The sequence below is a fragment of the Trichomycterus rosablanca genome, chromosome 11, assembly GCF_030014385.1.
Source record: "Trichomycterus rosablanca isolate fTriRos1 chromosome 11, fTriRos1.hap1, whole genome shotgun sequence".
In the NCBI taxonomy this organism is placed as follows: Eukaryota; Metazoa; Chordata; class Actinopteri; order Siluriformes; family Trichomycteridae; genus Trichomycterus; species Trichomycterus rosablanca.
This window is the reverse complement of record NC_085998.1, coordinates 735,001-872,500: the sequence shown is the minus strand read 5'-3', so window position 1 is coordinate 872,500 and position 137,500 is coordinate 735,001. Positions and strand designations below refer to the sequence as shown.

General features: G+C 41.7%; 3 protein-coding genes and 1 long non-coding RNA gene across 5 annotated transcripts; all 4 read right to left on the bottom strand.

Moving 5' to 3' along the window:
* Positions 1–40,726: 40,726 nt before the first annotated feature.
* Positions 40,727–46,202, bottom strand: LOC134323142 (uncharacterized). The gene is made up of 4 exons (XR_010014018.1): positions 45,952–46,202; positions 45,574–45,691; positions 41,756–42,404; positions 40,727–41,015 (listed from the first exon to the last, which is right to left on the bottom strand). It is a non-coding gene; the product is annotated as an uncharacterized LOC134323142 (long non-coding RNA).
* Positions 46,203–64,864: 18,662 nt separating this feature from the next.
* On the bottom strand, positions 64,865–83,611 carry LOC134323181 (KH homology domain-containing protein 4-like). 2 transcript variants are annotated; one of them, XM_063004624.1, is made up of 14 exons: positions 83,484–83,611; positions 81,287–81,554; positions 77,888–78,007; positions 77,681–77,760; positions 76,308–76,360; positions 75,876–76,078; positions 73,228–73,436; positions 72,528–72,588; positions 72,386–72,443; positions 68,763–68,950; positions 67,672–67,791; positions 66,145–66,215; positions 65,883–65,974; positions 64,865–65,147 (listed from the first exon to the last, which is right to left on the bottom strand). In XM_063004624.1, exons 1-14 carry the CDS (start codon positions 83,498–83,500, stop codon positions 65,029–65,031), a joined length of 1,659 nt encoding a protein of 552 aa, XP_062860694.1. In that variant the 5' UTR covers positions 83,501–83,611; the 3' UTR covers positions 64,865–65,028. The 2 variants fall into 2 exon arrangements, with proteins under 2 accessions (XP_062860694.1, XP_062860695.1); XM_063004625.1 differs by having other exon boundaries at positions 66,145–66,212; positions 83,484–83,609.
* A 5,440-nt stretch (positions 83,612–89,051) lies between these two features.
* LOC134323459 (zinc finger protein 883-like) lies at positions 89,052–97,717 on the bottom strand. The gene is made up of 7 exons (XM_063004985.1): positions 97,668–97,717; positions 97,232–97,315; positions 95,988–96,093; positions 94,968–95,239; positions 94,670–94,737; positions 94,375–94,565; positions 89,052–90,805 (listed from the first exon to the last, which is right to left on the bottom strand). Exons 2-7 carry the CDS (start codon positions 97,250–97,252, stop codon positions 89,430–89,432), a joined length of 2,034 nt encoding a protein of 677 aa, XP_062861055.1. The 5' UTR covers positions 97,253–97,315; positions 97,668–97,717; the 3' UTR covers positions 89,052–89,429.
* A 2,368-nt stretch (positions 97,718–100,085) lies between these two features.
* LOC134323458 (FERM domain-containing protein C-like) lies at positions 100,086–130,832 on the bottom strand. Its single transcript, XM_063004984.1, has 17 exons — positions 127,930–130,832; positions 122,002–122,211; positions 120,041–120,214; positions 119,378–119,554; positions 118,626–118,799; positions 118,321–118,497; positions 112,514–112,696; positions 111,764–111,937; positions 109,882–110,085; positions 108,711–108,884; positions 107,434–107,607; positions 105,416–105,589; positions 105,097–105,273; positions 104,439–104,621; positions 104,002–104,175; positions 101,598–101,777; positions 100,086–101,207 (listed from the first exon to the last, which is right to left on the bottom strand). Exons 1-17 carry the CDS (start codon positions 128,001–128,003, stop codon positions 101,153–101,155), a joined length of 2,838 nt encoding a protein of 945 aa, XP_062861054.1. The 5' UTR covers positions 128,004–130,832; the 3' UTR covers positions 100,086–101,152.
* Between the last annotated feature and the right edge of the window lie 6,668 nt (positions 130,833–137,500).

The following is a 137,500-nucleotide window of genomic DNA, read 5'->3' as shown; positions in this document are numbered from 1 at the left end:
GGACGTGATGTGCTTCCAACAGTTTAGGGAAGGCCCTGTCCTGTTCCAGCATGACTGTACCCCTGTGCACAAAGTAAGTTCTATAAGAACATGAAGAAAAGTTCAGTTTAAACAAACACCAATATCCTGAACTCAGCCCCACTCAACAGCTCTGGGATGAACTGGAACATCGACATCAGCACACAGAACAGGCACAAATCCCCATACACCGTCATCCCTCTGTGAGAATCCTTCTCAGACATGCTCAGGTCCCTGGTGAGCAACAATTAGATGTAAGTAAACTAATCTATAATAAACTAGAGTGCACTAAAGTGTATTACTCTCACACTAATGATCAATACACTTAAAGAGTGTTAATTATACTGTAATTATACAAAAGTAATACAAAAGCTCAACTTTAATTCTATTAAGTACTAAACTGAGACTATATACAATAATTAAAGCATTTAATCACTAATCCAAGTGCACTTGAAGTACATTAAAATTAGACTTTTAATATATTTACTTTAGAGTTAAATTATACTTCCCCTTGTAGTTCAAAGCAAAATTTATCAGCCTGTGTTCTTTAAATTGTAACCATCCACCACTAGGGGTCGTAACTTTACTGTTTGAGGTGGTTTTGAGACAATGACATGTCAGTTCTTGTGTGTTAAAGTGTGTTTTACTGCTGTGTTACTTTATAGATTCATTTCTTTATGACCAGACATGTAAAGTTTTATATCAGTTTGTTGTTGAACTGAAGGTTTTTACATGTTTTTAATACTGACGGTGTGTTTAATAGGCCATAAGGTGAAGTAAGAAAAAGTGCCTAGAAAGTGATTTTCGTTCCCACGTCTGGGCACTACTTTTTAAAAGCATTTTTGCATAGACAATGCTGTTACAGACTTTGTGTTAACAGTTCTCCACAAAATATCCTGCAGTTTTTTTTTCACAGCCCATAAATGTATATACATGTAAAATGGAAAAAAACGAAAATTATATGGTGCTGGTTTTGCTTCTAACTTTATTAATATTTAGTTTAATAACACAAAATATAACCCAAACTGACATTCATACATGTACCTAAACATTAAGGACAAGTATTAATGCATTAGCATGCTCAAGTGTGGAATGAGCCCATAAAATATGGCAAATTTGAACAAAATATGGTCGATCTTCAGAAGCTGGCACTAAATAAAAGCATACATACACATGCCAAATCAAATACAGATCAAAATTGTCAGTAATGACTGGATATTCGGAGGAAGAAAATACAAAAAATACACTTTTGTTCAAGATGGTTTAAATGAGTCAATTCGTTACTCAACCCCTTTAGTTTTGAATAATGGCAAAAATGGAGAATTCTGCAATATATGCAATACAACTTAAAATCAGTTCATACATAACATTCAAACATGTGGTAATGTCACACCACGACTCAGTCTAGCATTTAGTACAATGTAGCTGGAGCTACCAGGTGTTCCAACTCTCAAATCATATCTCCTTGTAAGTCACCCTCTTAGCCACCCTGTGCCTGACCACATAGATCATCATGGTGCAGTCCATCTCCTGGGTAACACAGTGCATCTCTTACTCATCACTATAATTCCTCCATGTCAATTTTAGCATTGACATAAATCGGTACAACATAGTCTTGCAGACATACAGGAACATCTTCCTGTCTCACATTTGCCTTGCTTACAACTGCAGTGGACTTCCTGCAACACTTTCAGGGGCAGGATTTTTGTCATCTAGGTCACTGTTAGCTCTCCATCCTCAAGATGTCATCCATTGCCGACGGGCGAAGGGGCACACATTTTACTTTTCAGACAGTGTCTCATTAATTCTGCCAGTGCCTCTTTCTTTCTTCCATCTGACAAAAACTTTCTCACAGAAAATCATGTAGCTGGCATCAAAGCTTGGCTCATTCCTGTAAATACACATTAAAATTGGAATGTATATCATTTTACGCACCATAACTTTCACAATGGCTTCTTTTTTAAATATAGTATATTAGCAGTCAGTTGAATCAAGAGTTCTTGACAAAGCGATTTCAGAATATATATATATATATATATATATATATATACAGGGGTTGGACAAAATAACTGAAACACCTGTCATTTTAGTGTGTGAGGTTACATGGCTAAATTGGACCAGTCTGGTGGCCAATCTTCATTAATTGCACATTGCACCAGTAAGAGCAGAGTGTGAAGGTTCAATTAGCAGGGTAAGAGCACAGTTTTGCTCAAAATATTGCAATGCACACAACATTATGGGTGACATACCAGAGTTCAAAAGAGGACAAATTGTTGGTGCATGTCTTGCTGGCGCATCTGTGACCAAGACAGCAAGTCTTTGTGATGTATCAAGAGTCACGGTATCCAGGGTAATGTCAGCATACCACCAAGAAGGACAAACCACATCCGACAGGATTAACTGTGGACGCAAGAGGAAGCTGTCTGAAAGGGATGTTCGGGTGCTAACCCGGATTGTATCCAAAAAACATAAAACCACGGCTGCCCAAATCACGGCAGAATTAAATGTGCACCTCGACTCTCCTGTTTCCACCAGAACTGTCCGTCGGGAGCTCCACAGGGTCGATATACACGGCCGGGCTGCTATAGCCAAACCTTTGGTCACTCGTGCCAATGCCAAACGTCGGTTTCAATGGTGCAAGGAGCGCAAATCTTGGGCTGTGGACAATGTGAAACATGTATTGTTCTCTGATGAGTCCACCTTTACTGTTTTCCCCACATCCGGGAGAGTTACGGTGTGGAGAAGCCCCAAAGAAGCGTACCACCCAGACTGTTGCATGCCCAGAGTGAAGCATGGGGGTGGATCAGTAATGGTTTGGGCTGCCATATCATGGCATTCCCTTGGCCCAATACTTGTGCTAGATGGGCGCGTCACTGCCAAGGACTACCGAACCATTCTGGAGGACCATGTGCATCCAATGGCGGTGCCGTGTATCAGGATGACAATGCACCAATACACACAGCAAGACTGGTGAAAGATTGGTTTGATGAACATGAAAGTGAAGTTGAACATCTCCCATGGCCTGCACAGTCACCAGATCTAAATATTATTGAGCCACTTTGGGGTGTTTTAAAGAAACGAGTCAGGAAACGTTTTCCTCCACCAGCATCACGTAGTGACCTGGCCACTATCCTGCAAGAAAAATGGCTTAAAATCCCTCTGACCACTGTGCAGGACTTGTATATGTCATTTCCAAGACGAATTGACGCTGTATTGGCCGCAAAAGGAGGCCCTACACCATACTAATAAATTATTGTGGTCTAAAACCAGGTGTTTCAGTTATTTTGTCCAACCCCTGTATATATGCACTGCCTGGCCAAAAAAAAGTCACACACACTAATATTTGGTTGTAGCGCCTTTAGCTTTGATTACAGCACACATTCACTGTGGCATCGTTTCCACAAGCTTCTGCAACGTCACAACATTTATTTCTGTCCAGAGCTGCATTCATTTTTCCCCAAGATCTTGTATTGATGATGGGAGATTTGGAGCACTGCACAAAGTCTCCTCCAGCACATCCCAAAGATTCTCACTGGGATTCAGGTCTGGAAGATTAACATCTTTTCCACGACCACAGGACGTGTCTTTCCACATGGTTGTTTAACAAATGAGAAGCTACTCACTGCACCAGCTGAAACAATCACCCATGCAGTAATTATCCAATGGGAGGTTCTTATTCATTTGCTTAGTTAAGTCCAGGTGGTGACCTTTTTTTGGCCTGGCAGTGTATTTTATATATATATATATATATAATTTAGGTTCAATCGTGTGTGTATTTTTTTCTTACCTGCTAAAAACGTTTCTGCCTGTGACAGATGGTCCTTCTGTCGTTTGCCTGTGACAGTTATGTACTTTTCCTTTTTCTTCGTTGGGAAATCACTTGTTGAGGTACTACAGGATGGCACAGACTCGTCTCCCACATTACTATCTCAAGCTTCAGGACACAGTGGGACGCGTTTCTCGGCAGCATATAAGCGCTGTATGTCTATAAAACGCCTGTAGTAAGTGAGGTGGAATCCAGCATCTTCTGGAATATCCTCTTATTCCATTTCTATACAATGTTTATATGTTTGTGCTATCCTCTGGCTCTCACCCTCCAATCCAAGCCAGCGTTTAACGCTGTTTCTGAAGGTATCCCACCGCGTGCGAGTAAAATCCTTTGCGTCTTTTTTCTTTATGGAAGTGAGATGCATGTAACATTGTTTGTAACCCTGTTTGGGCGATTTGGAAGGTTTTCTGGTCCTATAATCCTCGTCTTCACTGCTCGATGTTGTTGACAAGGGCGCAGACATTTTGGATTGCGGTTCCAAAGAGCGGCGCTCATGATCACAATATAACTACGCGAGGAAGGAACTATTGCCGACTTTAAACACTAATTTTAAAAAAAACTGCAGGAAAGTAAATGGAGAACTTTTATTTTCTCGTTCTAAACCAATGGATGTTTTTAATAAAGTAAAAATCATTTAGTGCCCATATATGGGAACGGGATGAAACGAAAAACGTGTTCACCTTATGGCCTATAATAAGCTGTTTAGCTTTAGTGTGAGCTCTAGGGTCCGTGTAACTGTGGTCATTTGCTTTTCACTTCAAAAAACAATATTGAAAAAGGGGAAAACGAACAGAAATTAAAAAATTAAATAACAAACGAGCAGAAATTAAAAAAACCTAAATCAACATTTTTTTATCAGTTCAACTGGAAATAAACGTGCAAGTGCTGAAATTTACTTCATTTAAACAGTGTAAATCAAGCACAAGTGTAGAGAAGACGGTAAACAGTAATAACAACGTTACAACGCCTCTCCTGTAATGACTTTTGTGTTTGTTGTACCTTTTCCTGCCCCTGTAATTAACACAGAAACTATTTATCCTAAATAAAAGAGCTGAATGTTGTTTATAACGTCTCACCGTCATCACAAAGTTTACATTAATATTATTACTGTATAGATCTTAATTCTGTAATACAGGTAGAACTAATCGTTCACGTCACTGTGTCACTATTACAATGTTTATGTATTTTATTCAGCGTTCTGCTTCGTGCACTTTTTAGACCGTCAGTTTATCATCACAGATAAACCTCACATTAATAAACAGCTTTAACTAAAATAAACTAAATAACTTTTTGAAATATATGTGATTGTTGTTGCTCCTTATTTACTACAGAGTTCGTTCATGTAATTTTATTCATGTTTGGATGCTTATTGGTTGAGAACAAGAAATACTAAAATACAAGATAACTAAATAAATCATCCAGTATAAACTAACACGACCACGATGGTGTACAGCGTCCAGTACTGAAATCACTTCCTCATAATGTTTGTTTTTTGCAGATAGAGCAAATATCTATATATACACGTCAAATATACAAACACAAACGTCAGAACAACAGAAGACGGGTCGTTACATTATTATTACTGTTTATAACACTTGTGCCTGATTTACACTGTTTATATATGAAGTAAATATCTGCATGTCAGTGTGAACGCGCTGGTGTGTTTATTTATTTCTGGTTGAACTGATAGAAAATGTTGATTTTGGAAAATTTAAATACAAGCAGGTTTTCAATTTCTGTTTGTTTGTTATTTAATTTTTGTTCTTGAAACGGAAAACGAATAACACTCCATTTCTTCTTCTCCAATTTTGGGATTTGAAGTGAAAAATTAATAACCACAGATACACGGTCCGAGAACACACACACACAAGAGAGTCGAGTCAAGACTCAAGAGAAGCTTTATTATCATTTCAGCTCTACACAAGAAGATGTTGAAAGGAAACAACGTTCCTCCAGGACCAGGTGCAGCAGAGAACACAAAGTACAAGACAGTTGAGTCCACAGTGCAGATAGACTCCAGTACAATACACACACACACACACACACACACACAGACTTGGCTGGGGGTCTGGTGAGTGGAGAAGGAGGACTGCTGGAGCTGGAGGTCCTCCCACAAAAGAGAAAGAGAAGATCTGTGTCGGGCTGGACGGCACCACTTCATGACATCATCATCACGATGCTGTCTATAATATTCAGCACATTTTTAAAGACTGTGAAGTCGAAGGGTCTCTGTCGTAGTAGGAACTCATGGAGGCTTCCTCCCTGGTTCTCCTGGATCATGATGATGATCCTGCAGATTAGTAGAAGGAAATGTACATGCTCTCGGGGGAAGAAAGCATAGAGGCTCTCACCCAGGATCTCATGAATTATGAGGATCATCTTGCTCATGATTATTAAAATTATTACAGCCGTTCTGAGGTCGATGGAACCCTCGTGTATGATGTAGAGACTCTCCACCATAACCTCACAAATTAGAGGAAGGATCCTGATGACCTTCAGCACTAAATTTACCACCGCTCTTGGGTCGACCATACCCCCTCGTGTGAAGGTGTATTGAGTGTTGTCTCCTCTCTTCTCCTGGTTCATGTTGAAGATCCTGCTCCAAGTGTTCCAACGATGAAGTGAACTGCTCTTCTTCTACCAGAGCTTTAGCTTCTAGATTTTCGTAAATCAGCTTCTAGCACACCAACTTCTGAAGCCACCTTCAGTGGTTCTACGTTTGGTACTTGCTCTCCTGTACAGATATGAACCTTCCTCCACATTAATAGTTCAAACATGAAGTTCTGCCGGTATTCCACCAACCCCTCCGAGGGCCATGGTCTATGGTTTGCTGTCACCTTCAACTTTGGGATGATCCTCAAGTGGGTAAAGGATGGCTGGGGCTCCCCTGGGTGTCAGCTGGTGGTCAGCTGGGGGTCTGGTGAGTGTGATTTTTGGCATTGGGCCAATCCTTCCTGGGCGGGTAAAGGGATGGCTTGAACTCCCTTGGCGGTCAGCCGGGGGTAAACTGGGCGTCAGCTGGTGGTCAGCTGGGGGTCCGGTGAGTGGGATTTTTGGCATTGGGCCAGTTCTCTTTGGTAAGGTAGACACTGGCTGAGGCTCTCCTGGAACTTGGCTGGGTTTCTGGTGAGAGGGGCCCTTTGGTATGGACCATGGTGCCTTGTGTGGGTAGAGGATGGCTGGTGCTCTCAAGGTATGTTGGATCCCTCATCCAAGTGCCCCCCCCCCTCACCAGACCTCCAGAGAGCTAAACATAGAGCAGGAGGACAGGGTGAGAGAATGGTCTCCACCTGCTTCTTTCTCCACCAGCACCTGTGTGAACATCATGAAGCAGCAGAGTTTTGGGGCGGGGCCCTTTTACAAATGCTTCAAGTGCCAGTCATGCTGATGTGCCGACACCCAGACACACACACACACACACACACACACACACACACACAAACACACACACAAGAGAGTCGAGTCAAGAATCAAGAGAAGCTTTATTATTATTACACTTTAGTACAATTTATTACACTTTATTATTATTACACTGAACAAACTGCAGCTCAACATCAGTAAGACAAAGGAGATGGTGGTGGACTTCAGGAAACTCAGACCTCCCCTGGCACCAGTCACTATCAATGGAGCGGAAGTGGAGGTGGTTGACACTTACAAGTACCTGGGTGTGCACTTGGACAACAAACTGGACTGGAGTTTTAATACCTGTGCAGTGTTCAAGAAAGGACAGAGTCGTTTGTACTTTCTGAGGAAACTGAGGTCCTTTGGAGTGTGCACTAAACTCCTATAGACGTTCTACCAGTCTGTTGTTGCTAGTGCCTTATTCTATGCTGTTGTGTGCTGGGGCAACAGCATTAACAAAAGTGCAAAAAACAAAATAAACAAACTAATTAAGAAGGCAGTCACTCAATAAGCTGCTTTCTATTATGGACAATACATCACACCCGCTGCACACTACAGTGGAGAAACAGAGGAGCACAGTCAGTGGTGGACTGATACAGCTGCGCTGTAATAAAGAGCGCCGTGTGAGATCTTTTCTTCCCACTGCAGTAAGACTCTACAATGATTCTCCCCATTCCAGGAACACTACGGATCTCCTGCCACCTGAACAGTGTTGATTTTCTTTTGCAGTGCAATATCTTATCTATCTTAGTGCAATATACAGTACTTTTGTAAAATAATATATTTTTCTCTTAGTGCAATAATATGTATGCGGCTGCTTATGATAATGTCCTGTCTTTTTGCTTATGCCCTTTTATATTTAATTGTGTTGTTTTTGTCTTCCCTTGTGTAACTTGTACTGTAATTTGTAAATTGTAACTGTAATTGTGTAATTTGTATAGTACTGTGACACTGCAATTTCCTTCGGGATCAATAAAGTCTTATCTTATCTTATCTATCTTATCTTATCATTTCAGCTCTACACAAGATGTTGAAAGAAACGATGTTCCACCAAAACCACGGTATTGGGACACAGCTTGTGAAAGGGACCTCTTTCTTTCACCAGGACCAAGGTATTGGGACACAGCTTCTGAAAGGGACCTCTTTGTTCCACCAGGACCAAGGTATTGGGACACAGCTTCTGAAAGGGACCTCTTTGAAAGAAATAATGTTTCTTCAGGTTCAAGGTATTGGGACACAGCTTGTGAAAGGGACCTCTTTGTTCCACCAGGACCAAGGTATTGGGACACAGCTTCTGAGAGGGACCTCTTTGTTCCTCCAGGACCAAGGTCTTGGGACACAGCTTCTGAAAGGGACCTCTTTGTTCCACCAGGACCAAGGTATTGGGACACAGCTTCTGAAAGGGACCTCTTTCTTTCACCAGGACCAAGGTATTGGGACACAGCTTCTGAAAGGGACCTCTTTGTTCCACCAGGACCAAGGTATTGGGACACAGCTTCTGAAAGGGACCTCTTTGTTCCACCAGTACCAAGGTATTGGGACACAGCTGGTGAAAGGGACCTCTTTGTTCCACCAGGACCAAGGTATTGGGACACAGCTTCTGAAAGGGACCTCTTTGTTCCACCAGGACCAAGGTATTGGGACACAGCTGGTGAAAGGGACCTCTTTGTTCCACCAGGACCAAGGTATTGGGACACAGCTTCTGAGAGGGACCTCTTTGTTCCACCAGGACCAAGGTATTGGGACACAGCTGGTGAAAGGGACCTCTTTGTTCCACCAGGACCAAGGTATTGGGACACAGCTTCTGAGAGGGACCTCTTTGTTCCACCAGGACCAAGGTATTGGGACACAGCTTCTGAGAGGGACCTCTTTGTTCCACCAGGACCAAGGTATTGGGACACAGCTGGTGAAAGGGACCTCTTTGAAAGAAATAATGTTCCTCCAGGACCAAGGTTTTGGGAAACAGTTGGTGAAAGGGACCTCTTTGAAAGAAATAATGTTCCTTCAGGCTGGGGATTCCCTGAAGGTCAGCTGCGGGTCAACTGAGGGTCCGGTGATTGTGGTTTTGGCATTGGGCAAGTCCTCTTTGGGTGGGTAGAAAATTGCTTGGACTCCCCTGGAAATCAGCTGGAGGTCCTGAGAATTGGACTTTTGGCATTGGGCAAGTCCTCATTGGGTGGGTAGAGGGTGGCTTGGATTCCCTTGGCGGTCAGCTGGTGGTCAGCTGGAGGTCCGGTGAGAGGGGTATTTGACATTAAGCCAATCCTCCTTGGGTGGGTAGAGTATGGCTAAGGCACACCTGGAACTTTGTTTGGTAGCTGGTGAAAGGGACCCCATTGAAAGAAAACAAATCTTCTTTGGGAGTGTAGAGGATGGCTGTGGCTCCCCTGGAGGTCAGCTGTTTAAGGCTGGAGGTCTGGTGAGACAGGGTTGTTGGCAGGGGGCAATTCTTCTTGGTAGGGTTCTCCAGGTGAGTAGAGGATGGCTGGGGCTTCTCTGGAAGGTGACTGGGGGTCTTGTGAGTGGAGTTGGAGGTCTGCTGGAGCTGGAGGTCCTCTCACAATGCCCTTGTTCTCCCGACAGAGAAAGAGAAGATCTGTACCGGGCTGGACGTCACCACTTCATGACATCATCATCACGATGCTGTCTATAATATTCAGCACATTTTCAAAGACTGTGAAGTCGAAGGGTCTCTGTCCTAGTAGGAAGTCATGGAGGCTTCCTCCCTGGTTCTTCTGGATGATGATGACGATCCTGCAGATTAGTAGAAGGAAATGTACATGCTCTCGGGGGAAGAAAGCATAGAGGCTCTCACCCAGGATCTCATGAATTATGAGGATCATCTTGCTCATAATTATTAAAACTATTCCAGCCGTTCTGAGGTCGATGGAACCCTCGTGTATGACGTAGAGACTCTCCACCATAACCTCACAAATCAGAGGGAGGATCCTGATGACCTTCATCAGCACAAAACCATACCCCCTCGTGGGAAGGTGTATTAAGTGTTGTCTCCTGTGTTCTCTTGGTTCATGTTGAAGATCCTGTTTCAAGTGTTCCAACGATGAAGTGAACTGCTCTTCTTCTACCAGAGCTTTAGCTTCTAGATTTTCGTAAATCAGCTTCCAGCACACCAACCTCTGAAGCCACCTACAGTGGTTCTACGTTTGGTACCTGCTCTCCTGTTTAGACATCATCTCCACATTATTACGTTCTCTTTTTTAAACATTGTACAGCCGTCCTGATCTGATATTCACACACACACACACACACACACATACACCCACACACACACATACACACACACATACACACACACACACACACACACACACACACACACATACACACACACATACACACACACATACACACACACATACACACACACACACACATACACACACACATACACACATATACACACATACACACACACACACACACACATATATGCGCACACACACACACACACACACACACACACACACACACTGTAGCTTTACATATAAGCTGTGATATTAATATCAGACCTTCAGACCCTGTACGGAGTTGAACCGCATCTCACCTCAGAGAGAGAGAGAGTGCCACCACCAGGGTCGACTGTAGGTCCGTTTAAGTTCTAATACAAAATAAAACAAGTTTATAATGAAAACCTACCTGTCAGCTTCTTCATCCTCCTGCCTTCAGAAACCATCTTCAACCTGTCACACACACACACAGTTATTATTAATGCACACACACACTTTATATGAATGATAAGAATAATGTAAATAATAATAATAGAGGAAGTTGGGTAAACTGAGGGTAACTCTGCAGTGGCTCGGTCTTTACCACGTCCCAGTGTGAAGTGAATCAGTGTGAGGAGTAAAAGCTGCAGTAAAGGAGGATTTCAAATCAAACGCATTACTGCATCTTCAGAGAATAATCATCCTGGAGAGGTGGATTAATGTCCTAAATCAAGGAGCCAGGATCAGCAAACGTCTCTCAGGTATCACCGCTCATGAGTTCTCTGTAGTGCTGAAATGAAAACACCACCACCCTGTTCTACAGGCGTCCACCCACATAAGTTTCTCCCTTACAGCAGCATTTTTAAACAGCTTCTACATGATGGTTCATAAGCTGCTGTTCCCAGATCTCCACTCTCAGACTGCTACCAGGCTGTGGACCATGAACACTCAGAAGATCATGTAAGTGGCCGTACCATCGGAGTACGTGGCTGTACCATCGGAGGCGTGCTTCACGTATCTTCTCGAACACGTCTCCTACCAAACCATCACACGAGAACCCGTCTTCTACCCACCCATCACACGTCTCCTACCAACCCATCACACGAGAACCCGTCTCCTACATGAACCTTTTGCTGCTCAACAGAGGACACAAACTGTAACCTGCAGTCGTATCTACCAAATAAAAGACGACAACGTTTTATTTTGAAGAAGAAAGTTTATTAAAGTGAACATATATCTATGACAACACTAAGCAACAAATCATGAACAACATAAATGACACTTGTGATACAGAACACCCTGGTAGTGGAGCCCAACTTCAGCCAAGCAGCACTGACCTGCGCGTTGGCTTCATGTCAGCCAGGACAGCTGAGGACGACAAGCTGAGATGTTCAGAGTGCCATCAAACAGCGACATTTCAGTATGGCACACACACACACACACACTACACAAATAATTTAAAAAAAAATTATTGTTGGTCTCGAAGGTTGTTGGGTCGGCGCCCTTCCACACAATGCCCTCATTCTCTCGACAGAAAAGATCTGGGCCGGGCAGGACGGCACCACTTCATGACAACATCATCATGATGCTGTCTATAACATGCAGCACATTTCCAAGGACGGTGAAGTCGAAGTGTCTCTGTCCTAGTAGGAACTCATGGAGGCTTCCTCCCTGGTTCTCCTGGATCGTGATGATGATCCTGCAGATTAGTAGAAGGAAACTTCCAGCTGCTCTGAGGTTAAAGGGACCCTCTTGGTGGAGGAAAGCATGGAGGTCCTCACCCAGATTCTCGTAGACCATGATGACGATCTTGCAGATTAGTAGAAGGAAACTTCCAGCTGCTCTGAGGTTGAAGGGACCCTCTCGGTGGAAGAAAGCATGGAGGTCCTCACCCAGATTCTCGTAGACCATGATGACGATCCTGCAGATTAGTAGAAGGAAACTTCCAGCTGCTCTGAGGTTGAAGGGACCCTCTCGGTGGAGGAAAGCATGGAGGTCCTTACCCAGATTCTCGTAGACCATGATGACGATCCTGCAGATTAGTAGAAGGAAACTTCCAGCTGCTCTGAGGTTGAAGGGACCTTCTCGGTGGAAGAAAGCATGGAGGTCCTCACCCAGATTCTCGTGGACCATGATGATGATCCTGCAGATTAGTAGAAGGAAACTTCCAGCTGCTCTGAGGTTAAAGGGACCCTCTCGGTGGAAGAAAGCATGGAGGTCCTCACCCAGATTCTCGTAGACCATCATGACAATCCTGCTGATTAGTAGAAGGAAACTTCCAGCTGCTCTGAGGTTGAAGGGACCTTCTCGGTGGAAGAAAGCATGGAGGTCCTCACCCAGATTCTCGTGGACCATGATGACGATCCTGCAGATTAGTAGAAGGACATTTCCAGCTGCTCTGAGGTTGAAGGGACCTTCTCGGTGGAAGAAAGCATGGAGGTCCTCACCCAGATTCTCGTAGACCATCATGACAATCCTGCTGATTAGTAGAAGGAAATGTACATGCTCTCGGGGGAAGAAAGCATAGAGGCTCACACCCAGGATCTCGTGGATCATGAGGAACATCTTGCTCATAATCAGTAAAACTTTTCCAGCCGTTCTGAAGTCGATGGAAACCTCGTGTATGACGTAGAGACTCTCCACCATAACCTCACGAATCAGACGGAGGATCATGATGACCATCAGCGCAAAATTTGCCACCGCTCTGAGGTCGATCATACCCCCTCGTAGAAAGTTGTATTGAGTGTTGTTTCCTCTGTTCTCCTGGTTCATGTTAAAGATCCTCTTGTGTTCAAATGATGAAGCAAACAACTCCAACAATGTGAAAAAATCTTCTTCTTATGGGCTTTTATCTACTAGATTTTCGTAGGTCACGCCCCCATGTCACCAACAATTACATTTGTGACAATTAGCAAATGCCCTTATCCATAGTGATGTACAGAAGAGCTTTCATAGTAAACATCTCATCAATCTAGTTTAAGTAAGTAAGTGTGAGTGTTAGTAAGTAAGAGGACGATGAGCTGAGATGTTCAGAGTGGCTTCATGTCATCAGCCGAGGACGACGAGCTGAGATGTTCAGAGTGGCTTCATGCCATCGGTCGAGGACGACAAGCTGAGATGTTAAGTGGCTTCGTGTCATCGTTCGAAGGAGGACAAGCTGAGATGTTCAGTGTGGCTTCATGTCATCAGCCGAGGACGACCACCTGAGTTGTTCAGAGTGGCTTCATGCCATCGGTCGAGGACGACAAGCTGAGATGTTCAGAGTGGCTTCATGTGATCAGCCGAGGACGACGAGCTGAGATGTTCAGAGTGGCTTCATGTGATCAGCCGAGGACGACGAGCTGAGATGGTCAGAGTGGCTTCATGTAATCAGCCGAGGACGGCAAGCTGAGATGTTCAGAGTGGCTTCATGTGATCAGCCGAGGACGGCAGGCTGAGATGTTCAGTGTGGTTTCATGTCAGCAACCGAGGACGGCAAGCTGAGATGTTCAGTGTGGCTTCATGTCAGCAGGCGAGGACGGCAAGCTGAGATGTTCAGTGTGGCTTCATGTAATCAGCCGAGGATGGCAAGCTGAGATGTTCAGTGTGGATTCATGTCAGCAGCCGAGGACGACAAGCTGAGATGTTCAGTGTGGCTTCATGTCAGCAGCCGAGGACGGCAAGCAGAGATGTTCAGTGTGGCTTCATGTCAGCAGCCGAGGACGACAAGCTCAGATGTTCAGTGTGGCTTCATGTCATCAGCCGAGGACCGCAAGCTGAGATGTTCAGAGTGGCTTCATGTCAGCAGCCGAGGACGACAAGCTGAGATGTTCAGTGTGGCTTCATGTCAGCAGCCGAGGACGACAAGCTGAGATGTTCAGTGTTTCTTCATGTCAGCAGGTGAGGACAACAAGCTGAGATGTTCAGAGTGGCTTCATGTCATCAGCCGAGGACGACAAGCTGAGATGTTCAGAGTGGCTTCATGTCAGCAGTCGAGGACGACAAGCTGAGATGTTCAGTGTGGCTTCATGTCAGCAGGCGAGGATGACAAGCTGAGATGTTTAGTGTGGCTTCATGTCAGCAGCCGAGGACGGCAAGCTGAGATGTTCAGTGTGGCTTTATGTCAGCAGCCGAAGACGGCAGGCTGAGATGTTCAGTGTGGCTTCATGTCATCAGTCAAGAACGACAAGCTGAGATTTTCAGAGTGGCTTCATGTCAGCAGGCGAGGACGACAAGCTGAGATGTTTAGTGTGGCTTCATGTCAGCAGGCGAGGACGACAAGCTGAGATGTTTAGTGTGACTTCATGTCAGCAGCCGAGGACGACAAGCTTAGATGTTCAGAGTGGCTTCATGTCATCAGCCGAGGACGGCAAGCTAAGATGTTCAGTGTGGCTTCATGTCATCAGTCGAGAACGACAAGCTGAGATTTTCAGAGTGGCTTCATGTCAGCAGCCGAGGACGACAAGCTGAGATGTTCAGAGTGGCTTCATGTCATCAGCCAAGGACCGCAAGCTGAGATGTTCAGAGTGACTTTATGTCAGCAGCCAAGGACGGCATCCTGAGATGTTCAGTGTGGCTTCATGTCAGCAGCCAAGGACGGCATCCTGAGATGTTCAGTGTGGCTTCATGTCAGCAGCCAAGGGCGGCATCCTGAGATTTTCAGAGTGGCTTCATGTAATCAGCCGAGGACGACAGGCTGAGATGTTCAGTGTGGCTTCATGTCATTAGCCAAGGACGGCAAGCTGAGATGTTCAGTGTGGCTTCATGTCAGCAGCCAAGGACCGCAAGTTGAGATGTTCAGTGTGGCTTCATGTCATCAGTCAAGGACCGCAAGCTGAGATGTTCAGTGTGACCATGTCAGCAGCCAAAGACGGCAAGCAGAGATGTTCAGTGTGGCTTCATGTCAGCAGCCGAGGACGACAAGCTCAGATGTTCAGTGTGGCTTCATGTCATCAGCCGAGGACCGCAAGCTGAGATGTTCAGAGTGGCTTCATGTCAGCAGCCGAGGACGACAAGCTGAGATGTTCAGTGTGGCTTCATGTCAGCAGCCGAGGACGACAAGCTGAGATGTTCAGTGTTTCTTCATGTCAGCAGGTGAGGACAACAAGCTGAGATGTTCAGAGTGGCTTCATGTCATCAGCCGAGGACGACAAGCTGAGATGTTCAGAGTGGCTTCATGTCAGCAGTCGAGGACGACAAGCTGAGATGTTCAGTGTGGCTTCATGTCAGCAGGCGAGGATGACAAGCTGAGATGTTTAGTGTGGCTTCATGTCAGCAGCCGAGGACGGCAAGCTGAGATGTTCAGTGTGGCTTTATGTCAGCAGCCGAAGACGGCAGGCTGAGATGTTCAGTGTGGCTTCATGTCATCAGTCAAGAACGACAAGCTGAGATTTTCAGAGTGGCTTCATGTCAGCAGGCGAGGACGACAAGCTGAGATGTTTAGTGTGGCTTCATGTCAGCAGGCGAGGACGACAAGCTGAGATGTTTAGTGTGACTTCATGTCAGCAGCCGAGGACGACAAGCTTAGATGTTCAGAGTGGCTTCATGTCATCAGCCGAGGACGGCAAGCTAAGATGTTCAGTGTGGCTTCATGTCATCAGTCGAGAACGACAAGCTGAGATTTTCAGAGTGGCTTCATGTCAGCAGCCGAGGACGACAAGCTGAGATGTTCAGAGTGGCTTCATGTCATCAGCCAAGGACCGCAAGCTGAGATGTTCAGAGTGACTTTATGTCAGCAGCCAAGGACGGCATCCTGAGATGTTCAGTGTGGCTTCATGTCAGCAGCCAAGGACGGCATCCTGAGATGTTCAGTGTGGCTTCATGTCAGCAGCCAAGGGCGGCATCCTGAGATTTTCAGAGTGGCTTCATGTAATCAGCCGAGGACGACAGGCTGAGATGTTCAGTGTGGCTTCATGTCATTAGCCAAGGACGGCAAGCTGAGATGTTCAGTGTGGCTTCATGTCAGCAGCCAAGGACCGCAAGTTGAGATGTTCAGTGTGGCTTCATGTCATCAGTCAAGGACCGCAAGCTGAGATGTTCAGTGTGACCATGTCAGCAGCCAAAGACGACAAGCTGAGATGTTCAGAGTGGCTTCATGTCAGCAGCCGAGGACCGCAAGCTGAGATGTTCAGTGTGGCTTCATGTCATCAGCCGAGGACCGCAAGCTGAGATGTTCAGTGTGGCTTCATGTCATCAGCCAAGGACCGCAAGCTGAGATGTTCAGTGTGGCTTCATGTCATCAGCCAAGGACCGCAAGCTGAGATGTTCAGTGTGGCTTCATGTCAGCAGTCGAGGACGACAAGCTGAGATGTTCTGAGTGGCTTCATGTCAGCAGCCGAGGACGGCAAGCTGAGATGTTCAGAGTGGCTTCATGTCAGCAGCCGAGGACGACAATCTGAGATGTTCAGTGTGGCTTCATGTCAGCAGCCGAGGACGACAAGCTGAGATGTTCAGTGTGGCTTCATGTTAGCAGCCGAGGACCGCAAGCTGAGATGTTCAGTGTGGCTTCATGTCATCAGCCGAGGACCGCAAGCTGAGATGTTCAGTGTGGCTTCATGTCAGCAGCCGAGGACGGCCAGCTGAGATGTTCAGAGTGGCTTCATGTCATCAGCCGAGGACGACGAGCTGAGATGTTCAGAGTGGCTTCATGTGATCAGCCGAGAACGACGAGCGGAGAGGTTCAGTTTGGCTTCATGTCAGCAGCCTAAGACAACAAGCTGAGATGTTCAGAGTGGCTTCATGTCATCAGCCGAGGACGACGAGCTGAGATGTTCAGTGTGGCTTTATGTCATCAGCCGAGGACGACGAGCTGAGATGTTGCTGCCCAGGCCGGGCAGGTGCCTTCCCCAGGCGGGTCTTGTGTTCCGATCTGTCAGGCTCTTTGTCTCTTGGTTCGTAGCTGCTCTCGTTTCTCAGCCTCCTACTATCCCGAGCACACCCCTTCCGTGACTCGTCGCCCGCAAGACGACCACAGCGAGGGGGGTAAGGCTCTCGGCCTGCCCGAGCAGAAAGGCCTGCTGCGGGGTCGGTCGCTGTCGGGGTCGGGGTGGATTTCGGACTTATATTCATTTGGGTAGAAGACACTGAGTATAATCACACAGGTTATACGCCGGCCCCTGCCCAGAGAGAGAGGCTGCCCTGCGGCTGAGGTGGTGACCCCAGGGCGGATTTTGGACTCGCACCAGAAAAGGGCCGCCCACCTAGGGGAGCCTCCACATGTGCCCGGGGAGGGTTGGAAGAGGGAGAACCCATCTCTTACCAACTCGTCACACGAGAACCCGTCTCCTACATGAACCTTTTGCTGCTCAACAGAGGACACAAACTGTAACCTGCGTATCTACCAAGTAAAAAACGACAACGTTTTATTTTGAAGAAGAAAGTTTATTAAAGTGAACATACATTTATGACAACACTAACCAACAAATCATGAACAACATAAATGACACTTGTGATACAGAACACCCTGGTAGTGGAGCACAACTTCAGCCAAGCAGCACTGACCCACGCGTTGGCTTCATGTCATCAGCCGAGGACGACAAGCTGAGATGTTCAGAGTGCCATCAAACAGCGACATTTCAGTATGGCACACACACACACACACTACACAAATAATAAAAAGGGTCTCAAGGGTTATTGGGTCAGCGCCCTCCCACACAATGCACTTGTTCTCCCGACAGAGAAGATCTGTCCTGGGCAGGACGGCACCACTTCATGACAACATCATCATGATGCTGTCTATAACATGCAGCACATTTCCAAAGACTGTGAAGTCGAAGTGTCTCTGTCCTAGTAGGAACTCATGGAGGCTTCCTCCCTGGTTCTCCTGGATCGTGATGATGATCCTGCAGATTAGTAGAAGGAAACTTCCAGCTGCTCTGAGGTTAAAAGGACCTTCTCGGTGGAAGAAAGCATGGAGGTCCTCACCCAGATTCTCGTAGACCATGATGATGATCCTGCAGATTAGTAGAAGGACATTTCCAGCTGCTCTGAGGTTGAAGGGACCTTCTCGGTGGAAGAAAGCATGGAGGTCCTCACCCAGATTCTCGTAGACCATCATGACAATCCTGCTGATTAGTAGAAGGAAATGTACATGCTCTCGGGGGAAGACAACATAGAGGCTCACACCCAGGATCTCGTGGATCATGAGGAACATCTTGCTCATAATCAGTAAAACTTTTCCAGCCGTTCTGAAGTCGATGGAACCCTCGTGTATGACGTAGAGACTCTCCACCATAACCTCACGAATCAGACGGAGGATCATGATGACCATCAGCGCAAAATTTGCCACCGCTCTGGAGTCGATCATACCCCCTCGTGTGAAGGTGTATTGAGTGTTGTTTCCTCTGTTCTCCTGGTTCATGTTAAAGATCCTCTTGTGTTCAAATGATGAAGCAAACAACTCCAACAATGTGAAAAAATCTTCTTCTTATGGGCTTTTATCTACTAGATTTTCGTAGGTCACGCCCCCATGTCACCAACAATTACATTTGTGACAATTAGCAAATGCCCTTATCCAGAGTGATGTACAGAAGAGCTTTCATAGTAAACATCTCATCAATCTAGTTTAAGTAAGTAAGTGTGAGTGTCAGTAAGTAAGAGGACGATGAGCTGAGATGTTCAGAGTGGCTTCATGTCATCAGCCGAGGACGACGAGCTGAGATGTTCAGAGTGGCTTCATGTAATCAGCCGAAAACGGCAAGCTGAGATGTTCAGTGTGGCTTCATGTCATCAGTCGAGGACGGCAAGCTGAGAAATTCAGAGTGGCTTCATGTCATCAGGTGAGGACGGCAAGCTGAGATGTTCAGAGTGGCTTCATGTGATCAGCCGTGGACGGCAAGCTGAGATGTTCAGAGTGGCTTCATGTCATCAGCCAAGGACGACAAGCTGAGATGTTCAGTGTGGCTTCATGTCAGCAGCCGTGGACGGCAAGCTAAGATGTTCAGTGTGGCTTCATGTCAGCAGCCGAGGACGACAAGCTGAGATGTTCAGTGTGGCTTCATGTCATCAGCCAAGGACCGCAAGCTGAGATGTTCAGTGTGGCTTTATGTCAGCAGCCGAGGACGACAAGCTGAGATGTTCAGTGTGGCTTCATGTCATCAGCCAAGGACCGCAAGCTGAGATGTTCAGTGTGGCTTCATGTCAGCAGCCAAGGACGGCAAGCTGAGATGTTCAGAGTGGCTTCATGTGATCAGCCGATGACGACAAGCTGAGATGTTCAGTGTAGCTTCATGTCATCAGTCGAGGACGGCAAGCTGAGATGTTCAGAGGGGCTTCATGTGATCAGCCGTGGACGGCAAGCTGAGATGTTCAGAGTGGCTTCATGTCATCAGCCGAGGACGACAAGCTGAGATGTTCAGTGTGGCTTCATGTCAGCAGCCGTGGACGGCAAGCTGAGATGTTCAGTGTGGCTTCATGTCAGCAGCCGAGGACGACAAGCTGAGATGTTCAGTGTGGCTTCATGTCATCAGTCAAGGACGTCAAGCTGAGATGTTCAGAATGGCTTCATGTCAGCAGCCGTGGACGGCAAGCTGAGATGTTCAGAGTGGCTTCATGTCATCAGCCGAGGACGACAAGCTGAGATGTTCAGTGTGGCTTCATGTCAGCAGCCGAGAACGACAAGCTAAGATGTTCAGTGTGGCTTCATGTCAGCAGCCAAGGACGGCAGGCTGAGATGTTCAGTGTGGCTTCATGTCAGCAGGCGAGGACGGCAGGCTGAAATGTTCAGTGTGGCTTCATGTCAGCAACCGAGGACGACAAGCTGAGATGTTCAGTGTGGCTTCATGTCATCAGCCAAGGACCGCAAGCTGAGATGTTCAGAGTGGCTTCATGTCAGCAGCCGAGGACGACAAGCTAAGATGTTCAGTGTGGCTTCATGTCAGCAGGCGAGGACGGCAGGCTGAAATGTTCAGTGTGGCTTCATGTCAGCAACCGAGGACGACAAGCTGAGATGTTCAGTGTGGCTTCATGTCATCAGCCAAGGACCGCAAGCTGAGATGTTCAGAGTGGCTTCATGTGATCAGCCGAGGACGACGAGCTGAGATGTTCAGAGTGGCTTCATGTAATCAGCCGAGGATGACAAGCTGAGATGTTCAGTGTGGCTTCATGTCATCAGTCGAGGAGGGCAAGCTGAGAAATTCAGAGTGGCTTCATGTAATCAGCCGAGGACGACAAGCTGAGATGTTCAGTGTGGCTTCATGTCATCAGTCGAGGACGGCAAGCTGAGATGTTCAGAGTGGCTTCATGTGATCAGCCGTGGACGGCAAGCTGAGATGTTCAGAGTGGCTTCATGTCAGCAGCCGAGGACGACAAGCTGAGATGTTCAGTGTGGCTTCATGTCAGCAGCCGAGGACGGCAAGCTGAGATGTTCAGTGTGGCTTCATGTCAGCAGCCGAGGACGACAAGCTGAGATGTTCAGTGTGGCTTCATGTCATCAGCCAAGGGCCGCAAGCTGAGATATTCAGAGTGGCTTCATGACAGCAGCCGAGGACGACAAGTTGAGATGTTCAGTGTTGCTTCATGTCAGCAGGCGAGGACGACAAGCTGAGATGTTCAGTGTGGCTTAATGTCAGCAGCCGAGGACGACAAGCTGAGATGTTCAGTGTGGCTTCATGTCAGCAGCCGAGGACGGCAGGATGAAATGTTCAGTGTGGCTTCATGTCAGCAGCCGAGGACGACAATCTGAGATGTTCAGTGTGGCTTAATGTCAGCAGCCGAGGACGACAAGCTGAGATGTTCAGTGTGGCTTCATGTCAGCAGCCGAGGACGGCAGGATGAAATGTTCAGTGTGGCTTCATGTCAGCAGCCAAGGACGACAATCTGAGATGTTCAGTGTGGCTTCATGTCAGCAGCCGAGGACGACAAGCTGAGATGTTCAGTGTGGCTTCATGTCAGCAGGCGAGGACGACAATCTGAGATGTTCAGTGTGGCTTCATGTCAGCAGCCGAGGACGGCAGGCTGAGATGTTCAGTGTGGCTTCATATCAGCAGGCGAGGACGGTAGACTGAGATGTTCAGTGTGGCTTCATGTCAGCAACCGAGGACGACAAGCTGAGATGTTCAGAGTGGCTTCATGTGATCAGCCGTGGACGGCAAGCTGAGATGTTCAGAGTGGCTTCATGTCAGCAGCCGAGGACGACAAGCTGAGATGTTCAGTGTGGCTTCATGTCAGCAGCCGAGGACGGCAAGCTGAGATGTTCAGTGTGGCTTCATGTCAGCAGCCGAGGACGACAAGCTGAGATGTTCAGTGTGGCTTCATGTCAGCAGCCGAGGACGACAAGCTGAGATGTTCAGTGTGGCTTCATGTCAGCAGCCGAGGACGGCAAGCTGAGATGTTCAGTGTGGCTTCATGTCATCAGCCAAGGGTCGCAAGCTGAGATATTCAGAGTGGCTTCATGACAGCAGCCGAGGACGACAAGTTGAGATGTTCAGTGTGGCTTCATGTCAGCAGGCGAGGACGACAAGCTGAGATGTTCAGTGTGGCTTCATGTCAGCAGCCGAGGACGACAAGCTGAGATGTTCAGTGTGGCTTCATGTCAGCAGCCGAGGACGGCAGGATGAAATGTTCAGTGTGGCTTCATGTCAGCAGCCAAGGACGACAATCTGAGATGTTCAGTGTGGCTTAATGTCAGCAGCCGAGGACGACAAGCTGAGATGTTCAGTGTGGCTTCATGTCAGCAGCCAAGGACGACAATCTGAGATGTTCAGTGTGGCTTCATGTCAGCAGCCGAGGACGACAAGCTGAGATGTTCAGTGTGGCTTCATGTCAGCAGCCGAGGACGACAAGCTGAGATGTTCAGTGTGGCTTCATGTCAGCAGCCGAGGACGGCAGGATGAAATGTTCAGTGTGGCTTCATGTCAGCAGCCGAGGACGACAATCTGAGATGTTCAGTGTGGCTTAATGTCAGCAGCCGAGGACGACAAGCTGAGATGTTCAGTGTGGCTTCATGTCAGCAGCCGAGGACGGCAGGATGAAATGTTCAGTGTGGCTTCATGTCAGCAGCCAAAGACGACAATCTGAGATGTTCAGTGTGGCTTCATGTCAGCAGCCGAGGACGACAAGCTGAGATGTTCAGTGTGGCTTCATGTCAGCAGGCGAGGACGACAATCTGAGATGTTCAGTGTGGCTTCATGTCAGCAGCCGAGGACGGCAGGCTGAGATGTTCAGTGTGGCTTCATATCAGCAGGCGAGGACGGTAGACTTAGATGTTCAGTGTGGCTTCATGTCAGCAACCGAGGACGACAAGCTGAGATGTTCAGTGTGGCTTCATGTCATCAGCCGAGGATGACAAGCTAAGATGTTCAGAGTGGTTTCATGTCAGCAGCCGAGGACGACAAGCTGAGATGTTCAGTGTGGCTTCATGTCATCAGCCAAGGACGACAAGCTAAGATGTTCAGTGTGGCTTCATGTCATCAGCCAAGGACCGCAAGCTGAGATGTTCAGAGTGGCTTCATGTCAGCAGCCGAGGACGGCAAGCTGAGATGTTCAGTGTGGCTTCATGTCAGCAGCCGAGGACGGCAAGCTGAGATGTTCAGTGTGGCTTCATGTCAGCAGCCGAGGACGGCAAGCTGAGATGTTCAGTGTGGCTTCATGTCAGCAGCCGAGGACGGCAAGCTGAGATGTTCAGTGTGGCTTTATGTGATCAGCCGAGGACGGCAAGCTGAGATGTTCAGAGTGGCTTTATGTCAGCAGCAAGGACGGCAGGCTGAGATGTTCAGAGTGGCTTCATGTCAGCAGCCGAGGACGGCAGGCTGAGATGTTCAGAGTGGCTTCATGTCAGCAGCGAGGACGGCAGGCTGAGATGTTCAGAGTGGCTTCATGTCAGCAGCCGAGGACGGCAGGCTGAGATGTTCAGAGTGGCTTCATGTCAGCAGCTGAGGACGGCAGGCTGAGATGTTCAGAGTGGCTTCATGTCAGCAGCCGAGGACGGCAGGCTGAGATGTTCAGTGTGGCTTCATGTCAGCAGCCGAGGACGGCAGGCTGAGATGTTCTGAGTGGATTCATGTCAGCAGCCGAGGACGGCAAGCTGAGATGTTCAGAGTGAACAACTCCAACACTGAGAAGCTCCTCTTATACCATAGATATCACGCCTCCAGCAGTACACGTCACCAACCAATCACAGCAATACACGTCACCAACCAATCACAGCAATACACGTCACCAACCAATCACAGCAGTACACGTCACCAACCAATCACAGCAGTACACGTCACCAACCAATCACAGCAGTACACGTCACCAACCAATCACAGCAGTACACATCACCAACCAATCACAGCAGTACACATCACCAACCAATCACAGCAGTACACGTCACCAACCAATCACAGCAGTACACATCACCAACATTTACATTTAGCAGACGCCCTTATTTAGAGTGACGTACACAAGAGCTTCCAAAGTAAACATGACATCAGTCTAGTTTTAGTAAACAGCAGTTGAAGAACAGAAACCTGCTGAAACCTGTTAGAACCAAAGTGCTTTCTTGTAAAGAAATGAATGAGTTAGTAAGTAAGTACACATCAGCACACCGACCCCTGAGGCCACCTACAGAGGTGCTACGTTTGGTACCGGCTCTCCTGTACAGACATGAACCTCCACATTAATAGTTCAAACACACAAAGCTCTGCCGTGTCCTCACGTGGTATCAGCAGCATTTAGTTAAAGGAAAGTAAAAGGAAATTTACACGCTCTCGGGGGAAGAAAGCAGAAGAGTTCCTTACCCAGATTCTCGTGGATTCCCAGCCGTTCTGAGGTTGATGGGACCCTCTCGTACGACGGTGTATTGAGTGTTGTCTCTTCTGTTCTTCTGGTTCATGTTGAAGCTCCTGTTCCAAGTGTCCCAGCAGTGAACTGAACAACTCCAACACTGAGAAGCTCTTCTTATACCAAGTTCTACCAATCACAGAAGTACACGTCACCAACCAATCACAGAAGTACACGTCACCAACCAATCACAGAAGTACACGTCACCAACCAATCACAGAAGTACGTCACCAACATTTACATTTAGCAGACGCCCTTATCCAGAGTGACGTACAGAAGTGCTTCCATAGTAACCATTACATCAGTCTAGTTTTAGTAATGTGAATGAAAATTTTATATTTTATTAGTTATTTGCATTAAACTCATAAATTTCTGCTTTCTTAGTTCAATTAGCAGAGGTAGAAGAGACTTTTAGAAGGTTTCTTAGGTCCAGAGATATGTTGACCTTGGCATGGGCTTCTTGCTTCCGTGGGAATGCATGGGTGTCAGGACTGTGACAATCTTTAAGGGTTATTTTAAATTCCCACGACAGTAACAACAGTTCAAGAACAGAAACCTGCTGAAACCTGTTAGAACCAAAGTGTTTTTTTGTAAATAAATGAATGAGTTAGTAAGTAAGTACACATCAGCACACCGACCCCTGAGGCCACCTACAGTGGTGCTACGTTTGGTACCGGCTCTCCTGTACAGACATGAACCTCCACATTAATAATTCAATAGTCCTCACGTGGTATCAGCAGCATTTCTGATACAAGAGAATCTGACTGACACAAATCACACACACAGTTTAACATGTTCTCTCTTTTAAACATTCTACAGCCTTCCTGATCTGAGCTTCTTTTTGTCAAATACAAAATAAACTGGATTTAAAATCACTGCTGTCGGTTTTAACAGCATTTTATGTTCTGTCCAAACTTCTGAGATGAACATTATTTACATTTAAGACATTAAACTCAGGCCCAAGGGCCTTGCTCAAAGGTCCAGCAGTGGCAACTTAATAGTGGTGGGGCTTGAACCAGCGACCTTCTAATCACTAATCCAATTCTTTAACTACTAAGCAACAAGTGACATTTTTTTTACTTACAACAATCAGACAAATATTTAAAAGGGAAGGAAATTTTAGCATGACTGAAATGGGACGTCCAACAAGCTCATGGTCAGATGTGTCCATATACTTTTTTTCAGAGGTGGAAAGAGTACAAAAATATTGTACTGAAGTAAAAGTACTATTACTTTAATGAATTTTTAGCAGGAGCAAGAATAAAGTTACTAGTCTAAAAGTCTACTCAAGTAAAAAGTAACTAATTTAAAATGTACTCAGAGTAAACAGAGTTTTTAAGAGTCCTGTGTAATGCAAACAGGACAGGTGGATATATCTCACAATAGTTGTTTTTAATTCAAATTATCAAACTGTTAAATATAAATTGAAGACATGGCTGAAAGCAAATCAAACCTGTTATCATTGATAATCACATATATTTCTATCTACTGTTTGTGATGTTATATGTATGTACGTTTATGTGTATACAGTGCCTTGCAAAAGTATTCAGCCCCCTTGAACTTTTCAACCTTTTGCCACATTTCAGGCTTTAAACATAAAGATATGAAATTGTAATTTTTGTGAAGAATCAATAACAAGTGCGACACAATTGTGAAGTGGAACGAAATTTATTGGATATTTTAAACTTTTTTTAGAAATAAAAACCTGAAAAGTGGGGCGTGCAATATTATTCAGCCCCTTTACTTTCAGTGCAGCAAACTCACTCCAGAAGTTCAGTGAGGATCTCTGAATGATCCAATGTTGACCTAAATGACTGATGGTGATAAATAGAATCCACCTGTGTGTAATCAAGTCTCCGTATAAATGCACCTGCTCTGTGATAGTCTCAGAGTTCTGTTTAAAGCGCAGAGAGCATCATGAAGACCAAGGAACACACCAGGCAGGTCCGAGATACTGTTGTGGAGAAGTTTAAAGCCGAATTTGGATACAAAAAGATTTCCCAAGCTTTAAACATCTCAAGGAGCACTGTGCAAGCGATCATATTGAAATGGAAGGAGTATCAGACCACTGCAAATCTACCAAGACCCGGCCGTCCCTCTAAACTTTCAGCTCAAACAAGGAGAAGACTGATCAGAGATGCAGCCAAGAGGCCCATGATCACTCTGAATGAACTGCAGAGATCTACAGCTGAGGTGGGAGAATCTGTCCATAGGACAACAATCAGTCGTACACTGCACAAATCTGGCCTTTATGGAAGAGTGGCAAGAAGAAAGCCATTTCTCAAAGATATCTATAAAAAGTCACCTGGGAGACACACCAAACATGTGGAAGAAGGTGCTCTGGTCAGATGAAACCAAAATCGAACTTTTTGGCCACAACGCAAAACGTTATGTTTGGCATAAAAGCAACACAGCTCATCACCCTGAACACACCATCCCCACTGTCAAACATGGTGGTGGCAGCATCATGGTTTGGGCCTGCTTTTCTTCAGCAGGGACAGGGAAGATGGTTAAAATTGATGGGAAGATGGATGGAGCCAAATACAGGACCATTCTGGAAGAAAACCTGTTGCAGTCTGCAAAAGACCTGAGACTGGGACGGTGATTTATCTTCCAACAAGACAATGATCCAAAACATAAAGCAAAATCTACAATGGAATGGTTCACAAATAAACGTATCCAGGTGTTAGAATGGCCAAGTCAAAGTCCAGACCTGAATCCCATCGAGAATCTGTGGAAAGAGCTGAAAACTGCTGTTCACAAACGCTCTCCATCCAACCTCACTGAGCTCGAACTGTTTTGCAAAGAAGAATGGGCAAAAATTTCTGTCTCTCGATGTGCAAAACTGATAGAGACATACCCCAAGCGACTTGCAGCTGTAATCGCAGCAAAAGGTGGCGCTACAAAGTATTAACGCAAGGGGGCTGAATAATATTGCACGCCCCACTTTTCAGTTTTTTATTTCTAAAAAAAGTTTAAAATATCCAATAAATTTCGTTCCACTTCACGATTGTGTCCCGCTTGTTGTTGATTCTTCACAAAAAATTACAATTTCATATCTTTATGTTTAAAGCCTGAAATGTGGCAAAAGGTTGAAAAGTTCAAGGGGGCTGAATACTTTTGCAAGGCACTGTATATGTGTGTGTTTTAATAGCTTTTTCTGTGTATAATGTTTTACTGAGCTTTTGACACTGCTTCCTACCCTACAACAACAACCTACCTAGGGACTACAGATGGAAATTAGCTTTATAGCTAACTCTGGTACATTTACATTGATGTGGAAACAAAAATGTTGATTAATGTATATTGTCCCTGTTAAATAAATAAATAAATAAAAAAAATTTTAAAAAAATAATTAAAAAAAATAACAGAAAAAACATGTTGATACAACATTTAAAACATTTAGGGATGTATAATGTGTTATTTTAGTACAGACCATCCCATAATACTTTTTCAAACTGTATAAGCACTGAAGTCGGCAGTAATTGTGGATTCTATACATCAGCCTTCTTTTCATCACCAACAAACACCAAACATCATCCTACTGCAGATCTCACAACTCAACACAAGTGGAGGTTACAGCTGTTGTGACTTTAACTAAATAACACAAAGAAAAGCTTCAGGATGTGAGAGACTAAACTTTGTCATTCTTTGATATTATATTCTGATAACGAAAAATCAAACTCAAACATGTTAAACTTTTAAAATCACCCTCCCTCCCGACTCTATACCTAGATCACAGCTTCTTTATTTCAGCACCAGTTTATTTTCCATCCCAGAATTCACTGCTGCAGTTTCCCATGTTCCCAAGTACACAAAAAATACTCAATTACAGTAACACCAGTAAATGTAATTCGTTACTTTCCACCTCTGCTCCTGTTCCATATAGTGCATAAACATTCTATATGTCTGAATTATATATGTTAGAATTTCAATCATTTCTGAAATGATTTTTTTTTTATTCTTTGATCGGAACAGAAAAATTAGTGTCCAAAACAAACCTTACAAAGGGAAACCAAACATGGAGGGAGCGGCTTTGGGGTGAATATTCACAACAAATTGTTACTCTCCATCCAATCACAACTGTACACACATTTTCAGCCTGATTTAATCCAAACCAGTTACAACAGTTGGTGGGATGAGGCAGAGACTGAGTGGCATAAATAATGACTGAGCATAAGTTGGTTAGAACACTTTGGTTTGTTGTTTTTTTTCTATTAATTTTCTGCATTTTTCTCTTTACTTTTAATTTATTATAGTTAATTAGTTTTGTGCTGATGAGAACCTCGACGACGGCCGATATCTGCGTGACAAACATCCTCTCTGACGCCTGCGCAGTATGATTGTTTGTGTGTTAGGAAAATGATGTCACCACTTTGTTCCATTCATGACCGGACCTGTAGTTACAGGTTACCCATGATTCATCAGTTCAATATCAAACACAGTCGTAAACTATTCTGTATCTTAAATTCACCTGATGAAGTTTATTGATCTGTATTAAATTAAAAACACCGTATTTCATGTTTAACCTCTGAACATTTGTAAATGTAAAACATAGAAAAACAAAAAACAATCACTCTAAACACTAAAAATTCTCCTGCGTCAGAAATGCTGTTGATATCACGTGAGCACACGGCAGAACTTTATGTGTTTGTATGAGATTTGTTTTCTATTTGAATATCAAATATCAGCACGAGATCGTCCAGGTCTGCAGGTGTTTTGTTCTACAGTGGATCTGGAAACTCTTCACAGAGCTTCACTCTTTCTACATTATGTTACATTACGGCCTCATTCCTAAATAGATTCAGTTCATTTTCCCCTCAAAATTCTACACACACACACACACACACACACACACACACATAATACCCCATAATGACACTGGAAAAAATAGATTAATTAAAAAGAAAACACGGAGGTCACGTGATGCAGACCGAGTAACATCTCTCAGCTTAAGCTCCAATATCTGAGCTATTAAATCTTTATTTTTACTCCTAAATACAGCCTGAAAAGTTGATCTTGGCTATTTTCTACATATCTAATGTCCCTGGAATTGTTTTGGGGTGCGGCAAGCAACAAAATGGCTCCACACGGCACAGCTGCCATAGACGAGAACAGAGGCCAGTGCAGTGAGCATGGCGGAGCAGACCCAGCTGATAAGTTAAGTCCTGTTATGGTGACGTACACCTCTAATATTGCCTCAATGATTGATTCTACAGGGTGTCCCAAAATGAGTTGACATTTTTTAGTAAAACACATTTTTATTTGAACATTAATAATGTTTTTGCTTAATTTGAAAGTGAACACATGGAGGTTATGTATGAAACAAGACATCTGACAAATGATGGCCTCGAGCGTGGCAGCACACGTCCACTATTTTGATGAAATTTTCCATGACACGTTAATATAATCACTGAGAAATTTCAGGACAAGTGGATATATCTCACAATAGTTGTTTTTACCACATTTAAAACATTTAGGATGTGTAATGTGTTATTTTAGTACAGACCATCCCATAATACTTTTTCAAACTGTATAAGCACTGAAGTCGGCAGTAATTGTGGATTCTATACAGCAGCCTTCTTTTCATCACCAACAAACACCAAACATCATCCTACTGCAGATCTCACAACTCAACACAAGTGGAGGTTACAGCTGTTGTGACTTTCACTAAATAACACAAAGAAAAGCTTCAGGATGTGAGAGACTAAACTTTGTCATTCTTTGATATTATATTCTGATAACGAAAAATCAAACTCAAACATGTTAAACTTTTAAAATCACCCTCCCTCCCGACTCTATACCTAGATCACAGCTTCTTTATTTCAGCACCAGTTTATTTTCCATCCCAGAATTCACTGCTGCAGTTTCCCATGTTATTTAAAATGTAGTGAATTACAATTCTTAGTACAAAACATACTTAAGTAAAAGTAAAATTACAGGGTGTAAAATCTACTTTACAAAGTACAAGTACACAAAAAATACTCAATTACAGTAACACCAGTAAATGTAATTCGTTACTTTCCACCTCTGCTCCTGTTCCATATAGTGTATAAACATTATATATGTCTGAATTATATATGTTAGAATTTCAATCATTTCTGAAATGATTTTTTTTTTTTTTCTTTGATCGGAACAGAAAAATTAGTGTCCAAAACAAACCTTACAAAGGGAAGCCAAACATGGAGGGAGCGGCTTTGGGGTGAATATTCACAACAAATTGTTACTCTCCATCCAATCACAACTGTACACACATTTTTGGCCTGATTTAATCCAAACCAGTTACAGCAGTTGGTGGGATGAGGCAGAGACTGAGTGGCATAAATAATGACTGAGCATTTTTTGGTTAGAGCACTTTGGATTGTTCTGAATTATGAAGGGGAAAATGAACTGAATCTATTTAGGAATAAGGCCGTAATGTTACATAATGTGATAAGAGTGAAGCACTGTGAAGAGTTTCCAGATCCACTGTAGAACAAAACACCTGCAGACCTGGACGATCTCTGCAATCTGATTCATGTGATCCTGCACCTGCTTTCCTGGAGTGCTGAGATGAGATAAATACATGTTCATGTACACAGGGGTGTGGTGCTACTGCTCTCCTGTTTAGACAGGAACATCCCTGCAGATTCAGAGCAGATGAACGAGCTTCATGGTTCAGACTGAATACGTTCATGTGAAATATATTCTGGTACCATTTATTCATCCATTCATAGTCTGTTGTACCACTTTATCCTTTATAGGGTCACGGTGGGTCTGATTTAACTGGGCAAAGGCGGGAAACACCCTGGACAGGTCGCCAGTCCATCACAGGGCATAAACACCAGAAACATACCGTGAGCATCGTCCCGCCTGTTCTGGTATCATCACATGACATCACATGGTAGGAACGTTTTGTTATGGAATAAATAAATACGTATGTGGAAATTATACCTGCAGATCTGGATGTTCTGGATCTTCAGGTCTGGATGTTCTGACGCCAGTATCAGCTGTTCAAATAGAAAACAAAGAGCAAATAGTTCTCACACAAAAACAAAAAGCTCATGTGGCATCACCTGCATTACTCATGCAAGAGAATCTGACACAAATCAAACACACACACGCAGTTTAACATGTTCGGTTTTTTTAAAACATTCTACAGTCGTCCTGATCTGAGCTTCTTTTTTTCAAATACAAAATAAACTGGATTTAAAATCACTGCTGTCGGTTTTAACAGCATTTTATGTTCTGTCCAAACTCCTGAGATGAACATTATTTACATTTAAGAAATAAAACTGAGGCCCTTTTTACTTAAGTACGAGTAAAGTTACTAGTCTAAAAATCTACTCAAGTAAAAAGTAACTCATTCAAAATGTACTCAGAGTAAACGTTACTGAGGTACTTTTTTAACAGCGGGGGGGGGCTCTCCTGTGTAATGCAAACAGGACAGGTGGATATAAATCTCACAACAGTTGTTTTTAATTTAAATATAACAGAATAAAACCATGTTGATACAACATTTAAAACATTTAGGGATGTGTAATGTGTCATTAATGTGTAATAAGTCGACATTAATTGTGGATTCTATACATCAGCATTCTTTTCATCACCAACAAACACCAAATAACATCCTACTGCAGATCTCACAACTCAACACAAGTGGAGGTTACAGCTGTTGTGACTTTCACTAAAAGATGTGAAATATTGAAACATCAAACTCCAAACATGTTAAAAATCACCCTTCCCTCCCTCCTCTATACCTAGATTACAGCTCCTTTATTGTTAATTGTTAATATAAAACATACTTAAGTAAAAGTAAAATTACAGGGTGTAAAATCTACTTTAAAAAGTACAAGTACACAAAAAATACTCAATTACAGTAATGCCAGTAAATGTTATTCGTTACTTTCCACCTCTCCTGTTCCATATAGTGTATAAACATTATATACAGTGAGGAAAATAAGTATTTGATACACTGATGCCGATTTTGCAAGTTTTCTCACCTACAAAGAATGGAGAGGCTGTAATTTTTTATCATAGTTACACTTTAACTGTGAGAGACTAAATTAAAAATCCAGATAATCACATTGTATGATTTTTAAATAATTAATTTGCATTTTATTGCATGAAATAAGTATTTGATACAATGGAAAAACAGAAGTGAATATTTGGTACAGAAACCTTTACAGAGGTCAGACGTTTCCTGTAGTTCTTGACCAAGTTTGCACACACTGCAGCAGGGATAAAAATTACAGCCTCTCCATTCTTTGTAGGTGGGAAAACTTGCAAAATCAGCATCAGTGTATTAAATACTTATTTTCCTCACTGTATGTCTGAATTACACATGTTAGAATTTCAATCATTTCTGAAGTAATTTTTCTTTTATTGAAACAGAAAAGTTACTGTCCAATCACAACTGTAAACACATTTTCAGACTGATTTAACCCAAACAAGTTACAACAGTTGGTGGGGTGAGGCAGAGACTGAGTGGCATAAATAATGACTGAGCATTATTTGGTTAGAAAACTTTGGTTTGTTGTTGTTTTTTCTATTCATTTTCTGCATTTTTGTCTTTACTTTTAATTTATTATAGTTAATTAGTTTTTGCTGATGAGAACCTCGACGGCGGCCGATATTTGCGTGACAAACATCCTCTCTGACGCCTGCGCAGTATGATTGTTTGTGTGTTAGGAAAATGATGTTACCACTTTGTTCCATTCATGACCGGACCTGTAGTTACAGGTTACCCATGATTCATCAGTTCAATATCAAACACAGTCGTAAACTATTCTGTATCTTAAATTCACCTGATGAAGTTTATTGATCTGTATTAAATTAAAAACACCATATTTCATGTTTAACCTCTGAACATTTGTAAATGTAAAACACAGAAAAACTACGGAAACGTATTGCTGCCACACAGATAAAAAAAAATACCGTCAGTCGTTATAACGAGAAAAGATGTCATTATAACGAGAAAGGATGTCGTTTTAACGAGAAAAGATGTCGTTATAACGAGAAAAGGATGTCGTTAAAATGAGAAAAGGATGTCGATATAACGAGAAAAGGATGTCGTTTTAACGAGAAAAGATGTCGTTATAACGAGAAAAGGATGTCGTTAAAAAGAGAAAGGATGTCGTTATAATGAGAAAAGGATGTCGTTAAAACGAGAAAAGGATGTCGTTATAAGGAGAAAAGTTCATTACCTCAGATGCTGCATAGCTGATGGAGCGTATCTGCTGATAGAGAGACAGTTTGCACACATGCAGGATGCTGTAGTTTGTGTAACCTTATAGCTCCGATCAAGATTCTCCTTTAGGAACAGAGCAACAATGTCTAAACTTAGTTTAATATTTAACATTTGTCTGGCATTCGGCATTCCGATCTAAATAAGTGCTTCAAAAAACACATAAGACCCACTTATTTTATGATTTCTTACACGAATAAAAATAGTCAACATACTACTAAAACAATGTTATGTTAATTTTAAGATTACGTCTATTTATCTAAAGAAAGGTTAAAATGAAACCGTTTATCAAACAACCACTTCATCTAATGAGTTTAGGGACCGTCATAAAACTAACAGTGAAACGTAGGAAACATTTACTCTGCACTTATCCAGACTAATAAATCCATTTAAATCTTGTACGATTTGATGAATTAATGTCAAAGAATTTTTACACAAACACATCAATGTTTCTCACTACACACACCTTATTTTTTTAAATAACATAGTATTTATTTTACATTACATTTAAATAAAGATCAATAAATCTGTAATAAATTTATATTTCAAATATACAAATTATATACAAGATTTAAATGGATTTATTAGTCTGGATAAGTGCAGAGTAAATGTCTCCTATGTTTCTCTGTTAGTTTTATGACGGTCCCTAAACTCATTAGATGAAGTGGTTGTTTGATAAACGGTTTCATTTTAACCTTTCTTTAGATAAATAGACGTAATCTTAAAATTAACATAACATTGTTTTAGTAGTATGTTGACTATTTTTATTCGTGTAAGAAATCATAAAATAAGTGGGTCTTATGTGTTTTTTGAAGCACTTATTTAGATCGGAATGCCGAATGCCAGACAAATGTTAAATAATAAGTTTAGACATTGTTGCTCTGTTCCTAAAGGAGAATCTACAGCATCCTGCATGTGTGCAAACTGTCTCTCCATCAGCAGATACGCTTCCATCAGCTATGCAGCATTTAAGGTAATGAACTTTTCTCGTTACAACGACATCCTTTTCTCGTTATAACGACATCTTTTCTCGTTAAAACGACATCCTTTCTTGTTATAACGACATCTTTTCTCGTTAAAACGACATCCTTTCTCGTTATAACGACATCTTTTCTCGTTATAACGACATCTTTTCTCGTTAAAACGACATCCTGTTCTCGTTATAACGACATCTTTTCTCGTTACAACGACATCCTGTTCTCGTTATAACGACATCTTTTCTCGTTACAACGACATCCTGTTCTCGTTATAACGACATCTTTTCTCGTTAAAACGACATCCTTTTCTCGTTATAACGACATCTTTTCTCGTTAAAACGACATCCTGTTCTCGTTATAACGACATCTTTTCTCGTTACAACGACATCCTGTTCTCGTTATAACGACATCTTTTCTCGTTACAACGACATCCTGTTCTCGTTATAACGACATCTTTTCTCGTTAAAACGACATCCTTTTCTCGTTATAACGACATACTGACGGTATTTTTTTTTATCTGTGTGGCAGCAATACGCTTCCGTAAAAAACAAACACACAATTCTCCTGCGTCAGAAATGCTGCTGCTATCACGTGAGCACATGGCAAAGCTTTATGTGTTTTGCATGAGTTTTTGTTTTCTATTTGAGTAGCAGATATCAGCACGAGATCGTCCAGGTCTGCAGGTGTTTTGTTTTACAGTGGATCTGGAAACTCTTCACAGTGCTTCACTCTTTTTGATTATTAAAAATAAAACACAAAACTAGAAGATGTCCAGAAGTCTTCACAGCCTTTGCCATGACACTCAAAATTCATCTCAGCTTCATCCTGCTTCCACTGATCATCCTTCAGATGTTTCTACAACTTGATTGGAGTTCACCTGTGCTAAATTTAGCAGATTGGACATGATTCAGAAAGGCACACACCCGTTTATATACGGTCCCATAGTAGAAGGTGTATGTCAGAGCACAAACCAAGCCATGTAGTCCAAGGAATCGTCTGTAGACCTCCGAGACAGGATTGTGTCGAGGCACAGATCTGGAGAAGGTTCAGAAACATTTCTGCAGCATTGAAGGTCCCAGTGAGCACAGTGACCTCCATCATCTGTAAATGGAAGAGCCAAATAACAGCGTCCAATGATAGATGTCATAGACGGGGAATCACTTAGTATCTTTTGTACAGGAGTGGGTTGAACATTAAGTGTGTGCTCCTTTTGGTCTTGAATAAAGCTCCTTACTTGCAAGTACCTAAAGAAATGGCTTTGTGGCAAATTCCCCTTAGCACGTAGCTGCTCGAATGACAGCAGCCTGCCCCCATAAAAAAGATCCTTTAAAATAGAAACGTCTGACTTTTTCCATTGGGTGAATTCTCCATCCATTATTCCTGGAACCAAATCTGGGTTTCCTTGAACTGGTGTTGCTATAGACAACATTCTGGCTTTACCTTCCAGTTTCTTTATTAATGTCCATGCGTGCTACGTAGATTTCACAATTATGTTATTATCCGAGATTCCAATATTCTTTTTATTAAAAATGAAGGGGAGGGCAGCTAAAGAAATAAGATTACCCAAATTCAATGGTTCTACTGTATATCTAACCATAGTGACTCCTGGTCATTCCTAACCCACTCCATTATATATCTGGATTGTATATCCATCTGAAGAAACAAGTCAGTTAATATAATATAACCTCACGTTGGGTAGTGCCAGTCCTCCCCTATCTACCGGTAGCTGCAAGTTTGCCAGTTTTAATCGAGGCCTTTTACAGTTCCAGATAAATGTACTGAACCATCCATGTATTCTTTTAATTATGTTACTGGTCAGGATAACCGGGACCATGTGGAACTGATATAGCAGTCTGGTGTGACAGGGAGAGCCGTTGCATTACTGTGAAGTGTGTATGGACAGTGACGGCCTCATCAAAATAGCTGATGATGGGAACTTTTCACTAGTGTATAGTTTTTCACAGAACTGTTGAAATATTTTATTAATGCTTTTAATGTCTTTTACTGAAACAATATTATTAGAATTGCGCCTCCCCCTGGCCAACATTGCCACATATTTACTAGGTTTAATACCAAACTCGTACCACTTCTGTTTAACATGTCAGATTTTGTTCTGCCCTTTGGGTAAGTAATGTGTTCAATGCTGCCCTTGCAGTTAGCATTATCTTTACATTTCTATCGGAGGAGTTATCTTTATATTCTCGCTCCGCATCCGAGAGTCGTAACTCCAGTTCTCTCTGTTGAGCCAAAGCATTTCGTCTTTTACTTTTTTCATATGAATTGACAAGGCCATGTGCATAGGCCTTATTAGTCTCTCAAAGCACTGATGGAGAGATTTCTGATGAGTTAATCGAGACATAAATCTGGTATTCAGTCTCAAAATATTCAATACATTTTGGGTCCTTCAACAACAACTGCGGGTTAAATCTCCATTGAACCGAACTTTGCTGGCCCCCATTATAACGCAATGTCATGGATACCAGTGTGTGGTCAGATACAAAAATTCTGGAATACAGCGTTCCAAAAATCTGGTCGCAGAGTCATCCTCTATCTTTTCATTAAGTCCAACAATCCTAAGATTTCTTTGTCCCCCCCTGGTTTTCTTGGTCATCTAATCGCTCAATTACAGCTGCCATGCTCTTTTCCAGGCTTGTATCTTAAGAAAATAGCCAAGATCAACTTTTCAGGCTGTATTTAGGAGTAAAAATAAGGATTTAATAGCTCAGATATCGGAGCTCAAGCTGAGAGATGTTAGTCGGTCTGCATCACGTGACCTCCCTGTGTTTTATTTGTAATCAATCTATTTTTTCACTTTGTCATTATGGGGTATTATGGGAGTGTGTGTGTGTGTGTGTGTGTGTGTACAACCCCAATTCCAATGAAGTTGGGACGTTGTGTAAAACATAAATGAAAACAGAATACGATGATTTGCAAATCCTTTTCAACCCATATTCACTTGAATCCACTACAAAGACAAGTTATTTAATATTCAAACAGATAAACTTTATTGTTTTTTTGCAAATATTCACTCATTTTGAATGTAATGCCTGCAACACGTCCCTGTTGGGACAGGGGCAACAAAAGACTGGGAAAGTTGAGGAATGCTCAAAAAACACCTGTTTGGAACATTCCACAGGTGAACAGGTTAATTGGAAACATTGCAAATAGTCCAACAGTTTAAGAACAACGTTTCTCAACCTGCAATTGCAAGGAATTTAGGGATTTCATCATCTACAGTCCATAATATCATCAAAAGATTCAGAGAATCTGGAGAAATCTGTGCAAGTAAGCGGCAAGGCCGAAAACCAACACTGAATGCCCGTGACCTTCGATCCCTCAGACGGCACTGCATTAAAAACCCACATCATTCTGTAATGGATATTACCACATGGGTTCAGGAACACTTCAGAAAACCATCGTCAGTGAACACAGTTTGTCGCTCCATCTACAAGTGCAAGTTAAAACTCTACCATGCAAAGCGAAAGCCATATATCAACAACACCCAGAAACACCGCCGGCTTCTCTGGGCCCGAGCTCATCTGAGATGGACCGACGCAAAGTGGAAAAGTGTCCTGTGGTCTGACGAGTCCACATTTCAAATTGTTTTTGGAAATCATGGACGTCGTGGCCAAAGTGGAAAAGGACTGTCCGGATTGTTATCAGCGCTAAGTTCAAAAGCCAGCATCTCTGATGGTATGGGGGGGGGGGGGGGTGTTAGTGCCCATGGCATGGGTAACCTGCACATCTGTGAAGCAACATATGCTGCCATCCAAGCGACGTCTTTTTCAGAGACGTCCCTGCTTATTTCAGCAAGACGATGCCAAGCCACCTTCCGCACGTGTTACAACAGCGTGGCTTCGTGGTAAAAGACTGGCCTGCCTGCAGTCCAGACCTGTCTCCCATTGAAAATGTGTGGCGCATTATGAAGCGCAAAATATGACAACGGAGACCCCGGACTGTTGAGCAACTGAAGTTGTACATCAAGCTAGAATGGGAAAGAATTCCACCTACAAAGCTTCAACAATTAGTGTCCTTAGTTCCCAAACACTTACTGAGTGTTGTTAAAAGGAAAGGTGATGTAACACAGTGGTAAACATGCCCCGTCCCAACTTCTTTGGAATGTGTTGCAGGTTTTAAATTCAAAATGAGTGAATATTTGCAAAAAAACAATAAAGTTTATCCGTTTGAACATTGAATATCTTGTCTTTGTAGTGTATTCAATTGAATATGGGTTGAAAAGGATTTGCAAATCATCATATTCAGTTTTCATTCATGTTTTACACAACATCCCAAATTGGGGTTGTAGATGTTTGAGGGGGAAAATGAACTGAATCTATTTAGGAATAAGGCCGTAATGTAACATAATGTGATAAGAGTGAAGCACTGTGAAGAGTTTCCAGATCCACTGTAGAACAAAACACCTGCAGACCTGGACGATCTCGTGCTGATATCTGCTACTCAAATAGAAAACAAATCTCATACAAAAACATAAAGCTCTGCCGTGTGCTCACGTGATATCAGCAGCATTTCTGACACAGGTCCCAACTAGAGAATCTGAATGACGTCAATGTAACTTCATCTTATTTACTGTGTAGAACCGAAACCAGACTGATGTGATCACGTTCTCTACTGGCTGAATCATGGTACTGCACAGAGACAGAACATGGTGGAGATCCGTGCATATGAACCCACCTACACTGCAAAAAAATATTTTTTGACTTAGTAAATAGAGTGAAGATTTTTAAAGTACTTTATACAAGAATATTCTAGTACAGTCTTGCTACTTAAGAATTTCACATATAATTTAGTGTGTTACTTGGTGTTTCTTTGTTATCAAATACATTAGTAAATTTTATTCTAAATACCAAGTAAAATTAACTATGTTTTTTATTTCTTGGATTGAAGCAATGCAAAACTGAAAACTTCTAGTAATTACTGCTATATGTTCCACGCATGCGCATTGTTGGCATGCGTGGAACATATAGCAAGTTTGGCAAGTTCGGACATGTTTCACACGCGGAGTGCAAAACTAGCTGCTGATTTTTGAATCTTCTCAAGTCTTCTCACCACAAAGTTAATATTATAAATATTTAAAAAGTCGTTTAACTTTCTACACTATTGACTCCAAATTAGCCTCTGTTAGCATGGCAGAATTAATGTTATGTAGTTATATTAATTGTGATAACTTGTTCCGTTTAATGAATGTGGGCTTAAAACGTTGGTTCTAAAATAGTTCTTTTGTCTAATGATTATGAAATCCCATTTTCCTACTTAAAAATAAATCTGTATGAGGCTGTAGCCCCGAGTCTTTCAAATACAAATGTGCATTATTAGGCGACCTGTGAGCAAACCTTGTGAAAGTAAAACTGAATTATAATATGTAACATAACATTCTACATGAACTTTATAATTACTAACTTATAATGTTATTTTTTTTATCTGTCTTAGGTGAAAGATGAGTTCAGGAGGAGAACAACACCTGGAGCGAGGGTTTCTCTTGCACTTTTACTTGCATCTATTTTAATTTTTTACTGCAAGCTTTCAGAAAAATGTTTAAAAGATTGGTATCATGTGACACTTTTATAGTTTGTTTTCCATTTACAGTTTTACTTTTGTGTAGTGAGTGAGACTTTAGAATACACGCTGTTTGAAAGACATTTTGTCCACTGAACTGTAAGTGAAAATGCATTTCCATTAATTGAGCAAAACAAATAAAAAAGTTTGACAAAAAAAGTTGTCTGTCTGTTATAGTGGCTTTTGTATATGGTAATCATTGATGTTGAATTGAAAAATGTAAAATTATTTAGCATTTTATAATATAGCATTTTAATAATACATATAATATAGCATTTTATAAGCCATGTTTTAATGCTTTTAGTGCTGCAATGTTTAAGTAAAATCTACTAAGATACAGCTATTAAAATATACTTGAAGCAGTGTGTAGCAAAGTAACTATTACTGAAGAATTTCTAGTAAAATCCAGATAGAATTGTGAGTAAATTTTACTTGAATATATGGTCTGTTAAATTTACTAGCAGTTTGTACGTGGAAAGTTTTTTTAAGTAAATCTTACTCCACATTTTTTGCAGTGTAGTACAGGTGAAGAGAAGTGGTCGGGGCGTGTGTAATGCAGTCGAGGTGAAATACTAATCAGGGAACTGGATATGACTAAATTGGGAGGAGAAATGTATAAATAAATGAAAACACTGATGCTGATTGATCTCGGCTCTACAATTCAGTTTGTTCTCTACACTGCAGGAACAAACACCAGCAGTCAGTGATTGTACACAAGAAATTCCACTCCATGTTCGTTTTAAGTTGATGATTTTATTCCATAGGAACAGTTAGAACATCTCAAACCCAGAAAGTTCAGCTCAGGGGACGAAGCTAAATGAGTGAGGAACATGCGTCCTCCTGCTGGGGGTGGTGGTGGTGGTGGGGGGGTAATTATGAACATGAGAGCAGAGATCGGGGTGATTATGGGGTGACGCTCCTCCTCACACTGCACGTTTCCTCCTCATCAGATGAGTCTCCACCGTATGGGACCAGGGCTGAAGGTTCTGAGATCTTCACCTTCTTCAGTTCCTCGTCCTCACCTGTCAGGAACATCAACATTAATAATGAACTGGACTGCTCATAGTCGCACATCGTGACAATGGGGGTTCTAACATGCTAGCACACCATGTTTAGTACATACTTGTGTCACCTATGACTCACTAGGTATCATGTTTCAGTCTGTTAATAGTTTCTTTTCTTTATAGACAGTATATATTTACATTTTTATTGTTATGGCTGCAGGATACATTAGGATAGTTCTTGAATTTTCTTGAGTTTTTCTCTTTTTATCAGGTGTCATTTTGGTCATTCTGGTGTGAACAGCTCTACAACTTGCGTTTATAGATTCGGTTGATACATCTTCCTTGTTGTGTCCCTGGCCTCTTGGTGACGTTGTGGTTAGTGCCATATCTTCTGTTGGATTGTTTAAAGCTGTGTTCGCACATTGTTGTGATATTCACGTCACATGCAGAGTTTTATATTTTACTAGAGTCTATTTTACATTTGTGTGTTCAGTCTTACATTAGTGAGAAATTTGAGAACTGTTTTTGTATGCTAGACCTTGAGGGTCTCTTTTATAGTTCCAGGCGTATGTAATCTTTGTTAAATATTGGGCCCTCAGTTAGGATGTGCTTTATAGTGATGGGTATCTGACAGGCTTCACATAGTGTTAATGCATCAGTTTGGAGTGGTGGATTCTACATGTTGAGTAAAAAACCTGGTCTATTTTCAGTTTTCCCTAACAGTGTGGGTGTATTTTATATAATCTATAGAAACAAACCTGCAGCATGAACGTGGACGGGCGTGGACACACCGAGTACTGGACCATCTGCGAGCTCTCTGCAGTGCTGGGTTGGCTCCAGTAGTTTCCAGTTGTCAAGTCAAGTCAGATTTATTTATATGGCTCTTTCTACAGTATAGTAGATATTGTTTTAAAGCAACTTTACAGAATCCAGGACCAACAGACCAAAACCCCTGTTGAGCAAGCCGAGGGCGACTGTGGCAAGGAAAAACTCCCTTAAAATTACAGGAAGAAACCTTGAGAGGAACCAGACTCAGCAGGGCCCATCCTTCTTGGGTGGCCTGGAGGAAACTTTAAATAAATAGGATTTACACCAATCATACAAACACAGAATTAAAATGAACTAAAAGTTATAACTAGTGATAAATAAATAAATAAATAAACACATAAATAAATAAATAAATAAATAAATAAATAAATAAATAAATAAATAAATAAATAAATAAATAAATAAAAATAAATTTATTATTCAGTCCAGTCTGTGATCAAGTCTGTAGTGAGTTTTTGACATTTTTGGTGCAACCATGCCAGGTTCTGTCACATCTAGTAGGAGCAGCATTGTTGAAACAGCAGCCTCGACCTGCAGGTTTGAACCTCAGGTAGGTAAACAGGTTTCCATCAGAACCACCTCGGGGTAAAACACCAGAGAATGTAGTTAATAATGTACAATGCTAGTTGAGTAAAACAGTTTTACAGAGAGTTTTAGACTCCGGCAGCCCTAATTATTACAGCAGAACTAAAAGGGAGAGCGAGCAGGTAACAAGGTCATTACTGTGATTTTAGCACGGGGATGACGTGCTAAAATCATAGCAGTAACGCACAGTCTCGAGTGGCTTATTGCTTTTATAAAACGGCGGTCAACATAAAATACAATAAATACAACAATGTTTGATTCATAAATGTATTTATTGTGTATAAACAATAAAGCATTCTTCCGCGACGCCAGGTAGTTCGATTAACAGTGTTGCTAGGCAACATGAGGGCGAAAATAACATTAACTTTTTCTTTTCAGTGGCATATTAATATGGAATGATGTGAGGTGGTCATAGGTGTGAGTTTATCGGGGATTTTACAACGGCTTCGAACGCGGCTCAGCCAATCAGATTTTAGGACCGGAACTATCCGTTTTATAATCTTTCTTTGGAGCCACCATTATGTTCAGGAACATTAATGCCGGTGTAACGATGACTCACTGTTAATAGGTGTATGCAGCCCTTTCATAGTTTCATAGTTTATGAAGCCCTGACCCCTGACCTCAACCACAATACAGAGCAAGCCAGAAAGATCTTCTTGTTCAACATCAGTACCCAAAAAATGGCATTTGGACTAAATGGGCACAAATTTCCACAGACATATTTTGAAGTTCTGTGAAAAGCCTTGTGAAAAGACACACACACCCATTAACCCAAGTAACAACAGTCCAAGAACACAAATCTGCTAAAACCGGTTAGAACCAAAGTGTTTTTTTTTTTTAGGAAATGGAAAAAGTGTTAGTGAGTGAGTACAAGTCAGCTTAAGTGTTTAGTAAAAAGGTGATAAAGGTTTTTAATCGTTTTTTAAAGACAGCAAGAGACTCAGATGTTCGGACAGTGAACTGTGGGAGGAAACCGGAGCTCCCACATAGGGATCGAATCCAGGACTTCATTGCTTTGAGCCGACTGTGCTACCCACCAAGCCGCCCTGAGTCTAAAACTTAACATTGATTAATGTCCTAAATCAAGGAGCCAGGATCAGCAAACGTCTCTCAGGTATCACTGCTCATGAGTTCTCTGTAGTGCTGAAATGAAAACACGGCCACCCTGTTCTACAGGCGTCCACCCACATTAGTTTCTCCCTTACAGCAGCGTTTTTAAACAGCTTCTACATGATGGTTCATAAGCTGCTGTTCCCAGCTCAGTATGTTAAGACTTGAGCCACATTAAAGCCTTTTAGACTCTCCACTCTCAGACTGGTACCAGGCTGTGGACCATGAACCCTCAGAAGATCATGTACTGATGGTTATGTATGGTGTCAAAATAGGGCCAAAAGTATTGAGAACCAAAAGAGCAGATTTTTTGTTCATTTTGTATTTTACATTTATAAACAGTCAGTTTTTCGCTTTTGGCTGCGCTGTTTCTCAGTCACACTTCTCTCGGTCTCACTTTCAGTATAAAAAGTTTCTCGCTTCTGCTGTTTTGCTCTCAGTTACGCTTCTCTCAGTTTTTCTTTTTATTACTAACCCTATGTTTAGTTCAATTACTTAGCTTTAGCTTACTTTGCTAACTACAGCGGATATAGTACTTTATCTCAGGGAACGTTTGTTAATATTATTTATTTCCAATGTTTTAACCATAATTAGTTTATTAATATCTCTTTTTGCTCCTTTATTAACAGTGTGGAGCAGCAATATGAACAGAGGAATCCATTCCCGTTTGTATGATCCTTTAGAGCCGCGTCTCTTATCCAAACATCTACAAATAATCTGTGATCTGTAATCAGAGAATTGCATGTAACTCTTAAATAAGTGTAAATAATATATTCATCTGTCTGATTTCATTTTCAAATTTTGTTTAATAAAAAACACAAAACATCTTTGTGCTGACTTTAGTATTGTTATTATTGTTATTATTGTTATTATTGTTATTATTATTATTATTAGAAGCAGCAACAGTAGCTGTTGTTACAGTATTATTATTTACATATCAGCATCAGTACATTTACATTTACAGCATTTAGCGGACGCTTTTATCCAAAGCGACTTACACAATGAGCTGAACACGATGAGCAATTGAGGGTTAAGGGCCTTGCTCAGGGACCCAACAGTGGCAACTTGGTGGTGGCGGGGCTTGAACCGGCAACCTTCTGTTTACTAGTCCAGTACCTTAACCACTGAGCTATCACTGGCCTATCAGTAAACAATGCATTGGGTAAAAAAGAACCTTACAGTTGGGTTGTTGAAACAAACCAGCACAATGGTTACATTACATAACCAAACAAGTTGGGTTAAAATAACCCAGCCTGTGTTCTGTACGATATTTACCCAGCACTGGGTTGCCAAATAACCCAGGTTGGGTTGTTTTCAGCCCAGCATTTTTAGTGTGCAGTTGCAAGATCACAAAGTTGTAAAAACATTCCTGACTTCTGCTTGCTAAATGAAAATTCAGACAACATCCAATCTCGTTCAGAGGAGCTGGAACTATTTCAGGCTGCCGGATTAAGGAGACGAAGGATGTCTGTAGGAGGGACTCAGTGAGCGGTGCTTATCTCCAGCAGCCAATGAGTGACGAGATCCCGCCCACCTGTCAAAACAGTGTCAAAACTCTAAGTTGAGAAGATGTTTGAGTTGAGAGAAACACTGAGAGAAGCGAGAAACTCTTTATACTGAAAGCGAGACCGAGAGAAGTGTGACTGAGAAACAGCGCAGCCAAAAGCGAAAAACTGACTATTTATAAATGTAAAATACAAAATGAACTCAAAATCTGCTCTTTTGGTTCGCAATACTTTGGCCCTATTTTGACACCATAAATAACTTTATTAAAGGCTGAGCTAAAATCCACAAACAGCATTCCTACATATGTGTTTTTTTTGTTCCAGATTTGTAAGAGCTTTGTGGAGAGCTGTTATAACTGCATCCTCTGTTGATCTGTTTGCTCGATATGCAAACTGATGCTGGTCAAGGTTAGCAGGGATGGCAGATTTGATATGAGGGAGAATGAGTCTTTCAAAACTTTTCTTTGGTACTGGAATGCTCGTGGCTGTCTTTAGGCAAGTAGGAACTGCTGCCTGTGATAGCGAAGGTTAAAGATGGTGGTAAATACCTCGGCTAACTGGACTAAGCATGCTTTGAGAATCCTGCCCGTTACTCCAGCTGCTTTCCTCGTGTTAAAGTTTCCTCCTCATCAGATGAGTCTCCACCGTATGGGACCAGGGCCGAACCTATAATTATATATAACAACATCATGTTCTCGTTTCAAAGATACAACTTTCTCGTTATAACAACAATTTTCTCATTAAAATGACATCACTTTCATAATTGTTTTGTTAAAACGACACAAGTTTCTTGTTTAAACAATAAACTAAAGGTTTTATTTTTTCTGCTTGGAAACAATACAGCACTGCACATCAAAACTAACAGTTAAAAATGATTAAATAAGCAACTCTGATCACACAGTGCTGATGATTTATGTTCAACATACCGGTGTGTGTTTGAGCAGGTTCTTCTTCCCTGGGTCTCTCTTACCGAAGCTCTTACCGATCTGATCTACTGACTTCACCAACACTGGTACTACACACCGCCTCAGTTACCGGATCTTCTGGCTTAGTCTGCTTAACACACACACACACACACACACACACTCACACACACTCACACACACACACTCACACACACACACACTCACACTCACACACACACACTCACACACACTCACACACACTCACACACTCACACTCACACACTCACACACACTCACACACACACTCACACACACACACTCACACACACACACACACTCACACTCACACACACACACTCACACACACTCACACACTCACACACACTCACACACACACACTCACACACACTCACACACTCACACTCACACACACTCACACTCACACACACACACACAAGGATGAAGGTTTTTCTTTGTCAGTGAAACGCTTGGCAGCTCAAATGAGATTTTGGGTCTGATGCTCCTGGATTCTGTAAAGTTGCTTTGAAGCAACATGTATTTAAAAATGTGACTTCTCACACACACACACACACACACACAAACTGTACCTATTTCTATCTACCAAATGAAAACCAACACAGTTCATCTTAAATTGGATAGTTTATTTAACTGATCGTTGTAACACGATTGATGGAATCGTCACTGGCATCGCAGGATCGTACGGCATATTGGGCCACCGTTAGAATCTCACTGGTAATAATGAGCAGATTTCGATTCATTTAGACGTTAACGCGATCAACAGAATCGTTACCGGTATTGTAGGATCGTATGGCGTATTGGACCACCATTAGAATCTTGCTGGTAATAATGAGCAGATTTCTGATCCTTGTAACACGTTCGACGGAACCGTATTCGACACTGCAGGATCGTATGGCGTATTGGACCACCATTAGAATCTCGCTGGTAATAATGAGCAGATTTCTGATCCTTGTAACACGTTCGACGGAACTGTATTCGACACTGCAGGATCGTATGGCGTATTGGACCACCATAAGAATCTCGCTGGTAATAATGAGCAGATTTCTGATCCTTGTAACACGTTCGACGGAACCGTATTCGACACTGCAGGATCGTATGGCGTATTGGACTACCATTAGAATCTTGCTGGTAATAATGAGCAGATTTCTGATCCTTGTAACACGTTCGACGGAACCGTATCCGACACCGCAGGATCGTATGGCGTATTGGACCACCATAAGAATCTCGCTGGTAATAATGAGCAGATATCTGATCCTTTCAAAACTAAAGCCACTCACCAAAAGGTACAAAATCCAGATCATCAAATATTGGAGCATTTCGATGTTGCTTTGGTGAGTAAAGAGCATTGCTCCAGTCTCGTTGATCGGAGGCATCGTCTTCTTGCTCGTAGGAGATCAAAATAGACTTCCGCAGAAGTTACAGCCTTATTTGACTTAATCCTGAAGTCAAATTTGACCAGTCACAACTGTACACACATCTTATTAGCCAATCACAGTGTGACATGGCCTGATTTAATCCAACCAATCAGAACAGTAGATGGGATTATAAAAAAGGTGGAAATGGCCTGATGACGTTTTTTGCAGGACAAACACTCCCACTGAAGTCTGCGCAGTATGATTGTGTGTTAGGGAAATGATGTTTTCCACTTTGGTTCCATTCATGACAGGACAGGTAGTTACAGGTTACCCATGATTCATCAGTTCAAGTTTAATATCAAACACAGTCATGAACTATTTAGTGTCTCTGTGAAACAGGAATGTGTAGCAGCTGGAGTTCTTTTAGTAAGCTGTCTCATTATTCAAAATACTAAGTACAATTTGGTTTTTGATTTTAAAAACAGCTTTGCTGTAACTCTTTACCTTAAATTAGAAATAAAAATACATCTTTTTTTCATGAGGTAAATGTATGATTGAATGTTTATTTAACCAATAAAAATAAAAATAAGTAATGTCAGATGTTTTCACACTCTAAAAGTTGGGACGGGGTAAAATTAGAGTAAAAAGTTTATAGAATTTTAAAGTTACATTGGTTTGAAACTGTTGCCACAAAGTTGGAGGCACACACTATTATTATACACACTTGTTAGCAGTGGTGTGGCTGAAACATCTGAAATTAATCATTAAAAGGGGATGTCCACATAATTCTTGCCATATCGTGTACATACATAATAAGTGTTTGCATGTTGCGACAGGTTTAGAATTTCAGTCGTGTCTAGCAATTTTTTATTCTCTGACTGGAGCCAAAACATCAACCAAAATACCTATAAAAATAAATTTGAGTTCACAGAGCTTCAATCTTATCACATTATGTTACATTACGGCCTTATTCCTAAATAGATTCAGTTCATTTTCCCCTCAAAATTCTACACACACACACACACATACACACACACACATAATACCCCAAAGTGAAAAAATAGATTAATTAAAAAGAAAACACGGAGGTCACGTGATGCAGGCCGAGTAACATCTCTCAGCTGGAGCTCCGATATCTGAGCTATTAAATCTTTATTTTTACTCCTAAATACAGCCTGAAAAGTTGATCTTGGCTATTTTTTACATATCTAATGTCCCTGGAATTGTTTTGGGGTGCGGCAAGCAACAAAATGGCTCCACACGGCACAGCTGCCATAGACGAGAACAGAGCCCAAGGCAGCGAGCATGGCGGAGCAGACCCAGCTGATAAGTTAAGTCCTGTTATAGTGACGTACACCTCTAATATTGCTTCAATGATTGATTCTACAGGGTGTCCCAAAATGAGTTGACATTTTTTAGTAAAACACATTTTTATTTGAACATTAATAATGTTTTTGCTTTATTTGAAAGTGAACACATGGAGGTTATGTATGAAACAAGACATCGGACAAATGACGGCCTCGAGCGTGGCAGCACACGTCCACTCTTTTGATGAAATTTTCCATGACACGTTAATATAATCGCTGAGAAATTTCAGGACAATGGATATATCTCACAATAGTTGTTTTTACCACATTTAAAACATTTAGGGATGTGTAATGTGTTATTTTAGTACAGACCATCCCATAATACTTTTTCAAACTGTATAAGCACTGAAGTCGGCAGTAATTGTGGATTCTATACAGCAGCCTTCTTTTCATCACCAACAAACACCAAACATCATCCTACTGCAGATCTCACAACTCAACACAAGTGGAGGTTACAGCTGTTGTGATTTTCACTAAATAACACAAAGAAAAGCTTCAGGATGTGAGAGACTAAACTTCGTCATTCTTTTATATTATAGTCTGATAACAAAACATCAAACTCAAACATGTTAAACGTTTAAAATCACCCTCCCTCCCGACTCTATACCTAGATTACAGCTCCTTTATTTTTTTTTTGGATTGTTGGGTTTTTTTTCTATTCTTTTTAAATTCTGAATTTTGAGGGGGAAAATGAACTGAATCTATTTAGGAATGAGGCCTTAATGTAACATAATGTAGAAAGAGTGAAGCACTGTGAAGAGTTTCCAGATCCACTGTAGAACAAAACACCTGCAGACCTGGACGATCTCGTGCTGATATTTGATATTCAAATAGAAAACAAATCTCATACAAAAACATAAAGTTCTGCCGTGTGCTCACGTGATATCAGCAGCATTTCTGACGCAGGTCCGGACTGGAGAACCTGAATGATGTAAATTAAAAGTAAACTCTCCTGCCCCTGGATTCAAGTCAAGTCAAGTGAACTTTATTTATATAGCGCTTTTTACAATAGACATTGTCACAAAGCAACTTTACAAAATCCATGACCAACAGATACAAAAACCCCTGTTGAGCAAGCCGAGGGCGACTGTGGCAAGGAAAAACTCCCTGAAAATTACAGGAAGAAACCTTGAGAGGAACCAGACTCAGCAGGGCCCGTCCTTCTTGGGTGGTCTGGAGGAAACTTTAAATAAATACATAATTTACACAAAGCATACAAACACAGAATTAAATGAACTAAAAGTTATAACTGGTAATAAATAGATAAATAATCTTCAATAAAGTCTGTAGTGATTTCTTGTCATTCTTGGTGGAAATTACTCCAGACCCGTCACATCCGGCAGGAACAGTGTCGTCGCCACGGCAGTCTCGACTTTAATCCTTAACCTTGGCGTGTAAACAGGTTCCCACCAGAATGCCCTTGGAGTAAAACAACAAAGAATGTAGTTAATAATGTACAATGCTAGTTGAGTAAAACAGTTTTACAGAGAGTTTTAGACTCCGGCAGCCCTAATTATTACAGCATAACTAAAAGGGAGAGCGAGCAGGTAACAAGGTCATGAAGCTTTCACAGGACATCAGCGCCCATCTCCCCACCGTCATCAAACCTGAGTGATCGGATAAGAGAGGCAGAACGACAGCAACCCAACATCCCTGATCACCACAAGTTTCTATGACCAAGAACCCCCAAGCTCTGCGCCTTTGTCTATATTACTCAAAAGCTTGAGAAAATAAATCTGTTTTCAGTCTAGACTTAAACATTGAGACTGTGTCCGAATCCCGAACAGAGGCAGGAAGATTATTCCAGAGTTGTGGAGCTTTGTAAGAAAACGCTCTTCCACCAGCCGTGATCTTTTTAATTCTATGAACTATAAGTAACCCTGCATCTTGTGAACGAAGTGGACGTGCTGGGCTGTAGTGATTAATAAGCTCACTCAGATACTGTGGAGCCAGACCATGTAGCGCTTTATAGGTTAGTAAAAGTATTTTGTAATCAATGCGGAATTTAACTGGCAGCCAGTGTAGAGATGATAGAACAGGAGTAATGTGATCACATTTTTTAGTTCTAGTTAGCACTCGAGCTGCTGCATTTTGAACTAACTGGAGTTTGTTTATGGATCTACCAGAGCATCCAATTAGAAGAGCATTACAATCATCTAACCCAGAAGTTATAAACGCATGGATCAGTTTTTCAGCGTCATTAACAGATAGTATATTTCTTATTTTAGAGATATTACGCAAATGATAGAAAGCAACTCTAGTAATATTATTAATGTGTGTATCAAAGGAAAGATCTGAATCTATCGTGACACCCAAGTTTTTTACATCTGAGCTGGGAGTAACAGAGAACGTGTTTAAGTTTAGCACCAGGTTAGACAACTTGTCTCTTGCAGCTTTAGAGCCAACAAGTAAAACCTCAGTTTTATCTGAATTAAGTAAAAGAAAATTACACGACATCCAGTTTTTTATGTCGTTTACACTTTAATCTTCTATCTTACTGATTGTGTCAGTATCATTTGGTTTGGCTGATATATACAGCTGTGTGTCATCTGCATAGCAGTGAAAGTTTATGCCATGTTTATGAATAATTTCACCTAGTGGAAGCATATAGAGTGTAAATAATAGGGGTCCCAGTACCGACCCTTGTGGAATACCACACTTTACTTTTGTAGTTTCCGAGCATTTATTATTTACATAAACAAATTGCGAGCGGTCAGTCAGATATGATTGAAACCAAGAGAGTGCGAGTCCTTTAACACCTACTGTATTTTCTAGTCTATCCAGTAAAATGTTCTGATCGACCGTATCAAACGCTGCACTAAGATCTAATAGAACAAGAAAAGAGACACATCCATTATCAGAAGACATTAACAACTCGTTAACTACTCTAATTAATGCGGTTTCGGTACTATGGTTGGGTCTAAATCCTGATTGAAATTTTTCATGAATACAATTTTCATTCAAATAAGAACATAATTGTTTGGAAACGACTTTTTCTAATATCTTAGAGACAAAAGGAAGGTTTGAAATTGGCCTATAATTAGATAAAACATGTGGATCAAGATTAGGTTTTTTAATCAGGGGTTTAATAACAGCACTTTTAAACAATTTAGAATTTAGAATTTCAGTCGTGTCTAGCAATTTTTTATTCTCTGACTGGAGCCAAAACATCAACCAAAATACCTATAAAAATAAATTTGAGTTCACAGAGCTTCAATCTTATCACATTATGTTACATTACGGCCTTATTCCTAAATAGATTCAGTTCATTTTCCCCTCAAAATTCTACACACACACACACACACACATACACACACACACATAATACCCCAAAGTGAAAAAATAGATTAATTAAAAAGAAAACACGGAGGTCACGTGATGCAGGCCGAGTAACATCTCTCAGCTGGAGCTCCGATATCTGAGCTATTAAATCTTTATTTTTACTCCTAAATACAGCCTGAAAAGTTGATCTTGGCTATTTTTTACATATCTAATGTCCCTGGAATTGTTTTGGGGTGCGGCAAGCAACAAAATGGCTCCACACGGCACAGCTGCCATAGACGAGAACAGAGGCCAGTGCAGTGAGCATGGCGGAGCAGACCCAGCTGATAAGTTAAGTCCTGTTATGGTGACGTACACCTCTAATATTGCTTCAATGATTGATTCTACAGGGTGTCCCAAAATGAGTTGACATTTTTTAGTAAAACACATTTTTATTTGAACATTAATAATGTTTTTGCTTTATTTGAAAGTAAAGACATGAAGGTTATGTATGAAACAAGACATCGGACAAATGACGGCCTCGAGCGGCCTGGCAGCACACGTCCACTCTTTTGATGAAATTTTCCATGACACGTTAATATAATCGCTGAGAAATTTCAGGACAAGTGGATATATCTCACAATAGTTGTTTTTACCACATTTAAAACATTTAGGGATGTGTAATGTGTTATTTTAGTACAGACCATCCCATAATACTTTTTCAAACTGTATAAGCACTGAAGTCGACATTAATTGTGGATTCTATACATCAGCCTTCTTTTCTTTTCATCACCAACAAACACCAAACAACATCCTACTGCAGATCTCACAACTCAACACAAGTGGAGGTTACAGCTGTTGTGACTTTCACTAAATAACACAAAGAAAAGCTTCAGGATGTGAGAGACTAAACTTCGTCATTCTTTTATATTATAGTCTGATAACAAAACATCAAACTCAAACATGTTAAACGTTTAAAATCACCCTCCCTCCCGACTCTATACCTAGATTACAGCTCCTTTATTTTTTTTTTGGATTGTTGGTTTTTTTTCTATTCTTTTTAAATTCTGAATTTTGAGGGGGAAAATGAACTGAATCTATTTAGGAATAAGGCCTTGATGTAACATAATGTAGAAAGAGTGAAGCACTGTGAAGAGTTTCCAGATCCACTGTAGAACAAAACACCTGCAGACCTGGACGATCTCGTGCTGATATTTGATATTCAAATAGAAAACAAATCTCATACAAAAACATAAAGCTCTGCCGTGTGCTCACGTGATATCAGCAGCATTTCTGACGCAGGTCCGGACTGGAGAACCTGAATGATGTAAATTAAAAGTAAACTCTCCTGCCCCTGGATTCAAGTCAAGTCAAGTGAACTTTATTTATATAGTGCTTTTTACAATAGACATTGTCACAAAGCAACTTTACAAAATCCATGACCAATAGATACAAAACCCCCTGTTGAGCAAGCCGAGGGCGACTGTGGCAAGGAAAAACTCCCTGAAAATTACAGGAAGAAACCTTGAGAGGAACCAGACTCAGCAGGGCCCGTCCTTCTTGGGTGGTCTGGAGGAAACTTTAAATAAATACACGATTTACACAGAGCATACAAACACAGAATTAAATGAACTAAAAGTTATAACTGGTAATAAATAGATAAATAATCTTCAATAAAGTCTGTAGTGATTTCTTGTCATTCTTGGTGGAAATTACTCCAGACCCGTCACATCCGGCAGGAACAGTGTCGTCGCCACGGCAGTCTCGACTTTAATCCTTAACCTTGGCGTGTAAACAGGTTCCCACCAGAATGCCCTTGGAGTAAAACAACAAAGAATGTAGTTAATAATGTACAATGCTAGTTGAGTAAAACAGTTTTACAGAGAGTTTTAGACTCCGGCAGCCCTAATTATTACAGCATAACTAAAAGGGAGAGCGAGCAGGTAACAAGGTCATGAAGCTTTCACAGGACATCAGCGCCCATCTCCCCACCGTCATCAAACCTGAGTGATCGGATAAGAGAGGCAGAACGACAGCAACCCAACATCCCTGATCACCACAAGTTTCTATGACCAAGAACCCCCAAGCTCTGCGCCTTTGTCTATATTACTCAAAAGCTTGAGAAAATAAATCTGTTTTCAGTCTAGACTTAAACATTGAGACTGTGTCCGAATCCCGAACAGAGGCAGGAAGATTATTCCAGAGTTGTGGAGCTTTGTAAGAAAACGCTCTTCCACCAGCTGTGATCTTTTTAATTCTATGAACTATAAGTAACCCTGCATCTTGTGAACGAAGTGGACGTGCTGGGCTGTAGTGATTAATAAGTTCACTCAGATACTGTGGTACAGACCATGTAGCGCTTTATAGGTTAGTAAAAGTATTTTGTAATCAATGCGGAATTTAACTGGCAGCCAGTGTAGAGATGATAGAACAGGAGTAATGTGATCACATTTTTTAGTTCTAGTTAGCACTCGAGCTGCTGCATTTTGAACTAACTGGAGTTTGTTTATGGATCTACCAGAGCATCCAGTTAGAAGAGCATTACAATCATCTAACCCAGAAGTTATAAACGCATGGATCAGTTTTTCAGCGTCATTAACAGATAGTATATTTCTTATTTTAGAGATATTACGCAAATGATAGAAAGCAACTCTAGTAATATTATTAACGTGTGTATCAAATGAGAGATCTGAATCTATCGTGACACCCAAGTTTTTTACATCTGGGCTGGGAGTAACAGAGAAAGTGTTTAGGTTTAGCACCAGGTTAGACAACTTGTCTCTTGCAGCTTTAGAGCCAACAAGTAAAACCTCTGTTTTATCTGAATTAAGTAAAAGAAAATTACACGACATCCCGTTTTTTATGTCGTTTACACTTTAATCTTCTATCTTACTGATTGTGTCAGTATCATTTGGTTTGGCTGATATATACAGCTGTGTGTCATCTGCATAGCAGTGAAATTTTATGCCATGTTTATGAATAATTTCACCTAGTGGAAGCATATAGAGTGTAAATAATAGGGGTCCCAGTACCGACCCTTGTGGAATACCACACTTTACTTTTGTAGTTTCCGAGCATTTATTATTTACATAAACAAATTGAGAGCGGTCAGTCAGATATGATTTAAACCAAGAGAGTGCGAGTCCTTTAACACCTACTGTATTTTCTAGCCTCTCCAGTAAAATGTTTTGATCGACCGTATCAAACGCTGCACTAAGATCTAATAGAACAAGAAAAGAGACACATCCATTATCAGAAGACATTAACAACTCGTTAACTACTCTAATTAATGCGGTTTCGGTACTATGGTTGGGTCTAAATCCTGATTGAAATTTTTCATGAATACAATTTTCATTCAAATAAGAACATAATTGTTTGGAAACGACTTTTTCTAATATCTTAGAGACAAAAGGAAGGTTTGAAATTGGCCTATAATTAGATAAAACATGTGGATCAAGATTAGGTTTTTTAATCAGGGGTTTAATAACAGCACTTTTAAACAATTTAGGTACATACCCAAGGCTAAGGGATGCATTGATTAATGTAAGCAGGGGCTCTACAATAGCTGGGAGTAAATCTTTAAGTAAACGAGTTGGAACAGGATCGAGTATACACGATGATGACTTTGATGATTTAATCAACACAGTTAGTTCATTTTGGGAGATTGGATTAAAGGAATTTAGTTGGATTAACTCGTTACTATTATCACCAATGCTGCTCGGAGTGAGTTTATACTTAACATTGGCAAGTGACACACTTTGACTCAGAAGTCGTAATTTTTCTATCTTGTCATTAAATAATTTTAAAAAATCATCGCTGGTACAGTCAGGCGGTTATTAGATTCAGTTTCATTGACGTTTTTAGTTAATTTGGACACTGTCTCAAAAAGGAATCTAGGATTGTTTTTATTTTTCTCTATTAGGGACGAATAATATAAAGATTTAGCTTTTATAAGTGCATGTTTATACTCAGAGTACGCCACACATCTTGGAACCCCGGTTCTTCACAGATATTTTGAATAGCCTTGGCTGACTGACACAAATCAAACACACACATGCAGTTTAACATGTTCTCTCTTTTAAACATTGTACAACCTTCCTGATTTGAGCTTCATTTTGTCACAGTCAGTTTTACAATGAGTGTATTTACAATTTGAGTTCTTTTATGAGATACTTTAAAAATCTGCTGGGTCAAAAATAAAAAAGACAGCAGCATATTTGAGTCATTTATGGATGTAGAAAGATCTACAAGGTAATTTAACATCAGGTCCTGGTCTCCTGATTCCACATGAATGATTATGATTGCAGCTTCAGACTCGGTTCTGGTCGTTTCTTCTAAATAAATGAGAAGATGAGCATGTGAATAAATATTAAATCATCTTTCATCATCCATAATCATCTACAGGTGAAACATCACTACACAATCCTGATTCATGTGATCCTGCACCTGCTTTCCTGGAGTGCTGAGATGAGATAAATACATGTTCATGTACACAGAGGTGTGGTGTTACTGCTCTCCTGTTTAGACAGGAACATCCCTCCAGATTCAGAGCAGATGAACGAGCTTCATAGTTCAGACTGAATACGTTCATGTGAAATATATTCTGGTACCATTTATTCATCCATTCATAGTCTGTTGTACCACTTTATCCTTTATAGGGTCACGGTGGGTCTGATTTAACTGGCCAAAGGCAGGAAACACCCTGGACAGGTCGCCAGTCCATCACAGGGCAAAAACACCAGAAACATACCGTGAGCATCGTCCCGCCTGTTCTGGTATCATCACATGACATCACATGGTAGGAACGTTTTGTTATGGAATAAATAAATACGTATGTGGAAATTATACCTGCAGATCTGGTTCTTCAGGTCTGGATGCAAGTGTCAGCTGTTTAAATAGAAAACAAAGAGCAAAAAGTTCTCACACAAAAACAAAAAGCTCATGTGGCATCACCTGCATTACTCATGCAAGAGAATCTGACACAAACACACACACGCAGTTTAACATGTTCTGTTTTTTAAAAAACATTCTACAGCCTTCCGGATCTGAGCTTCTTTTTGTCAAATACAAAATAAACTGCATTTAAAATCACTGCTGTCAGGTTTAACAGCATTTTATGTTCTGTCCAAACTCCTGAGATGAACATTATTTACATATAAAACAAAAAACTCTTTTTACTTAAGTATGAGTAAAGTTACTAGTCTAAAAATCTAATCTAAATCTCACAATAGTTGTTTTTAATTTAAATATAACAGGAAAAACATGTTGATACAACATTTAAAACATTTAGGGATGTATAATGTGTAATTTTAGTCCCATAAAACTTTTTATAAGCACTGAAGTCGGCATTAATTGTGGATTCTATACATCAGCCTTCTTTTCATCACCAACAAACACCAAACAACATCCTACTGCAGATCTCACAACTCAACACAAGTGGAGGTTACAGCTGTTGTGACTTTCACTAAAAGATGTGAAATATTGAAACATCAAACTCCAAACAAGTTAAAAATCACCCTTCCCTCCCTCCTCTATACCTAGATTACAGCTCCTTTATTGTTAATTGTTAATATAAAACATACTTAAGTAAAAGTAAAATTACTGGTTGTAAAATCTACTTTAAAAAGTACAAGTACACAAAAAATACTCAATTACAGTAACGCCAGTAAATGTAATTTGTTACGTTACACCTCTGGTCTTGTTCCATATAGTGTATAAACATTATATACAGTGAGGAAAATAAGTATTTGATACACTGATGCCGATTTTGCAAGTTTTCCCACCTACAAAGAATGGAGAGGCTGTAATTTTTATCGTAGCTACACTTCAACTGTGAGAGACAGAATCTAAAAAAATCCAGATAATCACATTGTATGATTTTTTAATAATTAATTTGCCTTTTATTGCATGAAATAAGTATTTGATACAATGGAAAAACAGAAGTGAATATTTGGTACAGAAACCTTTACAGAGGTCAGACGTTTCCTGTAGTTCTTGACCAAGTTTGCACACACTGCAGCAGGGATAAAAATTACAGCCTCTCCATTCTTTGTAGGTGGGAAAACTTGCAAAATCAGCATCAGTGTATCAAATACTTATTTTCCTCACTGTATGTCTGAATTACACATGTTAGAATTTCAATCATTTCTGAAGTAATTTTTTTTTTTCTTTGATTGAAACAGAAAAGTTACTGTCCAATCACAACTGTAAACACATTTTCGGTTTGATTTAATCCAAACCAGTTACAACAGTTGGTGGGATGAGGCAGAGACTGAGTGGCATAAATAATGACTGAGCATTAGTTGGTTAGAACACTTTGGTTTGTTGTTGTTTGTTGTTTACTTTTAATTTATTATAGTTAATTAGTTTTGTGCTGATGAGAACCTCGACGGCGGCTGATATCTGCGTGACAAACATCCTCTCTGACGCCTGCGCAGTATGATTGTTTGTGTGTTAGGAAAATGATGTTACCACTTTGTTCCATTCATGACCGGACCTGTAGTTACAGGTTACCCATGATTCATCAGTTCAATATCAAACACAGTCGTAAACTATTCTGTATCTTAAATTCACCTGATGATGTTTATTGATCTGTATTAAATTAAAAACATCATATTTTATGTTTAACCTCCGAACATTTATAAATGTAAAACATAGAAAAACAATCACTCTAAACACTAAACATTCTCCTGCGTCAGAAATGCTGCTGATATCACGTGAGCACACGGCAGAGCTTTATGTGTCTTCGTATGAGTTTTTGTTTTCTATTTGAGTAGCAAATATCAGCACGAGATCGTCCAGGTCTGCAGGTGTTTTGTTCTACAGTGGATCTGGAAACTCTTCACAGTGCTTCACTCTTTCTACATTATGTTACATTACGGCCTCATTCCTAAATAGATTCAGTTCATTTTCCCCTCAAAATTCTACAGACAGACAGACAAACAGACAGACAGACAGACAGACAGACACACACACACACATAATACCCCATAAGGACACTGGAAAAAATAGATTGATTAAAAAGAAAACACAAGGAGGTCACGTGATGCAGACCGAGTAACATCTCTCAGCTTGAGCTCCGATATCTGAGCTATTAAATCTTTATTTTTACTCCTAAATACAGCCTGAAAAGTTGATCTTGGCTATTTTCTTAAGATACAAGCCTGAAAAAGAGCATGGCAGCTGTGATTAAGCAATTAGATGACCAAGAAAACTGGGGGAGACAAAGAAATCTTAGGATTGTTGGATTGTTAAAGATAAGATAGAGGATGACTCTGCAACCAGATTTTTGGAACACTGGATTACAGAATTTTTGTATCTGACCATGCACTGGTATTCATGACATTGCTTTATAATGGGGGCCAGCAAAGTTCGGTTCAATGGAGATTTAACCCGCAGGTGTTGCTGAAGGACCCAAAACGTATTGAATATTTTGAGACTGAATAACAGATTTATCTCTCGATTAACTCATCAGAAATCTCTCCATCAGTGCTTTGAGACACTAATAAAGTCTGCACTGTAAAAAAAAAAAAAAGCATTAAAAAAATGTATTTTTCTGGCAGCAGGGGCGCCAGAAAATGTCTGTAAAAAACGGAAAAATACTGTAAAATTTAAAACAGAGATAAACTGTAAAAAAACAGTAATTATATATACCATAATTAACATCTATCACTGTAATTTTACAGGAAATTGTCTTATAATTTCAGGAAATCTTCTACTTTCAACATATATTAATTGTTAGAACAGTGTCGTACACCTCTAAAAACAAAATAATTATCTTTATAAATGATGATGAAAAGTTTAAGTACAGATAATTACTACTGTTATCACAAAAAAATAGCATATAAAACAAAAAACCCTGTAATTTTACTTAGCAAAAGCCCAATTTTAAATTAACTGTCAGAGGTATTGCAAAAAAAAATCTGTTAAATTGTCATTTTTTTATTTTAATAGTTATTAAGGTTTAAAATATGCTGATTCTTTCAAATATATGGAACAAAAATCAGTTTTTTTTATTATTTATTAAAAAGTAAAACTAACCGTTTAACAGTTGTAGTGTGTAATGTGGGTTACACTTGATAAAATATAATATAATAAAATATGCTACATTTTTTCAATGTGAATCATGTGTATGCTATTTAATATATGGAACAAAAATCAGTTTTTTTATTACCAGTAAAAGGTCAGTCCAACTGCAACTACACATTTCCAACCATCTGTAAACAGAAGATTCAAGACATCAGTTGTTTTGTTGTAAACAACCAAAATATTATTTCTATAGTAAAGACTTTAACATGACTAATTAATTATCCAATATTGTTCACATGTGTGTTTTCATGGATAACAGTCACAAAACTCAGGTTTCTAATGATGCTAACATTACAGAATCACTTTGGTATCAGTCTGTACATAACGTGAGCGCCAAACCAAAAGCATGCCGATCCCCTCAGGCTCGAGCTGCCTGCTCCATCTTAGCTAGCTAGGTTGTGTTTCTGTTTTTTAATGCACTGACAGCAAATATTACACATCTTTTACTGTCTACCTTCTTCTAATATACTTCCGCAACGAAGTAAGTAGTATTACTGCTACTAGTTAAGAATACTAGCTGTTGAACTTGACTAGCTTAGCACTAGCTAGCACCACGCTAGCACTAGCTAGCACCACGGCAGTGCAACCGGACACACTAGTGCTGGACTAGTGCTTCAATATTGATAATATCGCGATAGAAAATGTTTCAATAACGGTGACATGATTTTAACACAAATTCGATTTTTACACAAATAAGGGCCTTGCTCAGGGACCCAACAGTGGCAACTTGGTGGTGGCGGGGTTTGAACCAGCAACCTTCTGTTTACTAGTACAGGACCTTAACCACTGAGCTATCACTGCCCCACATTCATGACAGGAACGGTAGTTATTCATCACACAAGTTTATTCGATTCACAAGGTTATATCAAACACAGCCATGGACAATTTTGTATCTTCAATTCACCTCACTTGCATGTCTTTGGACTGTGGGAGGAAACCGGAGCTCCTGGAGGAAACCCACGCAGACACGTGATATGGTGTATGGGTATGGTGTATCGGGTATGGTTTTATACAGTGGTGTTCAAAAAAATAGCAGTCCAACACCATTAACCTGATAAATCACTGTTTTTAGTAGAAATGATATTTCTACATAGCAGAAAAATTGACTTGAAAGTGTAGTAGAGTAATGAAAACAAAACAAACCCAACAATTAACACATGCATGCCGCTCATTCTGAGTAATCGAAGCATTGATTGAAAGGGGCTTGTTCAAAATAATAGCAGTGAGAAGTTCAATTGGTGAAGTCGTTCATTCTGCAGAAGAACGGGTGTCAATTTTGGCCCTTATTTAAGGTAGGAGGGGGCAAATGTTGCACAGGTTGGTCATAGCACATTTCCTTCTGAAATACTGGGTGAAATGGGTTGTTCCAGACATTGTTCTGATGAACAGCATACTTTGATTAAAAAGTTGATTGTAGAGGGAAAAACATACAGAGAAGTGCAGCAGATTATCGGCTGCTCAGCTAAAATGATCTCAAAAAAAGTGAAAACCAAAACCTGAAAGATGCAGAAGGAAGCGTGGAACTACTGTTCAAATGGATAGAAGAATAGCCAAAATGGCAAAGGCTCAGCCAGTGATCACCTCCAGAAAGATCAAGGAACATCTTAGCAAAATTGTTCTTTTTGGGTCTAGTGGCTGTAGACAGTATGTCAGACGACCCTCGAGCACTGAATTCAAGCCACAGTACACTGTGAAGACAGTAAAGCATGGTGGTACAAAATGATGATATGGGGATGTTTATTATACCATGGTGTTACGTTTATTTATCACATACGAGGGATCATGGATCAGTTTAAATATATCAGAATACTTGAGGAGATCATGTTGCTCTGTGTAGAAGAAGAAATGTCCTTAAAATGGGTGTTTCAACATGACAATGACCCAAACCATCCTGGTTACAGACAAACAAGATTGTGGTAATAGAGTGACCAGCACAATCCCCTGACCTCAATCCCAGAGAGAACTTGTGTTCTGACGTCTGAAACACGTTTTTTTGAGGCAAAACCCAAAAATGCAGAAGAACTGTGGAACGTCGTCTAATCATCCTGGACTGGATACCTGTTCAGAGGTGCCGGAAGTTGGTCGACTCCATGTAGCACAGATCTCGGAAACAATTGTTATGCCACTAAATATTAGTTCAGTAATTTAAAGTAAAGTGAAACCTTAAACATTTTCAGCTTATAGATCATTTTTTTTGAGTTTTTAAAGAAAAATGCTGCACTGCTATTATTTTAAACAGCCGAATATTAATTTTTCTTAATTTTCTGTAAAGGATGCAGAACACAAACTGGCTAAATGTTGTTAATGTTCTGATTTAGAATTGAAAGTGGAGTATTTTCAGTGCATTTGCATTTATGGAAATAAAAGTTATTATAATGATTTTGAGCTTTATTCACTTTTTTAAAATCACTGCTATTTTTTTTAACACTACTGTATATTCTGGAAACATACGAGATGCTCTTATATAAAGTGGATTATATCCCTAATGGAACAACACATGGATATTGATCAGGTAGGCAGATAAGTTATGATTTTCTGCTGCTGTGAGTGATCTGGGTCGCGGTTCTGCTGTTTACGGTTGGCTTTCATTTGGCAACGATAGCATTATGAAATATTGTGATTTATTATGTTCATTTATTTGAGTATTTATGTAAGTAAAACGGAGCATAAATGTGATTGTGAGATTCTGCTGGTTTGTTTTTGATTGTGATCATGTTCCTATGATAGGGTAAGACCTGGTATATTGTTTAGAAGTGCGACCCCTAACAGTAATAAGCTGCATGGCTGGTGAGCTGTGTGTAAAGTGCTCTGCTGTATTATTCATCCATCAACTGTTGGAAAATAATCTCCCTCCTTCTGTTAAACAAGTAACTCAGTAACGTTTACTCCGAGTACATTTTACATGAGTTACTTTTTACTTGAGTAGATTTTTAGACTAGTAACTTTACTCCTACTTAAGTAAAAAAATATCAAAGTAATAGTACTTTTACTGGAGTACAATATTTTAGTACTCTTTCCACCTCTGACAGAAACCCTGAAAAGACGTTAATAAATAAATCACTATAAGCAGATCGGCCGTTAGCATTTTTAAACAAATAAAGCATGCACAACAATAAAACTTGAATATTATTAAACTAAAGATCTATATAAAACAATATAATAAGACAAACATCATGATTAACATGCAATTAGACAGATGAAAAAAGATTTTGTAAAGCTTCACATTACCTGAGACGCCATTGAAACACAATGTTCCTTCACCATCATATCCGGTTTTACCTGATAAACTAATTGCATTAAGTAGTTCCAAGGAAGTAAGGCAACTAAGTTAAGTTGAGTCTACTAGAAAACATTTAAACATCTAAAATGTAATTAATTTGTGTCACACCAGCAAACCCTTTTTTTGAGTGTGTAACTGATAGGTTAGAGCATCATTTTATATATGTGGTGCATAAGGTTTTACAGTTTGTATAAATGCACTCATTTAACAATTCAATCTTTAAATTAATACAAATGCATAAATAAAGTAAAAGTTAAAAATCTGTTTAATTTGTATTGTTGCCTGTCTCATAGGCAATACCTTTGTTTTTCCAATTTATGTATTTAAAGCAATGGTTAAGAAATGCAAAATTACAAAATATTTCTTTCTTTGCTCACATATTTTCTTGCAATTGTACATTTTTATTTTTTATGTATTTAACTGTGATATATCGGCATAACAAAAGGTTTCTTTTTGGAAATTACAGAAGATTCTGCTAGTTTTGTCAATGAAGATTACTTTATTTTTACAGTTAGTTTTGTTAAGTGTCATCAAAAAACTGTTAAACAGATTTTTAATGTATTTCATTTATAGAGATTTATTTTGGGTAAATCACATGACACTTTACAATATACAGTTTATTCCTGTAATTTTACTAAAATCTCTTTAGTAAAAAAAAAGTCTTTTTTAAATACAGGGAAAACCTGTAAAAAATTGTTTATTTTTTACAGTGTATGCACATGGCCTTGTCAATTAATATGAAAAAAGTAAAAGTTTTATGAAAAACGATACACTAGTGAAAAGTTCCCATCATCAGCCATTTTGATGAGGCTGTCCCTGTCCATACACACTTAACACTAATGCAACAGCTCTCCCAGTCACACCAGACTGCTATATCAGTTCCACATGGTTCCTGTTTTCCTGACCAGTAACATAATTAAAAGAATACATGGATGGTTCAGTACATTTATCTGGAACTGTAAAAAGCCTTGATTAAAACTGGCAAACTTGCAGGAGGACTGGCACTACCCAACGTGAGGTTATATTATATTAACTGACTTGTTTCTTCAGATGGATATACAATCCAGATATATAATGGAGTGGGTTAGGAATGACCAGGAGTCACTATGGTTATATATAGAACCATTTAATTTGGGTAATCTTATTTCTTTAGCTGCACCTCCCCTTCATTTTAAATAAAAAGAATATTGGAATCTCGGATAATAACATAACTGTGAAATCTACGTAGCACGCATGGACATTAATAAAGAAACTGGAAGGTAAAACCAGAATGTTGTGTATAGCAACACCAATTAAAGGAAACCCAGATTTGGTTCCAGGAATAATGGATGGAGAATTCGCCCAATGGAAAAAGAACCAAATCCAGACTGATGTGATCACGTCCTCTACTGGCTGAATCATGGTACTGCACAGAGACAGAACATGGTGGAGATCCGTACATGTGAACCAAAGGGGGTAAAGCTCTACAATTCAGTTTGTTCTCTACACTGCAGGAACATGAACACCAGCAGTCAGTGATTGTACACAAGAAATTCCACTCCATGTTCGTTTTAAGTTGATGATTTTATTCCATAGGAACAGTTAGAACATCTCAAACCCAGAAAGTTCAGCTCAGGGGACGAAGCTAAATGAGTGAGGAACATGCGTCCTCCTGCTGGGGGTGGTGGTGGGGGGGTAATTATGAACATTAGAGCAGAGATCAGGGTGATTATGGGGTGACGCTCCTCCTCACACTGCACGTTTCCTCCTCATCAGAGGAGTCTCCACCGTATGGGACCAGGGCTGAAGGTTCTGAGATCTTCACCTTCTTCAGCTCCTCGTCCTCACCTGTCAGGAACATCAACATGAATAATAATAAATACAGACTGAAGAGATCCTGATGGAACTGATTGTACGTGGGGTCTAACGTTAGCACACCGCTTAGAGGTGTGGGTTCGAATCCCAGCCTGGCTCGGTGTTCACACAAACACAACTGGCCATGACTGAGGGAGGGAAGGTTGGACGACAGTTAGTCTTCCTACTACCACTGTAATATCTCAAGAACAGGGGGGTTTAGTGTGGCTCTCCATATGCAGTGTTTGAGGGAGGGAGGGTCAGACGACAGGCCTTCCTACTGCTGCTGCGATAGCTTGTAAGGGGGGTGGACAGGTGACATGGAGCTTAGCATGGCTCTCCGTACTCGATACAGCTCTTCGTGGGAACCCAACACTAACATGATGAGAAGTGGTGGCAGATTGGACCCGTGTCGGAGGGGGCGTGTGGTGACCCGGCTCTCCTTGATCAGATCGGTGTTCGTGCAAGCAGCAGTGAATTCACAATCGGGAACTGGATATGACTAGATTGGGAGGCTATTATTAAATAAACGACCCATTTACACACAATTTCGAACCCTTGGGGTCACGAGCCAAAAAGGGCCACAGCCACCAAATGAACTTGTGCATGCGCCCCCTTGTGGAGGCTTTACGTTACATCTTGTAAACCACAGTGGGACCAGATTCCCGCAATTTGTCATGTTGATGCTGTAGATCACAGTGAGACGAGCTGAAGGTTTATTTAACTTACCCGTGTGTGTTTGAGCAGGTTCTTCTTCCCTGGGTCTCTTCAGAGGTGGTGGGAGCGACACAACAGGATTTACAGGAGGCGGCATCAACACCCTACACACACATTAATATAGCAGCCCAGTGTACACGCACACACACACACACACACATCATTAATATAGCAGTCCAGTGTACACACACACACACACACATTAATATAGCAGTCCAGTACACACACACACACACACACCCCCAGTACAGGAGGGTGTAGATGAAGCTCTTACCGATCTGAGCTTCTGACTTCAACACTGGTACTACACACCGCCTCAGTCACCGGATCTTCTGGTTTAGTCTGCTTAACACACACACACACAATCAGAATCAGGCTTCACTCAACTGTATTACCAATAGTTTGGAATAAGATGGTCGTTCTATAAGAGCCGACTCTAATAAGAGCGCTCTAGTATCCCAGGTAGGCATGACTTTGCTAGGTGGCTACTGTGGTATTTCTGAGGGTTGCTTTGGCGTTTCTATCCTATAATACTAGCTTTTATAAATCAGTTGCTAGAGTTTAAGTCGTTACTAGTGGTTGCTGTTGGTGGGTCAGTTGGTATCTCTGCTACTGGTCAGGTTGTGATCGTATCCCAGAGTTCAAATTGTGGCCATGATGTTCCTAATCCATTGCTCTGGTAGCCCAAGCGGTTGAGCTCATATTTCAGGTTGTTGGTAGGTAGTGTGATTTGTAAGGTGTTGCTAAGCTGAAAAAACAAACAAACAAACAAACAAAAAAAAAACAACTGAGGCTCGAATCGACTGAAGAAAGTGACCTGAACTGACCTGAATACAAAGTATAAAATTGGACGATTAGGAACATTAAGACCCGGCTGTGGGGCATAAGAGAGGGAGTCGGGTCTAAACCCTGCGTTCTTCAAACTCTGGTGGTTTGAATAAACTGTAGACCATTCTGACCAGTCTGATTATTACTGTTAATCTTTATTGACCTATTTAATTTAAAGTAAACTGAGTAAATTTATCCAACACACGCATCTCCTCAAGGCCTCAGCATACTTCCAGCGAAACTAAATTCGCGAGCGTTGCGTGAAGCCGAACGCGCCTTCGAGCTTGCAAGCTGGCATACTTGTAGCGGTTTCGTTTTGCCCGTCGCGTCTGCTCCACAGCTGCAGGTGACACGGTGACGTTATAATGTAGTGACTACCGAAAAACGTTGGTGTGTCGCATAGTTAATTATCTCATAGTTAATCATAGTTAAATTAGAGGTAGTGTGCTTTGCTTGGCCGGTACAGAAACTCTTTCAGTACGCAAGTGCGCTGTGTTCGCATACACAAAAAATGCTGCCCAAGCAGTAGATTATCCAGGTACTTTTCGTGTACTGTTTAATAAATGCTTAATAATGATTAATAACTGCATACTGTTCAGTATGAAAGTAGTGATTTCGGACGCAGCCGATGATCACAGTTGAGACGCTCCTCAAAATCCGTGTTTGTTTCCATGACACGCCTCTTTTTTTTTTTACCGACCAATCACAGGCATTGTCGCGGAGTTCGCCCAGCTTCCATGTGCGCGACAAGGCGAGCGAAGCCTCTGCGCGACGTCCGCGGTTGTTCGCTTTCTCCGCGATTACGTCACATCGGTCGCCTAAGCCAGGCGAACGTCGTCTCCGCATGAAGTATGCTGAGGCCTTCAGTCCTTAGACTGTTGTGCTGCACCCCTCAACCCCCCCCCCCCCCCCCCCCCCCCCCAATTTGATTACCAGTATAACATTAATATAATTACAAGTTTAGTACACACACCTCTGTCGTTTCCTTCCCTCCATCATTTTCACTCTCTTCTATAAAGCGTCTCTTTGGACTGTTGGAGTTTGGAGAAGCGGCCGAGTCGTTCACTGCACCGTCCGAGTCCTCATCTTCGTCCTGCCCCAAAATACCATGAGGAACATGAGCACGTTTTAATGAACAGATTTTCTACACAACACAAGTCCGTGTTCGATCGGTGAGAAACATCAGCAGGCGTACGTTTGTGTAGCGTCCTGGTGAACGTTTCCAGCAAAGGGAGCGGGCTCAGAGCTAACCTTTCTAAACACGCTTCACAGTATGTGTTTGTTGTGTTTCTGCACATGGAATCAGCTCCAAAACTTTAGATTTCAGACTGAATTTTCTACATTGTACTGCAGTAAACACACAGTGATCCTAGAGGGGAGCATGATTTAAGCATACAAGAGCATTACAGATAGTTACTAGAGGGTTGCTAGGATGTTTCATAAGGTTGCTAGGTTGTTACCAGGAGTTCGCTCTAATATCACAGGTACGGATGATGCCAAGGGGTTACTAAGGCATCTCAGGTGGTTGTCAGGTGGTTGCTACATGGCTAGTGTGGTATTTTTAGTACTTATGGAGATGGTGCTGCTTGGCAGTCAATTGGCATCCCTGCTACTGGTCAAGTTTTGCTAGTTGATTAATCTGTGGCCATCATGTTACAGATCCATTGCTCTGGTAGCCCAGGCGGTTGAGTTCATCTTTCAGGTTGTTGGTAGGTAGTTTGTGATTTGTAAGGTGTTGCTATGCTGCTTCAGGCTGTTATTAGGGTGTTGCAAGCAACTTTTTAATCAAAAAACACTTATCAGACCCCACATTCCAAAAGAACTGAGGTGAGTCGACTAACAAAATCACTAGTAATCAGAGAAGAAAGTGACTTGGATTGGCCTGAATACATAGGGGCCTGGCTCAGGGGCCCAACACTGATAAATGACCCGATTATCCGTCCAGTAACTTTGATTTGTATTCCCAGGATTCACTGTTACCAGATGAGTGTGTGTGTGTGTGTGTGTGTGTGTGTGTGTGTGTGTGTGTGTGTGTGTGTGTGTGTGTAAAGTACATAAACAAACCTGCAGCATGAAGGTGGACGGGCGTGGACACACTGGGTACTGGACCATCTGCGAGCCCTCTGCGGTGCTGGGTTGGCTCCAGTAGCTTCCTGTGGTGGGGTATGTGGGGTAGGTGCCGGGGTAGCCGTACCACGCCTGGCTGCTGTAGCTGCCCCCGGCGGAGGAGTATCCGTGACCCGGGTACGACACTACAACACAAACCCGGGGGCGACTTTAGAGACACGACTCAGGATTATGGGACAGAAGTATTGGGACGCCCTTCTAGAGAGGGCGTGTAAGCAGGAGCAGTGTGGGCCGGGATCTCTGCAGATCGGCCCGTCTCTTCCTGCTCAGGTTCATCTAGGAGGTGAGTATCGGCGTCGACCAGATGATCTCCACCGGCCCCGCCTTCATTAACCTCCACACACACACACACACCAGAAATAAAGAGCAGAAAGTATGTGGACGCCACTTCTCCAGCATGACTGAGCACCTGTGGCTCTGTGTGTAAACCTGGTGACCCACCCTGCTCTCCATCAGTAGAGAGGATTCTAATCAGACCTGGAGCTCATGAACAGATTATTTAGACGCTCTACTCGGACGTCGCTTACCAGCTAACGTCTCCCTGTACCGAACGTGACGCCCCAATTTACAAGTAAACCACACCCGTATCATTACACCCTTATACAGATTACACATCAGTGAGGATTTATCTACATTAGAACGGAACTCCGTTGGTTGCTCCACTCATAATTCGTCCACCATGTTTGTAGTTCTTTGTGAAGAAAGTCGTGCAGCACTTAATGCTGGGATTGATCTTCGGTACTGAGGAGGCTTCGGCGCTCCCTCGTCATTCGGTCAGATCATCACTCAGAATTAAGGCGCCTCAGTAGGAGCATTTTAAGTGAGCTTAGGGTTTAGACACGCCCTCTTCTCTTTTCTGGAGTGTTTAGTTTGTTTGGGTTTATTTGGCATAGACATTTATTAGATCGTACTATTTGAATTTAATTAAAAAGGTCAAAAATATGCTTAGATATAGTAATATATAGTAATATACAGGGATGCACATAAGTGGTGCGCAGGTGCGCATGCGTGCTGAAAATGAACAACGCGCACCACCAATCACAACGAGAGGCGCGTTTGCGTACCAAAAGACGAAGTTGTTTTCAGTTTGCACAGACGAAGCTGCAGTCAACGTCAGGGTTTACAACGGAGTTGTTCCCAAATTGCGTCAGACGGTTGCGATCTGGGATTCGCTTTTGCATATTTTGTGTACCGCCCGCACCCTGGAAAACTGCGGCGAGTCAGCTGATCGCATGGTTCCGTACTGTGAGACATTTACTCGCTCCATTGTAAAGTTACTGAGCTTCTTTTTACAGAAAGGGGGCGCAAAAACATTTCACAACATTAGATCAGACATCACAAGTTGCAACCAATATATCAGGGAGCCGCTATATATATATCAGGGAGCCGCTATATATATCAGGGAGCCGCTATATATATATCAGGGAGCCGCTATATACAGTGTATCACAAAAGTGAGTACACCCCTCACATTTCTGCAGATATTTAAGTATATCTTTTCATGGGACAACACTGACAAAATGACACTTTGACACAATGAAAAGTAGTCTGTGTGCAGCTTATATAACAGTGTAAATTTATTCTTCCCTCAAAATAACTCAATATACAGCCATTAATGTCTAAACCACCGGCAACAAAAGTGAGTACACCCCTTAGTGAAAGTTCCTGAAGTGTCAATATTTTGTGTGGCCACCATTATTTCCCAGAACTGCCTTAACTCTCCTGGGCATGGAGTTTACCAGAGCTTCACAGGTTGCCACTGGAATGCTTTTCCACTCCTCCATGACGACATCACGGAGCTGGCGGATATTCGAGACTTTGCGCTCCTCCACCTTCCGCTTGAGGATGCCCCAAAGATGTTCTATTGGGTTTAGGTCTGGAGACATGCTTGGCCAGTCCATCACCTTTACCCTCAGCCTCTTCAATAAAGCAGTGGTCGTCTTAGAGGTGTGTTTGGGGTCATTATCATGCTGGAACACTGCCCTGCGACCCAGTTTCCGGAGGGAGGGGATCATGCTCTGCTTCAGTATTTCACAGTACATATTGGAGTTCATGTGTCCCTCAATGAAATGTAACTCCCCAACACCTGCTGCACTCATGCAGCCCCAGACCATGGCATTCCCACCACCATGCTTGACTGTAGGCATGACACACTTATCTTTGTACTCCTCACCTGATTGCCGCCACACATGCTTGAGACCATCTGAATTAAACAAATTAATCTTGGTCTCATCAGACCATAGGACATGGTTCCAGTAATCCATGTCCTTTGTTGACATGTCTTCAGCAAACTGTTTGCGGGCTTTCTTGTGTAGAGACTTCAGAAGAGGCTTCCTTCTGGGGTGACAGCCATGCAGACCAATTTGATGTAGTGTGCGGCGTATGGTCTGAGCACTGACAGGCTGACCCCCCACCTTTTCAATCTCTGCAGCAATGCTGACAGCACTCCTGCGCCAATCTTTCAAAGACAGCAGTTGGATGTGACGCTGAGCACGTGCACTCAGCTTCTTTGGACGACCAACGCGAGGTCTGTTCTGAGTGGACCCTGCTCTTTTAAAACGCTGGATGATCTTGGCCACTGTGCTGCAGCTCAGTTTCAGGGTGTTGGCAATCTTCTTGTAGCCTTGGCCATCTTCATGTAGCGCAACAATTCGTCTTTTAAGATCCTCAGAGAGTTCTTTGCCATGAGGTGCCATGTTGGAACTTTCAGTGACCAGTATGAGAGAGTGTGAGAGCTGTACTACTAAATTGAACACACCTGCTCCCTATGCACACCTGAGACCTAGTAACACTAACAAATCACATGACATTTTGGAGGGAAAATGACAAGCAGTGCTCAATTTGGACATTTAGGGGTGTAGTCTCTTAGGGGTGTACTCACTTTTGTTGCCGGTGGTTTAGACATTAATGGCTGTATATTGAGTTATTTTGAGGGAAGAATAAATTTACACTGTTATATAAGCTGCACACAGACTACTTTTCATTGTGTCAAAGTGTCATTTTGTCAGTGTTGTCCCATGAAAAGATATACTTAAATATCTGCAGAAATGTGAGGGGTGTACTCACTTTTGTGATACACTGTATATCAGGGAGCCGCTATATATAGATCAGGGAGCCGTGCATTGTACAAGGTGAGCACCAAGCAACAACCTCAGGTGCTCCTTTGAGAACCAGGCCAAAAATGTTATGTGCACCCCTGGTAATATATATAGTATCGTAATATAATGTAGTATCACGCCCATTTATAAGAACTGATGATTGTTTAATATTTAGACTTTCTAAAGAGTTAAGAATTTTCAAACAGTTGTTTTATGTTCTCAACTCTGTGAAAATGGTCTCTGATGGCTGAAACTAAGACATTTTAATAAAATATGTTTTTTTCTGGAGTGTAGGATGATGGGTAAAGCGTCTGTTTTTATTTTATACAGAGCGCGCTAGGCAAGCCACGAAGTACTTCTGAAAGCAGAGCACACTTTATATCACCGCTCATATTCAGGCGTCCACATACTTTCGGCTACACGGCGTACACAGGCATGATGTGAACATTACGAGACGTGGTACCTTGTGTAGAACCCGTGGCGGTGTACGTGGACACAGTGCGTTCATGCTCAGCTTTTACCTGCAACACACACACACCAGCACAGAGCAGTCAGCAGTCTGACCCAGTCGTACCAGTACAACACACCAGTAAGACCACGCTCACCGTCTGTAGGAGACTCTCACACAGCTTCTTCGCTGATTCCAGTCCCGCAGCGTTCGGGTGGCTACGAGAGACACAGAAAATATTACAATCCTTTAGTCAAGTTCATCCTGGAGGAAACCACAACACGAACACACACTGAGCTTCATCCACACGGTGGCGGGTCACACAGGAGGACCCTGAACCCAAACCCAGCTGGCCGACAGCACTGCCGAGATTCGAACCCGGGTCTCAAAGGTAGTGGGGTAGACGCTGCACCACATTAGCACCTCATCCGCTTCACTGGTATTATAATACGGACCTGTTTATAAGAACTGATGGTGCAGAGTGGTCTAACCCAGTACCACACCACTGTGCAGGTTGTGGGTTCGAATCTACACTTGGGCTAGAACACTAGACCGCTGCACTGCTTGAGCGCCACCTGATGGTGATCAGATGAACTCACAGGGAGGAAACACACAAACTAAAACATGAAGATATAAAGATGAGTGAAAGACCTGTAGGGACATGTAGCCTAGTGGTTAAGGTTGCTGGTTCAAGCCCCACCACTGCCAGGTCGCCACTGTTGGACCCTTGAGCACAAGCATTAACCCTCAATTGCTTAAACAGTATAGTCACAGTACTGCAAGTCGTGTTGGATAAATGTAGTTAATGCAACACCGCCACCGTGTGGACGCCCCTATAAAACGCGCCCCCCACACACCTGATGTAGAGGTACAGCGGCTCGAAGGACTCCCGGCGCGAGGCCTGCTCGATGTAGCCCGATCCCTTCCCCCGGAGGAAGACCCGCGCCCCGGTCTCGGTCTGGATGTGCTGCAGGTACGAGCCGCTCGGACCCTCCACCTTCTCGTTCACGCTGAAGCCCGGCAGGCATTGCTCCAATCCTACAAATAGCTTAGTGTGCACAAAACTCTGCAAGCAGCACCAGAGGCACAGTCAATTACACACTGCCCCTGTAAACCCTACCCCTGCACCCTACACCCACACTACCCCCTGCACCCTACAGCCACTCCCTGTACCCTACACCACCTACAGACCTATAGAAACAGGTATAATGTATAGATCTAGATACACTAACACTGTATTTGGGTCTCCTATCTTCTCTATACGTTCACTGCTGATTATATAAGCTACAGTGGGACTAATAAAGGATCTTAACTTGCGCACACCTCAGAGGTTAACCTTTAAGGGGATACAATTACTGACTGTAGCCCATCTGTCAACACCCTGTTCCTTATTTACCAATGGAAAGTGACCCACATGGAACCCGCACTGATCCGACACCAATACAGACCGTAATAACAGTTGTTGTTGAGGGCAGGTGTAGCCTAGTGGTTAAGGTACTGGACCAGTAATCAGAAGGCTGCCGGTTCAAACCCCACCACTGGCAGGTTGCCACTGTTGGGCCCTTGAGCAAGGCCCTTAAACCCTCAATTGCTCAGATTGTATACCGTCACTTTGGATAAAAGAGTCTGCTAAATGCAGAAAATGTAAAAGTAACAGGTGCAGCAGTGTTGGTGGCCTCTTTATAAGAGACATATACCCTCGTTACCTCTTACAGCCAATGAGAGACACGTTCCATTGATGGGTGGGGTCAAAGTGATGGAACAGATGAGCTACAGCGCATCTATAAAGCATTTCTTTATTTCTTTATTTAAGTTAACGCCATGTTTAACACATTGGTGTAATTTAATGGCCATCTATAAAGTAAGTGTAGCTTTAGATTCCCTAATCCTGTCCTGAAGACTAGGCTAAGGCTGCTAATCAAGCTAAAACTGCGCTGCCATAACGGCTTAAAAAAAAATAAAACGTAAGACAATAAAACCCGACAGTCACTTTCAAGTTGAGATTTATTTAGAAAACGTCTCACATTAACCTGAATTAGGAGGAGAGGGTCAGTAGCAGGGTCGGACGGCCGGCTAAAAACAAACGTTAGCACGTCGCATCGGTCATCACAGTCATTTATATCATGAAAAACGAGTCCATGAGAGGGCGATCGTCGATACGGACGGTCTCCAATACGCTGGTTTAAACGAGACAGCAGCTGTAGAGATGAAACGTCTCGGTCCTGATAAACCTACCAGTCTACCTTAACGGTGTTGCAATGCAACGTGACGATGCAGCATTAAGCTAAACGTACGTATTCTAGCGGCTCATTGGTTCATGAGGAGACATCCGGTCGTCCACACAAACACTCCGGTATTTTGGATTCTCTTTCAGGATGGTTGAACCTCTCTAAATCCTGATCTTCGTGTTTCCATAGAGATGTAAGGTGCACCTTTTTTATTTTTTATTTATTTATTTACATTTTTCCTCCCCTAAACTAGTCGTGTCCAGTTACCTCGGATTGCGTCCTCTATACCGGTTCGATCCTTCACCGCTGGCTGAGGACGCCTCTCGACTGACACGTCCCCCCCTCCGGCACGTAGTCAGTACAGACTGCATTTTTCACCCGAGCGAGTCGAGCTCATACACCGACGGGCACCGTGTACGGAGGGCCACGCCCCCATCAGCGCTATTCCTCAGCCCTGAGCAGGCGCCATCAGCCACCGGTTATGAGGACCTACGATCCGACTTTTATACCCTCTGACCCCGAACGAGAGCCGATCGTCGTTCATGCCGCCGCCCGGCGCAGTCGGAGAGGCAGAGCCGAGAATCGATACGACGTGTTCGAGACCCCGACTGCGCCACCCGAGCGGCTACCGGGCTACTCTTAAACCAGCTCACAATCCACCTTGGTACGTCAGACAGCGCACATCATGACCATCGGGACGTCTTACATCGGATAGAACACAGCGCCGTCTACTGTGCGGCCACAGACATTACCACGGCAGCCTCACTTCATGGAATCGGGACGTCATTCAAGTACGTTCTGCTCCGCTGGCATCCGATTGCGTCTCCACCATCTTCCGTGGGCAGATCTGGTCCATGTGAGTGTTGGTTGGAAGCTTCCTTCAGAGTTTTTTTTAAGTTAATGGGGTCTTAAACACACGTGTGGAGCAGGAACACCAAACACCAGGTCTTGGTCACTGTCCACAGGCTTCACAGACTCAGATAAACGTTGGGAAAACTTCTTAAACATCTTCATCCTCCAGAGTTGTTGACCTTCCCTAACGTCTTAGAGTACACGTTTGTTCACATCACGATCCTCGGCCCTCGCTAACAGTACACCATCAGCTCCAGTCTGGACACTTAACAAGCTATCTAGCTGGTTATTCTGGGTAATCTGTTCACCTAGAGTCTCCAGTCAGCCCGAGTCGACCCTAATCACCCGGCTTCACCGGGGCGCGTTACAGACAGTATCGGGACACAGCGCGCACCGAGCCCTAGGGTTGAGAGTCGGGTACCTACCCCAGCGTGAGGCGGAGGGGGTCTGTGCGCGGGCGTTACGGGGGCGTTCGGGGGTCGCGGCGTGGACGCGTGCGGCCGAGAGGGAACGGACGGGCGCGGCGGCTGAGGGTAGACGGCCACCGTCGGCATCACGGCGGGCCGCCGCCCCCCGGACGAGCGGATCACGTCCTCGGCGATGAGCTCCTTGATCCGCGTCACTGCCTCTGAGGGAGAGCGTCGGCCAATCAGATCACAGCATTACACGTGGAAACATATAAATACTCGAGACTCGAGTGTAATTCTGAGCATCAGGTGAATACGACAATCAATCAACATCAAAGCGAGTTTACATTTAGTGCCGGATATTTAGGTTGAGTGTAATTCAGTCATTAACCACCTAATCAGAACATCAATCAGATTTAGATCATGCACCATTAGGAGACGAGCACGTACTGTTCACTTGGTCCTGACTGCGTCCCTGGACGTACAGATACAGGGGTCTCTCTCTACACAAGGTAAACAAACGTAGATCAGAAACATCAAACTAATCCACAAATAACAGATAAACCTACCACATACATGCAGTGTGTGTGTGTGTGTGTGTGTGTGTGTGTGTGTGTGTGTGTGTGTTATATAAATAAATAGTGCCAAAAGTATTCGCTCGTCTCCCTTCACACACACGTGATCCTGAGTGACTCCCATTCTTAATCCACAGGGTTTAATATGATGACGCCACCCTTTGCAGCTATAACAGCTTCAACTCCTCTGGGAAGGCTTTCCACAAGGTTTAGGAGTGTGTTTATGGGGATTCTTGACCGTTCTTCCAGAAGCGCATTTGTGAGGTCAGACGCTGATGTTGGACGAGAAGGCCCGGCTCACGGTCTCCGCTCTAATTCATCCCAAAGGTGTTCCAGTCAAGTTCTAGTCGAGTTCTTCCACACCAAACTGGCTCATCTACGTCTTTATGGAGCTTGTGTCATGTTGGAACAGGAAGGGGCCATCCCCAAACTGTTCCCACAAAGTCGGGAGCATAAAATCGTCCAGAATCTCTTGGTATGCTGAAGCATTAAGAGTTCCTTTCACTGGAACTAAGGGGTCGAGCCTGACTCCTGAAACCCCCCCCCACACCATAATGCCCCCTCCACCACACTTTACACTCGGCACGATACAGTCAGACAGGTACCGTTCTCCTGGCGACCGCCAAACCCCGACTCATCCATCAGAAGCGTGATCCGTCACTCCAGAGAACACGTCTGCACTGCTCTAGAGTCTAGAGTGCATTGCGCTCGGTGATGTGAGGCTTGGATACAGCTGGAGACCCGTTCCATGAAGCTCTACACACTGTTCCTCAGCTCATCTGAAGGCCACATGAAGCTTGGAGGTCTGTAGTGATGGACTCTGCAGAAAGTTGGTGACCTCTGTGCACTATGTTCCTCAGCATCCGCTGCCCAGCCCGGTCATGTTACTTTACGTGGTAACACTTGGTGGCTGAGTCGCCGTCGTTCCCAATCGCTTCCACTTTGTTATACCAGCACTGACAGTCGACTGTGGAATATTTAGTAGTGAGGAAATTTCACCACTGGACTTGTTGCACAGGTGGCAGCACGGTACCACGCTGGAATTCACTGAGCTCCTGAGAGCGACCCGTTCTCTCACTAATGTGTGTTGAAGCGTCTGCATGCCGAGGTGCTCGGTTTTATACACCTGTGGTCATGGAAGTGATTGGAACACCTGAATTCAGTGATCTGGGTGGGTGAGTGAATACTTTTGGCGATAGTGTGTGTATATAGATATATACACGACTGAGAAGTCTCAGAGCTACGTACCCTCCTGAGTAGGTGGATCTCTCACTCTCGCTCATGTAGAGACCTTTAGTGGACACCGCCGCACCACTGTACTGATGGATCTGAGGACACACGTAATACGGTGTTACATTATTCTACAGCAGTGCATTATGGGATCTTACCCTCCACCATTACCAGTAGTAGAGTAGACACGTTCAGGACGGGGTGAGACGATGCAGTGATACGAACCTCCTCCTGGATTTTGCTCCTGGTGAGAAGATTCCTGCAGTTGACGGGAACGTCGTTTATATCCACCTCTGTGATGACGATCTCTTCGGCGCTGGAGGGCGGGGTCACACCGGGAGGGGCCTGGACAGAGAAATAATGATAAGGTATGGGGGTCACGAGCAGGTGAGAAAACACCCACACAGGACACTTTTATGAGCTACACCTACAGTCCAGTCACCTCCAGTAAACACCAACATAAAAGCCTGGATGCTACGTTCATCAGGGTTGAACCTTCTGACAGGATAAACAGAAGTAAGGTTTTGTAGGGATGTAACGATACACGCTACCCACGATTTTTTTAAACAAAATGAAATTGAAGACAAATTACGAAAGTTCTTTTATTATTTCTCTTTCAAACAAAACTGTATGTGCTTGTCTAATTTGTCTAAACAATAAATATTTCCTTTTATTTATTAAATAAATAAATAGAAAACAAATACTACAAATAAAGTATCCTCACAAATCCGAACCTGGCAACCCTGTAGTGCAGTCAACCAGGCGAGGTGAAGAGCGCCAGCGCCCTCTGCTGTTTAAAGTGAATATCGATTTATCTTAAATGAATAACCGATTAGAATCGTGGCACATTTGCACCGATGTTTAACTGTCTTGTGGTGCATCGTTACATCCCTAGAGCTTTAAGCTTCTTTTGGAGGGACGATTTGGAAACTTCGAGGCGACAACTTGTGCTCGTTTCTTTTTAAGAGCCATTTTTCCACACAAAGGAAGGACAACCGAGATGGGGACTCGAGTCGCACACACGGCGACTTCAGACTCGACCCGGACTCGTTTCGAATGACTCCGACTCGACTCGTGACTCACATAAAATTGACTCGTGGACAACAAGTCAGCAACATTAGTTACGTGTGGTAATTTATATATTTATGATCCAACATCATTCTGAGCGTGTCATTTTCTGCTCTCTAATAATAATAATAATAATAATAATAATAATAATAATAACGCTCCGGCCGTCTTAACCCACAACTCCCTACACCAGGGGTCATCAAACTACGGCCCGATGCTTTAATTTGACCGGCCCCTTTAACCACAGCAGCAATACATGTTGTCTGGCCGCTGTTCATCTTCCAACTCACAGTATTATAACGGGGAAAAAATAAACAGAAAAACAGAAATTGGCCGCCCGGAGTCTCAGTAGATTATACGGCAGCGATCCAACGGGTGGCGCTCCGAGCATGAGGGGAGTGATTGGCGCATCAATGGAGAGATGAGCGACCGCAGCCACTGTGGGATTTCGTTATGAAAATCCTCGTGTCCTGTGTTCATTTCATTAAAGCTAATGCTCTTAACTACAGGCAGTTTCAGGAATTCTTGTCTGAGCTGAAGATGTGCTTTACTGAGATCCGCTCGCTGAGTCGGGGCGAGTTTTGAAATGTTTTAACGTCCTGCTCCTGGAGATCAACGCATTTATGCATCCAAAATCAAAACTCAAGCACATTGTTTAATTTTGATGCTTCTCTTTCGATTGCTCCCCGATCTCAATAAAACATGCACTCAAAGTAACTACCGTTTTCGGGAGCATCTGCATCTGTGTGCAGACTTTTTCGAAGTTGAAACACCTTAAATCTCCAACCGGATGCAGTCAGACTGCTAAATTGCTCCACCCCTCATGTACTGTCTATTCACCAGTTACCTTAAACACCTGTGACCTGGTGCTGCCTTTTTCTGCTGCTATAGTTCCAATCGTGCACTTTAGATCCACATAAAGCTGCTGTAGTTCCTGTGCAATACTTGAATGTAAATGTAAATATTTAAAATTCCTACCTTAGTTATTTCTTCTAGTCTTTTTAAGTCCTAAGTTTTATTTTTACTTAACTTGGTTTTCTTGCTCTGTATATTTTATATATTATTATGTTTACACAAACCGAGACCTAAGTAACTGCATTTCGTTCTAATCATGTACATGGTTTTGAATGACAATAAAGCCGAGTCTGAGTCTGAGTCAGATCCAGACTCACTGATCAACATTTATTAGCCATTATGACTGGCAGTAACAAATATGGAACCTGTTGATTACTCTCATCAGGCAAAAGCAGGCTCACAGTTCACACTGATTTGTTTTAAGGAAACACTGTATGAGGTAGGATAATGGAAATTATTAAAATAAATAACATTTCTGCATTATCATTATGAACTACAATTATACAAAGCCCAGACGATACATCCAGTATAGATAGTAAATAGCTTTTTTGGGTGTGTTTACCAGGTCACCTGTGGTCCGGCCCCCAGAAACACTGAAGAACAGTAATCTGGTCCTTTGGTTAAAAGTTTGAGGACCCCTACTCCCTACACAGTCTGAAGTTCACTTCATCTGAACATTCTCGTTCCCTTTGGATCAGAATCTCACTTAAAATGGTGGAATACCCTACGTAGTGCACTTCACAGGAACGACCGGGGTGAATGGAACGCTCCTACAGAATCGGTGCTGATGGTCGAAAGACGCTTTCTGAACCAATCAGAGCTTCTGATTGTAATTGTTAGTAAGAAATGCTGTTATTTGCATTTATTCGGTTTGCGTCACACAGATGACGCGGTAATGAAACGCTCGATCGGCTTTCTAACCACTTCCTGTTTTACTTCACCACCGGGAAAAGTTTGGAGGTTTTTAATTATAAGCACATTTACAAAATAACGGATTCTGTTCCTAATGGGACGCACGCTTATAAATGTAATAGCATCTGGAAGAACAGAAGCTAAGGTAAGCAGCGGTTATGATGGTTTTTGCTGTGTTTGGGATTTTGGCCGCTGTGCCGTGATTTATCGAGCGCTTTTGTTCTGTAATGAAAACAAAACGTATCAGTTGAAGCTTTTAACTGGAACCTTCTTGTTACAGAAATTACATTCATTTACACGATGAGGAGGAAAGTAAAGACACGAAGTAAAACGGCTAAATACACTCGCTAATCTGTTGTTGTTTTTATCTGAACTTACAGATTATTTCTTTATTTCTGCGCTACATTTATAATATATGTTCTGTGTTTATTATATTGACTCCTGACTCGACTCGTATTTTGAGACTGAGGATGTGCTGAACCCTTTTTACAGGTTATGACATCACAACACATCGCCTCATTTACATGACATGGATTCAGTGCAGCGCTTGGTAGCAACTTCAAATTTGGGTTTTCTCTCCAATAGTGTGAGTAGAGCTAGTAGGCCTCAGTGTTCACCTGTCAGTACTGGACCTGTTCAGCTCTACACAGCTTTATTATAGGAGGTTAGTATCAGCACTTCTCTAGGACTTGAAGAGACTGCTTTCAGACCCTCCATCACCACTCTAGTCAGGATTCTAATCAGAGTAAACGACCCTCGATGACCCTAAACCCCGAGTGCGAGACGTACCTTCGAGGGTAGAGGCTGCAGCGGTCTCATCTTCCCTTTAGCCATCAGCATGGCATTAATTTTGGCAGCCATGGCAGCAGCCAGCTCTGCTCCACCCCGTGAGGGGGCGCCAGACGAAGGACTCGCCGCCGCGCTCCCTGGTCCGGGTGCGCCGGCCGGCCTCGAACTCACGACTGTCCCCGCGTTAGCGGGTGCCGAGACGTTTCCTACGATCCCCTGCAGCACGGCCGCTTTGGGTTTGGGTTTGTCCCACCTGCTGTTCAGGCACCTGCAACAAGAGAAACAAGCTTAAAGTTTTTCCCCAGCATGCTCCAGTACACAGGGGGTTATAAGACTTCCTGACACAACCTTCCTACTTTAATCCAGGCTTGGGACCTGCACTGAGAGCGCACTGACAGATGCACCTCTGAATGGCTTGGCTGTTCCCACCACTACCACAGAGGACATAATCGTATCATCTGTTAAACAGAGAGCAGTCAGGGTGCACTACAATACAACAGGTCAATAAATCCGTGCAGGAATTGCGTCTCATGTGCAACACCCGGAGTTTTAAAGCGTTCCTCTATTTAATATTTAATTTGCACTCAAGCAGGTAGAATCTGGAGAAATGTCATGGTCTACAGTCATAAATAATGAATGACAAAGCGTACTAGTACTAAATAATAATAACCTTTGGTTGTCGCTGCTCATTTCTACACCTACTGTACATTCACTTCTTGAAATAAACACCAGCTACTACAGAACATTCTGTGTGACTCTCTTACATTATAAAGCTTCATTACACTGATATTACCACAGATCTGTAACCGAGTCAGACTCGTTCCATCTAAGGAGCTAAAAGTTCAGCAGATGATCCTGAACTAACGAATTTGGTAATGAATAAACTTTTGCCTCTGATTGGCTCTGTAACGTTTTCTGTTCTCATCTACATCACAAGTAAGAACCGCTCACGATTTACCAAAGTGAACCAGGAGTTTATATAACGTGCTGATAGAATCCACTCAGATGTGACCGGGTCGAATTATCTTTTTAAAGTAAATATTACAATCAGCAGAATGACATCGTATGTATGATGCACAACGTTAATGATGTTATTTTAGGTCATGAAGAGCTTTCACGATGGTTTCTGTATGATGGGTGATGAATGGTGATGTGATGGTTGGCGCTTCGTAGCTCAAAGTCTGGATCGATCCACTGAGCTGTTAACTTAATGTGATCTTTATATATCACACCATCGGATCGGCTACTTTTAGGAGATATCGCCGATAGCATATTTTGATTAAAAATCGGCCGATCGATCGTCCCATCTCTATTAAATGAATACTGATAATGATTCTGCTTTTTCTGTGTCAGTTCAATCAGTATTTTTGTTGTGAATAATTGTAAAAACACGTTATATAAATCTTTACTCGGCATTTTTAGTACAATCTTGGGACTTTAGTGGCAAGATCTTGGGAATTTTTAAAATAGAGAGTGGCGACATTGGTTTTAAAGGTGATACATGCACAACACATGCACAAAAGCTGCTCAGGGTTTGTGGCATGTAATTACAGTCAGTAATGGTATATCCACAAATTGCATCAATATGGTAAGAGTAGCTTATAAAATTGGCCGATAAACGTGTGTCAATCGTGTTCCTAATGAATCTTCCCCTTAGTGAAGGCAGCACATTCAAAAGATGTTTTTAAAGCCTTTAATGAGTTAAAATCACCTGGTTGGTCCATCACAGGTAACACTCCTGCCCAGTGTGTGTAGAGCTAGTAGGCCTCAGTGTTCACCTGGTCAGTACTGGACCTGTTCAGCTCTACACAGCTTTATTATAGGAGGTTAGTATCAGCACTTCTCTAGGACTCAAAGAGACTGCTTTCAGACCCTCCATTTATAATCTTTACTTATTTATTACTATCATTAACTAGCATGCAAATACACGCTGGCTACATTATGCTAACGATGCTAACGAACTAGAACAACACACAAGCACATTTATTCACATAGTTCTGTTCATATTAAAAGCGTAGAACACTGAGAGAATAACGAACTGAGCAATTATATAACACTATAGTAATAAAATAATAATATAATTCTAGCAGCTGTGAAGCTAACTTAAATATGCATAAATATGCTAAGCTAACAGGCTACCTGATCATATCGATATAGTAACGATGGCAAACAAACTCGATAAATAAAGTGAACTTACGGCGTCCCTGATGCCATCCTGCGTCTCCTCGAATCCTAAAATATTGAGTAAAAGAATCTATCGCTTAAATAAAATGAACTTTGTGTTTATCTGAGGTCGCGGCGCGTTAGCTCTGCTTATTAAGCGCTGCTCAACTGCTGCTTTTGTAGACACACAGCGCGCATGCGCAGTCAGTGCCCGAGCGCTTGGGTTTGAACACGCATGCGCGACCATGACAGAATCTGTACTTAGTACCGTCGAGCATTTCAGAAGTTTTAAGGCAGTTTTATTAGCTGGATCGGAAATACATTCTATATTATTCTATATCATTCTATATTACATTTATATAAAGAAATATGACTCCAAAGTCTCAAAAAATACCCACAGAACCGATCCATTACCTCATGAGTCCAGTCTCAATAACATGTTACCTCAGGAGCTTCTGTGGATGTGAGAAGCACAAAACATGGATTCAACAATATTTTATACGCTTGCACACCGATCAGCCATAACATTAAAACCACCTCCTTGTTTCTACACTCACTGTCCATTTTATCAGCTCCACTTACCATATAGAAGCACTTTGTAGTTCTACAATTACTGACTGTAGTCCATCTGTTTCACCCTGTTCTTCAATGGTCAGGACCACCACAGAGCAGGTATTATTTAGGTGGTGGATCATTCTCAGCACTGCAGTGACACTGACATGGTGCTGGTGTGTTAGTGTGTGTTGTGCTGGTGTGAGTGGATCAGACACAGCAGCGCTGCTGGAGTTTTTAAACACCGTGTCCACTCACTGTCCACTCTATTAGACACTCCTACCTAGTCGGTCCACCTTGTAGATGTAAAGTCAGAGACGATCGCTCATCTATTGCTGCTGTTTGAGTCGCTCATCTTCTAGACCTTCATCAGTGCTCACAGGACGCTGCACACGGGGTGCTGTCGGCTGGATATATTTGGTTGGTGGACTATTCTCAGTCCAGCAGTGACAGTGAGGTGTTTAAAAACTCCAGCAGCGCCGCTGTGTCTGATCCACTCATAAAATGAGATTAAAATGATCCAAGACATAATAGTGGTTTGAGAGAAAACGATAAGTTGAATAAAAATGTTCAGTAGGGAAGTTTATACTTTGGATACTAGCGGCTAGAGTTTTCTGGGTCAACATATGACCTGACAGTAGGGGTTTTGTTCCCAGTGTTAAATCACCTTTTTAAACACAGACACATCTGATATTCAAAAGGAAATTTAATACCTATCGGGAGTAAAGGAACATTTATAAAATCATCAGTACACAAAATATGAAAAACCAAACGTTTATAAGACACAGTTAAATAAATGTTTATTTTAATCTAGTCTAATTTTATATGAGTATTTACACAAATTGTGAAATCTGGAGAAATGTAAATAAGTTCTTAGTTACACAAAATACTGAATCATTACAGCTTTATTGTTAGCAGGTGAACGTCGTCTCATACTACACGGTCATGATAAAGTATTTGCCCCCTCCTTTTTGAATTCTGCCGCTTTGTAGAACAGACTACCCGTTTAAGGTCCTGCCACAGCATCTCAACATGGTTTACATCAGGAATCTGACTTGGCCGCTCTGAAACCTTTATTCTGCTAGATTTTCTGACCAACAAGACCAATGTTCATCACAACCGTTTCAGTTTTGACTTATTAGTCCTCGGGATGATATTTTAACAAGGGGCCACTTGGTTCACAGTCAGATTTAAGACTTTAGATTCTCAGATCATAAACACAGAATCTGTCTGAGGTGAGCGTGGCCTGAAGGTTCCTAAATGTCCATCGTTGGAAATAATGGCTCTCACTGTAGTCGCTGGAGTCCCAAAGCCTATAGCCTAGAAACTGGTTATATTTTGGTAACTTACTTTTCCTTATGAAATCATTCGATTAATTCGATGAAATAAATAAAAATATAATGAACCAGAGTGAGGGGCAAATACTTTTCCACAACAGCAAACACTATATGGACAAAAGTATCGGGACACCCACTGTCATGATTAAATTCATGTGTTTCAGCCAGAACAGGTCTAATAAATCAATCATACAAAGGAAATGATACAGCCAACATAGATTGGCTTGTTGTTTGTACAGGGTGGGAGCCGGACGGGACCTCATAACTGGTCCAGTCACGACCTCTGCTGGCTGAGTCAAGGAATAATGTGTTGATCAGGGTGTGGCTCTCTGCACACAAAGCTGATCCACATATGAACTCGCCTCGTGCAGGTGAAAAGATGCGGTCAGTACTGCACACGTGTCGGTGGGGGTGTGTGTCAGTCTCGCTCTCCTCAATCAGCAGTGGAGATCAGCACCAGCAGAGAGGAAGCGTAACGCAATTGGGGGATTGGATACGATTGGGAAAAGAATGCTTCCAACTTTGCAGCAACAGTTTGGGGAAGGCCCTTTCCTGTTCTCTATAAAGTCATGAAGAGAAGCTCGGTTTAAAAACCAAGAAGCTCCAGTGTCCTGCACAGAGCCCGGACCTTAGGTCCACTCAACAGCTCTGGGATGAACCGGAACATCAACTGATCAATCAGCACCCAGCCGTACAAACGCTGTCACAAATTCCCACACACAGACACACTCCAAAGTCTTGTGAGAAGCTTCTCAGAAGGGCGGCTGATTTTCAAGCTGGAAAGATCACACAGACGTCACTCTTCATGGTCAGGTGTCCGAATACTTTTGGCCGTATAGTGTACATGCTATAAAATGAATCCATTGTTACATTGTTAGTTACTACAGAACTAGATTATAAAGGCAGTTAAATGTGTCAGAACTTTGAATACTTAAAACAGCTGCTTTAAAACACAATCTGTGGGGTTCAGGTCCAAATCCCAAACACAGCACACTGGTGTGGTTATAACCCAGTTAGATTACTGTCTGCTCAGTCACTGTACCCAACAAGCTGAACCTTGATGCTGTCACAACACGTGGACTGAAGACCAACTGAAGACTAGAACGTTGTGAAATGTCTGAAAGATCCTTGAGGTGCTCGGTGACGCAGCGGTAAAATACAAACGCTGACATTTCAGACTTGTGAGTTCGAATCTCAGCTCCGCTACCGGCCGCCCGGGCGCCTATCCAGACAACGATGGGCTCGTTTGAGGGCTGTAGGGCTTCCTCATTAATGCTGCAGTTACGCCCTCTGCTGGCTGATCGATGGTGCTGCACAGAGACGTGGGATAATAGACACAAGTGCACGACTCTGGTGCAGGTAAAAAGAAGCGGTTCATTACTCCTCAGGATATTTTAACAAGGAGCCACTTGGTTCATTCTCAGATCTAAAATTTTAACGTTCTCTTGCTGATGGTGGAATCATAAACACAGAATTAATCTGAGGTCAGAGAGGCCTGAAGGTTCCTAAATGTTCCTCGTTGGAAACAACGGCTCTCACTGTCGTCGCTGGAGTCCCAAATCCTTGGCTTGTAGTTATATTTTGGTAACTTTCTTTTCCTTATGAAATGTATCTCGATCAAATAAATAAAAATATAAGAAATCTGAGTGGTTTCTTATACAGTGGAACCTCGGTATACGTCCGCTTTGGAATAAGTCCAACTTGGTATACAGTACCAGTCAAAGGTCTGGACACACTTTCTCATTCCTGTGGTTTTTCTTGATTTTTTTTTTTAATTTTCAACATTGTAGATTAATACTGAAGACTATGAAGGAACACGTATGGAATTATGTAGTGAACAAAAAAGTGTTAAACAAACCAGAATATGTTTTATATTTTAGATTCTTTAAAGTAGCATCTTTTGCTTTGATGACAGCTTTGCACACCTTTGGCATTTTCTCAATCAGCTTCATGAGGTGCCACCTGGAACGGTTTTCAATTAACGTTTGTGCCTTGTCAAGAGTCAATTTCTGGAATTTATTGCTTTTTTAATGTGTTTGAGACCATCAGTTGTGCTGTGCAGAGGTAGAGTTGGTAAAATATAAAACATATTCTGGTTTGTTTAACACTTTTTCTTCACTACATAATTCCATATGTGTTCCTTCATAGTTTGGATGTCTTCAGTATTAATCTACAATGTAGAAAATAAAAATAATCAAGAAAAACCACTGAAGGGAAGGTGTGTCCATACTTTCGACTGGTACTGTACGTCCTGTTTGGACACAAAAAATGTAGCTTGGTATACGACCTTTGTTTGGAATACGACTCGCGTGCTAGAACTTGTACGGGTTACAAAAAACATTCTTCCGTAACCCGAGGTACTGTAGTCCCGTTATCGGTGTGCCGTGTTGCTAGGCAACATGAGGGCGAACATAACATTCGCAAACTATTACACTATTTCTTGGACGAAACACCAGCTTAATGATCAGGATTACTGTTTATATTAATCTGGACATTTCCATGTATAGTTTTCAGTACATGACTTAAATAGTGTTCAACCAAGTCTGTTCTTGTTCTTTTCAGTGGCGTATTAATATGGAACGATGTGAGGTGGTTGTAGGTGCGCTTATATCGGGGATTTTACAACGACATTGAATGCAGCCAGCCAATCAGATTTTAGGACCAGAATGATCCGTTTTATAAATTACTTTATACAACCCCATCAACGTGTAATATGCCAATAACTATAGGATTGTTTTTCATGGGAACAGATGAATCATTTTCCCTTTATTTCCTATGGGAAAAATTCGTTTGGCATATATATACCGAGGTACCACTGTATTACATTAATGCTGCAGTTACTCCCTCTGCTGGCCGATCGATGGTGCTGCACAGAGACGGGGGATAACGGGGATCAGTGCACGACTCGGGTGCAGGTAAAAAGAAGCAGTCGGTGCTGCACACGTGTCGGAGGGGGCGTGTGTTAGTCACGACCCTCCTCGGTCAGGAGTGGAGGTCTGCAGCAGTAGAGGGGAAACACCATTGGGGAATTGGGTATGACTAGGGACAGTGGTAGCCTAGTGGGTGGAGCTTTGGGCTATCAACCGGAAGATTGGCGGTTCAAATTCAGAATCGGCTTTGTAGCCACTGTTGGGTCCTTGAGCAAGGCCCTTAACCCTCTCTGCTCCAGGGGTGCTGTATGATGGCTGATCCTGCGCTCTGACCCCAGCTTCCAAACAAGCTGGGATATGCGAAGAAAGAATTTCATTGTACTGTATATGCATATATGACAAATAAAGTATATCTTCTTCTTAAACTGGGGGAAATCTTCCAGAATAGTACGTTATGGGTTGAAATTTTTACATTTACATTTTGGGCATTTAGCGGACGCCTTTTTCCAAAGCAACAAAACAGTTACAGTATACAGTCTGAGCAATTGAGGGTTAAGGGCCTTGCTCAGGGGCCCAACAGCACCAACCTGGCAATGGTGGGGCTTGAACCAGCGACCTTTTGATTACTAGTCCAGTACCTTAACCACTAGGCTACAGCTGGCCCTAATTTGCAGTGGTCCTAATGTGCTGTCATAATAATTTCCTCTACAGTGCTTATATTAAAGAAACGGCACCACGGCTGATGGTCACATTTTGACCACATATGACATCATCAGAGTGTTAAACTGGCCTGCCTGCAGTCCAGACCCGTCTCCAAATCATCATCAGACATGCTCCTGTTCCCACTTTCTTCATTTGTGTGTTTTATTTATGCATTTTCTCCCCCTTCTCTCCTGACTTTTGGCGTATCCGATTATCTGACTGCATTACGTTTCCTCACCCTGATTGAGAAGAGCGAGACTGACACGCCCCCTCCGACACGCCCCCCTCCGACACTGCATCTTTTCACCTGCACGAGGCGAGTTCATATGCGGATCAGCTTTGTGTACGGAGAGACACACCCTGATCAGCACCATCAATCAGCCAGCAGAGGGCGTAACTGCAGCATTAATGAGGAACCCCCTCCAGTACCCGCCCTGTATTGTTCGTGTTGGCGCCCAGTCTGCCGGATAGCGGCGCAAGTGCTTTTAGTTTCATTTTCACAGTCCCCGCCCACCAAAATCAGGCCTCTTGACTGGACAGGTTGGCGTCGTGAGCCGGCGGCTCGGCGTTGGTGCACGTGTGGGTCTTCAGCGCGCAGGAAAAAGCGAAACTCTGTCCGCACGCTAAGCAGTGGCAGTTCTTATCTTCGGCGTAAATGCGCTGGTGCCGGATGAGGTTGCTCTGTCGGGTGAACCTGGTTCCGCACTGTAAGCAGAAGTAGCGCTTCTCGCCGTTGTGCAGGCGCTGGTGGCGCTGGAGATAGCTCTGCTGGCCGAACTTCTTCCCGCACTGGGAGCACTGGTAGGGCTTCTCCTCTCTGTGGATGGACTGGTGGTTCACGAACCGGGTGTGGTCGGTGAAAATCTTTCCACACTGCGAGCAGTGGTAGAGATTCTCACCGGTGTGAATGCGCTGGTGCTTTATGAGATTGGTCTTCCTGGTGAAGCTCTTGCCGCACTGGATGCACTGGTAGGGCTTCTCGCCGTTGTGAGCGCGCTGGTGCACCTGGAGGGAGCTCTGCTGGGTAAAGCGCTTCCCGCACTCCTCGCAGTGGAACGGTTTCTCGCCCGTGTGAATGCGCTGGTGCCTCATGAGATGGTACATGCCGGGGAAGCCCTTCCCGCAGAGTAGGCACTGGTACGGCTTCTCGTCCACGGGGCAGCAGTGGTGCTGCTGGAGGGAGCTCTCCTGGGTGAAGGCCTTCCCGCACTCGGAGCAGTGGTAGTTCTTCCCCGTGTGAAGGCGCTGGTGCTTGGTCAGAGCGTTCCGCTGGAAGAACATCTTCCCGCACTGGAGGCAGATGTAGGTCTTCTCGCCCGTGTGAAGGCGCCGGTGTTCCTGGAGGTGGTTCTGCCGGGTGTAGCTCTTCCCGCACTCGGTGCACTGGAACGGCTTCTCTCCCGTGTGGATGGCTAGGTGGCGCTGCAGGTCGCTCTGCTGGGTGAACCTCTTCCCGCACAGCGTGCAGTGGTGGGGCTTCTCTCCCGTGTGAATGAGCTGGTGCCTCTGGAGGACGCTCTGCTGAGTGAAGCACTTCCCACACTGCGCGCACTGGTACGGCTTCTCTCCGGTGTGAACGCGCTGGTGCCTCCTCAGACCCTTCCACTGCACGAAGCTCTTCCCGCACTCGGAGCAGCTGTAGGCTTCTTTCTGGGTTCCTCGGTGAGGGGTGTCGGGATGAAGAACCTCGGAGGACGTTTCCTGACCGGTGGAACTCACGGGGAAGGTCAGATCTTGGTGGTGGTGGTGGTCAGCCTCTCCTGACCTATCCAGCAGTTTCTCGTACTCCTCATGGTGGCACCTCCTGATGTGTTTCTGAAGGTAGGTTTGGGTGCTGTAGAACACCGGGCACATGAAGCAGGAGAAGACTGGCAGCGTGGCATCATCACCCGCTTCTGAAGCAGAGAAAGATAAAACGTGTAAGTTCATGTCAGTGTTTGCACAATTTTATTTTATTCAGCTGCTCCCGTATATACGAGGGTTCTTCAAAAAGTTTCAGCTGCTTCACATCATCATCACATGAAAATCTTCTTCCCCTTAAAACAGGTGGAGATCAGATGGAGCTAAATCAGGACTATAAGCGTCTCTCAGACACGAGTGATTGGGTCGTTCCTGGGATTCGGTGCCTTTTGGACCCTAAAACTATTTGAAAATGAAACTCTTACAAACTAATACTGGTTAAGCTAAATCACACAGACTGTAGGTTTTATTAAAACATATTAATGCAGTCTCTGACCCCAGATGTCCTCCCTGTTACGGACAAATGCAGAACTGTTGTGTTTCTGTCTTTCAGCTGCACTTAAGGCCGTTATTTACAGGATTCAACACATAATATCAACAATTCTGTTCTTATTATAACCAAACTGAATAATAATGCTATATAAATTACACATGTACCTCATATACACTGTCATGTCCAGCTTGTTACTGTATTAAGTTGTAACAGGGTGGACCATAACAGGGTGGACATTCTGACATAAAATAAGCCATTAGCTACCAAGTGAGCAAAACCATGCTAGCATGAAAGTGAATTCAGATGAAGAATTCTCTGCTTTTTAGTGTGATTATTTTTAAAATGATCAGATCGTGTTGCTTTTTCTCATGTATCCCGTAACAGGGTGGACATGTTATGGTCGACCATATTAGACTTTTAGGATAAAATGTGGATAAAACAACATTAGAATGAGGAGTTTAAACAGCTCTTCATGTTAAGAGACAGTAGTAAGAGATAACAGGGTGGACGCCAACCTGAGGGACGTGTGAAAAACCCTCATAATCAGAAATAACATCCAGGGTTTAGAGGGACTTAATCAAAACTTTTAAACAGTATTAAGGGACTGAGATATTTTCATGATTAAAGCTCATATATCATCACTACATCAGGATGTACAGCACTGAGGACATGGTGCTGCTATCTAACAGATAATAACAGTATGTATACAGTCATTTTATTTTGGGGTGGGGGGGGGGAGAAAATATTGTGTTTAGTATTTGAAAGTGTTCATTATCTCAGTAAGATGTTTAGAAATTGTATTGTTTAACATGTACTTAATAAATCCAATCATCAGTACTGAGAACACACAAGGCACTGGATTGTAGGAATAGAACCAAACAGAACAGAAAAGAACCAAAGAGAACATAACCAAACAGAACAGAACCAAACAGAAAAGAACCAAACAGAACAGAAAAGAACCAAAGAGAACATAACCAAACAGAACAGAACCAAACAGAAAAGAACCAAAGAGAACATAACCAAACAGAACAGAACCAAACAGAACAGAAAAGAACCAAAGATAACAGAACCAAACAGAACATTTTACATTTTCAGCATTTAGCAGACGCTTTTATCCAAAGCGACTCACACAATGAGCTGAACACGATGAGCAATTGAGGGTTAAGGGCCTTGCTCAGGGACCCAACAGTGGCAACTTGGTGGTGGCGGGGCTTGAACCGGCAACCTTCTGTTTACTAGCCCAGTACCTTAACCACTGAGCTATCACTGCCCCTAAATGAATGGAAACCAAACAGAACAGAAAAGAACCAAAGAGAACAGAAAAGAACCAAAGAGAACAGAAAAGAACCAAACAGAACAGAACCAAACAGAACAGAAAAGAACCAAAGATAACAGAACCAAACAGAACAGAACCAAACAGAACAGAAAAGAACCAAAGATAACAGAACCAAACAGAACAGAACCAAACAGAACAGAAAAGAACCAAAGAGAACAGAAACCAAACAGAACAGAACCAAACAGAACAGAAAAGAACCAAAGAGAACAGAAAAGAACCAAAGAGAACAGAACCAAACAGAACAGAACCAAACAGAACAGAAAAGAACCAAAGAGAACAGAAAAGAACCAAAGAGAACAGAAAAGAACCAAACAGAACAGAACCAAACAGAACAGAAAAGAACCAAAGATAACAGAACCAAACAGAACAGAACCAAACAGAACAGAAAAGAACCAAAGATAACAGAACCAAACAGAACAGAACCAAACAGAACAGAAAAGAACCAAAGAGAACAGAAACCAAACAGAACAGAACCAAACAGAACAGAAAAGAACCAAAGAGAACAGAAAAGAACCAAAGAGAACAGAACCAAACAGAACAGAACCAAACAGAACAGAAAAGAACCAAACAGAACAGAAAAGAACCAAAGAGAACAGAACAGGGCTCTAGAGTGCGACCAATTTGGTCGCACATGCGACCTAATTTCTCAATGGTGCGACTAAAAAAAATCTGAGGTCGCACCGGTGTGACCAGCCGTTCGAGCGAAAAAAGTGTCCGCGACTCTGAAAGTCTCCCTGTGGTTCAACAACAGACACACAATAGGCCAATAACATGGTCTAAACCAATCAGAGATAGTGAAGGGCGGGACAATATTGCAGCGGCAATATGTGAGCGACATTCAGCTCAGCCAATCAGAATGTAGCACCAGGTTTATACATGTGAGTTCGGACGTTCTGCACTAAGTTTAGTTTTGTATATAAGACTCGCCGGATGGCCCCAGAATGGAAGTTGGGGTTCTGGAACTAGGCGGTATAAAGTGTTGTAACGCTCATTGAAGTCCTGACTAAACAATTAAAGTGACTCGACCCTGTCGTGTGCTTTTATTCCCACACCTCCACCACCGCACAGCACAAGACCCGTTACATCCCCACCGGACAGCGGCTAGGTGAGACGACCCTCTAGTAGCAAGCGGCTAATGCTAGCGGTAAAGTGCGGCGAAAGTAAAAACACGACAATATTTTCGTTAAGTAAAATATAAAAATAACTAAAAGACCATGAAATATCAGTATACATGTAATTACAGTACACAGTGAGTGCACAGCAAGCGATTTTGGGAATCTGTGTAAAAGATACAGTAAAGCCGATAATATAATGCACTGCAATTAAGATTCCACTCTAGAGCCCCATACACACACACACACACACACATATATATATATATATATATATAATTTTAAATATACACACATATATAAATAGATATCCGCACATACATACACACATTTACTCTATTATTATTTTTATAATTTTTATAATAGTGTGGGAAGACGGTGGCCGGCAATAGTATATTTGTGACTGGTTCTAATACATTTCGAATTGAAAGGCTGAAAAAGCACAATGCATCTATAAATCACATTACATGTTGTGATAAATGCACTGCCCGAACAGAACCAAACAGAACAGAAAAGAACCAAACAGAACAGAACCAAACAGAACAGAAAAGAACCAAAGATAACAGAACCAAACAGAGCAGAACAAAATCAAACAGAACAGAACAGGTGGAAATCAGATGGAGCTAAATCAGGACTATAAGCGTCTCTCACGAACCCTCAACCCCTTCTGATCATTAACAATGACATCAATGAAGGTGTTTGAGTGGCAGCCACCAGAAATCACGATGTCGTCACATAAAGACACCTAGCATGAAGAACACCGGACTGATAACGTTCTCTCACCGTTGGTGGAGCACTTCCTGTTCCAGATGTAATCGAACGTGATGCTGAGATACTTGGCGTAGTTCTCCTCGTAACACACCAGGAGCTCCTGCCCCGGGCTGATGGGTCGACAGCAGCGGAAGTAAATCCCCCCGCGGTACTGAAACGCCACCAGGTTCTGCTCCTCATCGTCACAGGAACAGTTCACGTACCTGAGAGATGAAGGAGAACCAAGAACAAAATGATGATGGAAATTAAAGTGTTACAATAAGCTGGTGGAACCAGAACATCAAAGAACCATCAGTGTGTTCCTCACCTCATCCAGTTGGCATGGATCTCACTCTGAGCGTCTATGTACTCCTCACCCCGACCACTCCTGTATATCTGGAGGAAACAAGTATAGATGGAAGAGGAGCTTCAGAGGTACTGAGATGATCTACAAGAACACTCCACATTAAAAGGGGGAAAATCTGTCTGCTGCCCCAGACAATAGTGTTCTGGTTGGATGTAGGGTTAGATGGTTGAATTGGTCCACTTATGACATAAAAGCTCGTAGAAGAAACACAACAGTGACCTGAAACCAGTTAATATCATATTTAGATAAACTCACTCACCACCCAGGAGTAGCCACTGTTCACGGCTTCCTCTTTATCCACCGCTTCTCCCTGGTAGGGTCCGAAGTGTGCACCCACTGGAACGGTCTCCCCCTTATTAAACACCCCCAGACCTGCACCAGGAATACCAGACTGCTGAACCTCTAGACCGGGTGGAAGAGTCTGTCTGGCTCGGTCTGGACCCCCCGTGGGTACAGGGGTATCAGGGATGAAGAGAGCTGGACCGTGAAGCTCACACTTGTTGAAGAAGAAGGATTTGCACTCCTCACAGTCTGGAGGGAGAGAAAGGAACAAAAAGTTGCTGTGGTAATTGCACTTGTTTTGTTTGCCTGTTTTCATTAGCAAGAATACATCACAGGAACCCAGATGAACGTCTAAAGATCTACAGGCCTCAAGTCAGACCAAAAACATCTAGATAATCCTCAAGACTTTTGGGTTAATATTCTTTGAACTAATAAGCCAAAGGTGGAACTTTTTGGAAGACACGAGTTCTGTGTAAACACCTCATTCTACCACAAGAACATCATCCAAACAGTGAAACATGGTGGTGGTAGTGCTTTAGCAGGATCTGGATGGTTTGTGATAATTGATGCTCTATACCAGCAAACCCTGAAGCAGAACGTCCACCAGTCTGTTTGTGACCTGAAGCTCAAGTGCAATTGGGTTCTTAAGCAAACCGTTCATCGAAGCACACAAGCAGGTCCACCACTGAATGGCTCCACAGAAACCAATTAAAGGTTTTGGAGCGGCGAGTCCTGACTTGAATCCCACCGAGATGCTGAGAGAACTGAAAAATCCTACAATGTAGATGAATTAAAATGATTCTGCAGGGAGAAGCGGCACAAAATTCCTCCACAGAGATGCAAACAATTCATCACACGTACCACAAACACTTGACTGAGACATTTAAATGTGACACATTTACACAAATAGAGGAACTTGGATGGGGGGCACATATTTATTCACATCAACTAATATAATGCAGCCGGGAATGAATGATAATGAAGCCTGTTATCTTACAGAGGTTCTCATCATCTTCAGCTTCTTCCTCTTTAATACAGACAATGTTCAGGTCATTGTGGAAGCTTTCATCAGTGTAGATGTTCAACAGAACCTTCTCTTCCTCCTAATGTACACACACATCAATGTCCTTCAATAAATTAATATATATTATAATACTGATGTAAAAATCATATATAAACACATTCCACTTAGCTTTGTACAAGTCCAAATCAGAAAAACGTTGGGACAGAAAATGTAAATAAAACTAAAGAACACAGAGTTTCTTACACTGACTTTGACGTTTATTAGATGTCAGACAGGATGAAGCTGAGATATTTCATCTTTTATCTGCTCAACTTCATTTCATTTATTAATAAACATCCATTCCTGGAACACCGATTCATCTGACCACAATACATGTTTCCACTGCGTGATGGTCCATCCTAGATGCCTCCGAGCCCAGAGAAGTGGACACCGCTTCTGGATGTGGTTAACACAAAGCTTCTTGTTTGCACGGTAAAGTGTTAAGTATGATTAGTGCAGTAACTCTGTATTGTAGAGCTGATAAAGGTTTGATAAACTAATCCCTCACCCATGTGGTTATATCAGCTAGTGTTGAGTGGAGGTTCTTGATGCCGTCTGAGGGATGGAAGATCACGAGCGTTCAGATTAAGCTGCACCCTCCACCTTTACACACTGAAATTCCTCCTGATTCCTTGAATGGTTTAATGATATTCTGCACTGTAGAGGGAGAACATGCAAATCCCTTCTGATCTTTCTTTGGTTCATTGTTTTTAAACATTTCAATCATTTTGTCACACATTTGTGGACAAACTGGATCCTCTGATCATCTTTACTCATCAGAGACTCTCAGCCGAACCTGGATGCTGCTTTTGTACCAAACCATGATCACAATCACCTGTTTAACATCACGTCATTATTTAGTGTTTTCACCTCATTACTGGCCCTAAATTGCCCCCGTCCCAACTTTTTTTGGAATGTGTTGCAGGACTGAAATGCAGGAATGGATGTTTATTAATAAATGAAATGAAGTTGAGCAGATAAAAGATGAAATATCTCAGCTTCATCCTGTCTGACATCAAATAAAAGTCATTTTCCACACTGTCCCAACTTTTTCTGATTTATGGTTGTATAATAGTTAAACACCTTATACCTCACCCTTCATATTCAGTTCATGATTATGACCTTAAATTAATGCTTTTATTAGAAGCTGATTATAATAAGGAAGGAGAACAGGGCACCTCTGGAGAGCCAGGCTCCATGGTTTCTCTTCACAGGTCTGAGTCGGATCTTCTTCAGTTTCTCCACACACACTTACTCCGTTTCTAAGAAGTAAACCATTAACCCAAACAGATTTTAATTATATATATATATATATATATATATATATATAACAATATTATGAAGTAAGATGACTTATTGAGATGTTTGTGAAGTGTTGGTGAGATGAAGTGAAACTGTTCCATGATTAAAACACAGAAACAAACATGTCGTGTTTTACTGAGGAGAATATCGTGATTAAAAGATGATAAATGTTGAATGTTGATCACACAGTAGATAAGATAAGTATTAAATATAAGATGTAGGGGACTTGATCTCATAACCTGTAGTGCACAGATACATTGTGATGCTAACTGTTAGCCGAGCTGCTCGGGTGGAAGCCTCAGCAGATCTTACCTTCAGTGTGGGGTTCAGATCAGACCTAAAGTTCCTCACATTCACCAGCAACATCCATCTTCTATATAAATAAATAAAGTGAGATTTTCATCTATAGATGATTTACTGAAGCACACAGCAGAGCTGCAGGTCTGCTTCTTCTACAGCGGGTTCACTGAAGGCTGGAGAACCATCTGAGGAGATGTTTACCACCATCTACTGTACTGGAGTGGACAGACCTGAGGATCAGCTCAGACTGCATCTCACTGGTGGTGTCCAAACATGTGGAGAATTCATTTAGAAATGTTTTAGGAGGATAGAAACAGTAAAAATGGTTCAGTCATGAGATCCATCACCTCAACATGATCTTAAATAGTTTTCCTCTACTAATAAAAACATTAATGTCAGTGAAAAACATGCAGATCATTAAGATTGTGCTAAATGTTTAAATTAACTTTGCCTAAACTTAATAAACAAAAAATAAACAAATAAAGACATGGTTTAGCATTAGCATATGTGAATACATGTGTGTGTGACGGAGTACAATAGAGGTTTTAATAGAAATTCCTGCTAAATGGGTTCCTGCTAACACACACACCATACACACACAAACACACACACCATACACACACACCATACACACACACACCATACACACACACACCATACACACACACCATACACACACACACCATACACACACAAACACACACACACCATACACACACAAACACACACACACACACACACACCATACACACACACACAAACACACACCATACACACACTATACACACACACACACTATATACACACACACACACACACACACACACACACACACACACACACACAGTATATACACTATGGCAAGCCAAACAGGAAATATATAGCAAACACGATATACAGTGTATCACAAAAGTGAGTACACCCCTCACATTTCTGCAAATATTTCATTATATCTTTTCATGGGACGACACTATAGACATGAAACTTGGATATAACTTAGAGTAGTCAGTGTACAGCTTGTATAGCAGTGTAGATTTACTGTCTTCTGAAAATAACTCAACACACAGCCATTAATGTCTAAATAGCTGCAACATAAGTGAGTACCCCCCACAGTGAACATGTCCACATTGTGCCCAAAGTGTCAATATTTTGTGTGACCACCATTATTATCCAGCACTGCCTTAACCCTCCTGGGCATGGAATTCACCAGAGCTGCACAGGTTGCTACTGGAATCCTCTTCCACTCCTCCATGATGACATCACGGAGCTGGTGGATGTTAGACACCTTGAACTCCTCCACCTTCCACTTGAGGATGCGCCACAGGTGCTCAATTGGGTTTAGTCCATCACCTTTACCTTCAGCTTCCTCAGCAAGTTTTCGAAGGGAGGGGATCATGCTCTGTTTCAGAATGTCACAGTACATGTTGGAATTCATGTTTCCCTCAATGAACTGCAGCTCCCCAGTGCCAGCAACACTCATGCAGCCCAAGACCATGATGCTACCACCACCATGCTCGACTGTAGGCAAGATACAGTTGTCTTGGTACTTCTCACCAGGGCGCCGCCACACATGCTGGACACCATCTGAGCCAAACAAGTTTATCTTGGTCTCGTCAGACCACAGGGCATTCCAGTAATCCATGTTCTTGGACTGCTTGTCTTCAGCAAACTGTTTGTGAGCTTTCTTGTGCGTCAGCTTCCTTCTGGGATGACGACCATGCAGACCGAGTTGATGTTGATGGGCAGTGTGCGGTGTATGGTCTGAGCACTGACAGGCTGACCTCCCACGTCTTTTTACCTTAGATTCAGATTATTTCGATTGATGTTTTTGTCCTGCTTCTAATGACTTAGATAATAATGAATTAATGAAATTTTTCATTACAAAACCTTAGTTTCTCTTCTTCAAAATGAGACATCATTAACATCAGTGTGATTGTCTATAATCTACGTATTATTGTCTAAATCCAAATCTATGAATGATATGAATGACTCGTTTAAAATGAATCATTCTCAACATGTATGACTCGGTGGAAATGAATCATTCTGTGGAATCGGTTCACAGAGTTATATATATTTGGGTATGTTAGAAGAACAGAATTGAAGGTAAGAGTGCATTACTACACACTTTGTTAAGCAATAAAAATAAAACATTAATATTAAACGTTTTGGAGTTTACTGATTTATTTTGAGTAAAAAGTTTTTGTTTTGTTTTGAAGGTAACTTATGAATAAAAGAAGCTAAAATTAATATTAATACTGCTGTTTAAATAGTATAGGCATTTCTTATTTTAAGCTGAGTTAGCTAATAGTAAAGTTAGCTAATGTAAACTGATGTCGGTTTATTACATTATTTTTATTATGTTTTTGCTCCTATTAATAAAAACACAGAGAAAACATTTTAATGTTTCAATAATTAACTTTAGTTTGTAAATATGAACACATTTAGAATCTGATGCCTGTAATCCAGTTTTTAATTACACTCACATCTCACTGAACACAGAACTACTGACCCACACAAGATCAATACTCACCATTTCTAAAATAACATTATTAAGGAGCTCTGTGTTACCCCCCACTGGAGTGTCCTGTGTCTGTAATTACTCTACACAATCTTTAAAATTAAAATTAATATATTTTGCTGAATATTGATTTAGTCAGTGGATCATTTATTATATATCTTCATGTGACACAATTTTAACTATCAATCTTATATAATTACAATGTGAAATTAATAATTGCAAAACAAGTCAATTAAATTAGAACTGTTAAAATTTTAAAATAAAAATCTCTTATTTACAAAAGTATTCAGACCCCCTGCTGTGATTGTGATCTGATGCCTCCTGTTTGCTTTAATGATGGAGACGTGTCTGGAACTTCACTGGAATCACCTGTTACGATCTGAATTGATTGAACATAGTTTGAGAAGGTAAAACCGAGTCTATAAACACGACATCGTCAGGACAAACACAGAACCATGAAGTCCAAGAGATCATCTGTGGATCTCCACCATCATATTATAGTCATGTACAGATCAGGGGAAGAATATAAACAATATCTCAGAGCTTTCAGAGTTACCAGGACGTCTACAGTGATCATTATGAAATATGCAGCCTGAACAACACAAAGTCAAACTGTTTTTATTTTTATTTATCATTAAAAATGTGTGAAGTTCAGATATTTACTGGACTGGACGTTGTACATTAGTTGGAATTGGTTTGTATGTTCGCCTCTGTGGATTAATGGTGGTATGACGTTTTCTAGCCTCCAGCTGCCTGGAGTCGATGGTTTTGAGTTACTGTCCCACTGCTGTCCTGGGGGGTCTCCACCATTCCTGAATTACTGATTACACCGTGTGGGTTACACCTAAAAATATTCATCATATTTACTGTCTGAAGTGAGTGAGGAACATTTCATCATCATCTGTGTTTTGAGTTTCTTTATATTTTGCTTGTTTTTGTGATGAACAGAAGCCGGGTTCAGCCGGGAGTCTGCTAATCATCAAGATTTAATAGGGCTCGCTCGCCTTATATAGTCAAACACTGATTTGTCATATCTGTTGGATGAAAGAAAGAAAATGTTTTATTATTTATTACAGAATAAATCAGGAATATTTTCTAATAAATCATCCATTTATTTTAAAATAAAAATAATTACAGCAGTGTTTATGCTACACTGTGTTATATCTGCACTTACCTCGTCAATGAATCTAACATTTTATTTATAATGTATTATTAAAAAATTTAAAGGTTAAATGTATGTTATTAAACAGTGTACACAAGTTTTGTTTAAAGAGCAAAAATTTTAATTGAAATAAAAATCACTTCAGTAATAAGATGAATTATGACGTCCAAAAAACATTGCAGTATAAAAAATGTCTAACTGCGTGAATGAATCAGTTTATGTTTATTCTTTTTTTTTTTTAAGTAATAAAAAGAAAAATCACCTCAGTTTAATTTCACTCCTGTTGAACCCCTCAGCCTGACATACACTACAGAGCTCCTGCACTCCTGAACCACCAGCAAGGTTCCCTCTGAGATCCAGCTCCTTCATGTATGAACGGTTTGATTTCAGAGCTTCAGCCAGAGCAGCAAAACCTTCACCTCCTACACCACAATATGATAATCTGCAGAAAGAACACAGAACATTCTCTATCAAACCTCAGTGTCAGAAAAGTTGGGACAGGGTGTAAACTCTGATAAAGAAGTGATTAAAGGTAGTGCTCAGCTTGATCATTGATTACATTTAAAAAAGGAGACATCAAATTTACAGCAAACTTTGTTTTTAGAAACATGGCCTTCCACAAACTGCTGTCACAAAAGTAAAATCATAAAATTGTTTTATTTTTATACATAATTAATTGTATACACCACACAATGGGTGTGTCTGAGAGACCTAAACTCAATAATTAGAAGAGGTGCCCACATGCATCTCTGTGTATTTTTCAGAGTTACTGATGCTCTCACACCCTGCACCATAACAGATTCTAAAGGTTTACACTACTGGATGATTCTTTTCTTATATCAGTGTAGTGGAACGCTGGTAAAAGGGCTGTTCCATAAATTATACTTTAAAATATTGGTCTGGCCACTTCATCATGAGACCTTCAAGCCAGGACCTGTTCATTCTCAGATGACTTTTACACCTTGAACAAGAACCTAAAAGCTTCTCCCCCACACCTACAACTCCTCAGTAACATTGATGACTCTAAAAGACCATGAGTGTCAGAGCTCAGATCAACTCCTCTTTCATTCAAGGGATATCTTAACTTTTTACAACCTCTCTGGAGACACCAGAGACTGGAACCAGACAGAATAACCCCTATTTTGTGTGTAAATCAAGTCCTACAGAGGCCTTAGGCAATTCGTTTTTTCTTACCAAATTCTACAAAAAGAACAATTCAACAATGACATTGTATTGAATAGAATCCTTAACATACTGTCCACATAAAAAATAAACTTATTTCCAATTTTCTATTTTTTATTACTGTCTTCCACTCAAAATACAGTGTCATGTTGTGCCATTGTTGTATACGAGGATAAAAGAACATTTCTACTGCATGTTTGTATTGCATGTGCACATATGGAACCATTTCTGTGTGTTATAGCTGTTTAATCTACATGATGGTATTTAGATTTTGTTATTATATTATGTTAGTGATATTAAGAGTAAACTTTCACAAAGGTTATTTTGGGAGCCAAAACTCAAAACTAAGGTTTTAGCATGACCTACTGACCACATGTGGTTAACTTGCATAGTGGGCGGCAACTTTTCCATCATGTGATCTTAAGGGAAGTTCAACTTCCATTGGCTCAGCTCCTGCAGGCCACTCCTCTGTAACTGAGTTTAAAAGAGGCGGCACAGCATTCAGAGTTCAGTTTATTTCTCAGTGTTCAAGAGTTCCAGTTTACAGTTCTGTGTAGTAAAAAAAAGTGAGAAGGTTTGGAAGAGTTTTACAGCTCGTCTAGAATGCAGCTCCCTCAGAAAGGTTAACGAGTTCGTGCCTGCACAAGAATCGGCTCAGTTGATTCAGTTTACTGTTCGTGGTTATGCAAGGTATTAATTTTACCACAAGTAAAGTTCCTATTCGGCTGTGTGTAGAGAATCCATCAGTGTGCTCCACATCTGTACCTCTTCAGAGATAAAGAAAAGTAAAGAGCTTCAGCGCTATTTAAACATCTCTGAATCAACAGTCGTTGGGTCGAAGCATCTGAGTGAAGTGTGCAGCCTGGACAGCCACTTCCCATATTTTTGTGAACAAGGTCTGTAGGTACTTTAACTTAGAGAGAACTTTAACCCCTTAACGCCACTTGTCCCGAATTTGCAACACACCGCTTCCATTCAGATTGCAGCAGAGAAAGCGTATGCATTCCCCCAGTGCCGGTTTGTGTTTATTTAATACAGCACTAGGAACCTTTTGCGGGCACTGGTTTCTCGTAGGACCGGTCGGAGAAGAACCTACATTAGATTAATGGAAGCTAACATGTCGGATAGTGACTCTTGCATTTTGCGGCTGCAAATTTGAAGAAATTGTCCAATTTCATGCAGGTTGTGCTAAAATAAAAAATACTTACTGATTGCTTCTACAGCTGACATATTGAAATCGATTTCGAACATTTTTACAAACATTTTTTCAGTTATTTAAAGTTTTCTGTTTGTCGCGAATTCGCTACGTCCGACCATAATCTCAACTTAATGTAGCATTGGCTTTAAAGCAAAAACCCAATTAATACATTTTTTAAAATATATTTATAAATAAATTCAGGCATTAAGGGGTTAACTTAGAGACGCTGATACTTAGCTACTCAACACCATGAGATTACAGAAGTGTAGATGATGAGCATCATTACCTCAGAACCTCCAGTTTACACTCGTTCTTCTTCAGTCCTTCACAGAGCTTCTGTACTCCAGAGTTCTGTAGTCTGTTGTTGCTCAGGTCCAGCTCTCTCAGACTGGAGGATCCTGATCTCAGAACTTCAGATAAAGCTGAACAGCTCTCCATCGTTAGATCATCGTTATTAATCCTAAACACAACAGAAACCCCCGAATTTATCTGTCATGTTTAGATGCTGAGTTACTTAAATATCAGAGGATTTAATGGTCATAACTGTCGAGCTGCTTCTCTGAGCTAATTTTCTTACTATACAAACTTTCTATAATATTACTGAAAGTTCTACATGCAGTACCAGAACCTGTAAATGTCGTTTGTGTCATAAATGATCAGTGCTAATAAATCTCATTTCTCTCTGAACTACAAACACGAGCAGCTGAAGAGTGAAGTACTGACTGGAGTTTCTGCAGTTTGCAGTGAGAGTCCTGCAGAAACGCTGAGAGAAGCTTCACTCTGGAATCTCCTGATACCCCCCCTGGGTTCCTCTCCAGCTTCATCTGGGTCAGTATTAAGGGGTTCTGACTCAGAGTGGAACAAAGAGAGGTGTAGGCTTCTTCTGCTTCAGGAGACTTTAATAACCTGCAGAGAGAAAAAAACATTTCAGTAAAAATTACAAACTTACAACTGTACAATACCTGCTGGGCCTCTGAGGTGCTAATGTGCTAATTCACTAATGTGATTAATCTTACTGTTAGTAATGATTTAAGGTGGAACAGATGTAAGAAAAAGTTTGTAAATCCTTTGGAATCACATGGAGCAGCACTATCATAAAATGTTTTATCTTTTATTTACAATAATAACTGATTATATTTGTGTAGCATGATTCGTTTATGCTAGATCTCCCTAAATGATGTAAAGTTTCTCCTCACTGTTGTACGAGTCCAGCAGCAGAAGATTGTTCTGAGTGTTAAATAAAGATATATAAAGAGGTGAGGAGACACTGAGGTGCTAATATTTATCATCAGTTCAGGTGGAGTTCAGGGTTTATCCATCATAAGTTCTTAATCAATCAATTCACGCTATCATGCTATTCATGTCATTAATTTTCTCTCACCTCAGTGTCTTCAGTTTACAGTTTGGATCCTGTAGTAGATCATCGAGCAGTTTTACTCCTGAATCTCCAGGATCGTTCCCTCTGAGATCCAGCTCCATCAGCTCTGATGATGGGTTTGATCTCAGAGCTTCAGCCAGAGCAGCATAACCTTCCTCTCTTACACCACAATCTGATAATCTGCAGAAAGAGAAAAATAATTTCACAATAATAAAATGTTTAATTCTGTAAATTTGCTGCTGATTGATTATTTACTGTCTCAAATAAAATTAACTTTCCACTTTCATTACATTGTCATTTATAAAAAACATTAAATACTAACGTGAGTTTGTGGAGTTTGAACTGTGGATTCTTCAGTAGATGAGAGATCTGAATCACTCCTGAATCTCCTAGTTGATTGTTACTCAGATCCAGATCTTTCAGGTGTGATGGATTTACATCAAGAGCTGATTTCAGATCAGTACAACTTTTATCTGTAATGCTGCAGTTCCTCAAGCTGCAGAGAGAGAAGAAGAACATCTGAATAAAAGTATTTATAAATAATATAATATTATAAGCTACATGTTGGTGGGTGTAAAATTAAAGCATGTCTGTTCCTCTTGAAGATTATTTAATGAAGTTCCCCCCTCCCTGTTTGTCATGATGTGAGTCTCGGTACTCCTGAGGAACTGTGTTTATGTGCCACACCCATATATCTGAAAGCACGCTCAGCCTTGAGCCAACGACCCTTTTTCATTGGTCCCCTCAGCCAATTAGCTCCAGCTGCCCCTCATCTGAGGGAGTGGAGTATAAGAAGGGAGCTGGGGGAGCTCAGTTGGAGATTATTTTCCTGGTAACTCGGTCTGTTTGATTGGTTTGGATTCTGTTCTGATCTAATCTGTTTTGCATGTACCGTTGCTGTTGTTTCCCAGCTCTGCTTGTATTCTTTGATCTGGTTTGTCCTTGTTTTTACCTTTGGTTTATTTCTGTTTAGTTTGTTCAGTCCTGTTTTAGTCTGTTTACCATGTTTACCCTGTTTAGCCTGTTTGTTTTATTCAAGCATTGTTTAGTTCTGTTCCTGTTTGCTTTGAGTTCATTCCTGTCTAGTCCTGTCTAGTTTTTGTTTAGCTTGGCTTAGGGTTTAGGTTCAAGTTTCATATGTTTAGATAAGTGGTTAGCATAGGTTTCTTGTATGTTTAGATTAGTGTTTAGGTTTAGCAAAAAAATAGGTTTTGCATGTGTTTAGTTAGCTTAGGCTACATGTGTTTGTATCTGTCTCCCATCTTGTTTTTGATTATTATTATTATTATTATTAAATACCTTTGTTTATACATCTCTGCATGTGTGTCCCCTCCTCTTGTCTGTCAAAGCCCATAAAGCGTTACACTGTTCCCTGAAGGTTTTATTTACTCTGTAGGGTTTAAGGCTCATGTGAGGTTTAGATCTAGTTCATGTTTTATTTATATTTTGCCCACATGAACCATTCAGGAGGAAGTGATGGTGATTAAATCTTTTCCTTAATTCTTCTTTAATTTGCAGAAGAACCAGGAGCTTCCAGAGCAGCAGAATTTAAGGATGAAACTCTGCTCAGGTGGATAAAACCTTTAACGACTGATGAGAAGTCGACAGTTTGTGTTGGTTGATGATAAAACGTATCAGCTGATGTGCATTTGATCGGCTAAGTTTAATGAAACACTCAAGAACATTGTGAACTCCTGAAGCAGTGGCTTTGGTACATCAACCCACTGTTTTTTATCAGGAAGTCCCAGAGGAGTTTTTGCTTTTTAGATTCTATTATTTTTGAATAAATAGAATAAACTACAAATAAAAAACTTATGTCATATAAAAAACTTAAGTCTTCTAGAATTAAATATTGTAGATGTGATATATAATATCTGATATACTAAGCTGTTGTAAGTGTTAAATTGTATAACAGAACCAGTGCACATCCTAAATAAACTCTCTATCTTAATGTTGACACATTTCCAAATGAGGAGATTTTGATTCTGTTGTACTGGTTTGGTTACCAGTTGATAAACTCATGATCATGGTGGGCTTATAGAACTAGAGTAAAAGCCGATGTTCAATTCAACATGTATTATGGTCTTTTCTAAAGAAATAAATATTCACATTTAAGGCATCTAGCAGACGCTGTTCATACTAAACAACTTACAATTGTGACTGAATACAATCCAAGCAATTGAGGGTTAAGGGCCTTGCTCAAGGGCCCAACAGTAACTAATAGTGATAGGGTTTGAACCAGTGTAGCTTCTGATGCTCCTGAAGAGCTGATACACTAGGTAGTGACATCACTGTTCATTTCTATTAAATATGTGTATATAATAATATTACTGAACTTACTTGAGTTGTTTCAGTTTGTTTTGATGATTCTGCAGTAGAGGAACGAGCTTCTTCACTCCTGAGTCTTTTATTGGATTTTGACTCAGATCCAGATCAGTCAGGTGTGATGGGTTTCTACTGAGAGCTGAAACCAGAGTAGTGCAGTCGTTCTCTGTTAATCTGCACCCACACAACCTACAGAGAGAGGGCGCTGTTAGAAACTGTCTTTATCTGTTTTCTTGATTTAGGGATGAGCAACTTAAGCAGTAATGAGGAAGTCTTTCAAGATGAATATAGAACAGAAATATGACCAAATGTCTAGGAGAAAGAAACTGGGAAAGTTACTGACGAGCTGCATGAAACAGGATTCAGAACCAGAACACAGAGCTATAAAGGCAAAGGCTCTACAGTGATTTACAGTCTTGACTAAACAACGGCCCGACATCCCACTGACAAAAGAAAATGGAGACGAGGAGTCGACTCTTTCTGCACTGGGAGTCTCTCACCACCCTACAGCTAATAAGAGAATGTTAGCTGCATGTAATGAGTGCTGCAGCTCTATGGTACATACAAAGATGTGTTAACTACTGTTCTTAGTTTTCTCTCACTGTGGTTTGGTGGAGTCCCAGTAGCAATAGCTTTGTAACCTTTAGACTGGTAGATTTTAATGACACTGTTTAGAATCTTTATTTGAATCTCTTTAGAATGTGGTAAACAAAGAAATGTGACAAATATGCAAAAATATAAGAAATGAAGAAAAGTGTAACTACAGTTTCACCACACTTATGTTTACAATTATATTAACACGATCATGTTTACAATTATATTAACACGTATTAAAACTCTCATAAATCTGATCTGATCCGGTCACATTCTGTACATGAGTATAAAAGTACAGTTTACATTTCTTATCTTACACCTTTCACATCCTACAGATGTTTGTTTGTTTTATTAGGATTGTAACGTGATGTTTTACACTTTGGTTACACTCATGATAGGAACGGTAGTTACTCACCACACAAGATTCATCAGTTCTCAAGGTTATATCCAACACAGTCATGGACAATTTTGTATCTGCAATTTACCTACTTGCAAGTCTTTGGACTGTGAGGGGAAACCGGAGCAACCGGAGGAGAACAAGCAAAGACACAGGAAGAACAAGCAAACTCCACACAGAAAGGACCCAGACCTGGGGATCGAACCCAGGACCTTCCTGCTGTGAGGCGACAGTGCTAGCCACCATGTCCTACAATAAATGAAGAATGAAGAATATAAGTGTAGAAAATGGTTCCTCTTACGTAAGGTTTTGGATTGTACAGTGTGGATCCTCCAGCAGAGCTGATAGTTGATTCGCTTTGATCTCTTCCAGTGTTTTGGAGCTCAGATCGAGTTTCCTCTGCAGTAAGATTCTATTATCTAGCCTTTTACTGAGAGTGGTGTAGGCTTCCTCTGCATCAGGACTTTTAAACAGCCTGTAGAGAAGAAACATCCAGAAACATCAACCTTATAACATTCATAACATTCATAACATTCATAACATTAATAACAGTCTAATAATGATTTTACTGTTTTCAGATTTGGAGTGTGAAGTTGTTTAGTCAGGTGGAAAAGCAGTTCAGGAATCCTGACCACTAATCTCTAAAACTGAGCTCTGGGATATAAAGTGTGAATTTTATGATGTAATTTTTATGATGTAGTGTTACAGTTTCTTTAATAATCAAATTATTTTATACTCCATACACACGTTACATCAAACATTTACTGACTTCAATCATATTTATAGTTTATTCTGCTACTTAAATATTACATATGTAACGTTGCAACTAATCAACTTTACTGTTTTTAAATGTTTATACTTATTGTAAATGTGACGCTGCATGAAGTCGGTGGCGTTTCTGGATGTTGTTGATGTTGGTTTCTGCTTTGTGTAGATGTAGTGATGAACTGTGTTTACTGACCAGGGTTTTCTGAAGAACTCAGTCTATGTGGTTCTGTTCATTATAGATGCAGCGCTGAAGGATCGATGCTCTTAAACTTAATGCTCAGAGATTTCTTCTCTTTATTTATTATGGACTGTAGATGGTGAAATCCACAACTTACAAACTCTGACCCTTCCTCACTCATAAATAATTCAGCTTTTTAATCATGTAAAAAAATTATAATGTCATGAGTAACTGTGTGAATGAATCTGATTAGCAACAGTTTATGCTAATTCTCTTATTATAAAGTATAATGAAGTGTTGTGTAGAGTTTATATTTATTCACCTTATTTATAATTGTTTACATTCCTATTATAGTTCAGATTTATTTTATATTTATTAATAATGTCCAATCAGAGTCCAGCACTGTTTCCTCCATCATCAGAATCAGATTTACATTCATATTTAGTTTAAATCTAATAATTCTGCAACAGTTAAATCATCAGATTTTAGAGACGACAGTAAAGTGATGAAAACAAAAATCTCTCACCTCAGTTTCATTTCACTAAAGTTTCTAGACTGTAGTGTTAGAAGTTTATGCAATCCACCCTTACATGCGCTACAGATCTTCTGCACTCCTGATTCTCCAGGATGGTTCCCTCTGAGATCCAGCTCCTTCATGTATGAACGCTTTGATCTCAGAGCTTCAGCCAGAGCAGCATAACCTTCATCTCCTACACCACAATCTGATAATCTGCAGAAAGATTCAGTTTCAGAAAAGTTGGGACAGGGTGTAAAATACATAATAATGTTTTGTATTATTTCTCCCCCACCTCACTGAAACGGATGAACAGTCACAGAATAAATCACAACCATAATAAAACCTCCATCAGATTCCACTGGTGGGTCACGATGGCAGTAATGTGAGAAAGTCAGTCTAGACATCTACATCACCACTCCTACAGGTGGATCTTCAGATGTTTCATAGACACCTTGGAGCTGTAAGACCTTCAGTGTTTCCTGGATCTACACCATGATCTACATCCAGTGAGTTGTGTCTGACTCTCCACTAGACATGATGATTGATTAGTGGGTATCTGTGTGTAACTGGTTCCTCTTAATTCAAGGTGGTGGCTCTACTCAGAGCTCTTTTAGCCCAAACTCCAACATTATACAACCCCAGTTCCAATGAAGTTGGGACGTTGTGTAAAACATAAATCAAAACAGAATATGATGATTTGCAAATCTGTGCAAGTAAGCGGCAAGGCCGAAAACCAACATTGATTGCCCGTGACCTTCGATCCCTCAGGCGGCACTGCATTAAAAACCCACATCTCTCTGTAACGGATATTACCACATGGGCTCAGGAACACTTCAGAAGACCATAGTCAGTGAACACAGTTCCTCGCTCCATCTACAAGTGCAAGTTGCCAGCATCTCTGATGGTATGGGGGGGGGGGGGGGGGGGGTGTTAGTGCCCATGGCATGGGTAACCTGCACATCTGTGAAGGCACCATTAATGCTGAAAGGTACATACAGGTTTTGGAGCAACATATGCTGCCATCCAAGCAACGTCTTTTTCAGGGACGTCCCTGCTTATTTCAGCAAGACGATGCCAAGCCACCTTCTGCACGTGTTACAACAGCGTGGCTTCGTAGTAAAAGAGTGCGGGTACTAGACTGGCCTGCCTGCAGTCCAGACCTGTCTCCCATTGAAAATGTGTGGCGCGTTATGAAGCGCAAAATACGACGGACGGAGACCCCGGACTGTTGAGCAACTGAAGTTGTACATCAAGCAAGAATGAGAAAGAATTCCACCTACAAAGCTTCAACAATTAGTGTCCTCAGTTCCCAAACGCTTACTGAGTGTTGTTAAAAGGAAAGGTGATGTAACACAGTGGTAAACATGCCCCTGTCCCAACTTCTTTGGAACGTGTTGCAGGCATCAAATTCAAAATGAGTGAATATTTGCAAAAAACAATAAAGTTTATCCGTTTGTCTTTGTAGTGGATTCAATTGAATATGGGTTGAAAAGGATTTGCAAATCATCGTATTCTGTTTTTATTTATGTTTTACACAACGTCCCAACTTCATTGGAATTGGGGTTGTAATTACTGCAGAACTGCTGTTGCTGACCTGAAGATTTCCAGAAGATACATGCCAAGGTTTTATTCCAAAATTCTACAACCTTCACCTTGCAGACTGTGAGCCAACAAGATGGTTCCATGTCATCCTTTCATCTAAACCCTGACAGGGTAACATGGGCGGCTTGGTGACCAGGCATTCGCCTATGAACATCTTTCTCTGACCTTCTCTTACTGAGACCTTCTCACCTGAAGTAGAATTAGGGTCTCAGTAATGCCGGGTCCTGTGGTTTACTCAACACCATGAGATGTTCTGGATTACAGAAGTGTAGATGATGAGCATCATTACCTCAGAACCTCCAGTTTACACTCGTTCTTCTTCAGTCCTTCACAGAGCTTCTGTACTCCAGAGTTCTGTAGGTTGTTGTTGCTCAGGTCCAGCTCTCTCAGACTGGAGGATCCTGATCTCAGAACTTCAGATAAAGCTGAACAGCTCTCCATCGTTAGATCATCGTCATTAATCCTAAACACAACAGAAACCCCCGAATTTATCTGTCATGTTTAGATGCTGAATTACTTAAATAACAGACACTGATTCTGTTTACTGTAGGTAAGTTATGTAAATATTAAAGGTTTGATTGTTTTATTGATTATTGTTTATTATAATAATAATAATAATAGATTTAAAATGCTTCACTGAGGTCGTGTGCTTAATCAGCAGCAGTGCACTATACAGTTTTTCACCAGAGTTACTACATTATTTTCTTATTATACACACTTTTTAGTGCCCAACTAACAACTTTAGGAACTTTATAAGAACTCAGCCTGACGTGAGTTAGTGATGTTTAACATGTGCAGAATTACAACAGAAATTATGTGTGTGTGTATATTTATTAGGTAACTATTTAGTATAAATTATCTCCTACTGAGCACCTGAATTCATCATCAGGTTCTACATGCAGTACCAGAACCTGTAATGATGGCACTGAATGAAAGAAGCTCTTGTAGTTCAGAATGACGGAGTTTAACATTCATGTGCTAATAAATCTCATTTCTCTCTGAACTACAAACACGAGCAGCTGAAGAGTGAAGTACTGACTGGAGTTTCTGCAGTTTGCAGTGAGAGTCCTGCAGAAACGCTGAGAGAAGCTTCACTCTGGAATCTCCTGATACCCCCCCTGGGTTCCTCTCCAGCTTCATCTGGGTCAGTATTAAGGGGTTCTGACCCAGAGTAGAACAAAGAGAGGTGTAGACTTCTTCTGCTTCAGGAGACTTTAAGAACCTGCAGAGAGAGAAACATTTCAATAAAAATAATAAACTTTATATTAACACGTCCGTTGAAAAGATTATCAGTGATGTTCACGTTTAACTGGAAATTAGAATCAAACCCAGGTACCCAGAACTCATACTGCTGTGTGGCACCCACACTGTCATCTGTGGACTCTCAGAAGTGTATGTTGTGTTTCTCAGGTAACATTTATGGTGTATAATACACTTTGAGTTTAATCTCATGTAAAAATATAGAAACTAAAGATTAAAAAACGTGTTACACAGTTAATACAAGTAATTCATTCATTCTTAGTAACCACTTCATCCTGACCGGGGTTGTAGTGGGTGTCACACTGCTAGCCTTGGTGTGCTTATATGTGCCACGCCCCTCTTCTCCGTGAGCACACTCACTCCTGCCAGGCCTCACTCCTGATTGGCCCCCCCCTGAGCAATCAGCCCCAGCTGATCCTAATCAGGGACCATTTTTAAGGAGAGCTGAGGAACAGGCTGGCAGGGGTTATTTTGGTTTATGGTGGTTATTTTCCAGTGTCCCTAGCCTGTGTTTAGCCAATGTCCCTAGCCTGTGTTTAGCCAATGTCCCTAGCCTGTGTTTAGCCAATGTCCCTAGCTTATGTTTAGTTTGTGTTCCTAGCCTGCGTTTAGCCAGTGTTCCTAGCTTATGTTTAGTTTGTGTTCCTAGCCTGTGTTTAGCCAGTGTTCCTAGCCTGTGTTTAGCCAGTGTTCCTAGCCTGTGTTTAGCCAGTGTTCCTAGCCTGTGTTTAGCCAATGTCCCTAGCTTATGTTTAGTTTGTGTTCCTAGCCTGTGTTTAGCCAATGTCCCTAGCTTATGTTTAGTTTGTGTTCCTAGCCTGTGTTTAGCCAGTGTTCCTAGCCTGTGTTTAGCCAGTGTTCCTAGCCTGTGTTTAGCCAATGTTCCTAGCTTATGTTTAGCCTATGTTCCTAACCTATGTTTAGTCTGTATCCCTAGTTTATATTCCCAGTCCGTGTTCCCAGTCTGTGTTTCCAGTCCGTGTACCTAGTTCATGTTCCATACTCTTGTCATTCCCTTGTTTAGTTCATTAATAAATATCTTGCCCTACATCTCTGCGTGTGTGTCCGCCCCCTTTGTCTTGTCCTTGTTTAGTCCTTAGCCCCACCGTGACATAATAACCCCTCACTAGGACACAGCGAGATGGTTAGTCTTAGTAATTTTCCGGAGTTTGACTCCATGAGGTTTCCTCTAATCTTCTTACTGTACAAGCCAGCTCCCTATGATGGAAGCGACCTTTTGGTTGAGGGCTTTCTGCTTCAGAGCCAGCTCTACCTGCAAAACCTTCTCGACCCGCAGCCTTCTGAAACACAAAAGGTGATGTTCATGATGTCTAGGCTGAAGGGTGCTGCGCGAGAATGGGCGAGGCAGCTCTGGACTGAGAAGGGAGCAGTGCTGAACTCTGTGCAAGAGTTTGAGGGCCTCATGCGAGCTCAATTTTCTCGTCGTCACCCCAAGGGCTCCAGGGGTCTTTTTGTTTGTTCACCGGCCCCAGTGCTGTGTTCTCAAGTTCGGGTCAGTCCTAGGCCGAGTTCGTCTGTCCAAGTCTGTCCAATGTCTCCAGTGTTTTCGCAGCTGAGTCCAGTTTCTCCAGGGTCCAAACAGCTGACTTCTGACGCATATCCAGGGTCCAAGCAGCTGATTTCGGACGCCTCTCCAGTGTTTTCGCAGCTGAGTCCAGTTTCTCCAGGGTCCAAACAGCTGACTTCTGACGCATATCCAGGGTCCAAGCAGCTGATTCCGGACGCCTCGCTAGTGTTTTCGCAGCTAACTTCGGACGCCTCTCCAGGGTCCACGCAGCTGAATGACGTTTCTCCAGTGTTTTCTCAAGTGACTTCGGACGCCTCTCCAGGGTCCTCACCGTTGTTTCAAGGAGTTTCTCAAGGATTTTTGCAGCTGACTTCGGACGCCTCTCCAGGGTCCACGCAGCTGAATGACGTTTCTCTAGTGTTTTCGCAAGTGACTTCGGACACCTCTCCAGGGTCCTCACAGTTGAGTACTGTTTCTCCAGGGTTTTCGCAAGTGACTTCAGACGCCTCTCCAGGGTCCTCACAGCTGAGTGACGTTTCCCCAGTGTTTTCTCAAGTGACTTCGGACGCCTCTCCAGGGTCCTCACCGTTGTTTCAAGGAGTTTCTCAAGGATTTTTGCAGCTGACTTCGGACGCCTCTCCAGGGTCCACGCAGCTGAATGACGTTTCTCTAGTGTTTTCGCAAGTGACTTCAGACGCCTCTCCAGGGTCCTCACTGTTGTTTCAAGGAGTTTCTCAAGGATTTTTGCAGCTGACTTCGGACGCCTCTCCAGGGTACTCGCAGCTAAGTGACGTTTCCCCAGTGTTTTTGCAAGTGACTTCGGACACCTCTCCAGGGTCCTCACAGCTGAGTGATGTTTCTCTAGTGTTTTCGCAAGTGACTTCGGACGCCTCTCCAGGGTCCTCACCGCTTAATTTAGGAGTTTCTCAAGGATGTGTGCAGTTGATTAATGACGTTTCTCCAGTGTTTTCGCAGTTAACTTCGGATGCCTTTCCAGAGTCCTCACAGCTGTTTCAAGGAGTTTCTCAAGGATTTTCGCAGCTGACTTCGGACGCCTCTCCAGGGTCCTCACAGCTGAGTGATGTTTCTCTAGTGTTTTCGCAGCTGACTTTGGACGCCTCTCCAGGGTCCTCGCAGCTGACTGACGTTTCTCCAGTGTTTTCGCAAGTGACTTTGGACACCACTCCAGAGTCCTCACAGCTGAATCAAGGAGATTCTCAAGGATTTGTGCAGCTGATTAATGACGTTTCTCCAGTGTTTTTGCAGCTGACTCCGGACGCCTCTTCTCAAAGGTCCACGCAGCTGACTCCGGACGCCTCTTCGCCAGGGTCCTCGCAGCTGACTCCGGACGCCTCTTCGCCAGGGTCCTCGCAGCTGACTCCGGACGCCTCTTCTCAAGGGTCCTCGCAGCTGACTCCGGACGCCTCTTCTCAGGGCTCACCGCAGCTGACTCCCGAAGCCTCTTCGCCAGGCTCACCGCAGCTGACTCCCGAAGCCTCTTCGCCAGGCTCACCGCAGCTGACTCCCGAAGCCTCTTCGCCAGGCTCACCGCAGCTGACTCCCGAAGCCTCTTCGCCAGGCTCACCGCAGCTGACTCCCGAAGCCTCTTCGCCAGGCTCACCGCAGCTGACTCCCGAAGCTTCTTCGCCAGGCTCACCGCAGCTGACTTCCGAAGCCTCTTCGCCAGGCTCACAGCAGCTGACTCCCGAAGCCTCTTCGCCAGGCTCACCGCAGCTGACTCCCGAAGCCTCTTCGCCAGGCTCACAGCAGCTGACTCCCGAAGCCTCTTCGCCAGGCTCACCGCAGCTGACTCCCGAAGCCTCTTCGCCAGGCTCACCGCAGCTGACTCCCGAAGCCTCTTCGCCAGGCTCACCGCAGCTGACTCCCGAAGCCTCTTCGCCAGGCTCACAGCAGCTGACTCCCGAAGCCTCTTCGCCAGGCTCACCGCAGCTGACTCCCGAAGCCTCTTCGCCAGGCTCACCGCAGCTGACTCCCGAAGCCTCTTCGCCAGGCTCACCGCAGCTGACTCCCGAAGCCTCTTCGCCAGGCTCACCGCAGCTGACTCCCGAAGCCTCTTCGCCAGGCTCACCGCAGTTGATTTCTGTTCCTGAGTTGGTGCCCCCTGATGGCACTCCTGTTCCTGAGTTGGTGTCCTCCGACGGCACTTCTGTTCCCGAGTTGGTGTCCTCCGACGGCACTTCTGTTCCCGAGTTGGTGTCCTCCGACGGCACTTCTGTTCCCGAGTTGGTGTCCTCCGACGGCACTTCTGTTCCCGAGTTGGTGTCCTCCGACGGCACTTCTGTTCCCGAGTTGGTGTCCTCCGACGGCACTTCTGTTCCCGAGTTGGTGTCCTCCGACGGCACTTCTGTTCCCGAGTTGGTGTCCTCCGACGGCACTCTTGTTCCCGAGTCGGTGCCCCCTGATGGCACTCCTGTCTCCAAAGGCGCTCCTGTCAAGTCAGCACCCCCAGAGGGTGCTCCTGGTTCTTTATCAGCACCCACCGACGGCGCATCTGAACTTTTGTCATGCCTGCCTGAGGACATTTTTAATGACTTCAAATTTACCCCGCAGGGCCCAGGACCTCCTTGTTTTTGTTTTTTTTAGGCACTCCAGGTGTAGTGCCTTTGGGAGGGGCATCTGTCACACTGCTAGCCTTGGTGTGCTTATATGTGCCACGCCCCTCTTCTCCGTGAGCACACTCACTCCTGCCAGGCCTCACTCCTGATTGGCCCCCCCTGAGCAATCAGCCCCAGCTGATCCTAATCAGGGACCATTTTTAAGGAGAGCTGAGGAACAGGCTGGCAGGGGTTATTTTGGTTTATGGTGGTTATTTTCCAGTGTCCCTAGCCTGTGTTTAGCCAATGTCCCTAGCCTGTGTTTAGCCAATGTCCCTAGCTTATGTTTAGTTTGTGTTCCTAGCCTGCGTTTAGCCAGTGTTCCTAGCTTATGTTTAGTTTGTGTTCCTAGCCTGTGTTTAGCCAGTGTTCCTAGCCTGTGTTTAGTTGGTGTTCCTAGCCTGTGTTTAGCCAGTGTTCCTAGCCTGCGTTTAGCCAGTGTTCCTAGCTTATGTTTAGTTTGTGTTCCTAGCCTGTGTTTAGCCAGTGTTCCTAGCCTGTGTTTAGCCAGTGTTCCTAGCCTGTGTTTAGCCAGTGTTCCTAGCCTGTGTTTAGCCAGTGTTCCTAGCCTGTGTTTAGCCAATGTCCCTAGCTTATGTTTAGTTTGTGTTCCTAGCCTGTGTTTAGCCAGTGTTCCTAGCCTGTGTTTAGCCAGTGTTCCTAGCCTGTGTTTAGCCAATGTTCCTAGCTTATGTTTAGCCTATGTTCCTAACCTATGTTTAGTCTGTATCCCTAGTTTATATTCCCAGTCCGTGTTCCCAGTCTGTGTTTCCAGTCCGTGTACCTAGTTCATGTTCCATACTCTTGTCATTCCCTTGTTTAGTTCATTAATAAATATCTTGCCCTACATCTCTGCGTGTGTGTCCGCCCCCTTTGTCTTGTCCTTGTTTAGTCCTTAGCCCCACCGTGACAGTGGGAGTGAAGCCTATGGGTACCAGTTAATAGGAGGGCATAACACACTGACAATTTCGAGAAGCCAATCTACCTACTGGCTGCTAATAAAACTAATGTGATTAATCTCACTGTGTTCTCCACTGTTAGTAATGGTTTAAGGTGGTACAGATGCAAAAAAAAGTTTGTAAATCCTTTAGAAACATACAGAGAGCAGCATTATTCTAAATTACATTTCATTTACAATAATAACTGATTTTATTTGTGTAGCATAATTCGTTTATGCTAAACCTCCCTAAATGATATAAAGTTTCTCCTCACTGTTGTACGAGTCCAGCAGTAGAAGATTGTTCTGAGTGTTAAATAAAGAGATATAAAGAGGTGAGGAGACACTGAGGTGCTAATATTTATTATCAGTTCAGGTGGAGTCGGTTTGTTTCAATTAATCAATTCATGCTACAGGGTTCACAAACTTTTCCTCACACATAATATATCAGTAGAGCTTCAGATAAAGGAGTAGAAATAAAAAGAGTGTCATTTATTTTCTCTCACCTCAGTGTCTTCAGTTTACAGTTTGGATTCTGTAGTAAATCATCGAGCAGTTTTACTCCTGAATCTCCAGGATGGTTCCCTCTGAGATCCAGCTCCATCAGCTCTGATGATGGGTTTGATCTCAGAGCTTCAGCCAGAGCAGCATAACCTTCCTCTCTTACACCACAATCTGATAATCTGCAGAAATAATAATAAATTTACTGTTGGCTTATAATTTGCTTTCTCATAAATAAAAACTTTCTTTGAGTAGAAAAAAGCACAACACCAATGATCTGGTAATAAATAAATGATAATAAAATACTAACGTGAGTTTGTGGAGTTTGAACTGTGGATTCTTCAGTAGATGAGAGATCTGAATCACTCCTGAATCTCCTAGTTGATTGTTACTCAGATCCAGATCTTTCAGGTGTGATGGATTTACATCAAGAGCTGATTTCAGATCAGTACAACTTTTATCTGTAATGCTGCAGTTCCTCAAGCTGCAAATAATAAAAACAAAGATTCTTCTTAATAAGTATGAAGTTATTTGGTGTAAGTATGAACCTGGATGGTGTGAAGATGTAAAATGTAAAGTAAAATGGACTTAACCAATCTCTTCATATAGATCCTGCACGTCTAGCCACATTTGGCTCATGGACAAATTCCTTTTGTATCTTATAACTAAATTTTACATTTATAACCTACATGTTTTAAACAAACAACACGTGTCAAATTGGTAAAGTGAACAACTCTGATCTAACTCTAATCTATTATTTTGATATAACAAACTATAACACATAAACACAATCTTCAGTTTGATTCCCAGGTAAAGCAGAAAGGGCTCTTTGTGTGAAATTTTGCATGTTCACTCCATGTCTGCATGGGTTTCTTCTTCTGTTCCAGTTTTCCCTCATAATTGAAAGACATGCAGCCAAGTTAATTGGAAATACATAAGTGTGTGTGTGTGTGTGTGTGTGTGTGTGTGTGTGTGTGTGTGTGTGTGTGTGTGTGTGTGTGTGTGTGTTGCCCTCTGATGGACTGGTGATCTGTCCAGGATGTTTCCAATAAATAAACTTACATGAGTTTTGTAATCATGCAGTGTGGATCCTTCAGTACAGTTGATACATGTTTAACTCCTGAATCTCCAATATTTCTTCTTCCACTCAGATCCACCTCACTCAGATCTAACATCTTTATACCCATTTTATTCAGATAATCACAAGCTTCATCCATCTCAGAGCTTCTGCTCAGAAATCTACAGAATAATAAATAATAATATTATTACATTATTATTTTACTGCTACTGTAACAGACCAGAATACAGGTGCAGTGAGTTTAGAGTGGATTCCACCTAAATTATTTCATATTTAATTGTTAATGCTGATTTAGTATGTTCTCCACAGTTATTGCACAGTCGTGGTTCTGCACTTTTTGTTCCACACACTTGCTGTAGTCTGGTCGACTCAAGACATGAAAATGTAAACCTGAGATATTTTACATTTATACAATAAAATAATAGATGTACGAGCTTTAATACCAAGTAAATCTAGTTCATTAATAATCACATCACTTAACCAGCAGGGTTTTATTTCCTTTTGATGAGTAATTAAAGTTCATATTAAACTGTTTAGAAGTGTTGGTGCAAACTCCTGCTTCACCACAATTATACAAAATTATACACTTCTGTAAATAATAAAACTTTGTTTGTCTGATTTAAACACGAGAAGTTAAATGTACTCACCTCACTCTCAGTTTAGAGTTTGGTTTCTTTAATAAATCATTAAACATCTTCATTCCTTCTGTTCCTGGATTATTTCCACTGAGATCCAGATGTGTTAGATGTGATGAGGGGTTTAACATCAGAGCTCCAGCCAGAGCAACATAACCTTCATCTGAGATCTCACAATCACTCAGTCTGTAAGTAGAATCATAAACAGTGAATCAGAACTTTAGGAGCTTTATGAGAATTTAAATATTAATATAAGAATAAAAGTTTCTCTAAAGCAGCTCGAGTTTCTCCTGAATTATTTCATCATGGAGCTGAAACCTGAACTGATTGTGTAGAAAATATTGATCCTGTTTCTCTCAGTGTAGAAATCAGGAATTCTTATTGTTCAGGGTTCTGAGTCTCATCTGTGTCTGGTGAAGAACTTTATTGTAATTATTTTAATAACTTCAGTCAGACATCATCACCCATCTCCATCATTTCTGCAGAATCTCTCACCATCTGCCCTTCATCCTGTTTCCTAACACCTCCTCACCATCTCTATTCCCTCCACCAGCACGCCTATTAAAGTCAGCTCCAATCACAACTCTCTCTTCTTTGGTTACTCTCTCCACCACGTCATCTAACTCACTCCAGACATCTTTTTTATCTCACAACCCACTTGTGGAGCATTTGTCATGATAATATTCACTATCACTCTATAATTTAATCTTCACACTCAACACTCGATACGACACTCTTTCATCTCCACTACAATTATGATGTATTCTTCTTTTACAATTACCCTTGCCCCATTTCTCCTCTCATCTGTACCATGGTAGAGCAGTTTAAACCCTCCAATACTCCTAGCTTTACTCCATTTTCACTTGGTCTCTTGTACACATAATATTAGTATGCTCTCTCTCTTTCCCACTCATAGTGCCCGTGTTACCCTTCCACCTCTCTCCCAGTTCATATTAATAAATCAACTTTTTCAGCTTGATATTAAAGAACTGCATGAAGAGCAGTGTTCTATATAAACTCCATAACGGCCTGATGTACAGTGATGGTTGTCCATTCAAGTTCTCACATCTCTTTGTAGGACTTTTGGAGCACTTTTATAGTGACTGTTTAATTCTTTCTTACCTCCCTGACCAAGCCCCTTCTTACCTAGATTCCCAATTCCCTGGGAAGGTTTATAGCTGAGCCAAGCTTCCTTTAATTATTGAGCTCATTGTGGTCCTGGTACTCTAAAAGTCTTAAATATTGTTTTATATTTTTACCCTGATCTATGCTCATGGATCTTGGAGCCTCACAGACAGTTTGTCCCAACAGTGTGGTGTAAAATGTGTTCCTTATAGACCTAGGTGTTCCTTACCAAACTGTAATAGTTCCAGACACATCTTAGTGACCAACACCAAACTGGACGCACTTGACCACAATTTTAAATGTACCAGCAAAGGGTTTGAATACTTTGGTGTAAATAGAAATATCATTTATTGTGTGTGTTGATTTCATGTGTTCACTTCATTATTCTGTGTGAATGAGTGTAGAATGATGGTAAAATGCTAATTATATTCAATCAAAATAAAAAATCCACAATAAAGTAGATTTGCTCATCTGCAAATCTGTAGTGAGAGTGAAAATAGAGCAGATCAGGATTTGTTCATTTTCCCTGGTGAGCTGATTATTTTAGCTAATTAGCTAATTCAGATCTTTCTGGAGTCTGACTGGTCTAATCTAGTGATCAGATAAACCAGCTGATTCTGTAAACGTGCACTAATATTTTGACCAACTCTGGAACCCTTCGAGTTTACCAGTTACTGTGGGAATGTAAAGAGAAATGAAGATTATTTATGGGTGTTTAATGTAGAGACTCATCAATAATTTGTCTACTCTGGGTTCTTGGAATTCTTGTTATATAATCTATAGGATTTATTTATAATAAATATGTAGAATAAATTAATAATATAATAGTAGAAAATGGTTCCTCTTACGTGAGGTTTTGGATTGTACAGTGTGGATCCTCCAGCAGAGCTGATAGATGATTCACTTTGATCTCTTTCAGTTTTCTGGAGCTCAGATGGAGTTTCTTCTGCAGTAAGATGTTTATAAATGGAAAATTGAGAGTGGTGTAGGTTGTCTCTGCATCAGGACTTTTATTGAGAGTGGTGTAGGCTTCCTCTGCATCAGGACTTTTAAACAGCCTGTAGAGAAGAAACATCAATCTTATAACATTTATAACAGTTTCATAAACGCTGTAAGGGGCAGTTTGGACACAGCCAATGACCTAAATGTGTTTTTTAACAGGTTCAGCACAACACCATCCTCCTCCAGCACTGGCAACACCATCCCAAGTGAAGAGACAGCTGAAGAGACTTAAAGTGGGCAAAGTCGCAGGACCGGATGGAATCAGAAGGTCTGAAGGTCTGTGCCACCCAGCTTTGTGGGATTCTTCAGCATCTATTCAACGGAGTCTCAAAAGCAGGTACCAGTAATTTGGAAAACATCCCGTCTAGTTCCTGTTCCAAAGAAGTCATGTTCCTCATCTCTGAACGACTACAGACCTGTGGCCCTGACATCCCACGTAATGAAGGTCCTAGAAAGACTAGTGCTGTCATACCTGAGGTCTCAGGTCAGCCCTTTACTGGACCCCCTGCAGTTTGCTTACCAGCAGCAGGTAAGCATGGACGATGCTGTGATTTACCTTCTGCAGAGGGCTCACTTCCACTTGGACCAGAGCAACACCACAGTGAGAATCACTTTCTTTGACTTCTCAAGCGCTTTCAACACCATCCAACCTTGCATACTGGGGAAAAGATGAAGAACATGTGAGTGGACAAAACCATGATCACCTGGGTACTGGACTACTTGTCTAAAAGACCCCAGTATGTACAGCTGGGAACTTGCCAGTCAGAGCGCCTGATCACCAACATTGGAGCACCACAGGGAACTGTGCTCTCCCCCTTATTTTTCACCCTGTACACCACCGACTTCCAGTACAAGTCAGACCTCTGCCACCTTCAGAAATCTTCTGATGACTGTGCGGTGGTTGGGTGTATCAGGGATGGACAGGAGCATGAGTACAGAGACCTGGTGAGCAGCTTCGTGGAGTGGTGCGGGAGGAACCATCTGCTCCTAAATGTGTCCAAAACTAAGGAGATGTCTGTGGACTTCAGGAGGAATAGGACCATAACTGGACCTGTTACCATCATGGGTCAAAATGTGGAACTGCTGGACACTTTTAAGTACCTGGGTGTCTGGCTTGACAACAGACTGGACTGGAGGGCTAACACGGAGGCTGTGTACAGGAAGGGGATGAGCAGACTCTACTTTCTGAGAAAGCTCAGGTCCTTTAATGTGTGTAGCAAGATGCTGACCATGTTCTACCAGTCGGTTGTTGTGAGTGCTGTGTTTTGTGTTCTCTGCAGCAGTGTGTTGGGGAGGCAGCATCAGAGCGGGAGATGTAAAGAAACTTAATAAACTGATCAGGAACGCTGGCTCAGTGTTGGGCTGCTCACTGGACAGTTTGAATTTGGTGGTTGGAATGAGGTCACTGAATAAACTCAGAACCATATTTGATAACCCATCACACCCCCTTCATGAGCTGTTAGTCGGACAGCGGAGCACCTTCAGTAACAGACTCATCCAGCTCCACTGTAACAAGGAACGGTACAGAAGATCGTTTATACCAGCAGCGATCTCGCTGTATAATTCTTCACTGGTTCGGGACATCACCGAACACTAAAGTAACATCAGGACAGATCCATGGAGCATGTTCTAGCACTCTGTTCATAAACACTGTACTACATATGTGATATACTAAGCTATAAGTGTTAAATAATAACAGATATTACATATATTGTACTGTGGTTCACTTTATACTCTATACTTTAAAATTCACTTTAAATTCATTTTATAATTTATATCTTACAACTGTGACTAATAATCCATACTAGCCTTGCAGTTTTAACTGAAATAACACCTTCGTATGTATCACATGTACCACATGTACCCTCAGGTCCTGTTTTGTTGTGTGTTGTCCAAGTGTGTGGTTACACAGATACTTTTTTGTATAATGTAAATCTCTATAGTGTGTACTATTACTTACTCTTTGACTTTGATTTATGTAACTATCTATCTATCTATATCGCATCTACAATATTTAATTCTAGAAGACTTCTTAAGTTTTTTATATGACATACTAAGTTTTTTATTTTTGTTTATTCTATGTTATTACATAGTGTGTACAACATTACTTGTGTACTTTAATTCTTTGTACTTTAATACTTTTTGCTTTAAAATCCCTTGGTGGTCCTTAGCCCGTCGACGGGCAAGGAATTTTCATTATTGTGTTTCTCTGTATACTGTTACACCGTCAAAATATCATCGCTGCTAAACAAGGTACCTTTTGATAGCTTAAAATCTCTGCTTTTTAGCAACGTAAACATTGAGCTTATTTTGTTTATAAGTTCTTTTAAAAACACAAAAGAATTGTAGGTCTGATAAATTTCTGCCAGAAGTACAACGTTTATATTTTATAATATTATACTGCGGTACTTACATTCATACCGACAACATTTATACCAAACAAGCCAGCACAACTTCACAATCACATTTCTGCTGTTTGTTTTACTTCAAATAAATCAGCATCAAAAATATCGCAGAAAAGTTTCATATCTGATAAAGCTGTGCCATCAATGCACAGCATGCAATGCATCAAAGCACTCGGTAAACAACACCACCGCGATAAATTTATATGAAACAAAAGCATGAGAGCTAAACCAGCGCATACCTGGATCTTTTATCTTCAATCTGAGTCCAAATTTATGTTCATTAGTCCTTCCATTCCAGATAAAATCCACTTTTTGTAAATGTTTACAAACACCGGTGGCCATTTTGGATTGTGGAATGCATACTTTATAACTTTATAAATCAATATCACGCGAATATCAGCTCGTATTGTAATGAGAGAGCGCTCACAGTACTGAAACACCCTCCCTCTAACTGATACTGCTCAGTGTTTAGCTGTTAGATTGCGCAATACCTTTACAGCCAATGTAGAGACAGTATCCATCACACCACAAAATACTTGTTTTTCATTGGAGAAATGCAAAAATATTAGCATATTTTGCTTTTGATTGGAGGACCAGCTTATATCCCGCCCATCTTATTGCATTTAGCCTCTCGGATTAGTCTGAACAGCTGTATTTCACCAGCCGTCACCATGGATACAGATCACGCAGGCTGGAATGTGAATCTTCTGAGTCAGTAAGTGAGTCGATCTTCTCTCTTAGTGCTGATAATACAGAGTGATTCAATTTAAATGACTCAGTTCGTGAACAGTTCAACCGGCTGCCTGTATCATGTTACAAATGGATCAGTTTATGTGTGTGCGCGCGCTGGGGGAAGGGAGCGGTGACTGGCTGCCTGTGAGAGAGTTCATCACTCCATAAAACACTCAAATGTTATAAATAATCACTTTATAAAGTATAAATAATGCATTTTACACATTTTATCTGCAGTATAATCTGTTTATTCTGAGTTAGAAAGCTATGGAAAGCTTTGGAGAGCACCGGAGTGTGATGCCACTCTAGATGCAATAACTGGAGATCAGAATGAGTTATAGGCCTAAGATTTGGGCTGGTGACAGAAAACCCCTTTGGCTACAACTCTATAGTGTTGTGTAGATGGTCTGCAGACCTGCAGTCCTACTTATACTCACTGAAACTTTGGATTTTCAAAAAAAATGTAAAAAGCGCCTACATTTTGGGGGGTTTTGTCATCATTTGATCATTGTAACATAACATCATGGCATTTGGCTGTGTTTTTCTGATACTTTAAAGGGTTTTCTATAACACTGAAGTATAATTTTTGTGTTATCTTATAAACTTTCTGAATGAGAAGCCTTAGAAACTAGGTATGTCTTTCAGGCGGAAAATGCACAAAAATAGGCCGGACTGCCAAGGGGTTGATGTTCAAACAGATAAACTTCATTGTGTTTTGCAAATATTTGCTCATTTTGAATTTGATGCCTGTAACACGTTCCAAAGAAGTTGGGACGGGGCATGTTTACCACTGTGTTACATCCCCTTTCCTTTTAACAACACTCAGTAAGCGTTTGGGAACTGAGGACACTAATTGTTGAAGCTTTGTAGGTGGAATTCTTTCCCATTCTTGCTTGATGTACAACTTCAGTTGCTCAACAGTCCGGGGTCTCCGTTGTCGTATTTTGCGCTTCATAATGCGCCACACATCTTCAATGGGAGACAGGTCTGGACTGCAGGCAGGCCGGTCTAGTACCCGCACTCTTTTACTACGAAGCCACGCCGTTGTAACACGTGCAGAAGGTGGCTTGGCATCGTCTTGCTGAAATAAGCAGGGACGTCCCTGAAAAAGACGTTGCTTGGATGTCAGCATATGTTGCTCCAAAACCTGTATGTACCTTTCAGCATTAATGGTGCCTTCACAGATGTGCAGGTTACCCATGCCATGGGCACTAACACCCCCCCCCCCCTTCCCCATACCATCAGAGCTGCTGGCTTTTCAACTTAGCGCTGATAACAATCCGGACAGTCCTTTTCCTCTTTGGCCCGGAGGACACGACGTCCATGATTTCCAAAAACAATTTGAAATGTGGACTCGTCAGACCACAGGACACTTTTCCACTTTGCGTCGGTCCATCTCAGATGAGCTCGGGCCCAGAGAAGCCGGCGGTGTTTCTGGGTGTTGTTGATATATGGCTTTCGCTTTGCATGGTAGAGTTTTAACTTGCACTTGTAGATGGAGCGATGAACTGTGTTCACTGACGATGGTTTTCTGAAGTGTTCCTGAGCCCATGTGGTAATATCCATTACTGAATGATGTGCGTTTTTAATGCAGTGCCGCCTGAGGGATCGAAGGTCACGGGCATTTAATGTTGGTTTTCGGCCTTGCCGCTTACTTGCACAGATTTCTCCAGATTCTCTGAATCTTTTGATGATATTATGGGCTGTAGATAATGAAATCCCTAAATTCTTTGCAATTACACGTTGAGAAACGTTGTTCTTAAACTGTTGGACTATTTGCTCACGCAGTTGTTCACAAAGTGGTGACCCTTGCTTGTGAACGACTGAGCCTTTCAGGGACGCTCCCTTTATACCCAATCATGACATTTACCTGTTTCCAATTAACCTGTTCACCTGTGGAATGTTCCAAACAGGTGTTTTTTGAGCATTCCTCAACTTTCCCAGTCTTTTGTTGCCCCTGTCCCAACTTCTTTGGAACGTGTTGCAGGCATCAAATTCAAAATGAGTGAATATTTGCAAAAAAACTAAAAAGTTTATCCGTTTGAACATTAAATATCTTGTCTTTGTAGTGTATTCAATGGAATATGGGTTGAAAAAATTTTGCAAATCATTGTATTCTGTTTTTATTTATGTTTTACACAACGTCCCAACTTCATTGGAATTGGGGTTGTACTAAGAAGTACTAATTACTCTGAGGGCGGTGTTTGAATCCACATGTCATCAGTAAATAGTTTTGTGTAGAATGATATAAAGGACTTGGTGTAGAAACATAAAACCTTTATTGTACCAGATCTGGGTGAAGAAGCTGCACTCACTTACAATTAAAGTTTTAGCTGAACTCCTAACATTAGTGCAACAAAGGTTAGCTTCAGGTGCTAGCATACAGAATTCATTTGATTGCTTTAGGAATTCCATAAGTGGAAGGAAAGTGTTCTGATGCCCCCTCTGACTTTCTGTTTTTGTTTGGTTCACCTCCCCCAAATCTGTCTAAAACCAAACGGTGCCACGGTCAATCATCTGGAAATTAGCCAGACTTTGTTGTGTTAGCTTGTTCTACAGAACATCACTGGATCTGTTTTATGAACAAAATGTGCATCACAGGTATGAAGATAAAGGGTCAGTAGTTTAAATTCTCACCTCTGAATATCACACTGCTCCTGCTGGAGACTCATTTTAGAGATCTGGAGCTTCTCACACTCCTCCAACGACATTGTTTTAGAAAATCCAAAATCTTCAGTCACCTAGTAAACACCAACTTTATCCTGACGGGAAAGAAACAGGGAAACATTTAGATGGTGTTAGGATGAATCTTTTGTCCAAGAGGTCCTGAAGAAAGCAGTCGGGAAGTCCAGAAAGTACTCTTTAAAACACTTTATTAAGTGTAAAAATGATCTGTGAATATATGTCAGAGCTAAGCCGATCAGCGCTCCTTTCTCCTGCAGTCTAGAAACACAACCACCAAAGAAAGAGGACGAGCCTCTGAGCGCGCCCTTCTTTTAAACTAGTCTAGGCTCCTCCTCCGCCGCTGCTGTTGGAGCCAATGAAATGTGCTAAAAAACCCAGGGCTCCGCCTCCCCCCCTTCGGTAGGAGTCAGGGAGGGAGCCTGGCCGGCGCCATTTTGAATAAAGGGAGCAAGGCCGGCGCCATTTTGAAGAAAGGGAGCACGTGGGTGTTTGACGGAACACTTCCCATATTAAATGTACGTTTTTATGTTCCGAAAAACCTAACCAGCCCCCCTTGAAAGCATCTTAATGCTTTCACATTAACTTTTAACTATAGGTTAGGTGTTTTCTAGATTCCAGGAGATAAGGATAGCTGTCAGCAACCCCCCCAATTTAACCCCTTCTGACTTACATGGCCACTGGGCTGAATTTTTACAATAAAAGGTATCTAAAAAATAAAAGGCTACCAGTTAAACTAAAGGAACCGTACCTATCGCAACAGCTCCTACCCTTAAACCAAACAAACAAACAAAAAATAGAAAATAAAATAAGAATAGGAAAAACAAAATAAAGCAATTTAAAAATAGGAAATCAAAAACGAGAAAAATAAAATAAAAACAATGGGTGCGTGGCTTCTACAGGAAGTCCGTTCAGGTTGTCCTCCACCAGACGGAGCTGCAGATATTCAGAAGGGGCCCATAGCTCCTGTGTCTCTGCATGACTGCTAATGTCTTATGGATTCTCCCCTGTCAGTCTTACCTGTTTCCACAGCAGTACAAACATTTAAACGATGAAACACAGAGAATATCCCTCCTAAAAATAGCAGAGTATCAAACATATATACATTGTAAACAATCCTGAGCTAACCCCTTGCGTTTTGTAGCTAAACTATGTGTGTTGCACTTAACTAGTGTTTTCAAAGATGGTCTAGGTGTCTGCGAACTATATGTTTATGTTTTTCCCTCCTAGTCTAATCAAATCCTTTCTCTTCTTCTTGTTCCGGTGGCTCCTCTGGACTCGTCTTCCGCATAGTTGGTTTCGTTGGGCTTTCTGCTGTGTTTTTGTTCCCTGTAGGCAGGTCCAGTTAGTGGCACTTCTGTCCCTTGGAGTCAGTCTTCCAGTCCCCTCAGTGTCTGCCTCTGCCAGTCCTTCCAAGTCTCCTTCCTTCATCACGGTGTGTGATCAGTAGTGCTGGTCCTCTCTCCTCATCTTGTCTGGTCGGTTTTTACCTTTAATTAAGCAGAGTTAGTAGCACTTATACTGCTCGAAGTGGGTCTTCCGGCCCACCTTCAAGGGTATCCTCCTCATCATCATCTACATGATATCTAGACAAATCAGCCACCATCATCTGGATAACTGGTGGATCTTGCCCCCCTCTGCTTCCTCTACTCACTATATCTATCACAAATGTTTCTATTAATACCCTGATGCATGGGATACCACAACAACAACATATCACTAAAATTACCAATCCTACACATACTGACATCACCAAACTCGTAATAACTTCCTTCCATGGCCCAAACATCCCTTCTAGCCACTTAACCCATTCATTGTTTATCCCTGAATTTTCCTTCCATTCTCGTGACAAAGCCCTTAATCCTTCCAAAGCTCGTGCCACACTACCATCGGGTGCAGTATTATTGGGGATGAAGGTGCAACACGATGACCCCACAATCTGGCAAACTCCACCTTTCTCTGCTAACAACATGTCTAATGCCATTCTATTCTGTAAGGTCATAAGTGAAGTCTGGTCTAGCTGGTCTCTCAGTCCCTCAGTGGCCTGAACACTGAAATTAACAAATCTCTGCTGATTGTAATAGAGATAGTTTATCCAGTCTACATTCTTATTGATAGTTACCCACCAAAAGAGTGCACTTTCAAACCCTGCAGCAATCTGGTTCCTAGCCTCAAATTCATCTGGGACCCCCCTTGGGACCCCTATACCATCAATCCACACGGTCTTGTCGAAGGATCCGCCAGGTTTGACCTCTCGGGTGTCTCTTCGATGGCTGTGGTGATTGGTCAGGACGTCCCCGGCATCCTCCACTCCGTGCTGCTTGTAAATTCTAAAAGGCATAATCAGAAAGACCAACGCACACTCACCAGACCAATTCCCATGCAACCTTCGCCGGATCCTCATATCTCCACACAACCATACTAAATCCGCCCTACTGAATTTTGTGCATTCAGCTGGCTGCCTGTATATTTCCCATCACTATCCAGGATAATGGTTTCCTTACACCATCCCTCTGAAAAATGTCCCCTGTTTATCGGTCCTGGTTTGTTGCTCCTGAAACAGGTGTAAATGTCTTTATAAGCTTTGATGTTGGTTGGGGTTGGTTCCTGAGTTAGTGGGTGAGACATGGATAAATTCTCACACCCTACTGGCTCAATCTCATTGAACAATGAGAGTAGGCATGTCCAATTTCCTGAAGTTACTGGATGTGTGGCCAAATTAGGTTTTGCAGCTGCGCACACGACTTTCGCTAAGGGCTTTTCCACGCTCAATTTCTTTACTGCAGGGGCACCTTCCAATTCCCTTTTACATTTGTCAACTTTATGTTTTAGATAAATTTAGAAAATTTTTAATACGTTGTTCAGAACCAGGTGGGGCTTTAGTTTCCAGTGGATAGAGACCAACCTCTGTCCAACTCAGTTCCTCAACTTTTGCGCCTGTTTTCGCCTTCTCTTTGACAGAGGAGGTTTCCACCAGTCGCTTAACAACTACTTGTTTCAATTCTCTGTGTGTTAAATTAGACATTTTAGACCGCTTTAAACAACCTTTCGAGCAAAATCTGTAACACGTATTAAGAAAAAGACAAACTGATAGGTTTTAACGAGACACACCCTAGAACAGAAGATTCCTGCCAGTCGAAGAATACGAGTATTCTTTTAACATTCACTGGCACAACTCACTCGGTTGTCCAAACACAACTCAGACAAAAGAACGTAAACCTCAGTACAACAACAGTGTCTACTGGAAACAACCAATTACTTCACAGCGACCGACAATGGCCCTATGGAAACAAACATATACTTCGGGGCAATCGACAGTGATCCCCTGGAAACAAACAGTCACTTCACAGCGACCGACAATGGTCCTATGGAAACAAACATATACTTCAGGGCAATCGACAGTGATCCCCTGGAAACAAACAGTCACTTCACAGCGACCGACAATGGTCCTATGGAAACAAACATATACTTCAGGGCAATCGACAGTGATCCCCTGGAAACAAACAGTCACTTCACAGCGACCGACAATGGTCCTATGGAAACAAACATATACTTCAGGGCAATCGACAGTGATCCCCTGGAAACAAACAGTCACTTCACAGCGACCGACAATGGTCCTATGGAAACAAACATATACTTCATTATTTGTCTCTCATACTGCATGAACCCTTCCTGCTATATAAAATTCCACTTCAAACAGTTCAAACTGATCAGAGCAGAAGGTGCATACACATTACATCTAACATTTTCTACACTTATTCTACTTCATCATCGCCGCATGCTAGAGAGCCTTCAAATTTTCTAAATCACCTTTTTCCCAATACAAAATCACCAATCCACTATTTATTATTTACTCTGCCATACTTAAAATAACAACAGCTCTGCTATATCAACTTCCATCAGTCCTACAAACCCCTGACTTATATTATTTATTCATTCAGATTTTTACCCCAACTTTTGGTCACTGGTACTAACACACCTCCTGCTTCTAACAATACAGACTCCATTTCCCACAATCCAACAGACTCTCACATGACCATCTCCTGCTCCTAGTCAGCCAATCCCTCATGCTCATCATCACCAGCGCTTTGATCCACTTTGGCTTTCTTGAATCACATTAAACTCTACTTAAATAGTTCCACTTAGTTAACTGTCTAAAATTCTGTGCTTTCCAACAGGATAAAAGTAAAGTTAGTTCAATCAAAGTCTGGTGTTAGCTGGACCTGTAAACAAATAATGTCGTTAGTGAGCAGTGGAAGGTGTACAACAGCTTTGTCGGCAGTGTCACCTCTGGCATTGTCCTGTAAAATTGGAACAAAACTTTAGAATATGCACAATTTACAAAATGGCTCTCTGTTTGGGCAGCAGAATTGCATCCACAAGTTGTGCAACAAGGTATGGTGGGCGATTTCCAAATTTAAATTAGTCAAAACAAGACTCTCTTCCACCAAATACAACCAATTGTTCGATTCCATATGTGAAAGTTTAGTTCATAAACATGTAAGCAGTTTTGCTTTCAGCCAGTCTAGAGGCTGTTATTAGAGCATGTAGTTCAACAGTTTAAGCCAATAAATTGAATAGGAGGGACAATGACACAAAGTATCATTTGCTAAAATTTTAACTAAGCCCACTTGTTTCCTGTCTGTTGCAGCATCTCTGGATGCAAATCCTTTCACAAACATTTCCAATTCAGGATTCCTATCAGGCCCAAAAATAGATAGAGTAATACAGTCATGATGTTCACCATCTTCCCTGTAGTGTATGAGATATGAGGTTGAGTGAGAATACTATTGATTCTGTCTTTTCTCGCTCTTGACAGGGTAAAGGCTGTGGAAATCAAAAATGCAGTCACACCATGACTTGTATTGACAATAAGAGGATGACATGACCAAATGTGCTGTTTGAGCTATGGTACAAGGGTACAGCTCTCCACTCCCCCCTTTTCTGAAAAAGAACTGCATTTATAATGCCATTCTTTTCAGAAACATCCAAATAGAAAGGGTCAGAGTATTTCGGTTGTTGTAGGTCACTGGCTAAGGTCAGTTGTTGTTTTAATTCAATAAAAGCAGCCTCAAGGGGCTTGGCCCACTCTACTTAGGTTGTTAGGTTTCTTTGACCTAACCTGATAATTTCAGCCCTCAAAGGTGCAACCAAGCCTGAGTAATTAGGGATGTAGTTCCTGGAATAACCTGTCAAGCCAAGAAAAGACAGAAGGTGACTCACGGTAGTTGGCTTCGGGTGATTCAGGATGCAACCTCTGGTGTCAGCAGTCAGGGAGTGACCCTTGTTGGAAACCCTCCATCCTAGAAATGTCACGACAGGTCGGCATATCTGCAGTTTGGCTTTGTTGACTTTGTATCCTGTAAACTTCTGAACCCTGCAACAGTCTATGAAATCTCACTCTTTACAACTACACAATATTTTAGAAACAGTAACATATTAGCTTTTACCTTTTACTTGTATTCAGCATTTGTACACAGAGAAAAACACGACATCACTCACAAATAAACACAAGCTTTGACAGTATATAATCCAATATATCAACACATGTCTTAATCAGAGGTGGAAAGAGTACCAAAAAGTGTATTCAAGTAAAAGTACCATTACTTTAATGAATCTTGAAGTAAAGTTACTACTCTGAAAATCCACTCAAGCAAAAAGTAGAAAGTAACTCATTTAAAATGTACTCACCGAGTAAACAGCAGGGGGTCTCCTCTGTGTAATGTAAACAGGAGTGGATACAAACCTCAACAGAAGTTTTTAACTCAAATGCAATAGAAGAAACATGTTGATGCAACAATTAAAACAGTTAGGGATGTGTAATGTGTCATTTCAAATGACATAAAACTTTTTCAAACTGTATAATCACTAGCGATGTGTCGTAAGATGATTCGAATCTATGAACCGGCTCTTCTAACCGAAACAAAGGAACCGACTCTTCCAGGAGCCATTATGTAAATATATGGCTCCCTAAAAGGAACCGAGACAAAAGACTCGACTCCCCGTCGCAAAACTCACTGGGTTCTTTCAGACGCCACCCACATTAAAACACACTTAATAAGGTACCATAACAAATACTTCATCTTAACTCATAGTTATCCTAAGCTTATAAAATTAAATTATTTCATTTTTAAATTATTTCATTTTATTATTATTTCATTCACTTATTATTTGGCTCCCAGAGCCAAAATGGCGGACAGACAGAGCCAAAATGGCGGACAGACAGAAAACACACGCAGCGCTCCCAGAGCCAAAATGGCGGACAGACAGAGCCAAAATGGCGGACAGACAGAAAACACAGACAAATACACACAGAAACACTGACAAACAGACTCCTGATGTACTATTTTCGAACCGAATTTAGAATTTAGAATAATCAAATTACTCGAGCCCCGTTGCCAAAACAGACGAGCCCGAATTTAGCATAATCTTATAGATCGAATCCCGTTCCCAGAACCAAAAGATTCTTTCAAGATTAAACGGTGCTCCGTTGCCCAAACAGACAAGCCCGTATTTATTACAATCTTATTATTCAAGCCCCGCTATCAAAACCGACAGGCTCTCCTTTTAAGATTTGTAACAATCGAATTAACCGAATCCCGTTGCTCGAACAGACAGATTCGTTAAAATTTAGAACACTCTTCTTAATCAAATCCCGTTACCCAAACAGCCAGATTCTTTTAAGATGTGTAACAATCAAATTAGGCGAATCCCGTTGCCCGAACAGACGGATTCTCCTTGCATTCCAATGGTGTTCCCGGGCCTAGCCCAGTCCAACACAATGGCGCCCTGTACAGTTTATTTAGACCGATCTGGTTCAAATTCAGCAATCAGGACACATACATTTTAGCTCCAACATATATTCACAGTTTTAAACTATCTAATGATACTTTAGTAATTTAATCAGACACTTACGGATTCTGAGATTCACTTTCACACTCAATACGCTAAATAATAAATGCAGCTAATATATATACAGAGAACATCTGTTTACCTTGTATAGACGCGTCTTGTATTGAGTACAAAAGATCCTCAGAATCTCCGGTCTTAGCTTGATCAGCTGAATCGATCTGATGCTACCTCAGGTCTCTTGGACCATCCTCTGCTACCATTTGTTAGAATGAATCTTTTGTCCAAGAGGTCCTGAAGAAAGCAGTCGGGAAGTCCAGAAAGTACTCTTTAAAACACTTTATTAAGTGTAAAAATGATCTGTGAATATATGTCAGAGCTAAGCCAATCGGCGCTCCTTTCTCCTGCAGTCTAGAAACACAACCACGTAAGAAAGAGGACGAGCCTTTGAGAGCGCCCTTCTTTTAACACTAGCTTGACTGAAAATCTGAGATTCTGAGGACAAACCCCTCCTTATCCCAGCAAACCTGTGAGTTACCTTTTCCTAAGTAATTCCACTACAGGCAGGAAAGTCTCAATATGGCTAGATTACATGTGCCACAAAGGTGGTGGGAAACTAAGCCTTGTTATGGTCTGACCAAACTCTGAACTTTGAATTTGTGAACTTGAACTTGTGATGTACAGGTGAAAAATGTACACAGGACAAAACGTACAGTGTTCTGAACATGTTTATTTAGCACAGGATGCGTTAGAGTTGATTTTTTGAAAACCCTGTTCATTTTTCCCATTGGAAATCGCGCTTAGACCCAGGTCTCCAAATATGGGCATAACGAGGACTACAGAATGATGCACGACTTCATTGATCTAAGAAAGCAATAAACTAAAAAAGCAAAAAACTTATGAGTTTAATGCAAATAACTAATAAAGTATAACATTTCCTGTCACACTTGTTAGAGATCTCGGACTAACTACAGAATTTCTTTATTCATTTCTATATGAAATTGAGAAACCGAGGACACTAATTAGTGCATTTTTTCCAAGTAGAATTTTTCTCTGTTCTTGCTTGATACCAAATTTTAGCAGCTTAACAGTCACACACAGCACACACCCTCTATTTCTGCACTTTATTGTAGCATGTATAAAATGAGACCTGGTATTGTCTTGCTGAAATAATCATGGACTTCCCCAGAAAAGGTGTCGCCTTGATGGCAGTATGTAACACTTTGTCTTTCCGCCACAAACATTGCTAACAGGTGTATAAAACTGATTATAGAAAATGAACGACTGCTTGTAGCTTTATAGCCTCAAAAAAACAAAATGAAGGTTCTGGAGTGGTGGAGTTAAAGTCCTGATTTGGATTCCACTGAGATGCTGTGAAACCTTAAACATGCAGTTAATGCTGGAAAATCCTCTAATGTAGGTGAATTCAAATGATTTTGCAGGGGAAAGCGGAACAAAATTCTACCACAGGGACGTAAAAACTTTAAACCCACAACATTCCGTTAAGCCTAAAACTCTACCCACTGTGTTTCTGACGTCCTAGTAAAGCACTGTTAGCTACATTTCTTTTTTTTGTATAATTAATTAAACATTTGTAGACGTGTGTTCAGTTCAGTGTTTATAATAGAACTCTCTAGAGGTCTAATCATTTAGTTTGTTGAGTGATTTAATGTTTTATAGTTTTATGTTACTGTTTGATTCTGTTTGTAGCCAATCGTTTAACTATGGACAGAACTGGCTATTTAAACCTACTGATTATGTGAATGTACTGAATGTAAATGGTGGGTCAGATTTAATAATGTCCACTGTATTCTGGTGCTTGTTTGATCAGATATAATGTGTGTTTACATGCCAGTGCGCTAAACAGTGTCTGTACACAACACTTATTCCATTACTCCACATTTCTACAGTAAAATGAATATAAATCACAATTAGAGTACTACAGTAAGTGCTCTTTATGATCATAGTGGTGGTATTTAATAATTTGATGTGCTAATTTTATTGGACTTTAAAATGTGCTCTGTACACAGTAGAATAAACACTTTACATGAGTTTGAGATTCCATCACAACAAATTCCTCCAGTAAAAATGTCTGAAATGTATTTCATTATTAACAGAGTCGATGCTGTTTAATAATAAAGTGGATTATGTGGATCAGAACACAGTAAATTGTGTTTATTTAGCTGTAAAACCTTCAGTGTAGATGGTGTTTAACCATTTTAGATCCAGATACTGACACCGAACCATTTGTTATGTTGGTACTGAATCAGAAATTAAACCCAGTTAAATGAGTTGAATAATTCCAGTCTGAATAAACTGCAGATTAAAAAAGTTCACATGAATCTAACATCTGTGTTTCCTACAGACCCACACTGACCCGTTATTAAAATCATTCTATAATGAAAATAGAATCAATTCAGAAATATTTTCTAATCACAGCAGCAGATTAAAGTCAAACGTGTTTTTATTTTAGTTCAGTTTAGTAGAAATAAGCAGAGTGGTCCACAAAGTTAAATCAGTTCATCTGGAAACAAGTTTGTTGTAGAGATACGATTCAACTTTGTGGATTTGTGTACCTGGATTATTGAGCATGCATCAACAGAAGCAGAGTGGTGCTGAGATTTACTTTCACTTTCACTTCATATCGTTTTAACAGTTCAGCTTTTTGAAATGTTTT

Excerpts from the sequence above, each read along its gene's own strand:
- LOC134323181 (XM_063004624.1), bottom strand. Across the intron at positions 68,951-72,385 it reads CGCCACGGGTTCTACACAAG|TGTCGTACCCGGGTCACGGA; the intron begins GTACCACGTCTC and ends TTTGTGTTGTAG. Across the intron at positions 67,792-68,762 it reads CGTCCACCTTCATGCTGCAG|GACGAAGATGAGGACTCGGA; the intron begins GTTTGTTTATGT and ends ATTTTGGGGCAG.
- LOC134323459 (XM_063004985.1), bottom strand. The coding sequence starts at position 97,252 with ATGGAGCCTGGCTCTCCAGAG. Across the intron at positions 95,240-95,987 it reads TGAAGATGATGAGAACCTCT|ACTGTGAGGAGTGCAAATCC; the intron begins GTAAGATAACAG and ends CTCTCCCTCCAG. Across the intron at positions 94,566-94,669 it reads ATCCATGCCAACTGGATGAG|GTACGTGAACTGTTCCTGTG; the intron begins GTGAGGAACACA and ends TTCATCTCTCAG.
- LOC134323458 (XM_063004984.1), bottom strand. The coding sequence starts at position 128,003 with ATGTCGTTGGAGGAGTGTGAGAAGCTCCAGATCTCTAAAATGAGTCTC. Across the intron at positions 108,885-109,881 it reads TTTAGTGAAATGAAACTGAG|GCTGTTTAAAAGTCCTGATG; the intron begins GTGAGAGATTTT and ends TCTTCTCTACAG. Across the intron at positions 104,176-104,438 it reads TGCAAACTGCAGAAACTCCA|GATTAATAACGATGATCTAA; the intron begins GTCAGTACTTCA and ends TGTTGTGTTTAG.